Here is a 144,179-nt window from a genome sequence, read left to right as displayed (position 1 = left end):
CTAAGACCTAGAATTCTTAATTACTTCTGAGTGAAAAGGAGGGCACAAGGCAATTCCCTTAACTTTGTAAGCTTGCCAAAAGCTCCTACCAGCTGTGTGCAAGATTGTCTGCTCTGAGAGAAGAATTTGTTTATGTTATTGAGTTCCTAAACAATTCATTTAGCTTACTGAGAAATTGCAACTTTATATAAATAATTTCTAATAATTGGCTTTTTCACCAAGACAAGTTTAAATGTGGGAAAGAAAGGATGTTAAGTAAAATTTCTTATATATGTGAGTCCTAGTAAATCTTTATTGCTTATTACACTTCTATGAAAATAATTAACTGTATCTGGCTTTAAGCCATAATCAGTGAAACTTACTGCTTGAGGTAAAAGACTCTTAGAACTATAATTAACTTTGTTTTGAGCTTGAATTTGGGTATGGTTGTCTCGTTAAATCAGTATTTCCCATTTTCCCTATTATGATCCTTTAAGGAGGAATGTTTCTTACCATGTGCCAAAATTTTGTTCATAACACTGTTACTTGTTGTCAGAAATATTCCCAGACAAATAATTTATTGTATGGATGATAAACTTTGCAGTTGTCCTACTACTACCAAACACTCCTTATTAATGCCCAAGTTTTAACAAGTCTTTCAGTCTCATAGATTTATAATTACCTCTGAAAGGGTACAGAGGGTGTCACCCTTTGCTTACTTTGGGTGTATTGTTCTGCAGTCTGCAGGTATACCACCAAAATGTTACAAATTAATCAAGATTCCTTGATGATTTTTGTAAGTTTCATATGACTTTTTACGGGTATTAATTACTTTTAGCTTGCCTAATAAATCACCACTAATCAATTATTTTAAGATGAAGTTAAACTACTAGGATAACAGATAGCTAAAACTCAATTCATTTCCCCTTAATTTGTGGGCGATATTTTACATTTACTGAGAGCTGTTATTTTCTCCCGCCCACTGTTTGTGCTTTTTCTATCCATAAAACTGACAAAATACAAAATGAAATCTAATGAACTTGTTTGGGTTCCTTAAAATTCACCTGTTTTTATTATTGCAAAGAAGTCAGGAAAATTAACGATGCTTTATGACTTCCTAGCCTTTGATAGTTATTGATTTAAAAGATTGCTTTTTTATTCCATTACAAAAAGCTAAAAATGATACATTACATGGATGACATTTTATGTGTCATCCCAATCCTGAAGTGTTGGAAGAAATCTTGTTAAAAATACAAAATTTGTTGCAAAGTCATGGGCTTCAAATAGCCCCAGAAAAAATTCAAAAACATCCCCATATCAATATTTAGGCACCAGATACTTCAAGAAAAAATAGTTCATCCTCCAAAAATAGACCTACAAAAGTTGAAAACACTTAATGATTTTCAGAAACTTATAGGAGATATACAGTGGCTTCGGTCACAGATAGGCATTCCAAATTATGAATTGATACCTTTATGATTGCCTTAGAGGTGATCCTCAATTAGATTCACCCCGAATACTGACCCCTGAGGCAAACAAACATTGTTGTATATTCAGGAACAAGTAGTTGGAGCACACACAAACAGGATTGATAGGCATGAAAGTGTGGAGCTTCTATATTTAACACTCCAAATTCTCCAACAGCAGTAATACATCAGAAGCAAAGGCTTTTAGAATGGGTGTATTTACCATCTCAGTCAAAAAACACTTTAAGTAATTATATGGTCCTAATAGGGGACTTAATACATAAAATTGATGGCAGATGTTTAACATTATGTGGCACACATCCGGAAGTCATACATTTTCCATTTTCTCAACAAATAATTGAAATGGCAATACAAACAATGCCTAACTGGCAAGTGAATATCAATTTGAAAACTGTGTATGGAAAACCCCTTAAATATCACACAATCTTTGAGAATTGGCCTTGGATACAACCCACACTTACAGCAGGTGAACCCGTACATGGGATTAATGTCTTTACTGATGCCACTAAGATGAATAAGGCCTCTATCTGGTGCCCTAAAAGAAAGGAGTTACATGTGATTGAAACACCCTTTATATCCACACAACAGAATGAATTATATGCTGTCTATTGTGCATTTCAAAAATATGAGGAGCCAATGAATATTATCACAGATAGTAAATATGTTGAAGGAATTCTAAAACATCTAGAGACTGCTGTAATAAAAAATATTGGTAACAATATATATCAGCTGCTTAATGATATACAACTTATGATACAGAATAGGACAGAAAAATTTTATGTTTTGCATGTTCGTTCCCACACTCTTGCCCCAGGACCAATTTTTGAAGGTAATGATATTGTTGATAAGTCTTTAACAATGAATGTGGAAATAGCAAGGAATAGTCATAATAAATTACATTTATCTGCTAGGTCTTTAAGAACTTTATATGGCATAACAAAATCACAAGCACATGAAATTGTTAAATGCTGTGCTACTTGTGTGCCTTTTCAGCCCCCTTTCCATGTTGATGTCCATAACCCCAAGGGACTTACACCTAACACCTTATGGCAAATGGATGTTACTCATTATTCTCCTTTTGGAAGACAAAAATATGTTCATGTTTATTGATACTTATTCAGGCTTTATTTTTGCTACTGCTCAAGCGGTGAGGCTGTTCAATGTTGTTAATCATTTGCTTCATTGTTTTTCCTTCGCTGGCCCACCTCAATGCTTAAAGACTGATAATGGTCCTGCATATATTTCGCAGGGTTTTAAAAAGTTTTGTACTGAGTTCTCTATTAGTCACACTACTGGCCTTCCCTATAATCCTCGTGGTCAGGCCATAGTTGAACGTGCCAATCGTACCTTGAAAATGGTGCTCCAAACAAAAAGGGGGAGCTAAGGGATCCCCTTGGCATCAATTGAACACTGCACTCTACACTATAAATTATTTAAAATTCGATAGTTGTAACCTCTCTCCTGCAATGAAATATCTGGCAGGAAATGACAACAGTACTAGTGACACCACTAAATCAAACAGATTCCTTTCTCCTAAACATAATGAAAGTCATGTAGAGAGTTGATGGTGTCTGGCAGGGCCAGGGCAAGTGCTAACCTGGGGGCAAGGGTTTGTTCTTATTTTCACAGGTGATGGAGAACTTTGGGTCAGAACAAAGGATGTCCATTATCCATTCAGAAGGGACAAGGCAAGCAGAAAGAAAACACAGGCCGGCCAGGAAATTGAAGGAGCCGAAAGAATAAGAAGAAGGCACTACAAGAACTTTTAACCAAGCTGTGCCTCTTGTCGTTATCGTCAGCAGGGATACAGAATACAGCAGCAGCAGAGACAGGAAATACAACACGATGGGCCTTTGTGACAAAACCACCATGGCCCAGACTAGTTACATGGGGAGAGACAATACCTGAGGTCATTCTGCAAGGAAATGCCTCCACAGGTTTTGGCAAGGAATTTCATTTCATATCACCTAAGAACCGGTCTCAACACATGTAAAAATGAACTTTACTGGTGTGGCTTTGGTGCCGCCTATTTGTGTTACAAAAGGCAATGACACCAAAACTCCACGTGTTTACAATTATTTAATGTCACCACCCTTTTGATGGGTATGTGTTTAATAACATGGCACCCCCTCCTTATACTGTTGTCTTTTTTCAATTTTATAAGGTTACTTACACGGGCATCTTGGGGTCACAGTGTGTTAATGACACACCTATCAGACGTCCAAGTAATTCAAAGCCATGCTATCATGTGACACCGATTAGCAAGAGCTTAGGGTATCCTCCTTGGTTATCTTGTCATACTTCAGAACGTCATTGTGTTGTGTTACAAAAGAATTTTACATTACAATCCTGGCACAATTATACTAGGGAGAAAAACAATCATACTTGGGCTTTTGGTGGGTTTCCATTTCCTCAGTGGGTTTCCCTTCATGACAGAGGGGTTGAAAATCAGTTGTGGAAGGCGTGGGCAGCCTTAGGTCCCATAAACATCACGAATTTGCAAGGGACCATCCATGATAATATGACAATGGAGCTTGTTTGACTGGTAATCATGCATTTATGTGGGGAAGAGCACAGAATGTTAATATAATGGCCATGGATTCAGGGGAATATAATGTCACTTGTATTAATTGCAGGGTGTCTTAATGTATAGGAACCAAGATTAGAGACCAAATTATTTTTGTTATTACACAACAAAAGTTTGTCTTGGTGCCTGTGAAAAGCAAAGATTGGTATGAGTCATGGTTCTGATCATATTTTTGGAATAATAGACCAAAGTAATCAATTAACAGTTGCTAGGAAAAAGAGATGTATTTCATGTGTAGTATTAGGAATTGTTTCACTTATAGCTATCATGACTGCTTCTGTATCTTTATCTCAATCTATATATATCGCAAGAAATGAAATGGTTCAAGCTGATTTTATGAATCAATTAACTCGCATTGTATCAAAGGCTTTTCAAACACAAAAGAGGATAGATGACGAATTTTACCACATACTTGAGGGAATGAAGGAAACCATTATCGATATAGGTGATTAATTGGATATTTTAGAATATAGAACACATTTGAAATGTGATTATAGGTATGAATCCATTTGCCTTACCAATGTTAAATACAATAAATCCCAATGGGATTGGCAAAGAATATGTAGACATCTAAATGGGCTGTTTGGGAATTCTACTATTGCAGTGGATACTGATGACTTATACAAAATTGCTAAAGATATTGCAAGGTCGGCTGATAAGGACTTGATTCCAGATAAAACTGCCCAACATATACTTCATTGGATAGATAAAATCCGTAATCCTTTTAATAACCTTGGACATTGGTTTATATCTCTATTGTCTTCTTTATTGCCATTATGCTTGATTTTGCTGGCCATGCGGTGTTTTGGACCGTGTTTGCTCAGGTGCATAGCTAATCACATAAAGGACTTTGGGACTGAGCTTCATATGCTCCGTCTCTGACAAAAACAAAAAGGGGAAATTATTAGGGATCTGTAAGGATGTAGAGGGCCACAGGCTGTTCATGAGGTCTCACTGATGGGCAGAGGCCCCTCTCTGGTGCTGATCTATGAGCAAAGATCCCCTGGTTCGGTGCTCCATTATATGGATCTTTAACAATCTTTAACTTCCCTAGTTACTGTATGGTCATTAGAAGTTTATCTGTGATTGGAGTCATATAAGTGCACAGAATGTGCATGCACTGTCCTTAGCACAGCATGAGCTCTACCTCATCGTGACTTGAGAAGAAGTTCCTATTACTTTACTACTTAAGTGAATGCTTTGTTAAAATTAAATGGAGTTGCTTCCATCTTGTCTCCCACCTCATCAATGCGCATTCGAGATAGAAGGTGAAGCTGGTCTTCTCCCTTCAAGGTTACTATAAGATCCTTGCTCTTGTGGTGAGCTGAGCTAGTCGCGACACTTCTCCAAGAAGTCTTCTCTAATCCTCTGAGTTGGTAGAAACCTTCTCCCTCGGTCCTCAGTGTAACGCAGAACATTATTTTGCCATTTAGGTAGTAGGGCCCTTTAAGCCATGAAAAGCAAAAGTTGGTGCTTAATCTTGCCCCAGACCTCTTTCCTCCTAAATCTAAACAATAGTGAAATGTACTCTTGCATAGCTCAGCATAGCCCGTACCTCCAACGCAAATGGATAAGAAAGATTGCAATATAATTGCTTTAATAATTATGTTTATACCAGAGACCAGGACACCTGGTCTGGTTTGTGTGATCTCTGACCTGTAATGATGGGGTGCTCGGGTGCTTGTGCTTGTACTTGTGCCCCAATTTCTACCTAGTCTCAGAAACGCTATCTCTGACAACCACTCCCCAACCCAAGGACACTGTGCCTAGCAGTTATTCATGCATGGGCCTCAGCATGACCCTTATCTCTCTCCCTGGTACAGCTACACAGAGCTGGGCTGCTCAGGCCCCAGCCCTCAGATCATGTCTCTGGAAGCCTCTCAATTCCTTAGTAAGTTCCTGTGTTGTGAGAAAGCTTTCCCTTGTTGCAGAGCATTCTTTCATCAAGACAGAGGGAGAGAGGTGTCCTTGGCCAGCCCAAGGACTCTTCCTCCTGCCAGACTCCAAAGATCCATCCCCCTCCCTGTCCCGTATACTCCCTGTACTTTCCCATCCATAGCCCCCAGAGACACCTTCACCTTTGGATTACCTCATCAGTGTTCCTGGCATTTCTTTCCCATGCTCTTTTCCATATAAAGCCTAGCTCGATCCTTGATCGGGGCTGCTTGATTTGGATGTGCATACCCCTTGCAGCCTCACGCTAACAAATCCACATTTTAAATTATGTCTGGGTCTCACTTGCTGATTTCTCAGTACAACATTTTGGAGGCCCCAGCGAGATAGCAGCGTACCATGTCGCTGCAGAGACCCACCTGGAGAGGACATTGGCCTCGGGAGGGGGGAATTGTTCTGTTCTGACTTTTAGGGGAGCTGGCCCCTGATGATGTTCCAGGGCCCCAGAACTCAGGACTAGGAGAAGCCTCCCTCCCCGACTCAAACTGTACCTCATTTCAGCCCTTGTGGACCTGGTAACCCTCCGAAGGTAAATGTCTGCAGACCTGTTTTATGGTGGGAAACGAGTGCAGGACATGGCAGAGCGCTTAGCGCCTCAATCCCCTGGGCACCCCAAGATGTCGGAACTATGCCCATATCTGGTTATTGGTTCCTGGTTTCTGTCAGGCCCATAACTGGCTCCTGGTTTCTGTCTCAGTTGTTTTGGTGTGTTAGTTTACATGTGTAGAGATTGTCTTTTTAAGAGATTCTGTTTTGCAGTCATCTGCCTGAAGCCACCTCTGTTTCATACTGAAAGGCAGGTGTCAGACTGGATTGCAGACAGTTTTCTCCGGGGCAGTTCCTCCGACTTCCATTGGAAGGATGTGTTTGTGTTCAGGCTTTTATTGTTTGTCTGTGCCTGTGTTCTGCAATAATGGGGGGTATGGCTAGTACATCATTTCCCTCCCTTTTGGGTTGTTTGCAGCCAGACAGCCAAAGGCTGCAGCAGGACTCTGAAAAGTTGCCCTCTTTCTCCCCCTCTCCCTCCCCAGGTAACATCAGCTTCAAAGGAGTGCGTGGATGGGAGAGGGAAAGAGAGAAGAATACTTTATTATTTAGGTTATATGGTTGGTAGAGGACAAGTTGGGAAGGATTTTTGAAGTGTCAGGTCAGAATTAGAAAGGAATGAGATATGTACGGGTTTTAAGGGGATCTTAAATCATTAGAAAGAAGGGCAAGGAAGTTTAAGCATGTAGGAGAGAGGAGTGTGTGTAGAAAATTTGAAGGGAATATGGTTTAGTTGCATGGTATGACTGGAGGTTTTGGAAGTCAGAAGGTTTTGGGACTTTTGCATGAGTAATAGTTTCTCTCTCTCTGCATTCTAACTCTGGCCAAGTTTGAGCGTGGAGACAAAGAGAAAAGTTCTTGTGTACCGGAACACAGACAAATGGTTTATGTGCTGAGGACTGCGGCTTGCTGGGTTTAGTTGATGTTTCCCCACCAGCCCCAGCTCATCCAAATTGGTAAATATGTGATGTTTTCCATTTCAGAACTTGTTACACTGTTTTGCACTTAGGTACATTGAAGGAAACTCAGACGAGTGGATTGTTTTGAGTGCATAGTAAGGGCAGTTTGAGGAGAGATGGACGGAATTATGTCCACTCACCTTTCAGGCTAGATCCCCGAGTGGGTTCTTTTAAAGATTGGTCATTATAGGAAAGAAAAAGCAATCAATACTGGTCCAGTACATTTCTAAGCTTAACAAGGGTATTGCATTTGGGAATATATTTTTGTCTACCCCTCCAAAACTAAATAAATAAATAGGGGAGAATGAATGGGTTAGAATAAACTTCCAAGTTTTATTCGCTTTTAAAAGGAAGTTTCACCTATAATTCTTATCAAATCTGTGTAAATATTTCCTGTGTTGTGACATTCCTGAGTAAATGAGAATCCTTGAGATACATTAATTTGGAGATTTATGGACTATCACATTCACTGTCTAGGTGAGCTTCCAGAATGTAATCGTTTTTCCTAATTTCCAGTGATATATTTACAGACAAAGAAAAAAAAACTGAGTAAATTTTTAAAGGTTTGATAATATTTGTTATTGTGGTAATGTTCTTTACGCATTATAAAAACTGAATTTTTTTCTCCTTTTTTGACTAAGGAATTTTGTGATGTCTAGGAATTCTGTAACAACTAGGAATTTAGTTTGTTATGGTACTTTGGGAAGTTATTTATGTTACTTGAGGACATTTGACATCAACTTAGTTTTAATGAATTCCATTTTTAAAGGTTTATTTTTACTTTAAGGTAAAAAGGAAAGATATCTATCACTTTAAACATTTCTAACAAATGTTCTTCATAAAAGCTTAGTGATTATTCTTCTTAACATCAGGATAAATTTTAATCTGTTTTTAAAGAGGGGCTTATAGCTAAAACAATTTGACTATCACTTCTGAAAATTATAAGATTGTTAACTAAGTTATTTGAAGTTACTGTTTTAATATTACAACCTAGAATTGTTAATTGATTAGTGTGGGAAAAGGAGGGAATTGGGTAAAAGCCTCATCCAGATTGGTTCTGCCCATTCAAAACAGTCCTCCTTAGGATAGAGAAGTCAACAGGCAGGGGCACCAGGATTGGCCCCTCCCTGGGGTATAAGGCAATTCCCCTTACTTTGTAAACTTGCCCCAGTCCCTGAAAAAAAAAAAAATCTGTGTGAGCAATGTCATCTGCTCTGAGAAAAAAAAAACTTGTTTGGAGTTTCTAACAATGAACTTGGCTTGCTGAGAAGTTACAAGTTTATGTATGGTAGATAGAAATGATTTCTAATGATTGGCTTTTACACCAGGACAAGTTTAAATTTGAAGGAAAGATGTTAAATGCAATCTCTTATGTATGTGAGTCCTGGTAAATCTTTACTGCTTATTGCAACTCCATGGGAATATATTAACTGATCTGGCTTTAAGCTATGGTTAGTGAAACTTGCTGTTTGAGGTAAAAGACTCTTGGGACTATAATTTTGTTTTGAGTTTGAATACGGGTATCTGAGAGAAATGCCACAAGCTACTAATGGGTAGAGATCTGCATCTGGGAAAAAGCTGTGAGGACAATCTTAGCCTCAATCTAGGATGGGATCCTCCTGGCTTAGTTTCCCCATTGTGTTCCTTTGAGAAGGAATGTTTCCCACCTGACTATTCCTGAGTCTGGCTGTGATGTGGAATTGATATTGCATGGTTGGAGAACTGTAACTGTTACCTGAATTCAAACAGAGCTAAGGATTTTCTATCCTGTCATATTTGGATGTCACATGTCCCTGCCTTTTTCCTTTTATAGTAGATTTCTCTGATCAGAGCAGGTGGTCAGTAAGAAATATCAGCACAATATAAGTATGTGAGATCTTGCTGTTTTGATCTTAATTTGTAGTTATCCCATGGCCTAAGTATACAATCAGTGTTTGAATTTATCATATGTAAAAGATTCCATTTCTGAAGGCATAATTAGAGAAGAATAAACAAGCTTGTGAACAAGGACATAAATCCATCAACTTGTGAGGTTGAAGTTAGTAACCTCTTTGTTTTGTTTAAGGAATAGGATTCCAGCATAGTTATGTTAGTGAAGAGTAGTAAGGGCTCTTTTGTGTTAAATTAATGGGAAATCTAATATTATTTTTAATCTGTAATTAGAACATGTACAGAAATTTATACAAACTTCTGGAGACTCACCTCAAGATGTTCCCATTGTTTAAAGGGATTATGAGAGCAGTAGTATTTGTCTGTGGTCAGTCTCTTACTGTTATCAATTTGAGATTAAATTCTTATTATCTAGGGTATGTGATTATGTGGGACAGAAATTTACTATTGCTTTGAGCTTTGATTACCAGGATAATTGTCTGAGTTGTCATGCAGCCAATAGTAGAATGGCATGTGCCGCAGGCTGATAACTGGTAAAGGTGGAAGTCTGTGCCTGGGAAGACTTTTGAGGACCACCTTGGACACAGTCTAGTTCCTGCAGGGACTCCAGAAAGAAAACACAGAGGACTCTCCTAAAATCTGTCCGGGACGCCTACCAGTCTCTACCTCTGAGCCTGTACCCGCTTTCAGCCCAGGAGATCCAGTCTTGGTCAAGAAGTACACTGCCTCTGGCCTGGAACCTAAGTGGAAAGGTCCCTACACCGTGATCCTGACCACTCCAACAGCCATAAAGGTGGACTTTATCCCTGTCTGGCTTTATCATTCATGAGTAAAGGCAGCCACTTCATCTACTGGTCCTGAGAAATGGGAAATGATACCTGGTCCAGATCCCCTCAAGTTGCGTCTCTCCCGAACATCCCCTTCCTAAATTTTTCCCTTGCCCTTTTTCAATCCCTTGCATTGGACGTCCTAATCCCCACGCTCCTTTGCCAAAACCTAAGTGGGTCCTCAAATCCAGGGGGGCTAACCCTGAAAACACCTTCACTCTGCCTGACCACCTGCCCAGCCCCCACAGCCTTGGTGCCCTCTTTAGTGTTCCAAAACCACCATGCTTCCGGCATCCCTTCCAAACCCTTTCTCTGCCCAGGGTTAAAGGTATGTCAGCCTCCTGAGTACTTTGACCTGACAGCATCTTTTACCCTCATGGCCAACTCTACTCATGTGACTCTTGTTATCCCTAATCAACAGTCCTCCCAGTGGCTCATACCCCGGACCTGGGGTTAGTATGCCTGTAAGGGGGGAGAAGAAGGGGTGCTCCTCATTGTGTATAAACAGGTCCCCAAGAGGTCCCCTTTGCCCATCGGTCCCCTAGGAGGACTGGCCCGCCAACCTAAAATTCTTCCCGATCCTCTGACTCCTAGTAGGACCCCTCAGGCTGATCCCCCTCACCCCTCGATTATGAGACTGCTCCGAGCCATCCACAGTGTTATCAACTCCACCCGGCCTGACCTAGGACCTAGCTGCTGGCTGTGTATGGATGCGCAACCCCCATACTATGTGGGAGTGGCAGTTAATGGTTCTGTTTCCCATAGCCCAGACTCGGAGAATTGCCGGTGGGAAAAACCTAAGTTGAGCCTCAGGGATGTCCAAGGCAAAGGTACCTGTCTTACCTCATCCCTGAAAACTTCTCCTTACTCTCTTGTCTGTAATAGTACTGTGGTTGTTCCCCAATCCCCCTCCTCTTTTTATTCAGCACCATCCAGCACTTGGTGGGCCCGTCTGGATGGGATCACACAGTGTGTCTCCACTGCGGTGTTCCTAAAAGAATCTGAGCCTCTATGTATATTAGTCTCCATTATCCCCAGGGTCTCCCTTCTTCATGGCCCGGAGGGTTGGGAGTACTTCACTCATGAGGGCAGTGTGTCCTACCGAAGCAAGCAAAGCTGTTCCCCTCCTCGTGGGGTTGGGGTTAGTGGGATCAACCGCTGTGGGTACCACTGCCCTAGTCTGAGGAGAGGCCAGTTACAAGGAACTTAGTGCTCAGGTCAACGTAGACCTCAGTCATCTGGAGCACCCTATATCCCAACTGGAGAGACAGGTCACTTCCTTGGCAGAGATGGTTCTTCAGAACCAGATGGGTCTGGACTTATTGTTTCTCAGACAAGGCAGCCTTTGTGCTGCCCTAGGGGAGGCCTGCTGTTTCTATGCCAATAATTCAGGTGTAGTTCAGGAGAGTCTTTCCCTAGTACGGAAAAATATTGCAGACAGGCAGAGGGAATGAGAAAGGAATGAAAATTGGTACCAGAGCCTGTTTCGGAGTTCCCCGTGGTTAACCACTCTTATTTCTGCCTTGGCCAGGCCTCTGGCTCCTCCTTATGATAGCCCTAATTCTTGGCCCTTGTCTAGTTAATCGACTCCTTGACTTTGTTAAATCCTGTATTAATTCAGTTAAGTTACTGTTAGTCAGAGATCCCTGCTATCAGCCCCTGGCATCCGCCTCCTTTGCACCCTATAATGATGCAGCCCCCGCCATGTCAAGGGTTTGACATGGTATACAAAAGAAGTGGGGAATGTAATGCAGAACATTATTTTGCCATTTAGGTAGTAGGGCCCTTTAAGCCATGAAAAAGCAAAAGTTGGTGCTTAATCTTGCCCCAGACCTCTTTCCTCCTAAATCTAAACAATAGTGAAATGTACTCTTGCATAGCTCAGCATAGCCCGTACCTCCAACGCAAATGGATAAGAAAGATTGCAATATAATTGCTTTAGATAATTATGTTTATAACAGAGACCAGGACACCTGGTCTAGTTTCTGTGATCTCTGACCTGTAATGATGGGGTGCTCAGGTGCTTGTGCTTGTACTTGTGCCCCAATTTCTACCTAGTCTCAGAAACACTGTCTCTGACAACCACTCCCCAACCCAAGGACACTGTGCCTAGCAGTTATTCATGCATGGGCCTCAGCATGACCCTTATCTCTCTTTCCCTGGTACAGCTACACAGAGCTAGGCTGCTCAGGTCCCAGCCCTCAGATCATGTCTCTGGAAGCCTCCCAATTCCTTAGTAAGTTCCTGTGTTGTGAGAAAGCTTTCCCTTGTTGCAGAGCATTCTTTCATCAAGACAGAGGGAGAGAGGTGTCCTTGGCCAGCCCAAGGACTCTTCCTCCTGCCAGACTCCAAAGATCCATCCCCCTCCCTGTCCCATATACTCCCTGTACTTTCCCATCCATAGCCCCCAGAGACACCTTCACCTTTGGATTACCTCATCAGTGTTCCTGGCATTTCTTTCCCATGCTCTTTTCCATATAAAGCCTAGCTCGACCCTTGATCGGGGCTGCTTGATTTGGATGTGCATACCCCTTGCAGCCGCGCACTAATAAATCCACATTTTAAATTACATCTGGGTCTTGCTCGCTGACTTCTCGGTACAACACTCAGACCATATTTTGTTCTCCACCTCTCTAGTGCACTTAACATATAATTCTATACATTATGCCTATCCCCCTGCAGTTGAATGGATTATAAGCTCCTTGAGGTTCAGGACTGTGTCTAATCTAAATTCTTATCACCCTTAAAATGTAGCAAGGCTTAGTATCAGAGCAGTAACTGGGGCAGAGCAATTGGAGCTCTAGAGGATTCTGACAATTCCTAGGTAACATAGAAACACCTAGTCGGCAAGGAGGTGAGGCAAGGCAATACACATGTGTAAAGGGTTTATTATGTGCACTATCACTGCTCTAAGCCCCAAGGATACAAATACAAGCAAAAAGAAAGAGAGATTCTGTCCTCAAGGAGCTTCCAATCTAATGGGCAAACATACAACATACAAAAGGGAGCTGGGGTTGTGGGACTAAAGTCAGGAAAGTCAGGAGGGGAATAAAGGTTGGCTGGCTTGGGCCCTTCCTCAACATTTAAGTCCTAGGAGATCATCAATGGGAAAGGGGGACTGGTCTAGCAGATAGATGTTCCAGGGTGAGAATGCTGCAGGGATTGACAGATGGTCATAGGTAAGACTACAGGTAAGGCATGATATTGAAGTCTCAAAAGTCAGAAGCACAGTTGGGAGGGGAATAAATAATCAGAATCAGAAGAATCATTTTTTTTCTTTTTTCTTTTGTGAGGAAATTGGGGTTAAGTGACTTGCCCAGGGTCATACAGATAGTAAGTGTCATGTGTCTGAGGCCAGATTTGAACTCAGGTCCTCCTGACTCTAAGGCCAGAGCTTTATCGTCTGTGCCACCTAGCTATCCCCAGAAAAATCATTTTTAAAAAGAAGTTACTTCCATGGGGTCCTATTGCTCTACGTCCTCATTATGGCCAGCAGACCTTGGATTCTCAAAGACTGTGCCAACAGAACACAATTTCTGGGCAGGTTCTACCATGTTGAAAAGGCCACATGGTCTAAGCTAATGGTATCGAGCTCAAATAGAGAGAGGGGCTGCTAAACCATATATGAGGATTCTTGCAGATACATATTGATTTAGTAAACCACATATTAATGTCATCTATGCTTTAGTATAATTTTAAATTTCGTTTAAAAAAGTTTCCCAGTTATAGTTTAATCTGGTTCCCACCATACTGTGGAGTGTTGCAGTCTCCATACAGCCCATGGGCTACCTGATTGACACCCCTGGTTTAGACAGCTAAACACGGTCTGCTTTCTGAGGACCACCTAAGCACAGGGAGCCTCACCACTGACAAGTCTGCTAACTCATGACATAAAGAAAAATGCAAAACATCTCTCAGTCCTGGAAGATCCCCTTAAGTTTCTGCCATGATAATGTCAGAGTGGTGGGAAAGTGAACAGAAGGTGCTAAAAATCACCATCTTTAGATGATCCATATCTGGCTGCTGGTACTTTAAATGTGAGATCCTTGTCCAAGGACCAAGGGGATATACTAATAAAGGAGCTGAATCATGCTAATCTTGGCATTTTCACTCTTAACACCAGAAGGAAAATGAACTTGTAGCTAAATGGAGGCATGGCTAACAAGTACTCCTTGGAAAGGCAACATTATTGTTTCGGGCAGTTTTATTGTATGCCCAAAGACCACAAGAAAAATCAGTTTAGGCAACATTTAGTTATTGCAGTGTTTCTGATAAGTCAGCAAGTCAACAAACATTTGCTTATTATGCGTCAGGCACTGCTAAGCACTAAGGATGCAAAGAAAGGCAAAAACAACCCCTTGCTCTCAAGGAGCTTACACTCTAATGAGGGAGATAACACGCAAACAACTCTGTACAAGAAAAGATAGATACAGGATAAAGTGAAGATACTCTCTGAGACCAAGAAAGGCTACCTGCCTAAGGTGAGATTTTAGCTGAAACTTGAATGAAATCAAGAAATCCAGAAGCAAAGACAAGAGACTGGGATAGCCAGTGAAAAATACACCAAGTAGGGAGATGAAGTGTCTTGCACTAAGGAGCAGCAAGGAGATTAATCTCATTGAGCTGTGGAATATGTGGAGGGAAATAGAAAAAAGCCAGGTCATGAAGGGCTCTAAAAGTCAAACAGAGGATTGTATACATTTAATACTGGAGTAAATAGAGAGCCACTGGATTTTACTGAATAGGGGTGTAACAGGATCAGCATTCCTGAGTTTTAGGAAGACAATTTTTATAGCAGACTGAAGAATGACCTGGAATAGGGAGAGACTTGAGACAGGACAGGAAGACCCACAAAGTCTATTGCCGCTTGCAATAGACTAGGAGTGAGGGGCATCTAGGTGGCGCAGTAGATGGAGTACCGGGCCTGAAGTCAGGAGGACCTGAGTTCAAATCCAGCCTCAGACCAAACACTTAACACTTACCAGCTGTGTGACCCTGGGCAAGTCACTTAATCCCAATTGCCTAAAAAAAAATTTACTGGAAGTGAGATGAAGACATGCACCAAGGTATTGTCCATAGTAGAAGAGAGAAGGTGGCTTATGGAAGAGAGCTTACAAAAGTAAAATCAATAGGCCTTGGCAACAGATTAGGTATGGGGAGGGGGGGTGAGAGAGAATGAGGAGTCCAGGATGACACCTCAGCTGTGAAGCTGGGTGACTGAGAGGATGGTGGTGCCTTCAACAGTAACAGGGAAGTTAGAAAGGTTTGGGGGAAAAGATAATGAGCTCACTTTTGGACATGTTGAGTTTAAGATGTCCATGGGACATCCAGTTTAAGATGTCCAATAGGCAGTTAAAGTTGTGAGATTGGAGGTCAGGGAAGATTAGGGTTAGACAAATATGTCTGAGAATCATCTGCAGAGAGATGATAATTGAATCCATGAATGTTGACGATATCACCAAACGAAGTAGTTGAGAAGGAGAAGAGAAGAGGTCCCAGGACAGAGCCTTGTGGGTCACCCACAGTTAGCAGGCAAGATCTGAATAAAGATCTAGCAAACAAACAATCAGACAAACAGGAAAGCGTAAGAGAACAGTGGTACAAAAGACCTTGGAGAAAAAGAGAGTATCAAGGAGAAAAGGGTGATCAACAGTATCAAAGGTTACAGAAAAATCAAGAAGGATAAAGATGGAGAAAAGACTATTAGATTTGGCCATTAAGAGGTCATTGGCAACTTTGGAAAAAGCAGTTTCAGTTGAATGAAGAGATCAGAAGCCAGCCTGCAAAGACGTAAGAAGCAAGTGAGAGAAAAAGTAGTAGAGGCATCTATTGTAGACGGCTTTGTCCAGGAAGTTAACCCAAAAAGAGGGAGGAGAGATAGAAGATGATACTTAGTGGAGATGGTCTAATCAATCAGGGACTGTTTTAAGGTTGGGGAGACATGGGCAAAGAAGTAGCTGGTAGACAGAGGTTGATGATTAATAAGAGAGTGGAGATGATACAGGGAACAATTTACTGCAGAAGATAGGATGGAATGGGATCACTTGTGCATGTAGGGGGATTTGTCTTGGCAAGAAGGACTGTCTTCACATAAAACAGGGGTGAAGGAGAGATATTCAGAGATTATAGGTTAGGTACCAAAAAAGAATATAAAGCCTCAAAGGACCATGGATCAGGAAGTTTATTACTCACAGACATTCAAGATTAAGGCTCCCAAGCCCTGTAGGCCTATGAGTACATGAAAAATGGTAGCTTGGGTATACAACAGAATGCATACCCTGATGAAGAGCCCAGGTCTCTTTGGTTATATCTAATTATTGTTGCTGAGCAGATTCACAGTGACTGAGTGGGAGGAGGATCTCAGGAGCAGTCAATGAATCAATGGTTTGTACTAGGACCCCACACACACCTTATCAACCACGAGGGCATTGTGCTTAAGGAAGTTTGCTAACCTTGCATACCTGGATTAGATGAAGTTTGCTAAGCTGATTATAATCAGTATAATCAGCTTTTCATTCCTTGCCCAGATGAAGTTTACTAAACTAATACTGAGTACATAGGAACTTTCTAGTATACAGGCAGGTCAAACATGAAGTCACTTCTGTGAGCCAGAGCCTAGCAATAGGGAAGGCATCTGAGTGATGTGAGATGAGGAGCAGGGGAGAATGGGCTCTCTCAAGGAATAGCCTCAATTTTTTTCAGTGAAATATGAGATAAAGTTTTCAGCAGAGAGGGTAGGGGAAGGGGATGCCATAGGAAGCTTAAGGAGGGATGAAAAGATTTGTAATATCCCCTCTGGCGAGGAGATAGTAAACCGATTGGGGAGGCATAAAAGGATTACCTTGCTGCCATGAGGGCCCAATTTGCATAACATAAAATTTGTACTGTACCCAATCAGCATGGTTCAATGATTTTCTCCAGCTTTGTTCAGCAGAACCTGAATAGTAACAAAGGCAATGGATAGTGGGAATAATCCAAGGCTGGGATTTGGCAGAGCAAGATGGGATAATGGAGCAAAGGGCTCAAGAGTAGAAGATAGCGTAGAGTTCAGTTGGGTCACCAAGGAGTCGAGGTGGAGAATGGGTGAAAGTATAGCCAGTACAGGGGATGGTCTTGGAAAGAATTGAGTGGAGTAGAAATTTGCAATCACAGTAAGGATGAAAAACTGGTTAAGCAGAGGGAAAGTGGGAGCAACAAAAGATTATGATCAGAGTTCATGAACATGGAAATGGAACACCTGTGGGTGATAGCCAGATCAAGGGCATGACTATCTCTGTCCGTAGCTGAGGTGGGGTGGAGGAGAAGGTGGGGGAAAATGAGCTGAGAGACTCATTAAAAATGAATTGAGAATCTGGAAAGTCAGGGTAATAAAGGAAATGCTGATATGTCTGTTGAAATCCCCGAGTATAAAGGCATGGGGAGAGAAAGACTGTGACAATCACTGAGCTCATTGAGGAAGAAAGAGAAGTGTCTTAGAGGTTGGTAGATAGCCACCAGAATCCTGATTTGGTGTAGAGTAGAGGTTAATACATAATGGTAATAAAGGGAGAATCTGGATGTGGCAAAGAGAAGCAGCTGCCCTACTGTCACCATCAAGTGGGGTGGTAAGACTGAAAGTACAACCAGTAGTAGGCAGGGCAGCCTGATGTCATGTCATCAGGAGGAAGCCAGGACTTAGTGAGCATAAGAAGATGGAAGGACAGAGCACTGGCCCTGCAGTCAGGAGGACCTGAGTTCAAATGTGGTTTCAGACCAGACACTTGACACTAGCTGTGTGACTCTGGGCAAGTCACTTAACCCCAACTGACTCACCAAAAAAAGAATAAAATAAAATGTAAATAAATAAATAAGAAGATGGAAGGAGTGAGAAAGGAAAAAGTTTAAGATGAAAGCAACTTGTTACCTGTGAATCAAGTATTCCAGAGAGCACCATAAAAATTATTGTAACTTATTACCAATGTTGTTTTCAGAAAAGGGAAACATAGAGAAATTCTATGAAGAAATTGACAAGACTCTCCAAATTAAATCAATATACAATTGCTATTTAGTGACTTCATTGCAATGGTGAAAATGGGTGAAGATGGTGACAATGTATCAGAAAGCACAGAACAGTAATAAAGAATGTAAGAGGCCAAAGACTTATAAATTATACAGAAGTCTCACACCTCTACATCATGAATACCTTCTTTGAGAAAAGAATCATTATGTTTCTGGACATACTGAACGCTAAATAATATCAACCAAAAAATATCCAAATGAGACTATATATACAAAGTACTTTGAAAAACTTAAGTGCTATATAACCATTAGCTGTTATTGTTATTAAATGAAACTGATTACATTTTAACAAACAGGAAAAGGCTTGTTATTGTTATGGGAGCCATCCTTAAATCAGTAGGCTATTCAGTTAGGCCACCAACATTAAAGATCAGAATTTTGTATAAAGCTAAAAGAAAGAATTATAATGAGAAAGAAATGTGGCATGGAATTGAAACAACTCAATCCTGACCTACTTAAACATGTTATTCATAATGAAAATGTAGATAATAGACTATAGAAATTATATTAAACCCCATTACAATAATTTTATAGAGGTTTAACTAATGAAAACTAATTTCTATAACAAGGGGACAAAAAGAGGGAAGGAAGGGAAAGAAAAGAAGGAAAGGAAGAAAGAAATAAGGAAAGGAAGGGAAGGAAGGAAGGAAGAAAGAAGGAAAAAAGAAGAAAGAGAGAGAGAGAGAGAGAGAGAGAGAAGGAAAAAAGTATTAAGCACTTCCTATGTGCTAACTGTGCTAACAAAGAGAGAGAGTCCCTACCCTGAAGAAGCATATATTCTAATAGAGGAAGATATCACACATAAGAGAGCAGTGCCTAGGTTAGGGAGTTTTGCTCTGGGGATGTGGGGAGGGGTCTGTCAAGGTGGTGAGGAACAGGTCAGTGACATAAAAGAGATGGTGAGATGGCCTGATTGGATGTTGGATAGGATGTGCAGCTAAAGTATAGTCTCAGTCTAGAGCCAACAGTAGATATAGTGTGCTAAGTGACTAGTTTGCATACACTCGGTCACCAATCAATTGGGTTGGTGAGTGAGGAAATGGAGAAGGATGAACAGGGATGTCCAGATCTCAAGTCTAGTGTAGACAGTGCTGGTCCAGGGGCAGGAGGGGAGGCACAGGTCATGGCAGCAGACTTGCTGGCGCAAGAAGATAACTGGATGGGGTATGAAGTCAAAGCACCTTCTGCTCTCTAGGTCAAGCAATAGACACAGTGAGCTAAATGGGTGAATTCGTATACACTCAGTTCCCAAACAAGTAGGTTGGGCCCTAGGGCAAGAACTCCAAAGACAATCCAGGGTTGATACCTGGATGGGATGCTAAGTGCTTTAGTCAGCAAATACTTGACTCATTTGCCAAGCACAGAGATGGTGGGCCAGCCAAAGACAATATTGTTTTAGAATATAAAGTCATTTGTCAATTGTCAAAGTCAATTAAGATTTTATCTTAAAAAGAAAGGCAATAGAAGATAATGAATGATGCCACTTCATAAACAGAGAAAGTAGGTAAAACCAGTTGAAAGAAAGCTTGATGTGGTGCCTAACTTAGCAAAGTCACCCCAAGGAAATTTAAGGATGGAAAGAGAAGGGAAGAGGACAATAAATAAAAAGGGGAAAATTCTGCAGATTGCTATAATAAATTTTTCACCATAAAGGGTAGTGAAGCCACTACAGGCCTGAATGTGCTTCTACAGGAAATATAAATGGCTCTAAAGAGAACAAACATTGAACCAAATGTCCATAAAGGAGATCCATGCTAAAAAATTGCACAGCTGTGAGGACATTAAAGTACTAATTTGCAAGGTATCTGAATGCAGAAGGAGAAAATAGGAAAAGCATTTTTTTAAATCTAGAACAACTGATTATGAAAAAAATCAACCAAGAGGATGTCAACAACTATTGATTTATTTGCTTCTTTCTCATCAATGCAAAATTTTTATGAGAATCAGCTACAGATTCATCAAGGAAATTCTTGGTAAGGGTCTTAGTAGTGCACAGCACCATTCTATAACAGACCACATATTTACCAACATACAATTGGCTGAAAGATATAAAGAATACAAGATCTCACTACGCTTATTGCTTGTTGCTTATGAAAAAGCATTTGATTCAGTACAGAAAAACACCTTAAAGGTTGTCATCTCACGAACTGTCCCCCATTCATCTTTGAAAAATATAACAGAGATACCTAATTTAATGACTCTTGATCAAAGCATCAGTCAAGGTATAAAAAAAGGAAGACATATGCTCACCAAAGCCACACACCCATTATGGAAAGATTATGGAAAGTATCCTCCAGATACTGCTGTTTGCAGGTAACATCTTGCTGGTTTCATCAAGTCCTGGAACACTGTAGAGCCTTCTGAAAGATTTATAACCCATCACAAGATTTGGTCTGTTCATCCACACAGGAAAGACCAAGTGGATAATTAATTTCTTTTGCTCAGATGATAAGGCCTGAATGGACAAACTATAGATCATGTCCGTAAGAACATAAATCTGAAGAAGACAGTACAAATAGACAATGAGTTAGGCCCCACATTAAACAGGAGTAGAATAATAAGATGAATTTTATTTTGCCAGTGTTGTTGTATGAATGTGAGACACTGGACACATCCTTTGAACAACTGAAAAAATGATTGTGTGCAAAGGCCAATGGAGAGGTACAAAGTGGGTGGGAGCAAACTGTGCCATGTAATAAATGAGAAATTTGGGAGAACAGAAATAAACAATATAACTAGGGAAACCATGATAAAATAAATAAGAAGATGGACTGGTCCCAGGCGGAGGGTAAGGGGTGATAAGTGGACACGCCAGAGTGCCCCACTAGTATTCTCAGGATGTCAGGAGAAAACAAGGAAGCACTGAAGCATAATGAAGTAAGCAAACCAGGAGAACAATTTATATGACATTATAATGAAAAAAACTTTGAGAGACTTGAGAACTCTGATTGACACAATGACCAAACACAACTCCAGAGGACTGAAGATGAAGTATGTTACCCACCTTCTGAAGCAGAGATGATGGACTGAAAGAGAGGAAGGAAGCATACATTTTCAGGCATAGCCAGTGTGTGGATTTCTTTTGCTTGTCTATGTTTACTGGTAACAAAGGAGGGTGGTTTTTATTACAGGAGGGGGAAGGGAGTGCTCATGATGCAAATAAAATGTTAAGAGAATCAATGAAGTATTTTTTAAGTATGTTAAAAAAAAAAAACAACAGAAGGAACCTCAGAGGAAAACATAAACATGCAGGATAGCTTTGAACAAATAAATTAACTTCTAACACAGCCTTGCTCCTGATTCGCTTCAGTCCCCTCCTTCAGTGGGTGAAGAGCTTCTGCCCAGAGCCTTCATTTGAGGGAGTCCCCATTGGATGCACCAGGCTCTAATTCTAACTGCAGAATTTTGTGCTTGCCCTTGGGAAGATAGCCTCATATCCCCTCCCCCCACACACACACACACACACACACACACACAAACATCCTCCACTTAATTTGTTGTTTTCTTCCATTAGAATAGCAGTTCCTGTCTTTTTTTTTCTGCTTACACTGTATATTTGGATTCTAGTATTTAATGCAGTGTATGGCATAGGGTAAGCATTTAACCTATTATCTTTCTATTTGCTTTACTGAATTATTATACACTTTGAAAAACAAGCTATATATGCTAGAAATTCAGTTTCATCTATAATCCTCTTTGTTCTTTATATACAGAAATGTATTTTATTTGCTGATGTTAAGTTCAGAATAACAAAAAAAGAAATTAAACAGTATATTAAAAGAAAGTGAGGAAGGCTTCCACCATATTGGGTGGACTCCCTGTGGAGAATTTATAGAAGGACATAGATAAGAGTTGCTTAAGAAGGGCAGGCTGGGAGCTGCATCATTAGAAAGAACATCTGAATCAGTGATATTATAGATCCATATGAGGAAGTTATTGGATGGTGGTGAGCTTTGGTGAGTGAGTCTTCAACTAAGGACAGGCTTTGATTTGTTGTAGTTGTCCTGGGTGTGAAAATGCCTTGTTAAAGCTCTGCTCTATACACAACAGATATTTAATTTGTGTTGTGTTATGTTGTGTTATGTAGTAGTGCCCAACTGGGAAGCAGGGTCAGTGAACAGCAATCTTTAACCACTTCTATTTATGCCTCACATGCCTTACTACTGATTTATTGATAAATGGGTTTCCCAGTATGAATGTTCCTTCTCTGCTCTGGAGAATTGTAATTCTCTCTATCTTTTCACTCTAACACCCCAGCCAGAGACAGTGCTCTGGTTAAATCATCTCTTCTTTTCTGAGGAGATGTTTTCGCCTTAATTGTCTCCTCCTAACTATTCCCCCAAAGTATACCCAGACTAGCAAATGCCTGTGTTTAACTATATTTATAAAGACAAAGTACACATTTAAACAAAGAAAGGTAAGCAAACTCTCTTTGTGTCCAGAGGGAACAGTTTCAGTCTTCCATGAGAAAGCCTAAATGGAGAAAAGAGACACAGAATTCTTGCCTGAAAGACAGCATCTTTCCCAACACTCCTTATGCCCAATACCTGCTCCTTTTAGTGGCAGTGTCTGCCTGTCCTTTTGATCTCCTGGCTCAGGCATGACATCTTGGGACTACCTCACCCCATCCCCAATGATCTCCAGCTCTACTAGAATCCTTAAAACCTCCCCTTCTCCAACTCTACACATCTAGTCAGTCAACTAGCATTTATTAGGGACCTACTGTGACATCCAGTCAGAAACCATATTCTCTGAGTTTGGCTTCCTCTTGGACTACATGAACTTACTTTTAAACGTCACTGAGGGGCAGAGATAATGATTGTTCATCATATTGTTGATTTTTATCTAATTCACTCCAAAGACTTGTAGGCATCTCCTAAAGGGATCACCTGGAAGTGGCTGATTCTTTGGCCCTTTTCTATGATTAGGTCCCAAGCCTTCAATGGCCCCCTTAAAAATGTATTGTTTTGTTAGATCTAATTGGGCCACGTCCTTCCTAAAACTTCGCACCCAGAACACAACAAAACACTCAAGATGTGCCCAGAAGGATCATGGTAAAGGCACTGTGCTGGAGTTTGGGGGTGGGGGAGGTAAAGAGGGTTTAGTCAGCCAGTGGGACATCCCCAGGGGGTTAAGGAAGCCCCAGATAACATCATAGCACAATGAAAAGGGTCCTTGACTGGAAATCAGCCTGGATCTGAGTTTGAGCTCTGCTACTAACTTGCTGTGTGACCTTGGGCAAGTTACTTTACTTTTCTGAGCTTCGGTGGTCTCATCTGTGAAAAAGGGCAGTTGGACTAGATGAATTTTAAGGTCTTTTCCAGAGCTACTTCCTATGAGTCTAGGGAGAAAAGAAAGATCGGAAAGTATTGGGCATGTTCAGGAAACAGCAAAGAAGACCAGTTTGGCTATGGTGATAGGTTTGTGCAGGGAGATAAGTTTGGAAAGGTAGGCTGGGACCACATTGCAAAGAGCTTTGAATGGCAAGCTAAGGCATTTGGTTTGGATTCAGTAAAGGGAAGACATTCCCTGGGGGGAGTGATGTTTGGCAGCAATTTAGAGGATTTGGGTTGGGGTGATGGAGCAAACATCCTGACGTCGGGCTTTCCTCCTCATCCCAGCAGCCTCTGTGGAAATGAGAAGAAGGAAAAGAGGACAGAGACGGGGACAGAAGAGGCTATTTTAGTGGCTGCATTCTGGCACCACTGTCACTGTCGCTTTAAATATTTTATAGACCTGAGAATGTTCCTATTCAGAGTAGCCCCTGCATTCTGCTCCAGCACTGGCAATGACTACAGGGGGGTATACCAGCATACATGCACCCACCAGCACCTTCACTCTGAGTACATATGAGCCAGATGGCTCCTCTAAATGTGTGGACCCGCCACCTTCTCCCGAAAGGATGGGCTGCACCCCAGAAAGCACCTAGAAGAGAAACTGTCAGACCATGAGTCCCAAACTACAGAACCAAAGACAGGCTCCTCATGAGCCCCTCCTCCCATCCTCACTACACACACACACACACACACACACACACACACACACACACACACACACACACACACACTCATGCCAATTCGAGCCCGCTCACAGATAAAGGACCCAAACATCCATACCCATGTCCTGATCTGCACAAACAGATTCACTCCCAGAGATGAACCAAATAAAGATGCCACCCTACCCCAGGAACATGCCCCTGAGATGCAGAAGGACCAAAAGGCTAGAAAAGGTGAATGTATCGCTCCCAGAAGCTGCAGAAAATTCCAAGCTCTAGCAGCTTTGAAAAGAACTTCTTGATTCAAGGGGGTGAGATAAGCCCAGGTCACGAGGTAGATGGGACAGGATGATGAAGGAGCTCTCTGGGAGTCCACAAGGTGGCATCCCTATTGGTCAGGACACATCCTTCTGCCAGAACACTTGGGTGGGGAGGAACAGAGCAGAGGACAGACTTGAGTTGCTTCTGATTGCCAGCCAGAGCATAGAAACAAAGCAATGGAAATAGGGGGTGGAGTAGAGCAATGGGTAAGTCTGAGCACACACGAGCACGGTGGTCAGTTAGATACTTGGAGCCCAGTCCATAACCCTCCTGGGTTTTTCTCCTTGAGTAACCCAGAACTCACTCCTTCCCTGGATCAAGAAACCACTTCCCATCTACCAATTCATTATTTACTTCCAGGCTTTCCCTTCAATTCAGTGGGGATGAGGGGGGAAGGAGAAAGCCATTGATTGTCCCCTACTCAGCTGCCAGTCACAGCAGCCAACATTTGGAAGCATATTTCTTTAATTGCTTGCTTCTGTTTCCATGTTATTTCTAGTTAAAAAAAAAATTTAAAAACACAATAGCAAACTGCCGTTCATCATGAGCTTGTCAATCTATAAGCATATTGGTCAGAACTGAGAGAGAAAAAATTCTAATTGAAGAAAGGATTTTTTTTTCCTCTCCACAACAGCTGGGTAAGGGTAGAACCAATGAGAAGAGGTTCGTTTGTTATTTTAAATAATTTTGCAAAGTGCATATGCATACATATTTGATTCGGTCAAATTGATCTATACTTTGAACTCAGTGTTAGAAAAGCTAGTAAAGAGAAGTCTGGTGGGAGAGAAGAGTTGGTGTAGGTTTTACCTGAGGGTGACATTTGGTGCAGAGCACTGAGGCCCTTCTGTTCTTTCTGATTTTCCTTCTGGAGCTGGAAGATTTCTGCACACACATGAAGCCTAAGCAGGGTCCTCCCCACTCCTTACTGATAGGCCCCTAACAACACCCCCATTACAAAAGCAAACATGGAGGAAAATTCAAAAACACAATGGTTCTGAGGCAGCTGAAAGCCCAAGTTTGGACTCAGTTTCACTCACAACACACAAGTACATGGGCTCCATTTCCCACCCTCAACACACATACAATATATACCAACATATACACACACACAGCAGTGACAGCTAAGTATCACAGAAAACAATGAATGTAGAGTCAGGAGATAGAAACTCAAGGCCACTTTCTGCCACCTGTGTGACCCTGGGCAAGTCACTCTCCTGCTTTGTAAAATGATAGGGTTGAACTAATTGATCTCTCAAGATCCCTTCCTAAATCCTGTGATCCCACAGGCACAAAAACTCAGTCTTCTCTTGTGTAACTTACAGTTACACATTTCTTCAATGCCTCCACAGCACATAGTTACACGTGCACACACATGCTCATACACACATCTTCACTCCTCCCCAGTTTCACTTCATATTGTCTCCCTCCCTCCTACGCTCCTTTTCCCTCATCCATATCTGGACACCCCACCTCACAAAGTGCCGTTAGGAGCACCCCCAGCTCAGCTCTCCCTATTTCCACCCCTGCACCTGCTGTTCCCAGAATTCCCACTGCATCCTCCCATGCAATATCAAACCTTGAATATACTGGGGGTGTTATCCTTTCTTTCTGTCATTTGGTCTTCAGGACTTTGTGAAAACCTAGGGCTTTAGAAACAACAGAGAAGATGAGGCCCTACGAAGAACTTCCAGGCTAGTTTAGACATCACAAAGAAAAAGTAGTGAAAGATCAAGAGACACTAGGTTCCCCTTCCTATGACACCCCAGACCAAGGGTTCTTAACTTTTTGTGTGTACAAAAAAGGTAGTGAAGTCTAAAGGACCTACCTCAGAATAATGTTTTTAAATGCATAAAATAAAATACACAGGATTACAAAGGAAACCAAAGGTCAGTGGGGGAGTGGGGGGAGAGAAGAGATGTAATTTTTTTTTCCCATTCAAGGGATAGATCCCCTAAGATAGGTCCATGGACTCTCAACCCCAGGTTAAGAACCCCTATTGAAGAGTCTACCCTCCCAACCCATCACCACCAGTTGCAATTATCCAACCCAGAGATAGGAAATGGGGATCAGAGATGAGGACTTAACAGCTGGGTGACATTGGACAAGCTATGTCACATATCTGAATCACCTTTCCTCATCTACAAAATGAGCAGATTGAACAAGATAATTTTAAGGTGACTTCTGACTCTCACACTCTGTGATTCTGTGACTAAGCAGGTTATAAGTAGGATGTCTCTGAACACACACACACACACACACACACACACACACACACACACAGAGTCCTAAGTAGTGAGTCCTATCTGGGGTGGGAGTGGGAAAAGGAACAGAGCCAGGAGGACATACATCAAGGCAAGTCCCCTGGGAAGTCAGGAGCCAGTCTTTCTCCACCCACCCTAAATGTTCTGCCTACCTAAGGTCTCCCCTGAATCCCTCCTGCTGTAATGGACAGCTGGCATGCTAAAACAGTTCACAGTTATGATGGTGGGAGAAAGAAGGAGGGTAGGGATGGGGGGAGGAGGCAGATGGGGGATGGGTCCAAAGTTCTGGTCATGCCCAGTTAGTGAAGTGCAGCCAGCTGTTCCCCCAGGCTGGGTGAGCTCAGCAGGACCCGCGGAAGGGAAGAGAACTAGGGTGTCTTCAGTGGAAACTTGGGCTGCAGAAAAGTCCTGTGAGCCTGTGCCTTGAGTTCATGAGGTCAAAATGAAGTGCCAATAATATAAAAATGAGAGTCAGTTCCTAGGGACTCAACAGTCCTGCTGGGATTCTCTGCCCTAACCCCAGCGCCCACAATGTCCCAAAGAAAACTGAGCCCCTAGAGGTATGTGTAAAGAGATATGGCCTGGGAAGGTTGGAGGGAGAGCAGAGTTTATTTTGGGAGGTGGGTGTGAAAGAGGATTCAGAGCAAGGGAGGTGGAGACGGCTCAGGAGGGGTGCAGAATAACCCCACACAAAAGAGAATTGCTCCCCAAAGCCTCGAGAGAGTGACTGACTTGTGAGCTTCAATTTGCATATATTCCACATTTCATTTCCATTTTGGCCTATTAAAGTCCAATTAACAGAAATCTCCACTGCCCCCAGGCCTCTGTCCTTGGTGCCAGGGGCCTGTCCCACCTTCCAGATAACAATAAGGAAAAGTACTTATAATAGCTTTGTGAGGCAGGCTCCTCCCTAGATTCCACTCATCTTCCTTCTTCTAGGAACGAGATTCCCCTATATTCCTCACTCTCTTGTACTGCTAGATTACCACCCTTCTCCTCTCTAACTAAAAAGTTCTTCCGGAGAGTCTAAGGGCCATTCCTCATGCTATAGGACTCGCTTTACGTTACCCTTTATTCTGTTCCTAGTGTTACTAAGGACCAATCTCATCATAAGAAGATCCAAGTTGGACCGATATACCCTCCCCCTCTCCCCAGTTCGGCCTTTCACCCACTTTCCAAGGCCCATAATTCAATAAAGGAAAAGAATCCATCCATTTCACAACACCCCATCCACCCCCACACACACACACACACACACACACACACACACACACACACACACACCCTCTTCCTCCTCCGGGCTAAATTGCTGAATCCCATATGGCTGTATCTCCTAGCCTTCCTTCTCCAATCCCAGCACAAAGCATGAGCACTTTATAGGGGTGACTACAGGATTACCAGACCCTTCTGAGGTCATCCCATCCATCTTTCTGCTTTAGAGCAGGATTTGGAAAATCTCAGGAGACTACACACAAAGCCCCCTCCCCTTTATGGAAAGTCCTTACCAATGTCTAACCTCAGTCCTTCCTGCTACAAATCGAATCCCCCTTTTGTCTTGCATCTTCATAGAATAATAACCCTAAAGAATATTTACTAAACCATCCATTGGTTCCTGCCCCTTCTCCCTGCCCCCGCCCCCAGACCCAGCTGTGTCCCCTTAAAAACCTGCCCAACCTGGATAAATACTAGGGTTTGGGCTCCGCCCGACTGGACTCAGAGGATTCCTGGGCCCCCGCCCAAGCTTTTGCCATCTACCTTCTTCCCACTACTTGGTGAAAGGCCACGCCCCCAGCCCGTGGCACCCTGGCGGTGACCCCCGCTGGCGCGGACTCGACAGGGTTAAGGTTTTGGGGCGGGTGGGGGTTCTGGGAGGAAGGGGTACGGAGCCAATCGGCTGCGGCTGAATCCCGGGGAGTGAGGATCCGAGAGCGGAGCCGGAGCAGCGAGCGGGCAAGCGGCTGGGGCAGCGACCAGGGGCAGGAGCAGTGAACGGGAGGCAGCTGGCTAGTCCCTCGTGCGCTCCGGGAGCCGCCCCATTCCCCACCTCCACTGTAGCACCAGGCTTCTTCGGCCAGAAGGACTCAGGCGTCCCCGGCACCCCAACCATGGAGCAAGACAACAGTCCCCGGAAGATCCAGTTCACTGTCCCGCTGCTGGAGCCGCACCTGGACCCGGAGGCGGCGGAGCAGGTGGGGCGCATGGAGGCTTTGTTGGGCCGAGAAACCGGGGGCGGAGTAGCATCCCCGGGGTGGGGGAGGCAGTGGCTAGACTCGGCTGGACAGAGCTAAGAATAGGAAGACTTCTGCTCTTTCGGGAAGTCGGGGAGCAAGAGGATCCATCGTTCTGAGGGGGCGCCCCTCTTGCCCCCGTGATTGCTGTTGTACCCCTATGTTGAAGGGGAATGATGGAAAAGAATTCCTGTTTAACAATTGGATGACCCCCCCCATCTGCCCCATACTCAGAGCCACAAACCCATTTGGACCTTTATGAGACAGACGGACAGACGCTCCCACTCTCCTTCTCACTACTCCCCCCCTCCAGCCACTTCAGAGACACGGCACAGACTAGCTCCCTCCCCAGCCTTATTGGGGGAGGTGGGGGATGGGAGGAAAGATGCTGGTTCTGTCCCTACAACCCCTTTCCCTTCATTTTGCATGCACCTCCTCCCCACCCCGCCTCGGTTTTTAAAGGAATTGGGGGGGGGAGACTAAGGATCTCCCACAGTTTCTCAGAAAGTGTTGGGGGCCAGGAGGGAATTAAGTTGATGAGAGCCCAAAATAACAGGGAGGGAGTGTTGGAGGGAAAGGGGGGAGGGGAAAATGTAACCCCAGCTTTTTGTCCTGGAGGTAAAGAATGAAAGGAAGGAGAGTTGGGGGGTGGGGCGCAAAGACTTGGAGTAGGGAGGGAGCTGAGCAGGTAACAGAATGCTTCTCCCTGCTCTGAGGAGAGGTCTTCTGAAGCTCCCCTCTCCTAGGGTGGGGCAAAGAACACCTGGACCCTCTTCCCAACAGGATGGGCCCTGATGGGCACTGGGTGGGGAGGGGCAGGACCTTGGGGAGGGGGCGCAAGGATCTGAGTTAAACAATATGCAGATGAGAAGGATGCTACATGCAAATGATACCTGGTTCTCTGGGATCTCCCCCCTCCTCTGGACCTGGCCAAAGGAGTAGGTGACATAGACAGGCCTTGGGCTGCCTGACCTGAGCTATTTTTAGCTCAGAGCAGTCTAACAGAGAGAAGGGAGGGGAGGTAGAGTGGACACAGAGGCTAAAGGGTGAAGGCTGGAGCCACTGTGTTGGCAAAGGGTTTCTGGGCAGTACTACAGCTCCACCCCCACCCCCCCCACCCACCCCACCCCCACACACAGGCACCACCAAATCACCAAAGCTTATTTGCATAGTTTTGTAAGTCATTTACCCTCTCCCTAAGACTCTCAGAATTGCCCTCAGTCAACCCCAAATCCATTCAGTCTAAATTCTGGTTTCTGATACATACATTATCCCCCTTCTCTGTGTTAGGACTAGAGTTCTCTCTACCTGGAAAAACTCCCAGCTGTCCTTTCTGGGATCCTGAAGGGAGGATGTTTTTTCTGCTCCAGCTATTTGGCAAAACAGAACCCAGATGTGAAGGGAGAAGTATTTCTCTCTCCCACTCTCCTTCCCTCCCCCCCCACTTCTCTTTAGATCTCCAAAGCAGGGATTCCCCAGGTGCCCACTAGAATAGTGGGGAGGTCAGATGAGAAGGACAGATGCCTCCTCTAGGCCAGATCTTTTCTGCCCTCCTCCCCACCTCCTCTGAGAGGTGAACAGAACCCTGTCTTACAGGGAAGGCCAGATATCCGAGTCTCAGATAGTCTCTCTACCAGCCATAAAATAAGCCATGGCAGCTGCAAAGTGTGTGGTTAGGCCTCAGGAAGATCTCCCTGAGTGTGGGGATGGGGCTGGAGGGGAATGACGGGAGACCTCTATCCCTAATGAGGAAAGAACATCCTCCACCCATTTCCTTGTCTGCTACTTCCCAAAAGATAGGAGGATAGAGAAGATGACCTCTGGCTCCGAACGAGGGGACTGATGATAAGAGGCCACGTGTGTTGGGGGTGGAGATCCAGGCAGAACTAACGTGATCTGCCTCCAGCTGGTCTCTTCATCCCACTGTCATGGGTTTATTCTTTGTTTGTGGTTGGGGGAGGCAGGTGTGTGTGGTTGGAGAGAGGAAGAGAAGGAGAGGAGAAGAAGGGACTTACAGAGGTACAAACAGCAGCCAGGTCAAGAGTCCTTGCCAGTGGAGATGAAAATTAAGGGGAGCCAGCCAAGAGACATAAGTGCTTTCTCTCCAGTCTTCAGCAAACCTGTGTCTTCTTAGTCTAAAATTCTGCCTCTGGTCTAGCCTCATTCTCTCCTGCTGGGTTATAAAGAACCTATGGCTTTGGAAGAATAGCTGGCTAAGCTGGGGGGGAGAGTCTAGGAGGGCAATAATGATGATAATTATAACACATTTAACCTTTTGTGGTTTACAAAACTTTTTCCTCACTACAACCCTACAAAAATAAGTAGTGTGAATGTAATTATCCCTATTTTCTAGATTTTGAGGCCCAGAGAGATCAAATCGTCAATTCAAAGTTTATTACCTTCATTTTACAGGTAACAAAACTGAGTGCAAAAGACTTGTCCAAGGTCATACAACCTACTGCTTCTGACTCCAAATTCAGCCCCCTTTCTTTCCATGACACCAAAGTGACCGGCTCATTGCCACACAGACACTAAGTGTCAGGGCAAGAGATTTAAGCTTGTCTCCTGGCTACAAATCCAGGAGAAAGACTCAGGAATTTGGTGGGCTCTGTCCAATGAGGCAAGAGGTAGGAAGAAGACCAAAGTCATCACATGGTCTGTCAACCATCTGCAAACTAGTCTGGGCATAAATCCAGACTTGGAAGTTTCTGGGAGATTTGAGGAAGCTTTGGAAGTCTGTGGAATAGCTCCGGTTAATGGGAAGCCCTTGCCGAAGTGGCCTGCTATGTGCCAAACACTCAGTTGGGTACTAGGGAGACATAGGTATGACAGTCTCTGTTTGCAAAGAACTTCGGAAATAGGAGGAATGTAATGAAAAATAAACGAGAGATCCAGACAATACATAAGAAGATCTCTAGAAGTTAAGAATGTAATTTTAGGTGGGGAAACTGATAAGTGGAGAGATTGAGAGGCCACAAGGAGGAAGACAGCCCCTAAGTTGGACCTTGAAGGAAGAGAGGGACTGGAAAGAAATGGGAGCTAGGGGTGGGGGGGTAGGGATGGGGCAGAATTGATTCATGGCATGAGCTAAGGAGCAGGATAGAATGGGAGTGGACCTCAGAGCTCCAGTCCAACCTTCTCGCTTTACAAATGAGGAAACTGAGTCATGAGTAGTGAGTGGCAGAACTGGGATTTAAACTCAGTGCTCTTACTCAAAATCTAGAATTCTTTGCAATAGGCTGTTGTAAAATTAGAGGACCTGGGTTCAAACCTTGGCTCTGTCACTTACTCCCTGAGTGACCTTGGACAAGTCATTTGACCTAAGGCCTCTCTTTCTCTATCTGCAAAATTAGAGAGTTTGACAAAATGACCTCTACGATCAAACCCAACTCTAGCTCTGTGAGCCAGTGGAGAGGAAGAGGGAAAGAAAAATAAGATGGAGAAGAAGGAAAGGAAAAAAAGGAAAGTGGGGAGGGAGAAGGAAGGGAAAGAAAAGAAAGAAACAGAAAATGTGAAGAGAAGAGTGCAGAAAGGGAATGGAAGAAGTAGGGAAAAGCAAAAAGAAGGGAGAGAGGAGAAAGGAAAGAACAAAGGGAAGAGGAAATGAGAGAGGGCAGATGTAGAGGAGAAGAAAGAAGGCAGGGAAGAGAAAGAGGAGAAAAGGAGAAGAATCGTGGGCAATCTAAATTGCATTACAGCAAGAGGCTAGAAAGGGTGTGGGATTTTTAGAATACGGAGGATCTTTCTTTTTCCCCAGCCCAGGCTTGGGGGTGAGGGGAGGCCTGTGGAAAGAAGGGATGTTCATCAGATCCTAATATGCCCTTATTCCACAAAAGATTATCCATTTAGAGTTGACAAGGACCTCATAGGTCACCTAATCCAATCAGTAATTTTACAGAGAAGGCCCAAAGAGACTTAATAACTTGCCAAAGCTAGTTTTCCAACCCAAATCCTCTGCCTTCAAGGCCAATATTCTTTCTACTATCCCTCAACGGCCTCCAGGACTTAGTCATACACACAAGTGGAGGACACACGGACGTACCACTGACCACGTGGCTGTTTGTATGGCTACACACATATATCAGATTGGTGTTGTCAGAACCCTTGAAATGTCATCCATCCATCCATTAACAAGCATTTAACTACTTACTACATCCTGGGCACTGAAAAGTTATGAGGATACAAAACCAAGAGTGAAATAGTCCCTGCTCTCAGGGAGCTTACATTCTAAATAGGGAAGATGATGTATGTATGTATGTATGTATAAATAGTCATGTAACATATGCAAGATAAAATCAAAGGAATTGGGGGGGAGGAAAGGGTGATCAGAAGAGGCTTCATGTAGAATGCAGCACCTAAGCTAAGTCTTGAAGGAAACCCAAGGTTCCAAGAAGCAAGGGGAAGACAGAATACAGTGAGTGTGGAACAGTGAATTAGCCAGTATGGCTGGCAGAATCATAGAAACAAAAATCAGGATGGGTCCAGGTTGTGAAGAGTTTTAAATGCTGAATATTCAGAGAATCTGGGATGGGGGAGGGAGGGGGCACAAGGAAAGAGATAATGAGTTCTGTTTTGGACGTGTTGAGTTTGAAATGCCCATGGGACATCCATTTTGAGACATCCAAAAGGCAGTGTGTGATGCAGAATTGAAGAGAGATTAGGCTAGAACTGGGAATCATCAGTATAGAGATGGTAATTGTACCCATGGGAGCTGATGAGATCACCAAGATGGGGGGGGGGGTGGAATAGAAGAGAGCCTGGACAAAGCCTTGGGGTACACTTACAGTTAAGGGATATGACGTGGATGATGAATCAGCAAAGGAGACTGAAAAAGTTTGAGTAGAAAGTTAGGAGAATCAGGAAAAAGCAGTAAACCCAGAAAGAAGAGAATATGTGGGAGAAGAGAATGATTAAAAGTGTCATATGCTGCACAGGGGTCTAGGAGAATGAGGACTGAGAAGAGCTCATTACATATGACAATTAAGATATCACTGTAACTTGGAGCAGCCTCCGTTGAGTGATAAGGTCCCAAGCCAGATTGCATGGGGTTTGGAGCATGAGGGGAGAGGACCGTGGAGGCACCTAGTACAGATGGCTTTTCAAAGGGATTAACCTGAGAAAGAGAGAGTCATAGGATCATCGATCTAGAATCTAGGGACCTCAGAGGGCATCTGGTCTAACCCCCTTGTTTTACAAATGAGAAACTGAGACCTAGATAGATTAAGCAATACACTCAAGGTCGTACAGGAAGTGACTAGGTGGTTCTGGATCTAAATTCTCTGATTCAAAAGCCACAGTTCTTTCCATTGTCCCACACTATCTATAGGAGGATAGTTAGAAAAGACAGTGGGACCTAATGAGGATTGTCTAAGGGTAGGTGAGAGTTGAGTGTGTTTGAAGGCAGCAAGGAAAGAAGACTTAGAGGGAGAGGGAAGATTATTGAGAGAGGGAGAATGATAATAAGGTTACTCTGCTGGAGAAGGCATAGAAAATGTGGATCAAAGGCCCATCTGGGGGGTTGGCCTTGGTGAAGAGAAGAGCCACATCTTCATCATAGACTGTAGTAAAGGAAGAAATAAGAGAGATGAAGTCAAGGGGTTGTAAGATGAGATGGATAAATTGGCAGATGTGGAAGAGAAAAAAGAGTGTTCTCAGCAAAGAATGTAGGATTCAATAAAGTATGAGACAAGAGTCTCAGCTAAGGAGGGTGGAGGTAGTAAGGGAGAGAAGATGGGATTTGGTACAGTCTTTGTGGGAAGTGGAATAGAGAAGCATTTGGCAAAGAGAAAAAGGACTGTCTGGCTTCAGTGAGGGCCCAGTTGAGACATTAAATAACGTAAATTTGTGGTTCAGCTAGTCCAGGCGGTTAGTTTCAAGACTTCCATCAGCTCCATTCAGTAGCAGATGAGTAGAAGAGGAGGCACGTGGAGGGCGTAATCCAGGGTTAGAGTTTACCAGGGCACAGGACAAGGGGGTAAGGGAACTGGGAATAGACAATGGTGTGGAATTGGACGGATTCGCTAAAGGGTCTAGATGTAGAAGGGAGGAAGGTATAGCCAAGTAGAGGTGGGTACCTGGCAAAATACAGAGGGGTATAGAGACTGAAGGTCATGATGAAGATGGAGAAGAGGTTTGAAAGGAGTGAAGCATAGGGAAAGATGATATATAGCAGATTGTGATTAAAGAAGTGCAGTTCTTGATCATGAAAATGGAAGACTTAATGAATGATGGAAAGATTAAGGGTGTGTGGCCATCTTTGTGTGTAGCTGAGGTGGGATGGAGGAATAGGTCAGGAAAGATGAGCAGACTGAGTAACTGGGAGGTCTCCTTGTATATTGAAGTCTCCTTAGTATGAGGACATGAGTTGGTGAGTAGCTGTGTGACCCTGCACAAGTCGCATAAACCTGTTTGCCTTGGTTTACTCATCTGTAAAATGAGGTGGAGCAGGAAATGGCAAACCACTTCAGTTTCTCTGCCAAGAAAACTCCAAATGGGGTCACAAAGAGTCAGGCATGACTGAAAAAAGACTGAACAACAACAGCATGAATTGGTGCAGAGAAGAAGACTGTGAGCCAGGCTCAGTGGAAGAGATGTGCCCCCAGGGAGAGGAAATGTCTTATTCCCACCCCACCTATCATTCCCCATTCATCTCCTGAACTGTCCCATTATTCTTCCTCTTTTGCATTTGAAAAGTCCTGCCTAAAGTCTAATTTTAGTCCCTCCTGCTGCAGCAGAAGGGCATTTTGTGGATAGGAAAAAGAGGATTCCATATGTGCTGATAAGGATCCAAAATTATTAAGAGATTTGAAAATGCAAATCCATTTGTCATTTTGTCCCAGCACCTTGCACAGTACTCCAGGGTAGTCATTTCATCAATACTTGTTGATTGATTGGTTTCTTGACACAATCTTTGCCCTCACATCAACACTACCTCACCTCTCCAGTTGCTCTCAGAACTGGACCATCCCTTTCCAGTTCTGTCCAGCCACTTTTCTCTCGCTGTTCTACACCAATATAGTACCCAGAAAGAAAGAAATCTACATGTCCAAGGATCACTTTCAGAGTAGCCAGCCCTATTGGCAGCTTGGCAAAGGAGCAGTAGTTTGGGTGAGGTCAGAGAAGGGGCTGTTACTGGTGACTTTAGATGAATGAGAGGGTCAAGGGAAGGGCACGAGAATTCCCAGCCACACTCAGTACCCTAACCAAGGTCCTGATATGATGGAAAGAGCGCTAGACTTGGAGTTTGGAAAGACCTGGGTTGGATTCCTCAAATCTGACACTATAGGTGTGATCATGGGAAGGGCACATAACTTCCTTGGGCTTCAGTTTCCCCATCTATAAAATGGGCATAATAATACTCATCCTACCTACTCTAAAGGATTGTTTTTGAGGATCAAGTGAGGATATATGTGCAATCTAAGCACTTTACAAACCTGCAACATTATAGAAATATAAGCATTTAGTATTATTATCGTGATTTTGGATTCTGGGTCCTTTCTGCAAGCCTCATCAGGAGGTGCTGAAGGGTCATTTGAGAAAAAGGTCAGGGACCTTCCTAGAGAGAGAAGAAGGGACATGGAAAGAAAGATGATAGGAGATGCTAGTAAAAGAGTGGCCAGGAGGAGATGAAAATAGACTGAAAGGAAGCTGGGAGATGCCGGGGTTCGGGGTTGTAGTGGGGGACGGGGGGGACAGAGACTGTGATATTGGTGGGGAGGAAGTTCAGTGGCTGGGGGACACTGATGGAAGAGGGGTCTAAAGACATAATTTGGAAGAAAGAGAAAGAGGAGAGAGTTTGGGGGTACTAGGGAAGAGGGAGTGGAAGACATAAAGGATGAGAAGCAGTGACTAGGAGAACACTGGGAAGGAGCAGGATCTGGGAGATTATTCAGGAAAGAGCTACTGGTGGGAGTGGGACTGGAAAAACTGAGGGGAAAGGGAGAGGGACTGGATGAGACAGGAGGGGATGGGGACAGAGCCTAGAAAGGACCTTAATGAGCCTGGGCTGGGAGAATGAGCTGGAAAGTGGCCAGGACCGATTTGTCCTATTCTAACATGTTTGGGGTCCTGTTGGAGCTCCTCCCATATCACCCCTGAGATATGAGCATTATGGAGTGGAGAGACTCTCTAGAGATGCTGGCACACCAAGGTCCATATTTCTGCTTGGTGGGAAAAACATCCTGATCTCCCAGGTTATTTCTGGCTATCGATCCCTGGACAATAGTTAGGAGCTGATGCAGCTGCTGAGAAGGGAGTGCCCAAAAGCCAAGAAGGGAGAACTGAGGCAGTGGGTTATTCAGGAGAAGCTAAACCTGGGGTTGGGATTGGTATAGTCGTTAGCAAAAAAACATTATTGGAGGGTTAGAGAGACAAACTTAGAGGAGACCATAAAGGAAGCAATTTGGTGAGTACCGTGTTATATGAAGATGGCTCATGGGGGCACAGTTAATAATAATGATAGATGGTGTAGAGTGCCTTACCATTCATAAGAACATTTGTCTCCTTTGAGCATCACAACAAACCTGTGAAGTGGGCAGTGTAAGTATTCTTTTCCCCATTTTGTAGACTAAGAAACTGAGGGTCAGGGAGCTTGAATGACTTATCATAGGATCATGGTCTTAGAGCTGGAAGTGATTTTTGAGATCATCCAGTCAAATCCCTTCAATTTATAAAGAAGGAAACTGAAGCCTAAAGAGATGAAATGACTTGTCCAAGGTCACTGAGATAGTAAGTGGCAGAGCTGGGATTCCAACCCAGTCTTTCCATTTTGCCACACTGAGTCTCTTTGTTCTGTGTTGTATGAGGGCGGACATATGTTGTGTCTCTGGATGTGGTTCTATTGGGTGTACATTAAACGGAACCGGGCTGAATCCGTTTGTGTATTGCACTATTGGTCACTAGGACTCTGCTCTGTCTATCTGGCAAGACTTCATCTCCTCCTCTTTTGTACCCTCCCAGATCCGGAGGCGTCGCCCCACCCCTGCTACTCTTGTGCTCACCAGTGACCAGTCATCTCCAGGTAACTCAGAAGCCCCCTAGGCAGTAAGAGGGTACACCATGAAGCCTGGGTCCCACAGTGGAATAGGATATCTAAGTTCCAGGGGAAAAGTGAGAGCTAGAGGTAGGAAAATGGGGTTCTTGGGGCTCCTGAGTGAAGTGAGTTTGAACATGAAGTGCCGGGATCTCAGGAACAGAGTAAAAGCTGGGTGCAGGGGGAATAGGATGCACAGAGCAATGGGCCAAGGTCTGAATGCTTATATTCCATGGGGATGGGGGAAGATACCTAGTTACTAGGAGAGAAATAAGATTGGGGAAGGTAGCCTAGGTGCTGGTGAGTGCATTGAGAGCAGGCTGGGCTAGCAGGAAAAGTTCCTTTGCTTTCTCAGTGATGAGAGCAAGGGCTGGGAGGGGCAGAGGCACCACCTGCCTCCTCAGCCCCACCAGGAATTGGGCTGGTCAAGTGATTGCTGGTTGCCACAGCAACAGCCTACTAGGTTTCTCCAGTAACAGAGATGCTGCTGCTCCTCCCCTTCCCCCGCTTCCCCAGGAGGGAGACAATGACATCTGTGAAGGAGGGAGCCCTCCCCCTCCGTACTCCCTCTCACAGCCCCCAAAGACTTGAGAGTAAAGTGTAAAATAATGGTAAGAGAAAGGCCAGGAAGGCCAGGACTCCAAGTCACCAGGGTCTCCTTCAGGGGCCCCGTTCAGGGGAGAGAACAATGTGGGAGGACAGTGAAAGGGGAAATGTAAGACTGGAGCTTCAGGAAGCCAGGGCTCCAGCCAGGATGAGCTTGCTGTTGTCTGACCCCCCCTCCCCTCCCCACCCAAGCTGGCCTATGAACAGAGCCCCATCCTAGGCACCAGGTGGAGAGGACAGAGCAACAAGGACACGTCACTGGCCAGCGTCCACACAGCACCCAAGCTGACGGGCAAGAGTCCCAAACACAGGGACCACGACAGAAGAAATGGGAATCCCAGACTTCAGGCCTGAAGCTTAAGAGTAGTGCAGTCTGGAAAAGGTAGTCAGGGAGGGCTTCTGGGAGGAGAGTAAGGAGCAGCATTTGAAAGGAGATGAATTCAAATGCTATCAGCAGCAAACGCTGCTACTAGTGGCAAGCCCCTTGGGCGCCTTTTCTCACCCTCCCTTAGAGGCATCAAGACATGGTGGAAAGGGTGGGGTCCTGGTGGCAGGCAGGAACCCTGAGTTCTAGTCCTGGCTCCTTGACTAAGCTACTTCATGACCTTGAATGAGTCACTTCCTTTCTCTGGGCCTCAGTTTCTTTGTTTATAAAACAAGGGAGCTGGACTAAATGATTTCCAACCTCCATTCATGTTCTCAACTTCTATTTCTCTGATTCTTTCCTCCTCCCTCACTCCTTTCCCAGAGATCGATGAAGATAGGCTTCCCAATCCTCTGTTTAAGGTGAGTGGATCCTCTACATAAAACCAAACACCTTCTTCCCTCTCTACCCTGAGGGCAATGGAATGTACAGAGGCCTAGTGCTGCCCCCAAGGCACTAGAACAAGGTGGGGAGAGGGGAACAAGCCTCAGGGCCCAAGGTCCCAGCTTCATTCTGTATCCCTTACAGTCCACATTGTCCATGTCTCCAAGGCAGCGGAAGAAGGTGACCCGGACCACGCCCACGATGAAAGGTTTGGGGGACCTTCCACACCCTCCTGCTCTCTCCTCCTTCCATTTCTTTCTCTACTCCTTCCCTTGAAGTCTTTAAATCTGTTGGGCCCAAGGCAGGTGGAACTCTGTCTGAAAGTGGGGTTTCAGGGTCAGGAATGGGTGAGACCTCCTAGTTCAATGATTCCTGAGATGGGAGAGAGAAACTGCAGTATCCTTGGCCCCATCCTCTGCCTCTCCCTGGCAACACATCTTTGGGCAAGTCCTTTCTCTTCTTGGGGCCTCAATTTCCCCATCTATAAAATGAGGCTGTTGAACAACAATCTCTCTAAGACTGAATCCTATAGGACTTTATAATCCATCTGAGTCAGAAGAGAATCTCTCCTGTTCTCAAGACCTCTTCCCTGAACTTACCATTGTTTCCCTGTAAGAAAGTCTTTTCAAGTGTCTAATCCAGTCTCTCCTACTATAGTTGACATTCCATGACTTTTTTTTTTCATTTCTCTGGAAGGGAAAAAATTTCAATGGGTCCAGTATCCTACAGTTCGAGGACCCCGACAGGATGTCAGGATCACTAAGTTGTTCAGTTTGGGGGGGGGAAGCAGGGATAATGGATCTAGGGGGACCATCTGGGGAAGCATGTCCGACATACTCCTCCTTCCATGTCACTACCCCCCCATCCCTATTCTCCGAAGAGCTCCAGATGATGGTGGAACATCACCTGGAACAGCAGCAGAAGCAGCAGGGGGAAGAAACTGAGGCAGCAACAGCTGAAAGTGAAGAAACACAGGAGACCTGCCTGCCTGAGACTGAGGAAATGGATTCAAGGCTGAGCCTCACTGAAACTGCCCAGAGTATGTGAGGGATGGAGGGATGGGGAGGGATTCACACCAGGGGACATCCTGGTCCCCTAGTCCTGTGGTAGTGGGGAGAACAAAAGAGATTTCCCTTTAAAAGAGAGGGTGAGGGGAAATCTAGTCCCAAGGCTGAAACATCTCAGCAATGCAGGGAGATTTACATACATTTTCATCTCATTTACATATCATTCCTAGCAGCGCATCTCCAACTCCCAGGTTTGTCCTCTTCCTCCATTGCCCTCTCCCCTGGAAAAACTCCAGGTTAGCCCTTTGTGAGTATGCCCCACTTGATCCTGGGCTTCTCTCCAAAGCTGAGGGTAGGAGAGATGGGGAATATGGGGCAGCAGTGGCCCGATCTCCCTTAGGCCCCTCCCCAAGGCAGACCCTTCTCCCTTTCCCAGGGCTTCCAGAAACCATCCCCAAGATCCAGGAGACTGGCAGTGAGGAATCTAGCTCAGAGGCACCAGCAGTTCATATACAACCTTCAGGCTCCAGGGGGGCAGACTAGGTAATAAGGCCTGGAGCTGAGAGGCTCCCCCAACAGAAGGGTCGGTGGGGGCTGAGGAGGGCAAGGAGGGAATGACGGGTTTCAGCCTCTGAATGGGGTGTTCTAGGTGCCCACACCACCTCTGAGGGTCAAACCAAAGTAGGTGGCCTGGAGCTACAGCAGGAGGGCTTGAGGTTAGACATCAAGAAGGAATTCCTGCCTCTGGAATAGGTAAAAGAGAGAGATTTGTGGAAGCGTTGGTGGGATAGTGGAAAGAGCACTAGTGTGGGGGTGGGAAGAGCTGGGTTCAAATCCACAACCACAAACACTGATCTCGGTTCTGCACTCACTAGCTGAGTGACCTTGGGCCCATCATTTCATCTCGCTGGCCCTCAGTTTCCTCATCTTATAAAGTGAAGGGGGGTTAGACTAGGTAATACCAAATTCCTTTCCATCTTTGGGGGAGGCAGGGTTGAACCCAAAGAGAAATTCATGGCCTGGGCTGGGTTAGCAGTGGTCCTGAGGGGGGAAGGGACATGGAGAAGATGATCCACCTTCTGAGTCCCAGTGTACCCTCCACGTCCCAATGCTCTGCTCTTCCCCAAGGGGAAATACGTGAGAGGACTAAGTAGAAACAGGCTCAAGTTGTAGCAGGAAGGAGAGAAGTTAGATATTGGTCCAAAAGCGGGAAACAACCCAGGCCTGGACAAGATGAGCCCCGAAGTGTAATGTGTTGAGAAAGTTGTTCCTCGCCCCCCTGACTCACTGTCTCCCTCTCCCCACCCCACACAGGTCAGAGGGCCATGAAGCTGACCAGGAATCGAGGCTGGGGCTGGGGCCCCCGCGAATGCTGGTTCTTTTCTTCTTGTTTCTTCACATCTGGGGGAAAACTCTTGTTTCTAAAAAGTGATAAATCTGGTGTTGGGCCTTTGGTGCCTTTCTTCTTTCCCAGATAGGAGGGCCTCCAGTGTCCTTGTCTCCCTTCCCCCACCTCTTAGCAAGCCTCTTGGGACTGCAGAGACAGCCCTGGCACTCAAGCCAGAAGACAGACAGCTTTTATTTCACAAGCAGAGGGATGAGGATCACATACACAAGAGCTATCCATTTGCTTAGGGGGAACTGCTGCTGGAACTTGTCTCCCTGGCCATTTTGGAAAACAGGCTGGGCCCTATGCCTCACAGCACAGGGAGGCCAGAATGACCTTGGGAATCCCCCAGCAACGTCTTTGCAATGTCAAGGAAGGAGAAAGCCCTGCCTTGCTATAACCAAGCTGGGGCTCCCTCTGGTGGTCAAAAGTCGGCATGACGGCATTCCACGCAGGCCACCTCTTCTGTCTAAATCCAGAAAGTGTGCTGAGTATCCCAGACAGGGGGCAGGAAGGAGGCCAAGTTCCCAGATCAGTTAGCCACTGTTACCCACTTTGTGGGTTTATCAGCATCTCTTCTCCTTGCCAGCTGTCCTGGTGATTCATGATTCAGATAGAGCATGAACTAGGTTAATCACTAAGACCCTTTCTGACTCCAAGATTCTATAATTCTGTGGGGACCAGGCCAGAACTCTGAAGGTGGGTATGTGTGGCTCGGCCCATGCTCCAAAGTCAGCCATGATTTGGAGACAGGAGCCATTATTCACCGTCAGTCTTCTCCGTCCCCATTGATAACAGAGATGACCAGCATGGAAGCCAAGTCCATTAACAAAGGAAGGGGATGATCACGGGGACAGGCTCTGCAGGCTCTGAACTTAAAAACCCACCCCCACTAACAGCCCCTCCCACTCTCCAAGACATGAAAGGGACAGGACCAAAGAGATGAAAGCAGTGTCCTCACAAAAAGGAGATGAAGCTAGGCCTATGCTCTCTTTCCTAGATGCCTCCATTTGGGTGGGAAGAGAGATCAAATGATTTAGCCTGGGTTTTCCAGCTTACGAAGAAAGAGCCTTCTCTGGCAACAACCCTGTGAAGCAGGCCATGCAAGCATCAGAAATGACAAGCTCAGTGGAATGATGTCCATGATCCCTCAGGGGCAGTGAGGGGGCCAACTTGGGCTCAATGCTTCCAACTCCATTGTTCTTTCCATTACAACATGCCATGGAGACAGCCTGTGCTGTCAGACTCCTGGCCAGGAGGGTGATAGGTAACTATCAGACTTGAAGTTGGTAGGGGGTGGAGGTAATAAGTGTGTCCAGCTACTTCCTTCATCTAACCCACACTTGCCAAAGACAGATCCACAGCCTAAACCGGGATTCCTCAGGACCCTTCTCCTTCCTTCCCCGTAATCTAGGCCATCTCTTCAGTGGTCAGAATAAAGACCCAACCCCCACCCACCCCTCACCCAAATCCCTGCTCCTCTGTATCCTTACCTACCCCCATCCCCCACACCTGCACCCAGCCCCTCAAATTGAAAGATGAAGACAACATTAGACCCTGTCTCCCTCCTTTATTGGTCTCTGGATGTAGCAGTGGTCTGCAAGGAGGGGGTGGGGAGAGTCACATGCGCCTCTGTCCCCAGTCCCCAGGTAGGAGAGGGTGCTGGGGCAGGAGGGGAGGCCAGCATGTTCAAGAAACCATGGTGGATACAAGACACATGGAACACAGCCCACTGTACAGATGTGCTGAGCAGTATTTACACGGAGGGCAGGGTCACCTCAAATTTGGTTTTCCCCATGGGGGTGAGAGGAGGGGAGAAGTAGGGGGACACTTTCCCCAAACCCCACCCAGCCCCCCTGCCTATGACTACCCTGGGTTATTATCCCAAGAGGGGTAACCATTTGGAAGAGGTGAGTGGGCCCAGGGTTATAGCATAGATCTGTGATCAATAGTGGATTTTTGGATTGCACATCCCTCTTCCCATTGTACAAGTGCCAGCTCAGCCAAGCTCTGGGGCACCCTCATTCAGGGCAGCCACGCCTGGCAGGAGCCATGGGTACAGGGAACATGAAAGCATGGGCTGGTTAAAGGTGCTTGTGTCAGGATCTCGAAGCACTTTACAGACATTGGTCGGATGGAAGCTGCCCCCCACCCCAACCAGGGTGTCTGCTGTTGGGGAGAGGGGGTACGTTGGACTTGATGTAGGGGAAGTAATACAAACAGAAGTTGGGTCCCCAGCTTTTCTCATGCTGCTGAAGCCCCTGGTGTACCCAGATACAAAAGAAGCTCTCTCTCTCCCCTGGCTCCAGGATCACATTCAAAATGGGCAGAAGGAGGAGAGATACTAGGGGTGTGAGGTCAGGAGTAAAAGGAGTGGGGGTCGGGTAAAAGAGAAAGACCAGGAACAGAACAACTTGGGGCAAAGGTAGAAAGCCATCTTCTTCAGGAGCCTGATGAATGAGGGAAACTAGGAATGTCATCTCCCTTCCAGCTTTAAGAGACCCACCCACATGTCCTGCTCTGGCCCCTCCCAGGGTGGGGGGGGGAGGAAACTGGGGCCCAGACCTGCCAGCGAAGATCTGGGAGGGGGTCCCAAAGGAACCCCCAAAATGTATTGCTCAGAAACTTGGAGGCAAGAAGAGTATTGCACTGGAGGGGGCTGGCATCACTGATTTTCCCACCCCAACCCTTGGGGTGGGAGACAGTCCAGGAAGCTTCTCCCCCACAACGAGACACCTGGTTTTTTTTTGGGGGGGGGAAGGGGAGAAGTCCAGAGGAAGCAGGGTTGGACAAAGCTCCCTGGATTCTACTGCCTGAGAGGAAAGTGTACCCCATCATGGGGGATGGCAAGGGGCTTCCTAGTAGGGAGTGGCAGGCTCAAGCCCAGGCCCAAATGTCCCCTTCCCCCAACCCCACAATCTCTGACATTTGGCCTTTGGGGTCATCCATCTGCTCTCTTCATCCTCGGGTTCCCCTGCCTCAGGTCGATCTGTCATTCAAGGGAGCCAGTCCCAGTGAGTGGTGCTGATGGCGTCAACGACTTTGGGCTATGGTAAAACCTGGGATGCAAAGAGAGGTGGCTAAGGTCATCCCTTACACGCACTCCTCCAGACCTAGCCACCTCTCTTCTGGTCAGTGTGAACAAGGATCCTGTCTGGCCTGACAACTGCTGCTATCATCCCAAGATCTCACCTAGGTTGGGGGTGAGCCGAAGAGGGAAACGAGAGAGGACAAGGAGATTCTTCCTCCTTTGTTCTATTCTGTGCTCCAACTCTTTCCTCAACTTCCTCCCCAGAAGGAAGTTTTTGCTAAAATCTAAGCCCCATCCTCCATGAAAATGGGAGATTCCTTGTGGTGATGGGGAGAAAACACCAACCAGAGAATCGGGACACCTGGTGATTACAGTCCCGGCTCTGCCAATAACTTGCTCTGTGACCTTGGGCAAGTCACGCAGCTAAGTGGCCCTCTACTGGGCTTGGAATCAGCAGGACCTAGATTCAAATCTTGCCTCAGTGTCAGTTTCTTCATCTGTACAATGGAGAGAAGACCTGCTTCCCAGGGTGGTTGTGAGGACTAAAGGAGATACAGTGTAATGTGCTGTGCAGACCTTGAAGTGCTATCTAAATACTAGCTGTCATTATTATCATTAATACTCTGCTACGCTACAGCGCTCTGGGTATCTGCCAAATGATGAACTTGAATCTCTAAGATCTTTTAACTCTAGCAATCTGTGATAGTGAGAGGCAGGCAGCCTTTCCCGAGGGATTGTGAGATTCCTCAGCCCTAGCCCTGCCACCAGCCCAGCCGCCCCTACCTCTCTTTGCCTTGTGCTCACCTGAGCCTGGGCCCAGGAGGCTAATCCAGGTTCCCATTCTGATTGAGCTCCTCAGCAGGGGACGAAGGAGCCTCCTCTTCACATAGGGACAGCTCATCGATGGAAGTCTGATTGGTGATGCCTGATGGAGGGATGGATAAGACATAGACCTTCTACCTTCCCAAGTCCCAGATCATGACAACTTCATCTACCCCACCTCTAACCTACAACTCACAGGAGAGAATCCTGCCAGCATCCTAAAAACCTGCCCAGTCTTCATTCCAGGGCTAGTCTCCCTGAGGTTCAGTTTTCCTATGTGAGAATAGTGGACAATAATACTGCAAATGCCTGTCTCACAAGGCTGATTGGAAGGACACACTTTGTAAATCTTGAACGGCTATTTACATTAACTATTATTTGTAGTATTAGCATGATTACCTGGCTCTCTCTGTTAGGTCCTTCCTGAAATCTAGCTTGACTATCTCCTATTCCATTTGCAGGGCATTCCCTCTTGTTCTGCCCTCCCTCCTCCTCCTTAGAGGGGGAGAGGGGACCAGGGGACTAGGATCTCTGGAAGACAAGATCCTGCCCTGCCCCACCCCCTCAGTTTAAGGAAGGGTAGAATCAATATTTGCCCCCACTTCATTTTCTCTCCGACGGCCCTTCCCTCAACCAGGACCTAATACCTACCACTAGCAGCTCGTTCTTTCCATTTCTGTTTGTTCTCCTGAATGTATTTGGTCCAGGTGGTACGAAAGCTGACCAGGTCAGGGTTGAGGTCACCAGGTTCCCTAGAACCATCCAGAAAGGGCTGACACCACTGAGAGCCATATATGGAAAAATCTCATCCTAAATAGAAATCTCTTCCCTTTTTTCCCACCCCCAATCAGTCCCATGGATCCTGAATGACTCCCAGAGTGTTGTACCCCATGCCAATCCACTGGGAGACTACTTTCTGGCTCTCCGACACAAACATAGAACGGGCCATGAGGAAAGGGTGGAGGAGGAGAGGGGACAAAAAAAATAATAGAAGCAGGTGGAAATCAGGTATCAGAGTAATAATGAACTTGACTACTGTATCTTCCATATCTACCTGCCTTCTCTGTGGGCCTCCCTAACACCCCAAAGCTAAAGGACCTGGGCATCCCTCGAGAACTGGACATTGAAGGTTCCTCCCAGAAGCCCTCACCTGGGCTTCGTCTTTGCCTTAGAGCCCTCGTCTACCAATGGCTGGACACTCTTCTCAGCCACATCGGTCAGAACAGAGAAAGTGGGTTCCACAATGAAGTCAATGAATCCTGCATGGGCAGGAGGAAGAAAGGGACAAAACAAAGGTTGGATCAGTGGGTGAATGGTGTGGCAATGGTCCTGACTCAATTCAAAGCCAAATAAGATACTGACTCTCAGGGACCTTCAGGCTGCAGGTTCCCCACCCCTGGACTAGAGACTTCCCATACAAGAGGACTTTGTGATCAGTCAGCCCCATATAGCCCTATTTTACCTCGGCTCAGGTGAAGTCAGGGAACATTTAGAAACAGTCTGGCCCTGGCTTCAGGAAGATCCAGCCCTGGCCTTCATTTTCTCCCACTACCACCTCCCACCCTCCAACCTCTCCTCCCTGCAAAGCCTGGTGGTCACTCACCGATTTGGGACTGAGCCACAAGGGTGGAAGTGCGGTCGCAGAGTGGGGAGAAGGGCAGGCCCAGCTCTGCCTCTTTGTCCCCCTAGGAGAAAGAGGGGAGGTAGGGAGAGATAGAACATTCCAGGCCAACCGGAGGCTTTTCCAGGTATGGGCTAGGGGATGCAGGGAGGCAAGGTCAAGGGTTTTGAGGCAGGGTTGGGAAGGGAAGAGGGAACTATGGAAGAGGCAAAGAGGCACCACAAAGTAATTTTTGTGCCTTTCATTTGAAAATCTAAGACATTCAAGGGCTATTCAAAGGAGCCCCAGTTATTATTGTCTTCGTATATGCAGAGCAAAAATGTTTATTCCCCCTGGTGAGTGTCCAGTCCTCACAGAGCAGTTGGAAGGATAATGGATGTTCCTGTGAAGGTCCAGAGGGGTGAGAAGGAACCAGGGGTCAAAATTCAATTGAAAAGCCCAGACCCTGGGGCAGCTAGGTCCTGGAGTCAGGAGGACCTGATTTCAAATCTGGCCTCAGACCAGACACTTGACACTTACTAGCTGTGTGACTCTGGGCAAGTTACTTAATCTCAACTGCCTCGCAAAAAAAAAAAAAAGAAAGAAAGAAAAGCCCAGACCCTCCCCCCTCCCCCCCCATTATTTCCCTGCTTCTTGCCTCCTCATTTCCTACTCAGTACAGCTAAGAGAATGGTCCTGCTGCCAGAGAGAGACAGAAAAACAGAGCGCCATGTTGATCACATACCTGCCGGAAGAATTCTTCCATGAGGGCCTTGGTCCACCGGCTGTGGACTGACCATTGCTTGGTAGGGTGGCTAATGTCAGCAGCATGGAGCAAGAGAGACAGGGCCTTGGATTTGTCGATCCTGAGGTGGGAAAGATTGGCCATTCTTGAGAGGAAACCCCAGGGCACATTCACACACAGCCTCAGGGAGGACCTATCCACACCTAGACACAAACTCAAATAGGGAGCACTTAGACATTCAGGAACTTCCTCATACGAATACAATACAGATGGAGGCCTATCCAAGTACATAACTAGGTATGAGGTGTGCAATATACGTGCACATATGTATTTATGTATGTATATGTAACTGTGTATACACATAAGGTCATGTGTGCACATGAGTCTATATCTAGGTGTATATGTGCATTGAATACATGTATTGTGTGTATACATATATCGTGCATATATGCGTATGTGTGTACGTAACATATACTCAGGACCTGTCCACACACATGCTCAGATCATTTTCTTATGCTGTAACACAAAAAGCATCTATAATTCCATTTGGTAGGAAATTACAGGTGTGACCACTCCTTTCAACAATGCAGACCACCTTAGTAGAGAACTACTTAATGGATAAAGCCCAGGGATTTCCCTGAGGCAAAGCAAGTTAAATGACTTGCTCAAGTTCACAGGGCAAGAAAGTGTCTGAGGTAAGATTTGAACCCAGATTTTTCTGATTCCAAACCTAACGTTTTCCATGATGATGCTATGTTGACTTCATCTGCCCCAGCTCTCACCTTCTTCCATACTTGCACATAATCAATCAATCAACAGACATTTGTTAAGCACTTACTATGTGCTAGGCACTGTGCTAAGTGCTGGAAATAGACCCTGCCCTCATAAGGGACCCAAGGACTACCCAATTCTGCACCCAGAATAACCACATACATATTTAAGCAAAACCAATAGTAATACCGCAACCCTGCATTTCTGGGACATGTTTTATGTGCCCCCAACTGGCCCTTTACAAGAGCCCTGTGGAGTGTGGAGGTCAGGCATAGTTTCAGATATGGAACCTGAGATCTATTCAGGGTCATTCAGCTTCTGAGTAGTGAAGCTGAGACTGAAACACAGCTCTCCTAAGCCCTAAATCAGGGCCTTCCCCATTGGGCCATATTCGCCCCAGCACAGGTAGACCTGTGCGCACATTTGGACACACTCATGTAGACATATCCCATAAATGCATGTAATAGACATTTTCACCTAGGTTGGTCCCTGCACGTACATGGCCAGGCACAACATGAAACTCCCCATTGCTGTATACCCACTGCTCTGACCCAAGCCCAGCCTCCCCCTGCTAGCCCACCTCTCCAGTTGCTGCAGGGAAGTCTTCATGGACTTGACCTGCTGAAAGTGACAGGACATGTCTGTGGCCAGCACCATCTCAATGACCAGGGATCGAAGCTCACTGTGCAGAAAGACAGACAGGTTTCAGATCCACATCTCAGACCCAGCTCCAACTTAGGGAGGCTGGGGGAGAAGGATGGAGTAGAAGGGCTGGGAAATTGACCAAGAGAAGGGATAGATCATCTGACCTTGGGAGAGAGCTCTTTCCCCAATCCCTGAACTCCACAAAGAAAAGTTAGGGTAAGAGTAGGGGTAGAGGATGGAAAATGGAAAGGGGTCTGAACTAAGCATTTCTAAGAGGGAGGAGGAGTAGGCACCCACACAAACTCATCCTTGGTGAGATTGATAAAGATGTTCATCTCATCATCCTGCATCATTCGGAAGACAGAGCTAATGTGGTGATTCTCCAGCACTGAGCGATCGTTGTACAGGATGGCACATTCTGACCTGGGTACCAGAGGTCATCTACATCAGCCCTTTGCCCTAGGAGAGAGAGCTCCCAAAGCCCTTACATCTCCCTGGCTCTCCTTCCCTCACCCACACCCCAGGCCCAGGCCCCTCACTTGGTCTGGATGTGGAAGCTATTGGTGGTGCCTGTGTGCTCATAGTCATGGATGGCAGCAGCAAAGATGATGGCCAGGACCTCAATCTCCGACAGGCAGTGCTGGGGTAGAGGGGGAGGAAATGAGCCAAGTCTTGGGGATACTGGGGAGGTACAACAGGAGCTGAGAGAGTCCCCAGTAACCCTCAGGTTACCTACCACAACATCCCCACTTCTAGCCCCGGGGCAAAATTCTCAACCACCTTCATTTCCTTCTGCAAGACCAAGGAGAACATAACAGCTAATAATCATTTGCATTTACAATAAGGATCCCAAAAGTCTTAATGCAATTTTGTTTTAGCAACTTAAAACAACACTGAAACTTTTGGAACACCCTGGATGAGCTTTAAGATTTGCAAAGTGCTTTACAAATATTATCTCATTCTATTCTTACAGTAGATGCCATTATATCTCCATTTTACACAGGAAGAAATTAAGGTTAATTGAGTTAAGTGCCTTGCTCAGGAGTCAAACAGTAAACATCTTGGGCAGAATTTGAACTCAGATCTTCCTGATCCCCAAGTCCAGTACACTATCCATTATATCACTCCACTGCCTCAGAGGTTTCAACTCCCCTGGGAAGGGTCCAAGATCCCCTGATGCCCTGTATATCCTCCCATCCCACCTACACCCATACTCCTACAGTCTGAGACAGTTCCCCAGGGACCCCACCAAGCTAAGAAGCAAATGAGAAACTTGAAATACACACAAGCAGATCACATTGCTTTCTATGTCTGACTTCCTCTGGGGGCTGGGTATTCCAGGACACCTACCACCATCCCAGTGCGGAGGAGGAAGCAGTGGACTGTTTGAGTGACATCAGCTGCATGAATCTGGTTGTGGTAGGGATTCTTGTACTTCCCATAACCCACCTCCAGGGCATCCAGGAACGTCATTAAGAACACAGTGGGAAGCTACAGCAGGAAGGATGAAAGTTAGATTCAATGAAGAACTGTCCAAGAGACAGGTGGCCGAGGAAAGGAAAGAGGAAGGTAATCTCCTCTCAGGGAGCCTTTAAAAACCAGAGAGACAATTGGGTGTGGAAATCTATGTAACCCTACAGGAAAATAGAGGGGAAGGGGATAAGAGAGGGGGGGATGATAGAAGGGAGGGCAGATTGGGGAGGGGATAATCAGAAGAAAACACTTTTGAGGAGGGACAGGGTCAAAGGAGAGAATAGAATAAATGGGGGTGGGATAAGATGAAGGGAAATATAGTTAGTTTTTCACAACATGACTATTATGGAAATGTTTTGCATGACTACACATGTATAACCTATATCGAGTTGCTTGCCTTCTCAATGAGGGTGGGTGGGGAGGGAGAAAGGGAGAGAATTTGGAACCCAAAGTTTTAAAAAACAAATGTTAAAAATTGTTTTTACATGCAACTGAGAAACAAGATACAGGCAATGTGGTATAGAAATCTATCCTGCCCTACAGGAAAATAGAAGGGGATTAGAGAAGGGGGTATGATAGAAGGGAAGGTAGATTGGGGGACGGGGTATTCAGAATGCTCATCATCTTGGAGTGGTAGGAGGGGAGGGATGGGGAGAAAATTTGGAACTCAAAATCTTGTGGAAGTGAATGTTGAAAACTAAAAATAAATAAACTAATTTTCAAAAAAACAAAGAGCCTCCTTTCTCCTCCCAATACTCCCATAATGGAAGAAGTTCTATCAGGCACAACAAAAGGAAGGGCATCATGACCTTGGCAAAGTCTTTTTTCACCTATGAGACCTAGGAACTAATCCTCCCCTCATTCATGTTTTCCCTATTCCTCTGCAATACCAGGTGCCTTATTCAGCTGCTCCTAAACCTGTCCTTGTTTCCATCCCTGTGTGATTGTCCCATTATACTGAAAGCTTCCAAAGGAGGGTGTAGATTTCAAAGAGTACATAAACTTAGATGGGAAAATATCTTTATTTTCACTAATTTGGGGGTTTTGTAATCCTCTGTATTTTTATATGACCTCTGGCATTTTGTTTTATGCATTTAAAATCATTACACAGAAAAAGTATCCTTAGACTTCACCAGATGATCAAAGGAGTCTGCCATCTGTGACACACACAAAAAAATTTAAGAACCCCTGCTTTAAATGATCTCCATCATCTGAGGAGGGTCTAAGGTAGGGATGAATTGAGGAGGTGTCAATCTGGGTTTAGGAAGATTGATTTGGAGGGTTGTGGCTAGGTGGGGGAGGAATAAAGGGAAGATAAAATCCTCAGATCTACTCCTCCCTCCATTCAGTCTTCCAGACCCCAAAGCCAAACCCCTCCAAGCCCTGGAGGGCTGTGCCCCAAATACAGGGAATTCAAAAGAACTGTATCCATGGCAACTACCCAATGGTTTTTGACGTTGCTATGGTGTTCCTTAGGGTGGGAGGGTGGGGAAGAAGAGAGGGGAGGGCCAGAGACAGTCCAGGTGCTCAGGGAGGAAACAAAGATAGGAAAGAAGGTTCAGACCAAGGTTTCTACAATTTGGGGGGAGCCCAAAAGAACAGTGCTCAGATAGAGAAAAACCAGAGCAGGAGAGCCAGGAAATCTTAACTCCAGAGATGCAGGGGAGCTAGACAGAGCCCCACAAATACTTTGTTTTCATCCTGGAGGCTTCAAGCCAGCATGGTCCCTGAAGAGCTGGACATAAAATTTAGCATGGACTCGTTTTCTGGTTTTGTGAGGACTAGAGGCTGAGAGGGGTTCTACTGAATAATAACTGCCTCACATTTCTATTGTACATTAAAGTTTACAAAGTCCTGTCTTCACAACAACCCTGTGGGCTAAGTGATTCAAGCATTACTATCATCCCCATTCTTAAGATGAGGAAATTGAGGCTCTAAGAGGTTCTATGACTTGCCCAAGGTCACATGACTACTAACAGAGAGAATGAGGACTAAAACCCAACACGTCTTATTCCAAGTGCCATACCCCTCCTGACACTCCTGCTTCCTGGAGGGGGGATTTTGAGGAAAGGAACCGGGGATGCAGCAGGATGGGTGAAGTCAGCCTTCCAGAGGAACTTTTGATCTGCAAGGCTGGTCATTGACCACAGAAAACTATGGACTCTCATTCTCTTGTAAAGAGAAAGGGATTAGGCTTAAGGGGGAGAGCTTTAACCCTGGACACAAGTCTCCCTGGCCCAGCTGCTAGGCAGATGTGGTTAAGGGTCCAAGGAGGGGACACCCACACAAATACATACATTCACACTTTCTCTCTCTTTCTGTCTCTCTCTCTATCTGTATCACATACACATACACACTCACACATGCGCACACACATGTACACACACACAAAAATCTATTCCTTTAAAAGCAGAAAGATAAACTGATTGCTTTAACTAACCCCCTTGGGAGGATTAAGGTTCCTGGGGAGATGTACTCCACCTAATTCCCCTCTCCAATCGACCTCCCACACAGGATGCATGCACACACGCAACCTCCCTAGCTGCTAACATCAGCCCTCTCAGACTCCAAGTTTACCAAACAATCTCCATAGCAATAGCCCCACCCATCTGAAGCTCTGGGACAACCTTCCTCCTGCCTCATCCCCCTCTCCCCCCCACACACACATTTTTCTTGCCCTTCCAAATGACTTTTCCATGAGGATGAAGTTCTTCCTGCCCAGATTCCCAAGAGATGCTCCCTCCACTGGGACCCAAAAGAAGAAGGGTTTTAACCCTTGAACATGTCTCCCTGGCCAAGCTGCTAAGCAGACTTGGCTCCAGTTCTCTCCTCTGCACATTCTCAACTCAGCCTGTGGCCTACTCTTCATGAAAGTTTCTTGGACAGAAACCAGAGCTTGAAAATTACTAGATTCTTTTCCCTTTTTTTCCCAAGAGAGGGGTCTTCTGGAGAACATCTGGAGATGGTCTGATAGCCCCAGATGGCAATATTTGTTATCTACCTTCAACCAAGTCTAGGGGAAACCTGGAAGAGAAGGCTGGGAGGCTCCGGGGGAAGGGGGAGGAGAGAAGTTCTAGAGAACAAGGAAGGCAGCCCAAAAATTCAGCCTAAAGAAAAGAAGGTGAAGGCAAAGCCCTGGACAGGTTCTGAAGGGGGAATCTGAGGAGGAGAGGGGCCCACTTATCTCCATTACCAAGAAAGGCAAAACAGTAGAGGAGGAACTGATAAAGGGGTCTATGACAAGGATGTTGGTAGTCTGGGGGCCTTTTCCTCATGGTCCAGGTTGAATGAGGAGGCTGAGAAAATCACCTACCCTGCGGATCTCTTAAGAATGAGAGAGATAAAATATGTTTAATAGAAATGCAAATGTATAGCCTGTATCAGATTGTGCACCATCTTGGGGAGGTTGGTGGGGAGGAAGGGGGAGAAAAATTTTAAACTCAAAAGCTTATGGAAGTGATTGTTGATAAATTAAAATAAATTAATAAAATTTCTTAAAAATTAAAAAAAAAGAGAGAGACAGAGAAACAGAGAGACAGAGAGGAGAGAGAGACAGAGACAGAGACAGAGAAAGAGAGAGAGAGAGAGAGAGAGAAAGAGCAGGCAAAGGAGAAAGGAATTGTGGACTGACTTCTGACCTTGAAGCGGCTGATGAGGTTATGTCGAGTGAGCAGCTCAAAGACAATGGTCCTCAGGGCATGGTCATCAGCCACCCGGTTCAGGGAAAAGACATCGAAGCACCAATGGTCCAGGGTCTGTGTGAAGACCATGGGTTAGGTGGACTAAGAAATGAGATAATCCCAAATCCATCCCAGGGGAGCCCCTCAGAAATAAGAGGGACGTTGGGAATGGCTTCCCAATGGACAGAGAGGGTAGGGTATGAAAGGGAGGGAAAAAAATAAAGCCAAGCATCTCCTGCCCTGGCCATCTCTTAGAACAGGAGAGACATGGAGGGGCATAGCCTCCTTAAGGAAAGGAATGATGGTGTGAGAGCTAGACAGAGCAGGCAGGAAATTGGGGAATTCCTCTAAGAAACAGATCGGTGGACACAAACTTTGATCCCCTCCCTTCCTTCCCCACACTCCAGCTCCCTACCAGCTTCCTAGAACATTACCTTAAGACAGCTGATAACAGCATTGGAGTAGGTGGGGCCCACGGAGGTGTAGGTTCTCCGGAACATCCTAGGGGAAGGGGAACAAAAAGTGTGACAGGGGATACATGAGGATACGGAGGCTAGGGAGAGGAGGGCATGAGGGTCTGTCACGGGAAGAAAGGGACTAGAAGATTCATCATATGAGAGGTTGATGGCAAAGGGTGAGGGCTGGAGAATGAAAGGTGACATATGAAAAGAAGGGATAGAGGGGACATGGGTATAAGGAGTAAGGTAAATAAAGGGAGGTCTGTGAAGTGTGTGTGAAGGTAGGAAAAGAAGATTGAGGGGGAAGATAGATATACATATACATGTATAAATGCTTTTGTTGTTCAGTCATTCCAGTTGAGTCCGATTCTCCATGACGCCATTTGGGTTTTTATTGGCAAAGATATTGGAGTAGTTTGCTGCTTCCTTCTCCAGCTCATTTTACAGATAAGGAAACTGAGGCAAACAGAGTTGAGTGACTTGTCCAGAGTCACCCAGTATCTGAGGCCAGATTTTAATTCAGGAAGATGAGCCTTCCTGATTCCAGGTCTGGTGATCTATCCACTGCACCACCTAGCTGACTCACACACACACACACACACACACACACACACACATACACACACACACAGAGCCACACAGCCATACAGCTGGGGCTGTAAGGGTGTGAGGAAAGGGTCTAAGGGTGTAGGAAAGCGAAAAGGCAGGTAGGCTGAAAGAATTAGGTTTAGAAAGAGCTAAGAGTCTAGATAGGCCTGAATGGATGGTAAAGAAGCTAGAAAGGGGTATAAGGAATACGTAGGTTGAATAGTCAGTGGGGATAAGAGGAAGAGAAAATGTGGGAAAGGGTCTCACCGCTCCACAAATATCCCAGCCTGCACAGCATGGACAATGCTTCGGAATTTTGGCTTCTCCTCCGCTCGTCTGCCCTTGGCTCTCGTCTGTTGGGTGAAGGTGGATGCCAGCCAGTCCCTAACCTCTGAGGGCACTGCATCTGAGCGGAGTTCCTGTAACTCATCTTCAGTGTCTAGTATTTGTCTAAAACCCAGGATAAGGGGGTAAGAATGGACAGAGAAGGATCACCGCTACTCCCACTCCTACCTTGATCCCTACTACCCCCATGGGAATACTAAGCATGAATTAAGAGTTCTTACTCCAGTTTTTCTCATCTTGTTTCAGTCTCTGTCTTTGTTTCTGTATGTCTCTAGCTATTTCTTCCTGTTTGTCTGTGTGTGTGTGTGTGTGTGTGTGTGTGTGTGTGTGTGTGAGTGTGTGTGTGTGTGAGGGAGAGAGAGAGAGAGAGAGAGAGAGAGAGAGAGAGAGAGAGAGAATGTCTGCATTGCCCCCCCATTTCGATGTATCTCTGTCTGCTTTTCCATCTTTTTCTCTTCCTGGATCCTGTCTCTCCCAAATTTCTGGTCTCTGCCCGCCCATATCTCTGGTCTTTCTCTCTCCATGATCTCCAAATGCCTCTCTGTCTCCACCCCCTCTTCCCTCTGCTCTGCTCTCTGTCCCTGCCTCTCCTCTGTACCTACCTCTGACTCTATTGCTCACCCTCTTTGTCTCTCCCTAGCCTGCCCTCACCGTGTCTCATCGATGTAGACAGCTTCCAGCAGCGAAGCCGTGTACTCCAAGTTTTTCTTCAGCTCCTCAATGTTCACCTCCCCATTCTCCAGTTGCTTGACCATATAGCGCAGCCTGCAGGGAGAAAGAGAGAAGGAAGAAGGGAGCACAAACCTTGGGAACTGTCCCAAAGTCATCACTGGACCAGGCTTTCAGTCAGGGTGCATTTGGTCCAACCATCCAGCAACTCTAGGCTGAGGTTGTGGTTCATCCAGGGCTAAGGTGAAATCCCACATTGGCTCCCTCAGGCCTCCACCTACCCTCATCAACTTTCACTGAAAATATGCCCACAAGTTCACACAAATAAGAACCTTTGCAAAATGGAATTACTCATTAACACCTCACATTTATATGGATTTTTTCTAAATGACAACCCTGTGAGGGAGTTGAAGAAAATATTATTATCATTCCCATTTTACAGATAAGGAAACTGAGGCTCAGAGAGTTTGAGTGGCTAGGCCAAGGTCACACAGCTAGAAAGAGGCACAGCTGATACTAGAACCAAGGTTTTCATACTCACAGTCCAGCACTTTTCTTTACAGTATATTCATTGTCTCTCCAATGTAGCCTGAGCAATAAATAACCTGGTTCTAATCCTGATTTTGACATTTTGTGACCTTGAGCTGGTCACTGCTAAACCTCAGTTTCCTCATTTGTAAAACGAAATGGTTAGATGATCGCCAAGGTGCTTCCAACTCTGCTCCTACATCTCTAAACTGAACTGCATCCCTCCAAAAAAAAAAGTTTCTTCGAGATTATATAATAACCACTCATATCTCTATAATACTTTGTGGCTTACAAAATACTTCCCTCACAACCACTCTGGGAAGCAAAGAGTATGGTACGATAAACCTCATTCTGATCCACTTAGCACAGTGCCTGGCACATGGTACTTAATAAATGTTTATTGACTGACTGATCTTTCAGTGACTTGTCCAGCTAGCAGGTGTCAAAACAAATTCTGGATCCTCAAGTCCTCAGATTGCAAGATCAGTCAGTGCACTTCCCACCATATCACACTGTCCCATTTATTGGTTTGGATATTAAAAAACAGGTTAGTCTAAAGGTATTAGAGAGGCAGCCTGATCTAGTGGGAAGACAGGCTGACCTCAGAGTTAGGAGAGATAAGAGATGAAATCTGCCTCCTAGCTACATAACCGTGGATACTTAGAGCTGTATGTATTAAGGAGAAACCATGTTAACATTGTAAAGCCTCAGTTTCCTCATCTGTGTAAAGCAGAGATAATAATACTTGTAACTCTTACCTAAACAGTGTTATTGTGAGGACTAAATGGGATAATTACATATTTTTTAAACTTACTTAAATAAAAAAATCACCGATTTTGACTGCAAAGAAGCTCCCTAAAATTATTAATATTATTATTATTAATTCTACATTAGTCACTACCACCTATAAATTCTGTAATAAAAATGTCCTGGGGGTTTCTCCTACACTCAGTTACAGTCCTTCCATATGGAGAAATGTTCCCAGTGAGGCACAAGGATTTCCACTGAGGCCCTGCCCCAGGCCCCTAGACATTTAGAGCTCAGGCAGAAACACACACACACACACACACACACACACACACACACACACACACACACACACACACACACACTAAACTGCTCTCTCCTGCCAGAGAGAGCTAACAGGCTGAGATTCCAATATTCATCAGCCAGCCAAAGTGCATCCTAAGCCTTGCCTTGCTGGATCTGTGTCGTGGCAAGTGTCCAACTGGGCTGAGTCACTGCAGCCATCCCCCTGCCTCTGCATCAGTTAATTCTTCCCAAAGCACGAGCGAATGTGTGTACATTGCAGGATGAGGGCAGAGTATCTGTTCTGTTGGAGACTCTCCCTAAAAGTACAATCTCCTCACACCCATATACCATTTCAGAGACTTGGCCCACTGAGGACTCTTCTCTGACATTGCACCTCAATCCTTACCATTGTATAGGGGTTAGGGTGGAGGTGGGGGATGGTGAATGGAAGAGACCCTTTTTGGTCTGGTCTATAAGAGGTGTTAAAAAGGTAAATTTTCTTCAGCCTCTGTTCCCACCCAATACCAGCACAGGCTCTGGGATGAGGTGAGAGATCATCCCCATCAGGCACAAACCCTTTCCCACTGAGGAGGAGGGGAGAGACTGAGGTCCGAGTAACTTCATGAGTCAGGGTAGGGAAGAGAATGAGTCAGGGAAGGAAACAGAAATTCCCATTCTCTGGGAGGTTGGGGGAAGGGAGGTAGAAAGAACTGCTGCATTCCTGATCAGAAACCCCTCTAAAAATCCTGGAATCCCAGTCACTTGAGAAGAAGCCATGTTCCAAATAGGTCCCAAATGCCCCTACTAGGCAGCCCCTCAACCAGCATTTCTGGAGTAAAGAGAGAGAGGGGTGATAAGGGAGAAGAGATAGAGAAGAGACAGTAAGTATCCCCCTCCCTCTGCCTTGGAAGGGAGTGATCCTGACATCGCATCTCCATCCCTACACCTGCACTGTTCCTTGTGGAGAAAGAGAAGAGGGAGGAGGAAGAAAATGTGTACTGGAGGCTTGAAGCTCATTCCTCATCCCCTGCTCAAGCTTCTCACAGATAAACACTTGTGATGAGGAAGAAACAACAGCCCACCTGACCATGTGGGAGAGCCACAGGGAGAAAGACCGAGGCATCTCTCTGGAGCTCACTCTAGAGAGTATGAAGTAGTTAAGGGAATAACCTCTCCTTTCCAGCTAACCAGAACTTAAGGTTATCATCCCTTCCTTCTCTACCTTCCCCCTTCTCAGGCACCCAGCCCATCCTGGGGCACACATCCCAGGTAGGTGGGGGAAAAAAGTCTACATGGCTATCTCCAGTGGTATTCCCACCCCGTTTCCTAATGTAATCACAATCCTCCACTTCCTCAGACCGATCCCTCATCCCTCCCAGTGCCCCACTGAAGGTCAGTGCCCTTGTTCTATGATGCAAAGGCCAATTTCTTTGGTGACTCCCTATCTGCTTTTCTTTTTTTTTTAAGGGCAGCTAGATGGCATAGTGGATAGAGTACTGGGACTGGAGTCAGGAAGATATTTTCATGAGTTCAAATCTGATCTCTGGGGCACCCTGGGTAAGACATTTAACCCTGCTTGCTCAGTTTCCTCATCTGTAAAATGAACTGGAAAAGGAAATGGCAAACTACTCCATGGCAAATGGCAAAAAACTGTCAGGAAAACCCCAAATGGGGCCATGAAGAGTTGAACACAACTGAACAGCAACAGCTTTTTGCATTTAGGCACCCAGGGGTTGATGCCCAAAGAAAATTGTCAATACTAACCATGACCATTTGTGTATATTACCATATTCGTCCTCCCCACTCAAGGCCAACAGCCCCTGTCACTTTCCATTTCAAATCAAGATGACCTTGAGTCCCAGAGCTCAGGGAGATACCTACAGGTGCTATAGAAAGAGTTATTCTGCCTTAAGGCAAGATAGTAGCTATGATCCCAATGAACACAGGGCACTTTCCATAGGACCTTAAAAGCTGGACTTCTTGAGATAATAGTTAATTAGCTTGGAGAGGCTTTGAGGCCTCATGGAAGATGATCTGTGCTATAGTGAAAAGAACACTAGGGTTCAAATCTGTGTTCAGATTCCGACTTTGCTACTTACTCAAATCAACAAGAAACATTTTCTATCTGTGTTGTCTCAGACAAGTCACCTCATCTCAATGGACCTCAGTTTCCTCATCTGTAAAATGACTCCTGCTACACAACCCTGGGATGATTAAGGCTTGAATTGCATCTACAATTATCCCTTCCACATAGTAGGAGTTAGGGGTTCAGCTCCCCTGCGATTCAGAAAGGCCTTGTAAAATTTTTGGCCCCCCCTTCATACTAGGAAAGAAGTCTGAACTATTATGGTATTAAAGATAACGTGTATTGATATTAAACAATAGTATACATATATTTTATGCATTTCTGAGTTTCTAAACTTTTTCTGTATCATCTGCTGACCATCACACATCGTCTATGGCTTCTGCAAAACTCCCCCAAAATTCCCATTTAATAGTTTGTGCCAGAGGTGGGGAACCTGTCACCTTAGGGCCACATGTGGCCTTCTAGGTCCTTAAGTGTAGCTTTTTTACTGAAGCCAAATTTTACTGTAAAATTTTACCCCCAGCTTATGCTGACCCTCAATGTATCAAAACTATGATAAAGTCACAATGTGGAAGGGAAAAGTGTAGTTCTAGTCAGATCTAGGCTGCTGAAAACTGCAACAGGCATCCTGATATGGCATCATTATAATTCCATCTTCATCATCCTGAATAGGTCTATCTGGTTAATTTTTAGAAACCACCCCCCTTTTGTTATCAATCCATGCTTCCTGACTCCAATGCCCCATCAGAAATGTGACAAAGTAGACTCTTTGCGTGAAAATTCTATGTAAACCCGGGCCCCCAGTGGCTCTGGGCCTTCTACTGGAACACACATCCCACTTTGCATCCACAATACCACTTAGCATGTTGTCCCGTAAGACAGTAGAGGCAGGGGAGACCATGTGTGACTCCGTCCCCAGCTGTATCTGTCCATTTCCTCCCATGCTGCTCTTGGCTGTGGGCATTAATAAAACATTCTAAGTCATTCCAGCATTGCTTTGTACCATTTGCCCAGACTCTGCCTTGAATTTGCATGATTTATATGATCGTTAAGGTCTCTGCCAATTTTAAGGAAGTTAACTCCCTTTCAATTTCTAGGGATCTATGGATCCCTTTTTTGCAACTGCCTCTGCCATCCTCAATCCTTCCAGTCAAGAAACAATGAGCAAAAAGGGACCCAAGGGGGAAGATCATTCTACCTTAAGGCAAAATGGTTGACAGGAAGAAGGATGGATGACCTCAGGAGGTCGCCTCAAATACAGCTTCCACCCTTACTCTACAACTGAAACCCAGCAGCTTCCAGGGAAAGACTTTAAAGGAAAATGAGGCTGAGGATTGATCTTTAATTCTCTCCACCTTCTGGTTCCTCCCTTTAATCTCCTTCCTGATCCTGCCCAGAAGCTCTTGCCTGTCTGGCTCTTGCTGAAATCTCAACATAACACAATCCAGATGCACAGAAAGAAGGGTATGGGATGGAGGAGGAGGGGGAAGATAGTCTAGGAAGAACATACAGGCAGTTGGGAGGATTCAGATCCCAAACATGGTCCTTCCAAGGTCATGTCATCCACCCTCCTGCCTGGTACAAGTTTGTAACCTGTTCTCCTCTTCCTGAGGCCTTCTAAGGAAGAAGTGTTCACGTCCCCATCCCCCAGAGTCCTCACTTCACAATGTTCTTGGTCAAGAAAACTTTCCTGAGATCTGCACTTCACCCTCACCTGTTACCATTTCAATCCATTCTCTTTGGTACAGCCTTCCAAGAAGAGTGACCTAGAGAATCTTAAAGAGCCCACTAACTTAGTTCTTCTTCAGATATCTCTTTCCATGCAAAATAAAGTCAACTCTTACCTTCCACTCCTTCCTTCCTATCTGCCTTTCATTCCCATCCCTCCATTTCAGTGTTCTTCCCAGGCCTGACTTCCCTTCCCCCAGGTCCCTCTCACTCTCCTCTCCCTTTCTCCATATCCTTCCCTCCATCTTCCCCTCTCTCTTCTAGTCCCTCCCTTCCATGTTGCCCATCACCTCTGCCCAGTACAATCCACAGCCCTTCCCTCTTGTCATAGCTCTGTCTCCCACAGAGCTAGGGCTCTCTCCACATCACTGAATGGACAGATGAGTTAGAACTAGTTGGACTGAGAGTAAGGAGACCTGGCTTTGAGTCCCAGTTGTGGCACACACTAACACCTAGCTTTGGACAACTTATTTAATCTCAGTATGCCCATCTGTGAAAAGGAAGAATACTTTGTATTTGTACGAGACTGTTATTAGTTCTATTTTACAGATGAAGAAACTGAGGCTCACAGTGGTTAAATGACTTGCTCAAGGTCACACGGCTAATAAGCATCAGAACTGAGATTGAAATTCAGGTCTCTCCAGGCTCCAAATCCTGAGCCCCAACCCAGTCACTAAAGTTCCTTCTAGCTCAAGAATTCTATAAGAAGATAAAGTAATAGGCTGAATCGACAAGCATCTATGAAGGGCTCCCTCCTCCATTTCAGGCACTCTGCTGAGCCTGGCCATTAGACAAAAGTTCAATAGTCCCTGCTCTTGAGGCGCTCATACTGTAATGGGCCAGATGACACGTATAGGTTTAGACCAGACATATACAAGTCACAAGGAAACTTTAAAAAAAGAAGGTACCAGCAGCTGGACGGGACCAGGAGATGCTTTCTGCAGAAAGCAGCGCCTGAGCCGAGTCTTGAAAGAGAACCTTCCCCACAGTGGTTCTAGGAGGTAGATGTGTGATGAGACTTTCCAGGCCTGGGGGATGGGCATTGTAGTAATAATAATAATGATAATGATAATAATAATTAGCTGACATAATAGTTTTGTGGTTCACAAAGCACTTTTATAAATATTATCTCATTTTATTCTTACAATCACCTTGGGAGATAAGTATCCCCATTTTAGAGATGAAGAAATTGAGCCCAACAGAGGTAAAATGACTTGCCCAGAGTAATCTGGTAAGTATCTGAGGTAGGGTAGCTAGGTGGCATAGTGGATAGAGTGCCAGGCCTGGAGTCAGGAAGATCGGAGTTCAAATCCAGCCTCAGACACTTATTAGCTGGGTAACCCTGAGCAAGTCACTTAACCATTTGCCTCAAGTTTCCTCATTTGTAAAATGAGCTAGAGAAGGAAATCGCAAAAAGGTCCAGTATATTTGCCAAGAAAACCCCAGAAGGGGTCAAGAACAGTCAGACATGGCTGAAAATGGCTAAACAAAAATCTGAGGTAGGATTTGAATTCAGGTCTTCCTGACTCCAGGTCCAGAGATCAAATGTGAGGATAATAAGGGATCTTAGAGATTATCTAATCAATCAATTAAACAAGTATTAAGTGCTTACCACTTGCCAGCTACTATGCTTGGCCCTGGGGATACAAGAACAGAGAAGGAAACAAACCCAATACCTATGGATGTAGAAACTGAGGCCTATAGAGGTTAAATGATTTATCCAAGGTAGTAAGTAATGGAACTAGAATCTGAACCCAAGTCTTCTGATTCTAAATCAAACATTTGATCTAAAAGTGTCCAGTTCAGGGACTTGGCTGGAAAAGAGCTCTTTTCTGATGAAGCAGATTCTAAAGAAGAGAGGACAGGACATAAAGTTCTGAAAATCCTATCCCTTAGAGAGTACCACTTTCTCTTTAGAAAGAACTTTCCCCTGCCCCTAAGTCCTCCATTTTTCTGAATCCTCTACTATCTAGACTCTCCCAAATTATCGGAGTAGATGATTAATATTTGTGGCATATTTGAACTAAACAGTTGAACTAAAGTTAAGCCCACATCGGGTCAGGTCACTGTGGGTAGAACACTAGTATAACAAAGGATTGTTTGATGTGGGTCAGGATTGTCTTAGGCTGGGGGAACTTTGGGGTTCCTTTGGAGTTCTACAAGCCAGATGAGGGGGTACAAAGGGCTATGCATTGGGAAGGATCAGTAAGAATAGTGACAGTCGATTGTCATAGTGCCAGTGAGAAACAGAGGGGAAAGGGGAAAGTATGGAAAAGTTGAGGGGCAGGAAGGACAAAGGCAGGCGTAGGTATTATACAACAGCCAGATTTTCTGTGTGTTTTTCCCCCCAGCTGCTAGAAGCTGTTAGACCTTGGATCTCACCCAAACTACATCATTGGTCTGGTTTACAGTGGACCTGCAGCCCCCCCAACTTATTCTCCTTCCCAGCTCCTACCTGAGGATGGGACCCTGAAGATGACTCCTCTGCACTGGTATAGGGGTGGCCATGGGAGTCAAATCCCTTCTCTGGAGGTCAAAACACTGCCCCTGAGGACATTGGGCCCCTAAGGGAAGCGGCTTCTGTTCAGCTCTGAGTCCCCTCCTCAGCAAGGCTTTGCTGAGACAGAGGAGAACTCTGGGGAGGGGAAGAGAAAAAGGCCAGGCTACAACCCAACCCACAGGAACTGGGTGAGAGGCCTGGGATCAGAGGAAAGTTTCACATCTGAATCAGACCAAAAACAAGAAACTGTTCTCAGAAGAATCCCAGAAAGGACAAAAATAGCCCAGCCCAGCCCAACTCCAGAGACAGGGGACCATTCTTCTTTACAGAGTATGAAGAAGAGCAGGGAGGTCGAGGAGGCAGTGATTAGGGAAGAGTCCCAAGAAATCTGGGTGCGAGGTGGGGAAGTGTCACCCAGAATGTCTGCCTGAAACAAGGCCCAGGCATCCCAGCTTCCAGATGTTACTGACCAGCAGTAGTTCACCAATCCTGCCTACTCCTTGATTTGGTTCAAGCCCCAAATCCTGGCCTTTCGTGTCTGGGGACATAGAGATGGGCTTTGTTAATAGCTGGAAGGGAGAAGATGAGACTTGAGGGTGAACTTCCACTCCGCTCCCGCTGACATTGGCAAAAACTGGTAGGGTAGAGGAGGAGGGAAATTAGAAGTAGCCAGGGTGTTTCCTTCCCCCTTAACCTAGGGGAAAGGAAGGGAGGAAAAAGATACATTTGGCTACAGTAGCGTTTATTCAGCCCAGAGGTGGAGGGATGAAGTGAATCTGGAGCCAGGATGCTTTGCACCCTTATCCTGAGGTTTGCTTTGAGGCTGTAGCAAAACGGAGACTAGCCCCCACCAAAAACTGGAGGGGGGGCCGAGGTAGGGGGCGGGGCCGAAGAACGCACAGACACCAAAGACCCTTTGTGAGCCTGTTTAGCCCGGAATTCCAGCCTGCTTTCTGATTGGCTAAGGGATTCAAGCCCCCGCCCATCCCCTGGTTGTCTGTGAGATGACATCATTATTAGGCACCAAGATATTGCCTACCATTGGTTTGCCCACGGCATGGGAGAAGTCAGGATAGAGTGGCTGGAGGGAAAGTAAGTTAGATGCAGAGGTGATTTTTGGTCTAGAAACTGAAAGGAAGGGTGGGGGCAAGTGATCATTTCAGATGACAAGGACGGAGCAAAGAGCAGGGATTTTACCGCAGCGAGTGGAAACAGAGAGATGCATTACCTAGCCCCATGGTAGAACCATATGGTTATACAGTCCTAGACTATAGAAGAGAGGCAACAGGGATTATATTTGGACCTTAGGGAGAACTTATTTTTGGTCAACTGATAACAGGAAGTCGGGTTAGAGAGGTTTTAAAAGAAGAGGGGCAACTAGGTGGTGCAGTGGATAGGGCAGGGGCCCTGGAGTCAGGAGGACCTGAGTTCAAATTTAGCCTCGAACATTCACTACCTGCGTGACCCTGGACAAGTCACTTAACTCCGATTGTCTCAAAAAAAATTAAAAATAAAAGAAAGAAGAGAAGCTCCTTTCTCTCCGCACACTCATTCAGTTTCTCTGTCAATCATATAAAGAAACATCAAATACATTCAGAGTACACTGTGTGGCCTTCTCAAGGCATTAGATTTGAAGTCAGGACCTGAGTTCAAATTCAGACTACTACTTAACTACCTGTTGTCACCTTGGACAAATCTCAAATACTCGGCATCAGTTTTTCTCATCTGTAAAATGAAGCAATTGGAATAAAGATATTCTCTAAGGACCTTCATAATTCTGAATAATAAGATGCTTTTATCGGTTCCTTAGTTTGGCACAGAGGCAGAAACTGGGCCAATGAAGAAACATGAGGTGCGGTCTCCAATGGAACATTATAAAGGACACAATGCCTGGCCAGAGGGAGCTCCTGGGGTGAATAGTTCTCCTGTCTACTGGACCAACTAATTCTCTGGATAGCATGGCCCTGTCAACAAGAGGCCAACCTCAGAGTCAGATAGGCCTGGGTTCACATCATGCCTCTGATTTATACTAGCTATGTGACACTGTCATTCAGTCGTTTTGTACACCCCCCAGTCCCTGTTCCCCAGGCAACTCTCTGACACTGTACGTTATAGAAGCTGGCAGATTGATATCTTTGGAGAGAAATTCCACAGCAGGAGCTCCTCTTCAGTGATGAAAGCACAAGAAAGGCACTCACACACACTGCAGGATGCTGCACTAAGATTTAGGAAGAGCTACAAAGGTAACCAGTTTGCCATAGGTTCAGGACCTTTATAGATAGGATTTACCTTTTGCTATACCAATATGCTTACTTAGGAAGTAAATGAGGGCCTCGGAAAGTAGGAAGCCCTGAGGAAAATAAAGCAACAATCCTTGGCTCTGACCCTAACAGCATCCTAACCACAGAGACCAACCTGGGCAGCTCTCCAGAAAAAGCCCTTCCCAGACTAGCCCCCAACCTGCTGCCTCATTCCTTGACCTCCCAAACCTCCAAGGAAGGCAGCTAACCTCCAGCCCTCCAAGTGTGAGGCAGCAGGTCTGAAAGAGACTTCAATCATCCCAGTCCAACCTTCAGCTAATGTGCCCAAACAATTCCTGTAAGATGAGACAGTATTATGTTTAATAAAATCTTCCAGAGATGCTGATTCTACCTGGTGGGCCTAACCACTAGGTAAGGTAGCAGATAAAGTGCTAGACTTGGAGTCAGGAAGACCTGAGTTCAAATCCTGCCACAGACAATCACTAATTGTGTAAACCTGGCTCAATTTTCTCATTTGTACGACACAGAGGTTGAATTTGATGTCCCCCCAGGTGCCTTACAGCTCTCAGTCTATGATCCTAAAGCCTGTTGCTGCTAGGAAGTTCCTCCTTATGTCCAATCTAAATCCACCCTGCCATAGTTATCAAGCTCTCTTCAGAGTAGTTATCCCCTCCCATGGCTCCCAAAGCAAAGGCTCTACTTAGCCTGAAGTACACAATGACAAGGTAATGCTAATAATACCTAGGCTGCTGATGAGATTGCTGGCCTCCCTTCCCACCTCCCTGGAGCAGGGGTAACATTAGCTTGATTTGATTCAATAAAACCTCAAAAAAGAAGGGTCTTACATGGTGCTTAATAAATATTTGTTGACTTGAATCTAAGATAGGTAAAATAATCCAGTTCTGTTTGTACTCCCTGGCCTACAGTCAAGGAAATAGATATGGTAACCCCAGCTAAGGTCAAATGTACTACTTTTTTTTTTCCAGCTGCTCAAACTGGAGACAAACCTAGGATGCCTTCCTCACTACAGCCAGCCACAAAATCCTCCACCCTTGGGAGACCTAAGAATAGAGGCAGCTAGGTGGCCTAATAGATAAAGCCCTGGAGCTGGAGTTAAGAAGACCTGAGGTAAAATCTGTCTTGGGCAAGTCACTTAACTTCTGTCTATCTCAGTATCCTCATCTGTAAAATGGGGATAATAGTAAAACCTAACTCCCCAGGTTATTAGGAAGATAAAAGGAGCTACTTGTAAAGTGCTATATAAATGCTATTATTATTAATAGCAATGATTATCATAACAAAGGATGATTTTGTAATAGCAATTAAAGGTGAGGAAGGCAGCATGTGAGTTATGATTGTCATTTTAACAGCTGAGAAAGCAGAGACTTTCAGAGAGATTAAACAGCTAAATTCAGATGCAGAGGGGCATTAAGGAGAAGGCAGTCTTGCTTGGTGAGAGGAGGGTTCCACAAACCCCAGATGACAAGGGTACATGAACAAAGCTAAGAAGAGGAAGATGAGGGAAGGTGGGACACTGACCCAAGAGTCGCTTCCCAAGATCCTGATCTGTTTGCATCTTATTTGCACCCTGGTCCTTAATGGCAAAGCTACAACCCCACCCCACTCGTTTCTACTCCTCTGTACTGTCCTTCCCTGTCCTGATGGGATAGGGGAGGCAGGAAATAAGCCAGTGGCAATAGTCCATTAGAAGGTGAGCAGATTGAAGATCTAGAGGGCTGGGAGTTCCCCTGTAGCCACCTGGGTCCAAGATTCACATTCCCACCACCACCACCACTACACAACACGCCCTTACTTTCCATAGCTGTGCCCACATCCCCAGCTCTGGCAGCTGGTTGGGCAGAGTGGCGGGGGTGGCACCAAGAGATAAAAATAACCCCCCTGGTGGCAGAGCTGGGGGAGCCAGCCTGAGAGTCAGCAGGCCCCAATAGTGTTAAAGCAGTAATGGGGGAACCAAAGAGCAGGAGAGCCACTCTTGGTCTAAGACAACACTAGGGGAGAGAGGCTAGGGCAGGGAGAGAGAGGCTGAAAGGAAATGGGGGCAAGAGGAGACGAGAAGAGGGTCTGGGATATTGTGAGAAACAGGCAGTGACTGCTCCTAGACACTGACCAAGAATTAAAAGGAAGGATTCAAGCTATCAGAGCAGCTTAGAACAGCTCTCCTCTCAGCCTTTCCCTGCTGCTACACCCTGCCCTCCAAGCCCTGTTATCTACCTCTTGACAAGAACATGTTTCTGACAAGTGTCCCCTGGCTCGGGCTTCAGCGCTATCTCTCCTCCGTTCAGGTCAGTGGAAGACCGAGGTCTGGACAGCTAAAGAGCCAGGGAGCAGAATGATCACAGCCTCCTGGGCCAGGCCCCAGGGCAATGAGAACCCACCAGCCACAGAGAGTCACTTCTCCCACCAGCTCAAGGCCTTGCCTGGGCTAGAGGGAGAAGGAAGTGAGGAGGAGACCCTTGGAAGAACAGAGACGGGAAAGTGGAGAGGGAGGGGGGAAGATGTGTGGAGGAGAACATATCCTCAGGAGCCAAGAGAGAAGAGGAAATCTGCCTCCAGCTCACACTCTCACCTGTGTTGCCCCTTCTCCTTCCTCCCTAGTGCTAATTAACCGCTTGTTAAGCCACCCTCCCCATAGACTATCTCCCCCCGAGCTGGTGATACCTCATCCCTAGCAGATGTTCCTAACAGATGCCCAGGACCCAGGGGGCTGAACAGACATTGGAGGGCAACCCCTGGATGGGAGCAGAAGGAAGAAATGGGGAAAGAGATTCTGCCTCTGGGCAAGGGACTGCCTGGGTTAAAAGCAGCTCAAGTTGACACGGGGGAATAGGTTGCTTGGGTCCCTTTTCCTAAACTACAGAGTGTTCTACCCATTTGGCTTTCTGCCCACAATTCAGACCTGACCAAAGAAGGCGGAGACTGAATTAATAAAGGAAGCTAAAAGCCACCTCTAACTTTCCCGTCTAGCCTAAAGTTCCTCATACGTTTACAGGTAAGAATTGATTCAATAAACGTTGGGCTTGAATGCCAAGAAGTTCATCTCAGTGTCTAGTGCCGGGGGTGCCAACCCTGAGTCTCAATTCGTTTTTCTAAGAGCATTTTCCCAGCAAATTTCTCTGGCAAATAGAGACAGGTAGAGAGAGCAAACTGTTGAAAGAATGGGGGAGGGGGAAGCTTTCCAGATTAGGCCAAGCATTGGTTGTCCTTTTGCTCTGGAATGACTAAAGCCAGAGATGTGCCAGGGAGAAACATAAAAGCCCCTCTTTTAGCATAATCATCCCTACCTGCCTACCCCATGGGGCTTCTGTGAGGATCCGGTATAAAATGCCTGACATTTATAATAATTATAATAATAATAGCAATAGTAATAATAGCTAGCTTCTAAATAGTACTTTAAAGTTACAGGATGCTTTCCAAGTATTATCTCTTTTTATCTTTTTATCTTTACAATGTGGGTGGTTCTATTACTCTCATTTTGTAGGTTAGGAAACTGAGGCAAACAGAGGTTAAGTGACTTGCCTAGGGTCACACAGCCAGTAAGTATCTAAGGCCACATATGAATACATATTTGGCTTTAAAGTTTAGAAGTCACTTTACTTACATTGTCTCATTTGCCCCATGAGGTAGATATTGTAGCTGATATTATTATATTCCCATTTCTTAGATGAGGAAACTGAAAGTCAGGGAGATTAAATGACTTGCCCATGGACACAGAGCTAATAAGTGTCAAAAACATGATTTGAACTCATATCTTCCTGACTCCAAATCTGGCACTCTATTACATTTTGTAAACTATAGAACACCATGTACATTTCAGTTATTCTTATTATTGTCATCTGCCTTCTTCTCTCCATATGCTGATGACAACCTAGATAGAGGGTAGGGGAAGCCATCATGGATACCCCAGGGCTCAGGGCAGAGAGATAAAAGATCAGGGACCAGTGAGTAGAGGACAGGAAAAGAAACCTCAGGCCCCATTCACCAAGACAAGAACCTACATAGCCAGAATCCCTGTCCCATCCCTTTCCTTGCTAACATCAGTCCCCATTACCCCCTGTCTGCATTTGCACAAAAAAGAATTCTTTTCAAACCTCTTTCATGATTTGCTACAACTGCAAAATCCACTGTCCCAGAGTTTGTGCTCATTAGCATCACTCCAGATGCCTCTTTTCTGACTCCTCTGACATCCCCACTCTCCCAAAGCCCTTCCAAGATTAAAAAGCTCTGACTGACCCTATCCTAGCACACCCCTCCACTCAGCCTTCATTCTTGCGTCCAACATGCCTCCAGCAGTTTGCTATCTGGCCAGGGAAGCTGAAAGAGGACCAAATATGATTTTCTCCAGTGAGAGTTGAGTTCACAGGATGAAATAGGGGGTGGGAAGGCACAAAGTGGGGAGGAGAGAGGAACACTAGAGGAGTGAGGCAGTGACCAGATAATATTAGGTGGACTTTGGTATTGTGAAAGAGATAAGTTCTCTTGCCTTTAGACCTTTCCAAACCCACTCACTCTCTCTATGCCAGCAACTGATATTTGATATCCTTCTCATAGTCTACTTCATAGTTCTACCCAAACACCAAGTCTTTCCTACACTAAAAGATCTCCAAGGGAAAGAGATCACCACCTTCTTTAGGAGTCTATTTTGGTAACTAGCCACCCCTGTAAGTTCCCCCTAATGTCTAACCTCAATCCCACCTACTGCACCCACAGCTATCTCTTCTGGTTTTGGCCTTGGGAGAGATAGAGCACAGTTATTCTCTCTACCTTGAAAAATCACTCAAGATAATTACTTGATTTCCATCCTCACAAACCCAACTCAATCTGAAGGGACAACGGCATAGAAGACCTTACTGAAGAGGTATGTGAAAAAGAGATACTACAAGGAGGAGGCAAGGACCACTTCTAGGAAAGAATCCAGCCAGAAACAAGTTTAACCTGTATCTTCACCCCAGAAACATCCGGGGGCAATTTATAAGGGACCTTCTCTTTCCCAACCAAGGAAAAAGGGGAGGAAAAATGCAAGAAGGAGGCTTTCATGGGAGGAGTCAAAGGAGAGAAGAGTAAGACAGAAGACCATGGAGGAGGTGGGAAGAAAAAAAAAAAGAAAGGAAAGAGAAAATCAGAAGTAAGGAAGAGGGAAGAAGAGTTGGCTGAGAGGAGAGGGGATGTAAGAAAGAGAAGATAAGGGTGGTAATGGGGCCAAGAGGAGGAGGGGTCAGGAAGAAACAATGCTTCCAGTGTTCTCTTTGACCACAAAAAATGGAGAAAATTTCTAGTTTTCTGCTTCCCATTAAACAGAGAGGAAAGGAGAATCCACCATTCCAATTTAAGAAGTTGAAAGAGCCTAGAAATAAGTCAGAGGAGGGGTACATATAAGATCCTGAGGCTAGGTAAAGAAGGGGAGAGAGAATAGCTCTGAATCATTCACAAAGCAAGGAGAGTAGAACTGAAGATACGAAGGAGTTGGGAAGAATAGAATATTTCCAAATAGGTCAACAGAAAAACCTAATCTCACATAGAACTTCAGGACAGAATTGGGAAGCCAGTTCATGGTACCTCTCATGGTCCCAAAGAGAGGCCATCAAATCCCAGCCACTGAGGACAATCCCATCCTTAGCCCATCTTTATCTCATAAGATCATAGGACTAGAACTGAAAGGGACCTCCTCATTTTACAGATAAGGCAACTGAGGTGACTTGTCTAGAAAGCCTTAAAAGGGGAATTTAAACCCAGATTCTCTGACTTCAGTAAAGCACTCTTTCTCTGTACCTCAAATCTCTCCCATGTTGGAGAATCCTCAGAAAGGAAGAGCCTTTACCATCTACCCTCTACCAGTCATACCCATTCAATGCTGAGAAATCCTTTCCTTCTGCAGTACAATAGAAAGATCACTGGTTTCATGTGCAATCCTTTTCTTCTGTTCTTTATATATGGAAATGCTTATGTTTGTGGATGTTTGTTAAGTTCAGAATAACCAAAGAAAAAAGAAAAGAAAGAATTACATATCATATATGTGTACATCTACAGATATATGAACATATGTGTGTATATTATATGCTACCATATATGTGTGTGTGCGCACACGTGTGTGTGTGTGTGTGGTGTGGGTGTGTGGGTGTGGGTGTGTGTATGTGTTTGGGGGTTTTTTAAGAGTATTGTGCCTGGAGTCCAGGGTTGTTGTTTGTTATTCAGTCATTTCAATTACATCTGACTCTTCATGACCCTATTTGGGGTTTTCTTGACAAAGATATTGGAGTGATTTGCCATTTCCTTCTCCAGGAAGGAAGTAACAGAATCAGGGTTTGAATGCAGGCCCTCCAACTCAAGAACTAGTGTGCTTTCCACTATACCATATCTCCCTGTGGTCTAGTGAGGGTCTGAACTGAGGCATAAGGTACCTGAGTCCCTTTTCTTCCATTATTCCTTCCTCCTGCTCCTTCTCTATCTCCAGGGTACCCCATCCACTAAATTTCCTACCTTCTGGACCTTTTCTGGGTATGCTTGGTCATAAAGATCCTGCTTCCAGGGGACCAAGAAGCAGCAAGTTCATCCTGTAGGTGTCACAGCAATGCCTATGGCCCTACTGTCTCCTTACAACTATTGTCCTTGCTAAAGTCATCCCATCTGCCCGCTCCTATGACTCTCCTCCAGATGTCTCATTCTTCCAGTGCCAAAAACTCTGCAGAGAATGAACTTCCATGATCTCCCTCAGTCACTTGTCCTTGGCATTCAACAACCCCCATGGTCAGGAAGTATTCCCCGAGATCTGACTTCAACATCTCCTGCAGCAGTAACTGGTACCCAATCCTCTCCCTTCTGGGTGAAAAGTTTCATCCAGGCATGACGTTGCTGCTTCACAGATCAGGTTTACAAAATGCTTTCCTCTCTAGAAACGATGAAATAAGTAGGGTATTATTAGCTTATTTTACAGATGAAAAAACTGAGGCTAAAAAAAAGGGCAAAGGATCAGAGTCGGGCCCAGGGGCCCACTACTGGTATATGTCAGGATCAGAATTTGAAATCAAGCCTACCAATTGTAAGAGCCACTGCACAAGGCTATTTCGTGAAAGGGGGGAGATAAAGGATTGGAAGAGAACAGAGTCCTTTGAGAGCCAGAAAGGGGGTTGCCCCATAGATGATAATAAAAGGAAAGGAGTCAAGCCAGTAGAAAGGGGCTCTGATGTTTCTTCCCACCATTGCCCAACATAGGGATACTGCTTCCAGAGGACCTGGAAGCAGTGAGTTCATTCTGTCAGTACCGCAGTAATGCCAGAGCAATAGGAAAGGGGGAGGAGGGAGGAGAGAGAATGAAGAAGATAGTCCTGTTTTCTAAAACAACTGGGAACTGCTCCCCTGTTTCCCAGCTACCGGTAGTAGAATGACACTTCAAGCGGAATAGTAGGTGGTCACCCCCAAGTGGCTCTTATACAATGCTACCCATTTCTAGTTTGTTAGGTCCAAGGAATTTGTCATTAATGAGGCACCTATCCCTTTTCCTTCTGGTACCTCTAAATTCTCCTTGTATGTTCAAAAAAGAAGATGCTAACAGTTGGAATTCTGAATTTTCTGTCAACTACCCCCTCTTATAGTCAACACACACACACACACACACACATACACACACACAGAATGATAGTCACACAAAGCCACGTAGAACTACATATACTTCCTCTGACACACTTTCCCAGTATTGTCTCTAACATTCAAAATATATACATATAATCACATACGTTCATACTTTCTCCCACCCTCCTAGACATACATACACAATGCCTAGCACAAATGTACCACTACCTGTGCCCACCATGGTGACACAGATCACACACATGAACACACCCCAAGTTTTTTCATTTTCCCTGGGCACCTTCTGCCCTTTCTGGCTCTCTCTTGAGTGTTAGGAAAACAGGGTCTGTCCCTCAAAGCCCTTCAGATGTCACTTACCCAAAGTTCTCATTACCTAAGCCACCAAAGCAACCCTCTTGCCCTCAGTCTGCCCCAGGGTTTGGAATAGTATTGGACTCCCAGATACCTGGTTCCATGTCCCAACCCCATGGCAATGACCTTGAGTCAGAATCCACGACCTTGAGCCCAGACACCCTCCACTATTCCCCCACCTCTTTAGAAAAAAAAAAAGAGGATCTATCATTACACTACACTTGGATTAGAAGGAAAGAGGAAAGGGAACTGTGTCCATAATTTCCTGAAGGGAGCAAGGGGCTATGTTCATTACTCTCCCCTGAGAGATATGTGAATAGTGTCTACGCCAAACTGCAGGGAAGAGAAGAACCATGCCTATGTTGTCCTTGGAAGAGAGATAAGCTAAGTCTAAACAGTCTTGGGTCAGAGAAGACTACCATGTACTTGTCTCTGAAGAAGGAATTAAGTAGGATCACCTAGTGCTGTTTCCACAGGTATAGGGGCTAGTCTGCCCCAAATCCCCTGGGTCAGAGTGGGCAGAATTGGAAAGCAAAAATAATTGTCTGATGGAATTTCACCACTTGGTAGAGGTAAAGGGAAAGCTGGAGAAATAGAGAAGGCACAGTGACCTGCCCTGTGTCCCTGTCCCTGCCCCTGTCCCAGGCAGCCACCAGCCTGAGCTGGATCAATTTACCACTGCTCGTTTGTATGTCACTCACTACTTAACCAGGAAAAAAACAAAGAAACAAACAAATAAACAAAAACCTCACCATATAAAAAAGTCCCATACCACTATACCTATGTAGGGTGAAATAGGTGGCAACCCAACTCCTTCTACTTCAGGGTCACATCTTAGCCAGTCTTCTGTGTCCAAGCTGGACAGTTCTATTCTGTCTTGCCTACAGTCTCTCAGCCTTCTCAGTCAGGAAAGCCTTTCTGGTGTTTAACTATAATCCCTTCTGTGGAAGAGTAGAGAAACCTCCCTGGGATTTAAAGCCCCATAGACTCCCTACACTGGCTCTGCTGTCTATTCAGACTCCCTCTTATGTGCCCCTTCTGTCCCAGCAGAACCCTCCCTATATTGGGAACCAGGATACCTAGTTCCCCTTCTGTCAAAATCCCCTCTGCAACACTGTACACTAGGAAATGGGATTTTTCCATCAGAGGAGATACCAACCCCAAGCCTCTTAGAAGAAAATACAAATGTCCTGCATTAGAGCCATCACTGTCTCTAACTCACCCCCATCCCCAACCAGGTCAAATACCAGTGGTGGTGGAGAGGATAAGACTCAGAGAGCTGAGCCCTTTGCTCATTACTGTCCAGCCCATTTGTCTTGGTCTTCATTACCCATGCCTAGCACTCAAAGGTCATAGCTTCCCACCTCCTGGCAGGATAGCAGCCCTCCAGAATTCCAGCCTAGCCAATGGGGCAAAGTTCTCCTCGAAAGCAGTGCTATGGTGGAAAGAATATTGGTTAGCAAATGAGGAGACCTGAGTCCCAGTTTGGACTCTGCTACTAATTAGCTGTATGACCTGATGCATAACACATCACTCCTCTGGACCTCAGTTTTCTCATCTGGAAAATGAAGGGATCAACTCAGATAAGTTCTAATATTTCTTCCAACTCTAATATTCTATGATTCCAAAAGAAATGGCTGTATTTGTTACCAATTCAGTGTCTACCCAACCCGGAAAGTTGGTGAGTACCCCATTTTCTTTCTCTCTGTAATTCCATGGCTTTCAGCTTTCTCCCATCTTGGCTCCTCAAAGGCTCCCCAACACTCTTAATGCACAAAACACCAACTAGTGTCAGGGCCCTGAGGCAAATCAAGTCTTGAATCCACTATGACACCCAGCTCCTTCTCTTCTACTAAGAAAAGGGAATTATTTTCCTCCCTAATCCCTCCTCCCTCTAAGAATTTTTGAACTTTCCAAAAAACTGGGATTCAAATCTTGGCTAATAATCAAGGAAGCAGCCCTTTTCTGGATAGCTGCCATGTCATCTGGAGATTCCTCTTACAACAATATGTCACTACAGTATGCCTGGCCTTAGTACAGCCTTCATGTAGGATAACACCTGCAAGAGCCCAGCCTTGGTTATGGGAGAGCATTTCCCCTTTGAAACTGTGCTACAACAGAAAAGACTAGAATAGTTTTCACCATAAAAATAAGTATTATTAGGGATAATAAAATAATAATTTTATGCCATCTAAGCCAACATCTCTCCAAGGACCACTCCTTCCAATCCCACTGCTCTGTCACTCGACAGAGCTAATGGGGACCCCAACTCTTCTTCATGCTACCTCTAAGCAGGCTAGAGGTCAGGATCCCCTTGATGAGACTATAGGAGGAAGTATGAGCTTTAGGCCTCAGGTAAGACTTCCTGGTGGTCAGAGATAGAAACAGGTAAAGATATTTCTTCTCTGGACTGAAGGAAAGATAATTTTGAATCAGGGCAGGAAGAAGGAGCTTATGTCCTTGGAAAGATGGGGTAGAGCAGTCTGAGATACCTGGATTCTTCAACCTACATGCCTTCAGACTACCCCCTTTCCTCTAATCCACCTCTCTCACCCTAGGTTCTCATCAACTGAACTTCATTTTCCATTAAGAATCCTTCAGTGTTCCTTCCCCACCCAAAATCAATTTAAAATTGCTTTGCTGTTTCTCTGTCCCAAACCTCATTCCAGCCAGGGCTGTGCTCCATTGAGTCCAGAAAATTGCTTTGGCCTGAGGCAGTTAGAAAGAGGAGATGGGGAGGAACATTTAAGTCTCAGACTCTCTCATTCACATGTTTCCCATCTGTGCCTCAGTTTTCCCTACAAGATCTCTAACAGCTGATTGATAAAAACTGATCTGCAGGGGGTAATATAGAGTCACAGTCAACAGACTTAGAGCAGGGGACCCAGAAATTCAGTGTGTCTGCCCAGCCCTGAAAGTTGGTAAGTACCCAGTATGTGTGTAACTTAATCCCCCCAGGGGAGCCAGAATTTTATAAGATCATGGAATTTAGAGCTAAAGGAGACCTTAGAGAACATCTAAGTCAATTCCCTCATTTTACAGCTGAAAAAGTCAGATCCAGAAGATGAATTGGCCGTAGCAGTAGCTGGAATTTGAACCTAGATCCGCTCATTTTAAATCCACTAAATCTGGGGTGCCCAGGGCCTCCAGTGATGCCAGTGTGATGCTATTAGATGAAAAGAGAGTGAGGAGTTATGTTTACATGGAGCTGTCTCACCTTTTCCACCAGTCACTTCCCTTAACAGACCATGGGGAGTCATTTCAGGATGCAGTGATTATCTGATGGTGGATGAATATATAGGATGGGTTTGAAAAGAGTGAGTCTTTCTCCAGACTGAGAACTAGAGATCTGAACACCTGGGTTCTGCTTTGTCCCGTTCATATCTTCCCTCCCCTCAATGGCTCTGCCATAATAAAGCTAGAGGCTTGGAAGTGCTTGGGGATCCTGGAAATCCTACATAAAAACAGGACTTTGGGATTATTTACCTCCTTCCCTTGCCAAACACCCTTCATCTCTGAGGAGGGTTATACCTCTCCCCTCCTCCCTGGTGGACTCCTTCATGAATATGAAGGGTGACTCCATTCATTCCCACACACATACTACATACTTCTATTTCTGCCCTTGACACCCCAGGCCAGGAACCCTGAAGAAAGATGAGAGGGACAGTAAGGGGCTCTCCCTACCCAATTCCCCAACTTCTCCCACCCTCTAGTGAGATATATGAAAGTCAAGAGCTGCCAATCCCAAGCCACTACATATTACCCACAGGTTGGCATGCTTTGGGCATGTCACTGTGGGCACACAGTGCAGCTGTACATTTCCCCTGCCCACTAGCATGTATATATACACATACACACATTTTTGTCACATCTAGCCATCCCTGAATATATCTTGTCAACCATGGCTGTTGATCACAGGTTCATGCCAGGACCTCTCTCCTTGCTAAATATGTCACTCATGCCCCCAGAAACAAGCACTCCTGTCTCCCTCATTTTTCACTTTATAACTCTATTACCCCTTTCCACTTGCACACGACTCACATGTGTGAGTAACCAAACATGTCAGGGCCATGTCACCTTGTATCTGCCAACATGTGTGGCCACCAGCCCTCCCCTAAGCTCCCCTCACCCTGGGATGGCTCCAGAGGTGCATCCCGTCCCCCTCCCCCGACCCACTCCCAGCTCCCTGTTGGGGGGGGGGAGCTGCTCTGCACTGGGGACCAGGTGGAGGGGGGAGCTGCACTCACAGGGACCGAAGCTTAATCCACATTTTCTTGCTGGGGGCTGATTTGAGTTCCAGGGGCGACGTACAATCGGACTCCAGCATTTCCTGGGGACTGCCGGGGGACAGCTCCATGCTCCGCTCAGCCGCTGCGGGAAGGAGGGAGGAAGCAAGCAAGAAAGGACAGAAGGAGAGCCGCTCAGACCCCGGCTGGACTCGTCGCCCTGGTAGATCCCTCTCACCCCCAGCCTCCTACTTTCCCCTCCCCCGCCGCTCCTCTTCCCACCTGCGGCTGACTAAGGCCAGCCAGGCCGGTGTGTTTGAGTCGGGGCCCCGGCTAGGCTGCAGCGCCTCCTCTCCGGCTGCCCAGCTGAGCTCCGGGCTGCTTGTCTGTGTTGTCCCCGCTGCTGCTCTGCCTCAGCCGCCTCCTCTGCCTTCCCTCCTCCCTCCTCCTTCCCGTCTCTGGATCCCCTCCTCCTCCCCTCCTCTCCCTTCCTCCTCCCTGCTCTCTCCTCCCTCCCCTTTGCTGTCTCTCATTCCTCTCTGTCTTTCCTCTCCATCTCTCCTTCGCCTCCCAGTGTTACAATTACAGGAGACGGGGGGGAGGGTGGGAGAGGCAGCGGAGGAGGAGAAGGGGGGGTGTCACATACACAGCCAAGCACAGCCCATGGGGGTGCGCTGGAAAGCCGCGGTGCGGGCACACACACTCATTCACACACAGAGGCCAGACCACCTGGTGCGTGTTCCAAGGCTATCAGCCGAGTCTATATTTGCAAGCATGCCCTTTTATTTGTTTTTTGTTTGGTTTTTTTTTTTGATTGTTTGTTTGTTTGGGGAGGGCGGCAGTGGTGGTCAAGATAGCTTGACTGGCCATCAGTGTGTTGGGGAGCCCTCTGTTTACATTCCCATTTGAAGACAGTTATGATTTCCATGTGTGTCTGTGTCTGCCCACATGTGTTCACACATGTGTAGCTGGGTACCTGAGGGGACATATATATGTCTTCATCTTGGAGTGTGTCTGCATTAGTCCATTGCATTAGTCCATAGTCTCCCTGGTGGTAGCTTGAGGCTCTGACATCATGGGGATCTAACTCTCTCTATCCCTGAGGGCCTTCATTCCCTCTTTGAAAGAAAAACGCCAGTGCTTGATCCCAGCTATGAAGGGATCTGGCTTTCAGCTCCCTCAACCTTCTCTTCGTAGGCTAGCCTTTCTCTCCATCTCTCGTTTTGTCTCTTTTTCTCTGTCCCTGTCTTTCTCTGCCTCCCTACCACATTTCATGTCACTGACTCTTAAAAGTCTTTTCTTTGTGTGCCTTTTTTCCCCTTCATCTCTCAAACTCCCCCAGGTTCTCAGGTGCCCTGTGTCTATCTCTGCAACTGTCCTTCTACCTATATTCTCTTAGAGTTGAGAAATCACTCTAGTATATTAAAATCCTTTGGAGCTGATAACTTCACAACCTGGCTTGCCTACTTATCTGGAATCTAACAACCAAAAAAGTTTGTATGATCTAGAGAAAAGAGTATTGAGGTTAGGGTCAGAGACCTCAGATTTTAGTCATATCTCTGCTACTTAGCTTTGTATGACCTTAGCTAAGTCACTTAATTTCTCTGGGTCTCAGTTTCCTCATCTGTAAAATGAGGTTAAACTAGATGATCTCAAAGTTCCCTTCCCATTCTAAATCTATGATCCAGTAATGCAATTAGCTTCTGTCAGGAATTCCCGATTGATATTTTACCCCAACTCCTAACGATGATATTCTACTAATTCATTCCTGTTCCATTCTCAGAGGACCAAGATTTGAACCCAAGACCTGGTGAAAGGGCAATATTGCTCCATCCCCAGGGACCTAGTGATCACTCTCAGTTGCCACTTTAGCCTGACTCTTGACCCTATCCCCACCCTGGGCACTGCAATAACTCACATCCCTGCCCCAGGAATTCATCATATGAATCCATTGCTACTTCAACGTTGTCTAGAATCTGCATCAACAAAAGGGTGAAGATGTGGGAGTCCGACAAGTCCAAAGCACAATGCTTGTCCAGGAGCTCAAGGCTTGATCCTCAATTCAAGAAGTTATAAAGAAAGGGAGGGAAGGGAGGAAGGTCTCCCATTGTCACACTGGGACTGAGGGAGGAGAGGCTGAGCAGGGGAGAGTGGCAGGAGGAAAAGGGAAGAAAAGAAGGCTGCCTACCCAGCTGAAAGTCCCAGAATGAATGATGGACTGAACCAAAAAAAAAAAAAAGAATGATGGACTGGGCCAGGCCTCCAGGGAGGATCTAAGTCAAGGTTTGGCCATGAGAGAAACATCAGCAAAATGATCTCCCAGAAGAGAGAGAGAAAAAGGCAGCATTGGAGCACACTCATAACCTCAGACTCCAGAGTCTTGTGAGGAAAAGCCTGGCAAATGTCATTATCCTCACTTTGCACAAAAGAAAACAGAACCTTGAAGAAGTCAGGTGATTTATCCAGGGTCACACAACTAGTAACAGGACATACAGTTTGAAGCCTCTGATTACATTCTTGCCTGATCCAAACCTGCAAAGTAGAATGGGGAACCAGGGGGGAGGAGACAGCCAAGGGAACCAGCTACTACTTGCCTTTGCAAGAATCCTAGATAGAGATTCAAAACGAAGCTTGGCTATTTACTACCTGACTCTGAGCATGACATTCCACTTTTCTAGTCTCATTTTTCTCATCCATAAAATGGACTAGAGGCCCTGAAATACATTATAACTATGATTCTATGGCTGAAGCAAGCTAAACCTAAATAGGGACTCCCTAGCTTTAAAAGGATACTCAAAACCAGAGCAGGGGGCTGAGAGAGGCCCAGAGATTCATTGTTGGTCATTTGTGCCTGACTCTTTGTGACCCCATTGGGGTTTTCTTGACAAAGATACTGGAGTGGTTTGTCATTTCCTTCTCCAGCTCATTTTACAGATGAGGAAACTGAGACAAACAGGGTTAAGTGACTTGGCCAGGGTCATCCAGCTAGTGAGTGTCTGAAGCTGGATTTGAATTCAGGTCTTCCTGACTCCAGGTCTGTCAGTCTATCCACTGTGCCACCTAGCTATCCAAGGTCACCCAGCTACTAAATGACAAAGCCAGGGCTCTCCTGTTTCCTCTTCTGACTCAGTTCAGTGTGTTTTTTTTACTGTAACTACAGACTCTCTCCCATTAATCACTAGCTCTAGAATCAAACCTTATTCTCTCCTGCTGCAATTGGAGTCCATTTCTGCTTCAATGACCCTCTGTAAGAGAGCTAGGGAACCGAGTGTCCCTGTCCCATTCAGAGGCTCAAAGATTGCTAGTCAGTACTTTCCTGACCCACACACCCTCCATCCCACCTGCCCTACAAAGCAAACACTCTCTCTGTCTTCTCCACACTTATTCTGCTCAAGCCCTTGCTTGTTGCCCCCTGTTACCCAAACCCTTAGTATCTTTCCCCTGCTCCATCCTCTGCTCCCTGGAGACCCTCTGCCTTCCTCCCACCCCCAGCCCTACCCCAAACGTTCCCTCCACGAAGCTTCAGTTCTATAGAGTTTGAAAATGATGTTTTGGCAGCAGGTGACGGATGGATGTGATCTGCCTCCTACAGGAAAGCTATTTAAAGGGGCGGCCTCGGCATCCTCTCCTTCCAGAGTGACAGAAGAGAGGAGCCTGCTCTTCACTCACTCCTCGGCTGCAAATTGAGCTCAGGTTCACTTCTGGCTCTCCAAACTTACAAGCCAGGGCTGCTGCTGCCAGTTGCCTAAGCAGGTGGGAGGGAAAGAGAGAGAGAGAGAGAGTACATGGCAACTCCCAAAGGTGTGGGGGCTAGGAGCTGGGGGGGGGGGATGATCATTTCCTTTGATGACAAGTACTTAAGAAAAGAAGGAGGTTGAGATGGAAGGAGGTAGGGGGACAACCTTCCTCTATCCGAGTGTGTTCGAACAACGAGTTTAAAGTCAAACTTTTGGGGGAAGAAAAGGGAGAGGAGTTAGGACTCATAAGTCCAGAAAAGAGAGTTCCAGGAACAGGGAGGGGTGAGTTTGGAAATGGTGGAACAAACCTGTAGGTCAGACAAACATAGAAATAGAGCAGTGATATGGGCAGGAAGAAAGGATGAAAAGCTGAAAGGAAGCTGAGAGGCCTCCTAGCCCAAACTTCTCATGTTACAGATGTCGGTTCTAAAGCCCAGAGTGACTTTGCTAGTCAGGTATTCAGTGGCAGAGCCAGCCTTCAAACTCAAGGCCTCTGACTCCAGATCCAGCCCTCTTTCCACTGCACCAAAGAGGAATCATCTCTACAACACAGCTGACCCTAAAGAATACCAAATCTGGGCTCTAAGGAGTCCTATCTTTCTCCAGAACCAGAGGTTCTACCAGGATGCCAAATTCTAGTCCAATTCTAGCAGCGAGGTAGGTTAAAATGAGCTCTCTCTCTCTCTCTCTATCTCTCCCCACACACACATCACACTCATGCACACCCAAGAAAGCTAGGCCCAAAAGACCAGATCTCTTAATAATGAGTGTCTTTAGCTTTTTTCTGTGCCCTGGACCCCCTAGGCTGTCAGTCTGGTGAAGCCTATGGACCACTTCCCAGAATCATGTTTTTAAATACCAAAAATAAAATACATAGAATTACAAAGGAAATCCGTTATATTGGCATAGTTACCACATTTTTGTTAAGTTACCAACCCCCAAGTTAAGAACCTCTGGTCCTTAAAGGTTCAAGTCTCTGGTATATTTTCACCACTTCTGGGAGGAAACCCTGAAAAGCAGGCTACCCTTCCCGTGGGGCCACAGGTTCTGATCCTTTTGAGTCACTCCAGACTGGGCCCTGAGCAGGACAAAAGATGAGAGAGGGAAGCAGTGTTTATATGAGCTAATCTAGCACCAGCTCCCTAGCTGGCCCCTCTCCATAGGCTGGGGAAGAAGGAGGGGGAGGAAGGTGATTCCATCTCATTGCTGCAAACAAGTTAATGGAGATTTTAATGAAAACGCCAAGATAATGAAAATGCTGAGGCTTAAACTAGCTGCAGACGCTCTGCCAGCACTGTCTGTGCCACAGAAGACCAAGCTCCTCCTCCTCTGTTTCCCTTTCCAGTCCTTTAGGGAGGTGAGGGTAGAAGGTTTACCAGATGGGTGGTTGATGAAGTCTCCTATGCTTACAAGAAGTCAGAGGCCCTCGAGGTCATGAAAGCCAATTGCTCTGACCACTGGAGAATCCCCTTAAGGGCATTTCATCCTCCAGCCTCTGATTGATACAGTCACTCATTCAGATGGTACATGATCATTTCATCTTCTAGACACTCTCCCCTCCAGGAATCTATTACATCCAATGCCACTCTGATGACCCAGTGTGGGGTCCTTAAATCCTGACAGCTGAGCCTTTCCAAGGATAAAAGCAGCTTGATCTAACGGGAAAATCCTGGGGTTTGGCAGCAAGATCATAAGATCACAGAGCTAGAAGGGACTTGGAAAGACAGTGAGTCCAACCCCCTCATTTCACACATAAGGAAACTAAGGCACAAAGAGGTTAAATGATTGGCCCAAGGTCTCACTCAGTGTCTGAAGAAAGATTTGAACACAGGCCTTGCTAACTCCAAGGCCATTCCCCAATTCACAATGTGAGCTTGGCCAGCTCATTTAAATTACCTGGACCTCAGTTTACTCATTCACCCATGTGGAATATCTGGCCCACCTACTTTAAAGAATTACTGTAAAGATCAAATGTAACAATGGTTGTGAAAATGTTTTGGAGAATTAAAAGTGTTCTAGAATGCTTATTTGTGTATGCACACACAAAAAACAATTGTTTAGAGACTCCCGCACCATATAAGGTAGTATTGACTTCAGATCCAGCCTTAAATGCTCACTGAGCCTAAGTATGTCACTTAACTTGTTTACCTCAGTTTCCTTGACTGTAAAACAGGACTAATAAAAGCACCTGTCTCCCAAGATTGTCATGAGAATAAAATGGGATAACTGCAATCCTTCAAGCATTATATAAATACCAGCTATTATTCCCAACCCTCTCTATGCAGGTCGGCTTGTGGTCTCCTCTGACCCACAAAGGAAGCTCAGTTTACTCTTCAGGGAGCAGATAAAGAACAGGTTCCCATCCTCCAAATAATCCAGCAGAGCCTTGAAGGCAGCTTTTCAGATCCCTTCTGCCTTATCTCCTCCGGACAAAGTCACCTCTTTTCCTCCTAATCCTCAGTTTCAGCTCCAATAGGCCTCACTGCCAGGCCTCCCTCTATACTCCCATCTGTCCTGAAACCTGATTTAGAAGACATATTTGGGCTAACACCCTATGGCTGGAAGAGCTGCTATTACCCCATCCATAAAGCAGGAATCTCTGCAGCTTCTATGTTGAATAAGAAAGTCCCTGTATAATGAACAAAGATGCCAGGCTAAGGAAGAGTTAGCTGAGCCTAGGACCCTTGTGTGAAATGCAAGACCATTCCTGGAAGGCCTCCAATTAAAATATTCTTGTAACCACCACCCCCCCAAAATTTTTCTCATTTGATTTCCTTTTGCCTATTAAATTCAAGGTCTTTTGCCTTGGATTCAAAATCCTCCCAATCTACCTCTTCCAGCCTTCTCATGTGGCTTTTCTCCACGTAAAAAGTCAACAAATTATGAAGTGCTTACTCTGCACTAGCTCCAGCCCAACTGGACATCAGTCTGTTCCCTTAAATTCATTGGTGTTGTCCCACTTCCTCACCTTTGCCTGGAAAGCCTCCCCTTGCCACCTTTTGTCTATAGAACTCCTGGCCATTGTTAAGGCCAAACCCAAATGCTACCTCCTCCACTGCCTTTAGTGATTCTCCTCCATAAAAAAATTCCTCAACTTCCCATGGCTTTGTTTTACCAGTCATCTAATGCACTTATGCAACATTCTGTATTCTCACGATGCTTGTGTTTTATCTCTCCTCACTGCCATCTGTACTCAGGCCAGCATCCTCATCTTTCACCTAAAACCCCAGATTCTGCCCTTGGGTAATTGAGCTCTGCTAGGTGAGCTTTCCATTCACCTCACCTCATCCCCAGCCATACCTCTGCCTTGCCACCACAAGCATAGCATTGCCCCACTCCCCTTTCTGTGCCATGCTCCTTTATTTGAATGTATGGTTCTTGAAGGCAGGGACCAGCACTTGCCCACTGCCTGGCCCATTAAGCACTTAATAAATGCTTTATTTATGTACTTATTTACTTGATGGTGTTGTTGTTTAACAATTTTTCAGTCACCTTCAACTCTTCATGACCCCATTTGCATTTTTCTTAGCAAACATACTGGAGTGGTTTGCCATTTCCTTCTCCAGCTCATTTTATAGATAAGGAACTGAGTCAAACAGGGTTAAGTGACTTGCCCAGGGTCACACAGCTAGTAAGTGTCTGAGGCCACATTTGAACTCAGGTCTTCCTCACTCCCAGCCCAGCCCTCCATCTACTGTGTCACCCAGCTGCCCTTTTATTTATGGTAAGTAAGGCCTCAATAAACGTTCATTGAATGAATAAAGAAGTGATTTAATGAAGGTGCAGATATCTAAAGAAGGCCAAAACAGTTTCACTAAAAATCAGTGATTCTCCTATTCACCATAGAAATATATTTAGAACCCCAATTAATCCACTTGTTAGTTGTTCTCTTCCGGGCCACTCTACATGAGAACATCTAGGATCAGTGGCCTGGACTCCTCCTTAACTAGAGCAGCAAGGAAATGACAGATGGAGGCAGTTATTTGCTAACAAAGTCCAGCGCTATCTGGAATGCCCCAGGCTCCCTGACAATTGAAACTCCAATTAGTGCAGAAAAGGCTAAAGTTGAAACAATTTGGCTCCCCGAAGGATGCCTGGGCTCAGACTAAAGAGAATGGAAACACAGAAACGGAAATCCCTGCCCAAGGCCCTCCCCACCCCAGAGAGGAGGGTGAATTGTCTGGCAACCATAGAGGAGAGAACTTTGCCCTGGGGCAGTACAAAGACCTGGGGGTCACAGTCCTTCTGTACCTTTGAGGCATGAGGTGGCTAGAGGCAATCCAGCCCCTCTCTGATCTGCTATGACTTTAACGAAGTAAAGAGAAGATTAAGGGCACAAAAATAGCAGACCTTTCCCAACCGAGTTGGCAGAGGAGAGGCCCTCTTTGCCCTTGGCCCTGCCACTGTGACCTTCCCAAGGTTATTTTTTTCTCTATGGCTCTCCAGTTCCTCATCTGTAAAATGAGACTGGACTAGTTGGCCCTTAACATCCCTTCCACCAGCTCTAAATCTAAGATCCTGGGGTTCAATAGAAAACTAAAGGACCAGACCCCCTATGGCTACAGGGAAGTTGTTAGCGGAACTCAATGACCCCTGCAGGGGTCCCATGGGCCAAAGATCCAATGGGTCCCCTGATAATGGAGGCATCAGAGCTGGGGGAGTGACAGCCACCTCTTCAGGGTCCCCAGTGGGAGGCCACTGGTCTCCAGTTACCAGGTTTGTGGGAGCAGGCTGTTTGCTGAACAGATTTCTGAGAGGAAGGGAGGAGATAATTGCCCTAATGAATGTGAGACAATGGAAGCTCCAGAGGGAGGATTATAAAATCATTATGGTTTATATGATGATTGATCACCTCTGTCGAGCTAGCATCATACTGGAATAGCAATAAACAGTAGGGATGAAGGGTGGATGGACCAGACACCAGTTAAGGCCTGAGCTCTCTCCAGAAGAAAGAAGCTCATTTGCCTGTGGATTTGCATCTCATCAGTATATCACACATGTAAATTTCACAACAGGGGAACCCCCAGACCCTAAGTTTTCCTGTTACCCTTCCCTTCTAAGATCCCCCGTGTTTCCAGCAATTCTTACCCATCCCCCTACACTGACCCTCCCTCTTCCTCATTCCTTTCTCTCCCACCAATCCCTTCTGTGTCTCTGCAGGCAGACCCAGTGTGGAAATAACAGTTGTGTGGCCATTATGCCACGTCTCCATTATGTCTCCATTGTGCTATGGGTGGGAGGTAGGTCCAACAGTCTCATCAGTGGGCATTGGCAGACACTCGGCTCAGATAGAAGGCTCGGGAAACCTCTCGGTAGGCATTTCGGAGTAGAACGTAGGGGAAGCAGGACTCCAGCATGTCCAGGGTAAGGAAAGAGGACTCCTCCACCACCTGAATGAAAGGCACCAGGGAAGAAAAAGAAGCCTGAGGATCAGAAGGCACAGCTCTGGGATCCTCTGGCCCACACAGGTCTTCTTCATATGCATAACACGTAGCTATCTCAACTGATTTTCATATGGCATGAAATTAGTCCCCTCACCATTGCAGTCAAGCTCCATTTTATTAAGGTTCATAAAATGTGGTTCACAGACCTTATCACAAAACCCATCAATGCGGTCTGACTAGGGCAGAGCAGCACCAGTGGTACTATCATCTCCTTCCTCCCAGACAGGTCTGACCGTGTGACTCCCCCAGTCCAGAAACTTCTGTAGCTTCCTACTGCCTCTAGAATAAAATTCTAATTCCTTTGTCTCATTTTAAGCCCCTCACAACCTGTCTTCAACCTATCTTTCCAGGCTGATCACACATCACCCCATGATTCATTGTTTTCTAGATCATCAAGCCTTCTTCCTGTTCTTTATTTACCATGGTCCATCTCCTAACTCCTAGATTTTGTGCAGGATTCTAGCTGGCCTCAAAGCCAGGAAGATCTGGGTTCAAGTCCTGCCTCAGACAGACCTAAGTCACTTAAGACCACAGAGAAACTGCCACCCTGTATTGGCAAAGTAAGGTACCGCACCTGGCCATTCTCTACAAATGAAACCACAGGCCCAAACCCTATCCTCCTATTACGTATTAAACATCTCTGTGGACCCTTCCTTCCCCACCTCCACCCAAATGAGTATAAGCTTCATGAGGGAAGGAACTATTTGGACACTTTTCCTAGTCCCCAACAGAGTGCCTGGCACATTAGCAGAAGTTTAAATATTTGTTTGATGTACAAAAATATTCATAGCAGCTCTTTTTGTGGTGGCAAAGAATTGGAAATTGAGAGGATGCCCATCAATTGGAGAATGGCTAAACAAGTTGTGGTATATGAATATAATGAAATACTATCCCGCCATAAGAAATGATGAACAGGCTAACTTCCGAAAAACCTTGAAAGACTTGTATGGTCTGATTCTGAGTGAAGTGAGCAGAACCGGGAGACCATTTTACACAAAAACAGTCACATTGTGTGGTGACTAATATTGATAAACTTAACCTTTCCCAGCAATAAAAGGATGTAAGACATCTCCAGAGGCCTCATGATGGAAAATGCTATCCACATCCAAAGAAAGAACTATGGAAGTTGAATTGCTATTTTTTTTCTCTTCTGTTGAGTTTTGTTTCCTCTTTCTGATGGTTCCTCCTACTGGTTTTAATTTTTGCTTACAATATTACTAATGTGAAAATATGTTTAATAGGAATGTAAATATATAGCCTATATCAGATTGTGTGCTGTCTTGGGAAGGGTGGTAGGGAGGAAGGGGGAGAAAAATTTTAAACTCAAAAGCATATAGAAGTGATTATTGATAAATCAAAACAAATAAATAAATAAATGAATGAATGTTTGTTTGATAGAATTGAATTGAAGACAGAGACAGGAACTATGTCCCTAGTTCTAGGTTCAGAGCTAACTAGGTAATGTGGTCTTTCTCTATTCTAAGAAATCCCCTAACCATTCTCCACCTGGGTGAGATGTAGAAACCAGAAGAGGGAGAAGGGACTGAGCAACCTAAATAATATTGCAGGTTCTCAGTCTATGAGCCCCTAAAATCTCTAACCCCCAATAGGAGCTGGACCACTGGGAGGGTGGATGAGGGTCTCACAAGAAATGTAATGCTTTGCAAAAGTGAGAGAGCAGTACCTGGGGGGGGGGGAATTAGACAGAAACAAAGAGCAGAGAGAGGAGGGCATAAGAAGTGGGGAGAGACAGACAGAGAAAGGAGAGAGAGAGAGAGAGAGAGAGAGAGAGAGAGAGAGAGAGAGAGAGAAGAGAGAGAGAACAAAGGTAGGGAGAAGGAGAGAGAAGAGGGGAAGGAAGGAGGGGGAGAAAGAGAGAGATACGAGGGGAGAATGAGCGAGAGAGACAAAAAGAGAGACAGGAGGAAGGGAGGAATGAGATAAAGACACACAGAGAGAGAAAGGAGACACAGAGAAGCAGAGGGAAAAAAAGGGGAGAGAAAGAGACAAGAACCAATCCTCAAAACACCGCAGGCCCTTCCTACTGGGCCCTATCTTCTCCCTCTTTCAATGTGGAGTTTGGTGAGCCATCAGGATACTGCAGGGAAAAAAAGGGGCATGATTAATTAGTCTAATTAAAATTTGGCATGCTGAGATAGGCCTCATAGCTAAGCTGAGTGGCACCATAGATCAAGAAGCCCAAGGAGGCTTGGGTGGGGGTGGGTGAAGCTAGCCTGGGAGGAAGGCATGGAATTGAAAGCACTGATTCAGACACATCTCTCTCAAGAAATCAGAGGTCTCCTAACCTTTGTGTGTGTAATAGACCCCTTTGGCAGTCTGGCAAAACCTAAATATCCCTTCTCCAAATAATATTTTTGTAAATTCATAAATAAAGGAAACACTAAATTTCAATGAGAGGTCAGTGAAATTAAAAATTTTAAAATTTAAAAAAAATTTTTAAAAAATCAAAAAATTTTCCCAACTAAATCACAGATGCCCTGAAATCTATCCATGGATCCCTTGTCCATCTGTGGACCCCAGGTTTAGAACCTGTGCTCTAGAGGGGCTCCCTTGATTCAGTCCCTGGGTGGTAGGAGAGGATCACATCCCTATCAGCCTCCCCCTTACCAAGAAGGAAGGGAGAAAGGGAATAAGCATTTATATAGTACCTACTATACTATGACCAGGCACTGTGCTGGGTACTATTATTATCCCCATTTTACAATTAAGGAAAATGAGGCAAAAGGAGGTTAAGTAACTTGTCTAGGGTCATATAATTAATAAGTATCTGAGGCTGGATTTGAACTCAGGTCTTCCTGATTGCAGGACCAGGGCTCTACCGATTGTCCCACCTAGGCCACTGTGAAGCTAGGAGGGGTTTTGAGAGAAGAGATCCCTCTCTTTCCATTAGTCAGGGACTGTTTACCCTCTTGTAGCAGCAGCACCACATGGTCCTACAGCTCTACTGGACCTGCATGTGTTGGGAAAGGGAGGTTGAGGGGCTGATGGTGGGATGAGGGGGTCATCTCTCCTTTTTAAGAAACATCAAGCAGGAGAGAAATTCCATGATGCCTATTCTAGCACGTGTGTGGTGTTTCTCTAAAGTTCTTTCCAATGCTAAAAATTCCCTGATTCTTGTGCACAAATATCCTCTTATCCCTCACATGAAGGGGCAGGTAGGAAAAAAAGGGCTGTAAAACTGAACAAACAAGGGGTTTAGGTTTTTTGTTGTTGTTGTTGTTGTGTTTGTTTTTTGGGTTTTTTTTAGGCAACTGGGGTTAAGTGACTTGCCCAGGGTCACACAGCTAGTAAGTGTCAAGTGTTTGTTCTGAGGCCGGATTTGAACTCAGGTCCTCCTGACTTCAGGCCCGGTGCTCCATCTACTGCGCCACCTAGATGCCCCGGTTTTAGGTTTTGATTGCAGGCAGAATTTCTCGATTGGAAGAGTTATTAAAAACAAGGATGGAAGCTGGGCCAGCATCTTCCTAGGAAACCTCCAATCTGCCTGGGATAGAAGGAGTGGACCGACCTTCCTGGAGGCAACAAGAATCTCCAAAGGGTCCTGCCAGCTTCACACTTCATATATTTTGACTTCCCTTATTATTTCTATTAATTACAATAACAACTCATTTCCACAGGGGCTCACTGTATTTTGTTTGTTTAATTTGGGGAGGGGGTGAGGGTGGAGAGAGGCAATCACGGTTAAGCGACTTGTCCAGGGTCACATAGCTAGTAAGTGTCGAGTATCTGAGGCCAGATTTGAACTCAGGTCCTCATGACTCCAGGGCCAGTGTGCTCTAGCCTACTATTAATCAGTCAACAAACACTTACCTCTTTGGGGCCCTTGGTTAAACCCTGCTGGGGGAATTAGTGGCCTGAGCTATGAGTTCAGTGAGCACTGATAGTAAGACTCTGCTGCTGGCCTTCCCAGACTCTGAGTTCCTAGGGAACCTAGGTTGCAGAGAGATCGCCCAGGAATCAGACTAGTGGAGGCTGCCAAGAAACCAAAGCTTCCCCTATCCACCTGCCACCTTGTTAGGGTCTGGAAAAGCTCAAAAGTGAAGGAGAGATGGGAAGAGTATCTTGGTAACTACCTAGCCCCTGGCCAGATCAACCTAACAACCTTGTAACTATGTTTCACATGCATCCTTCTCACTATAACTGGAAGTATACAATGGTTAGAAGGCAATGGTTCTAATCTTTAAAAACTTTTGACAAGCAAGGAGACTAAGGCAGAGAACATGAAAATGTTTCCTCTACCAGTAGTTTTCTTGTTGTTAAGTCGCTTTCAATCGTGTCTCACTCTTCATGACCCTATTTGGGGTTTTCTTGGCAAAGATAATTTGCCATTTCCTTCTCCAGTTCATTTTACAGCTGAGGAAACTGAGGCAAAAAACAGGGTTTAGTGACTTGCCGGGGGTTACACAACTAGTAAGTGTCTGAGGTGGGATTTTGACCTCAGGTCTTCCTTACTCCAGGCCCTGAGCTCTATCCACTTCACCACCTAGCTGTCCCATTTTACTAGTAGAGCCAGAAGTAAAAAAAACAGGCAGAAGAATCCTTGATCAGGACAGGGTAAGACACCCAGTCAAACAAGAGGACACAGCCAGCATGGAAACCAGGAGGACCTTCCATCCCTTCCTGCAGGAAAATTTCATCCAATGTCTCTAGCGGATCATTGCCTAAATGTTGGACTTTAAATTCCTAAGTGAGTCTATGGAGTTCCCTTTGTACTATGAATAGCCTAGCCAAAAAACAAAACAAAACAAAACAAACAAATCATGTCTACTTAGGTCTTTAGTAAATCTGGAGGGGAGGAGAGTGATTATAACGAGGACTCAAAGTCCTTCAGCTGAGAACCACATTATTTACTATCTCTGTGATTTGGACTGGTCATCTAACCCCTCTCTCCAAGTTTCCTATTTGTAAAACAAAAGGGAAGTTGTACCAGACCATCTCTAAGGTCATTACAACTTGAAACTTATGGGTGCTATGCCTGTACCAGACCATCTCTAAGGTCATTACAACTTGAAACTTATGGGTGCTATGCCCATCCCTGCCAACCCACCAACGTAAGTCAACCAGCTACTCACCAAGCGCATAAGCAAGGAAATAGATTCACGGTTCTTGGACTTTAGTTTATCCATCTCCTGTCCCAGCTGGAGAAGACTGACAGAGGCCACCTGTGGTGGGGGAGGGGAGAGGAAGACTATTCAGAGGCAGTGGAAAGAACACGGAAACTCGGAGTCAGAAGGCAGGAGTTCAAATTCTGGTGTGACCTTGAGTAAACAACTCTGTTATAGAGAGTGAAGATACACCTTGTATTACCTACCTCTTGCGAGAATTTACTGAGATCACAAACGTAAATTGCTTTATAAGATATGTAAATTAAATGTATTATTGAGGGTAAGAGAGGACAGGCCCAAGCATCCCAGATGGAATTAAGGGAAGAGCCAGAGGAAAACCAGAGAGAACTTCTTGAAAACTCATAATGGAGGGGCAGGTTAGACATCCCCTAGACTAGAGACAAACATTCCGTTAAAAGAGTCTGGGTCTTCCTGGCTAATTTAGCTTCAGCTACCAATATAAGTGCCTCCTAAAGGGAGCTACAGGCTGGGAAAGGAACCAACGAGAATGAGAATGCATGGGCCAGTGGCAGGGGCGGTGGCTAACAGGCCCATGATACCCCACCTTCTATTGCTCAGTCTTCTAGACAAGTTGCTGCCAAGACAACCCTGAGGAGAGGCATGTACCTAGTCCACTTTCTTGTTATTCCCCTCCCATCATCTCCTTAATAATTGTTATTCTTGCCAACATCCAGGCTCCAGAAGATGGAGACACATGACACACTGAATCCCAAGCTAAGGGTTACAGTGACCTGGATTTGCCCAGTTAAGGGGGTGAAGTAAGACAAATAGAAGAGAGGACCCCGGGAAGATATTAATGTAAATAATGATAGTAGCTCACATTTCGTAGCATCCTAAAGGTTTACCAATTCCTTTTCTCACAACAGCCCTATAAGGCAGACAGTAAAAAATATTATCTCCATTTTATGTAAGAGGAAATTATGAGATTAAAGGACTTGCCTATGACTTAATGAATGATTATTGAATTAAATTGAATGATCATGGCTAGCATCAGATTTGAGGTGAAGACTCTCCCGCCCTATCCTGTGGACCTATCTCAAATCCCTAGGAGTCCAGAGCAATACTCCACCCCAGCTCTACCCTCTGGTGACATGGAAAGATATTTCTGGATATCACTTAACCTCTGTTTGCCTTAGTTCCCTTATCTTCCAAAAGGGAAAAAATACTACTTTCAGTGCCTCTGTTACAGGATTGTTGCAAGAAAATGTGCTTTGTACCCTTTAAAGCACTTTATAATAATAATTAAAAACAACATATAAACACTTTAAGGTTTGCATAACTTTTTACACATATTATCTCATTTGATCCTCCCTGGGGGAGAGGTGCTATTGTTATGCCCATTTTATAGATGAGGAAACTGAGGCTGACAGCAATTAAATGACTTACTCAGGGTCATATAGCCACTAAGTGTATGAGGCAGGCCTAGAGTTCAGGTCTTCCTGACTCCAAGTCCTAGACTTTCTACCCATGAACATGCATTGCCCACGTGAATTACTTCTGCTTCCCATTTCCTAGACAGAATGTATGCTCCTCAAAGGTAATGACTCTGTCATTTTACATCTTTTTGTCTCCATCTCCTAGCAAAGTGCTTGTACACAGTAGGCAATTAATAAGTGTTTTTTGAATGACTATTGTGGTCTAGTCCCCTAACCTCTGACATACTTTCACAAGAAATATTCCCAAGCCCTAGAAGACTAGCATGATCCCTAAGGACTTTCCCTTACAATGTAAAAGTGCCTCCGACCCTCCAGGCTCTCCAGGTTGCCTCTCAAAGTATTGAGAGTCACATCACTGGAAGTATCCTAAGGCCTGTCTTAGGAAAGGATCCCTGCCTAGGAAAGAATGTAGAACTAAATAACCTCAGAGATCATTTCCAAGGCACAGATTTTGTGAATCTATGAAGACTGTAAACAGAGCTGTTCTGTGTTATATCAAAGGCAAAACTAAGCCTGAAAGGTGGGAGTTACAAAGGCTCCATTTAAGGAAGAACATTCTAGTAATTAAAGTTTTTTTTTAATCAAATGGGCTACTTTGTGAGGTAATGAGCTGCCTGTCATTGGAGCTATTTGAGCAGAGGCTGGATAAGATCTGTCCAAAATGTTGCAGGAGAGATTTCCTACAAGGAAAATTGGACTCTAAGATTCCTTCCGAATCTTAACAGTTCACAATTCTAAACCAAATCCGTTCCAGGGACATCATGAAGTAGTGAAGAAAACATTAGGTTTAGAGTCTGACATTTACTAGCTGTAGGATCCAATTTCTCTCTTTAAGCCTCAGTTTCCTCATCTGATAAATGGAATTAATAAAAATACTGAAACTGCTTCCTTCTGTTGTAGCTATCATCTATTATTGCACACCCAGATGTTATTCTGTCCTCTCCCGTCCCCCCAGAGGAGTTGAACAAAAAGAGTGTGCTGGCGCTGGAAGCCTGGGGGGCCAAGCCTTTGCCCCCTCCCCACTCCTCAGACCTACTCACCACCAGAAACTCCTTGAGGTGAGTCTCAATGTTCTTGTTGTGGACAGTAAACAGGGCGGCAGACACCTGGATGATGGCTTTGGTCAGGCAGTGGATGTTGTTGTTATAGCCTGCGTTGTTGGGGAGGGAGGAATGAAAGGGCCAGAGGCCAGTCAGACGCCCACACACTGGCCCACCCAATGACTCTTCTCTTTTTCTTGGCTGTACCCTCCCCTTCCTTCCCTGCCCCCACCTCAACAAATGCTCATACCAGCCCACAGCCGGTGGGGATGGGAGAAGGGTTAAGTTTTCTGAGTTTTTAACATGACCTGAATTTCACAAGCTTCTCTTCTTTAGTTCAGTTAGAACAGAGCCTCTTCCCCAAGTCATCTCCTTGACCAGCCTTTCCAATTCGCCCCACCCTGACCCTCTCCTCTCTTACCATCCTTCTCTATGCTGTAGAAAGAAGAGGGGTCTGTGGCAAGGAGAGGGATTGAAACCGCAAGGAAGATCAAGAGTAAGCAGGCTACTTTGTACTCCTCCTCAGGAGATGAGGTGTCTAAGAGAAACATTAGGGGAGGGAGGAGAAGACATTTGTTCTGGAATCAAAAGATAAAGGTTCAGATCTCAACTCTGCTACTCACTCACTGCCTGTGTAACCTCGGCTAAGTCACTTAACTTCAGAAGGTTCCCTCATCGGTAAAATGAGAGACTCAGGCTAGTTTAGACTTAGTTTCCTCATCTGTAAAATGGTGATAATACTCGTACTACCTTCTTCATAACGTTATAGGGTTATGGGGTAGAAAGGAAGGAGAACTGGGTGTGGGCAGTGGGAGAGAAAGAGAAGAGCTGGCTAGGACTGGGGAATGTGGGTGGGTCTGGAAACACAACTGAGATTATCGGGTTCAGGTCCATTCTGTGTGTGTGTTTTCACAGATTGTGCTAAATATAGAAAATGCATGAAGAAATGTAGGGAATAAAGTAGAGTAATGGCAATACAGCTCAGGCTGTGGGTGGGTGGGTGGGAGAGTGGTTGCTTGAGTGAATGCGGCTGAGTAAGCAAGCACTGGGAGGCCCAGGTTTACCACGGAAAAAAAATGCACAAGAATGCTAGGAGTCTGTGCAAAACAATTTAGCACTTCATTATATACAAAGTTGTGTTATTCTCTAGTTGTGTTTTATGTACTAATCTTGCCTCCTCAACCAGACTGTAACCTCCTGGAGGGCAGGTTCCAAGTTGTATGCCATACAGCTGAACATAATGGAATGATTGGCCTAGGACCTAGAGAAATTATTTGTATCCCCCTTGGCTGGGGTGGAGTCTGCCCTTATCCAGGCAAAGAAGCTTCAGCATCATCTACCCCCCACCAAGGTACAGAGCACATTTTTACCTGCTTTCAGGTTAGCAATGGCAGCCACCAAGGTTGGGTCAATGTCACAGCACACACCTGCAGCAGAGGCCAGCTCAAAGACACTCATGGTCACCTAGCAGAAAGGAAATGAGATAAATGTCCTGGGAGGAGTGCCCGGGGAGAGGATGGGATGTTCTTAGCAAAAGCTCCTAGGATTCGTTTTCTATAACCTCTGATTTCTCATGCCCCATCACCTGAGCTTTCTCTAGAAGACCATCTTCTCAACACGATTCCCCAGCACCACAGGAATTGAGGCAAATTCCTTAACTTGGCATTTAACACCTTCTACATTTCTTACTATGACCTCTCCTCCCTGGTCAAAACAGTTATTGTTTTACTGTCCAGCCCCCACCACAACCTGGACGTTGCTGCCCCTGCCCCTTTGTTCAGAATCCCTACCCAGAATGCCTTCCACCAGTGTTGACTGCAATTCTTCCGATCCTTGAAAGCCCAGCACAGATCCTCCCTCTTAGGTAAAACTTTCCCTAACTGCCCCTTCCCAGCCATCTCTCCCGCCTCTGAATTCCTATAATGTTTAATTCTCTCTCCTATTCATATGAAACTTATTAGATACTTTATCTCATTTTGTCAGGCAGTAGTCTTGCTTTTGTCTCTGCCCCTGAGGAAGCTTGGTAGATAGTGCACAGAGCACTGAGACTGGAGTCAGAAAGACCTGAGTTCAAATCCAGCCTCAGATACTTACTAGCTGTGTGACCCTAGGCAAGTCGCTTAACCTCAGTCTGCTTCAGTGTCCTCAACTAGAAAATGAGGATAATGATAGCACCTTCTTCCCAAGATTGTTTTGAAGATCAAATGAGACATGTAAAGAGTAGGGTGCTGGCTTTTAGTGGGCACTTAATAAGTATTCATTCCTTTCTCTTTCCTCCCTTCCCCACTAGACCACATACTTTGTTCTGCCTACAATTCCTGGAACAGCGGTGAGCTGAAGTTATCCCCAAACTCTGTAGAATTTCAGATCTTGAGTAAGGGCTAGAGATGCTACAGGCTTATAGTATGTGCTTAATACTTATAGAATCATTGGGTTTTAGAAATGTAAGCAACCTTAAAGTTTGTAGAGGTAGAATGGTATCGTGCAGTGCTATGTTTGGAGCCAAAGGACCTAAGTTTGAATCCAAACTCTGTCACTTCTACCTGTGTGATCTTCAGTAAGTCACTTAACTTCTCTGTGCCTCAGTCTCCTCATTCAAAGAATTTCAACTCTATGATTTTACACCATCTAATCTCCCATTCAACATGTCAATCCTTTCTATTTCGCTGATAGTCATGCAGCCTTTACATGAATACTTCCATAGATGGGGAGCTCACTACTTTTCAATGCAGCCCAGTCTTCGGTTGGACAGGTTTAATTGCTAGAAAGTTCTTCCAAATATTTAACCCAAATCTTCTTCTTTCTCCAGAGAGCAGAAGACGAACCATGGAGAGGAACAGTGAATAAGTTGACTCCTGAGGTCCTCTATCTCTATCTCTATCTAGGATTGGAGAGACATTTTAAAATACTTCCAGTATGAAAGAGGGAAGGGACACAACTTGATTTCCTACTAGTTTTTCTAGAGAAATAATGTTTCTACATCTCCAAATGAATAGGCCCCTAAGTCATCCCAGCCTCCCAAAGGTAGTAGCCAGAGCCTCTAATAGAGGCATCCATCTCTTCTCCAAGCCCCATCTGCTCATTTCTATGGGAAACCTTGCCCAGAGCTCAGAGCTGCCTGGGAGATATCAGCTTGTCAAATTCCTGACAGGCCGATGCAGCCCAACCTGGCCGTCAGCGGCTGACAAAAAACCAAAGGCTCCCCTAACATGAAACTGCCCTTCACTACAAAATCAGACAGCAACTGGGATGAGAGGGCCTTAGGGAGGTCTTCTCATCCAATCCCCTACTTCCAAATATCCTATATCTTCCTAGGCAGAAAATAAGTTTCTTTTTCTCAAATACCATTAAGAGGACATTCCATACCCCAAATTAGATTTTTAGAGAGGGAAGTTCATCTAGTCAAAGGGCGAGCAATCTTGGAGGAGAGGGGGAAAGGAAGACCACCTGAGTGCACATTCTTAGAATTTTTCTCCTCTTTGAAATTTTTTTTCAATTGATATCAGAGAGATTTTGTGCCAATTTCATCTATATTGGATATATATATATATATATATACACGCATGTATATATACATATATGTATATGTATACATACATGTGTATGTGTATATATACATATATAACTATATACATTATATACCTATGTGTATATATAACCACATATATATATGTGTGTGTATTGTTGTTATTATTGTTCAGTCATGTCCCACTCTTTGGGATTTTATGGAACATATTGTCCATAGGGTTTTCTTGGCAAAGATACTGGAGTGGTTTGCCATTTCCTTTTCTAGTAGATTAAGGCAAACAGAGGCTAAGTGACTTGTCCAGGGTCACACAGCTAGTAAGTGTTCAAGGCCTGATCTGAACTCAGGTGCTCCTGATTATAGGTCCAGCACTCTATCCACTGAGCCAGGTAGCTGCTCCGTGTGTGTGTGTGTGTGTGTGTGTGTGTGTGTATACACACATATATATGTATATAATTTTATTTTAAACTACAAGGTAATACAACACTACAACACACTAAAAGAAACAGATGATAATTACTGATTGTCTCCAGAAGACCCTTGCTACAGGGCACATCTGTGGGCCAGGAATTGATGGGGATATTGAAGAGCTCCTATAACCTTCTCATATTAGTACATTGGCAAAATGAATGTATCACATTAGCTAATTGCCACTTTATAAGATACTAAATTCTTGTTCTTGAGGGGATAAAGTTTAGAACAGGAATAGAGTGAATAGAAGGAGAGAAGAAACATGGCAGCAGAGATGCTTAACAGAGCCAATAATGAAGGAGGGGAGATTCAAGTAAAGTACCCCAGCAAAAATAAGATCTCTAGGCCTGAAACAAACTAATCACAGGTACAGAATCTCAGATGTGTGCCATCCTTTGGTTGTTCACCTCTGGTCTAGTCCAATGCCCTCGTTTTTCAGAAAGGAGAAAACTGAAACTCAAGGAAATGAAATGCCCATTCTTGCTTCAACACTCCCAGTCAGAAAATTCTCCCAATATCTAGTTTCAATTCTTCCTGCTGCCATATAATCCCATTGTTTCTTGCCTTCTTGCGAGAAACCCAAAAAAGCTTATTGTCTCTCTTCCCTTTACCATCAGACTATAGTCTTCAAATTATTTTAGGGTTATCATGACCTAAGGGTCAAAAAATCTCAAACTACTCCCTTTTGGGTCAACTGCCCCTCATGGAGGATGGGATGTTCTGCTGCCCCAGTATGTATAGTCCTTGCTTCCAGAAGACCCACTCCCGATGCTCCCTACCCCCTACACACACTTACCTACCCCAAGTACCTCAAGGTACTTAGTAGAAGACCGCTGTTGAGGCCCGACAACCAACAGGACACATAAGTTATGGAAGGAACTAAGTAAGCATACAGTTTGTGGGTAGGGTTTAGAGCATAAATAGCTGCCTAAACTATTTCCTATCTATAGCAGTGAAAGAGAGATTCCTAGCATCAGGATTTATTGGGGGAAGTTAACTGGAGGGAAGATGGGGTGGGGGACAGGAAGAAGGTTCCACCATGGTTCACAAGTTTGCTATTTCATTGCAAATTGTTCTTTAGACAGGTTGGCTGCATGATGTTTTCTCCCCACTGGTGCTGCATGGGAGAGAGTCAGAAGCTGATAATGGAAGTTTTTTTAAAGTCTTAGAAAAAGATTGGGGAGGAGTCAGGGAACTAGGAAACCTCTAAGGGCTGGAGGGATGCACAGAAATAGAAAGAGCAATTCTGTCTCATTGAAAAAGTGCCTAAGCCTTTGATTCAAAAGTCAAAGGGACTCATTTGTACTGTGTTCAACATCTCATTTGCATTCTTCTTATTTCACATGGAAAGGCAAAAGATAGCTCTATCTTCTGCTCCCCACAATGTCCTGACAGCCTTTACTCTGTCCTTAAAGTATCATTCAAAGCAATCTTCTCCTCTGAACCCAGAAATTTCCTGGTTATCAGCCTGAAAAATTTCATACACAGCTCCAAAGTCACCCCCATACCTTTATATCTGTATCTGGAGTGACGAAATCCTTCAGGCACTCAATAGGGCCCATAAGGAATGGGCAGTGGGAAGAGAAAACCTGGAGTAAGAGAAAGAAAAGATCACTGAGGTCCTAATGGGCTGTCTAGTGACTACAGAAGGGAAAGGGAGGCCTTGAATCAAGAAAAATGACCCACTATGTAGGGCTGCTAGAAAAACTTGCTCAATGGGTGTATTTATTAACCCCATGGATGGTCCTCTTATACGTACAGATTTTTAAAAAGGATACCAGATTCCCTTAATGTTGCTATACAAGAATAAATTATTATAACAATCATGACAATATTATTCATACAACAATCATGACAATATTATTCATTTAGTGAAGAGTCCTCCACTTCTGCCTTTCTCTGATGCAGATTATGGGTTCAGCAACTGTCTTCTAAGGATCAGATCAGCTAAATTCAGAGGTTCATCCACCCAAAGGCTGGCCACCAGAGGGCAAATTTTTGGCTATATCAACTCATGAAACAGCTTCTGACCCCTCAAAGAGGGTCAGAGCTACCCTCTGGGATGAAATAATAGATTCCTGAAACACTGGAGTAATATCACAATATAAGAAAATGTCTCCCATTCTACTGATTTCTCCTCTTCCTAGAGGTTTCCCCTCAAGGCCCTGAGTTCCTTTCCTCTGACTTCTCTGTGATTTACTAGTTGATCTCCCTCATCCTTTACCTCTCACCTCTGGCCCCTTCCCCACCAAGCTCACCTCTCGGAGGCCCTCTTGGGCCATGGCCCTAAAGCTGAGGATGACCCCAATTATGGTCATTCTTTTCAGCACATTCTCAGCTCCTAGGAAGGAAAGGCAAGGAGAATTAAAAGAAGGAACTCTGCCTGTCAGGGGCGTAGGAATCGTTCTGTGCTTTCTAGCCACAACCCCAACTCCCTCAGGGAACCCACTCTGACATTGCTAAAAAAAAAAAAGTGTGCAACTACCCCATTGCCTTGTAGCATAGCCCCACTTAAGTTTTCCTAACTGACCTCCTGGCCCTGGAGGTGAGCAAGGAGAAAAGCAGGATTGCTAGGTCACTTAAGGAAAGGAGGGGAAACTTACCAGTCAGCTGGGGCAGCAGAGAGGCCATGAGCTCCGGCTTGCTGAAATTGGATCTAATCTGTACAAGCACGTCCATGTTTTCCACCACCAGCTTCTACAACCCCAGAAGCAAGACACCCATGAGTTCAGAACTTGAAGAGGCTTTAAGGAGAAGCCTACCTTCCATGTTCTCTTACCCAGCCAGGCACCCTCCAATTATTTCTCCTCCCAGACATCTGGGCTGCCTCTTTCTTGGGGACACCCCACCCACCCACCAACAATACCTTCAGCTCCACAATCTGGGAAGTCACGTGCCACATCAGGTTCTCACTTAGAAACTTCATGCCATAGGGTCCCAGGAGCTCAGCCAAAGCCCGCATCTCTGAGCAGAGGGAAGTCAGAGTTAGAACATCTCCAGGTGGGGCAGGCAGTCAGGTTCTGGTCCAAAAGCCTACAGGGGAAATCCACCCTGGACCAAAGGACTTCGTCACCCCAGAGAAGGATAGCAAGGTATAGGGATGACTCTGGAGTTTAGAGTGAAGCAGAATTCACCCATAAGTTTTTCCAGTCCCAACGAAGAAATAATTGGGTTTTAAAGACAGGATAAATAGAGCAGTTCTGCTAGAGGAACGGCCTCTTAAGGATCTTTGGATGGCTTCCAAACAGTGGTGTCAAACTCAAACAGAAACAATTCACTAAACTGTACATAATGATCCCAGCTGGCAACATATCGACTTAGAAAACCACATATTAAAATTATCTATGTTCCATTGTACTTTCAATTTTATTTTGTTAAAGACATCCCAAGTACATTATAATCTGGTGCAGGCAGCACTTGGGAGTATTAGTTGGACCCTAATCTGGTAACTTTGCTTTAAGATCTATAAATCAATCTAAAATCACTTATGAAGCATCTACTATGTATCTGCCACTGTGCTAAGCACTGGGGAAAAGGTGACTTTACAGCCAATAATATTTTGTATATACTTATATTTGAAAGGCAACGTAGAGTAATAAAAAATGATAATAGCTAACTTTATATATCACATTAAGGTTTGTGGAGCACTTCACACATGTTAATATATACAGATATTAATAGATACTAGATAGTTGGTAGGAAGCTAAAGGAAGACCTAGTACAAGTTCCCCTTGATGCATATTAACAATGTGACCCTGGGCAAGTTATTTAAACTCCCAGTGTGCCCAAGCAACTTTCTTAAGTCTCTTTTTTAACAAGCTGTTACAATAATTAGTTTATTTTAAGCCTAGGGGCAATATAATGGTGTCTAAAGTCTGCATGGATCCTCCTCTTCAGCTTTAGAGAGTTTATTTTAGATGAAAAGTTATAAGTACATTCACAATTGCTCCAAGCCCCCAGTCAGGAAAATTCCTAACATTTAGGCAGAAGTTTGATTTCCTACCTAACTTCCCCGCCATTTATATCTATCTCTAGTTAACCTTCTGGTCTCTTTATAGCTGAGGCAAGATTCAGGAAGTTGGAATGTTTGGGTAACAAAGTGGCAGATTCTGTTACAGGATTTGTGGGCAGAAAGGTATGGAATAGATCTTTTACTGAAACTTAGACCTTGAGTAAGTGGACAAAACTGGTGGCATCAGCCCAATGTGCCTGCTGCAAGAGACCTCTAAGGCCATTGGACCTCCTTGACATTTCCCTTTTCAATCAGCTCACTCCTCTATTACCTCTCTCCTTTTGCTGATTGCCCTGCACAGCTTCTTTTTGGGTCGGTTGCATATAAGCTTACTCCCTTCTACTTCCATATGGTCAAAATCCCTTCTTGGTCCTGAGAAAATTCATTCTTTTCATACAAGCCCTTTAAGACAGGAATTGATTCAAGGAGATGTCCAGGTCCTGGATATCTTCAGTTCTGACTATCAAGTTTCTTCTATCTCAGTTCCATCAAGAAGAGTTTTTTGTTTTGTTTTTGCCAAATAAAGGCAATTACTTTTAAGTGGGATAATATTATAAGTTATAGAGGAGGTGCTGATGTGAATTAGTAGAGAAAGTCCCTCACTAGATGGGGGCTCCCAACAACAAGGGAATCATTTTTTTTTCCCCCTTAAGACTGGACCTGTAATTTCATTGATGGAAAATCTCCCTGTGTCAGCATCTGCTCTTCAACCTATAAAATTGGTTTTATTTGGTAAAAACACAGAAGGGGAAACAGAAACACAGAGAGTTTAAGTGATTTGTCCAGGGTCACACAGCCAGTATATACCAGAGGCGGCACTTGAACCCAGGTCTTCCTTATTCCAAGGCCAGCCATAAATCCACTAACGTAGGCTGCCTTTGGACTGAGTAATCATTAGCACACTTGTTAATGCTCTTGTTTTCCTTTCACAGATGAAGACGTGGTGGCCTAAGAGGTGAAGTGACACGCTTCAGATCTCTTGACAAGTCTCCAGGATCCCAGGAGGGTGATAAAATAGAAAGAATCCAGGGGATTTGGAATCAAAAGACCTGGGTTCAGGGAAAAGAAACTCCACAAACTCTGGGCCTTTGGTCAAGTCACTTAACCTCTATGTACCTCAGTTTCTTCCTCTGTAAAACAGAGACAATAATAGCACCTAACTCCCAGGGCCATTGTGAGGATTAAATGAAATAACAATTATAAAAGCACTTAGCACATAATATATATATATATATATATGCAAATTACAATGTTAATATATTAACATTATATTAATATGTTAATATGATATATTAATTATATATCATATGATATATCATAAATGCTATAAGATAGCTATTAGTATTAGTATCTACTTCAAAGGGATGTTATAAAGAATTTATTTTGGTTAATTGTAAAGTGCTATGTAAATCGTAAGCTATTGTAATCATGCCAAAATGTTTTTTGTGCCAAATACCCCCAACTCTTTCCTTATTTCGGTTCTAGCCTTTTGGAGAGGTCACTTTGCATGTTTCTCCCTCAACTCCTCTACAGCCCTCCCATAACTCACAAACAGGGCTTCCTTCCCTTTTAGAAACATTCCACTGCCCACTCTTGTTTTTTCCCCATACACAAGCAAAACATTCATTCCCAACCCCCCAGGTCCTCCATCAGTCCTGGATCTCCCTTGTTATACCTGTTCCAATCAATCCCTGTCTTCTAACCACTCACCACCCATCCCACACTGCTACCACCAAAAAAAAAATGTAATCAGAACCTGCCTGGGAAATACTAAGTTACAAACAGCAATAAAGAACACTTTCCAGAAGGGAAGAGGAAGGTCTGTAGCTACCATGGCTATGGGGTATAGAGCAATGTCTGAGACCTTTTATAAGGACCTGTATGAAAGAAAGGCTTGGGTCCCTTAAGTAAACCCATATTTGAATGAAAATCATCATGAGAAGGTAGAAAAGAATTCTGACTCTGGAACCAGAAGGCTTGAGTTTAAATCCTAGTTCTGCCACTTACACTACTTGTGTGACCCAGGGCAAGTCAATTAATTTCTTTTGGCCTCAGTTTCTTCATCTGCAAAAGGAGAGGGCTGAACTCAATAACACCTAAGTCCCTTCCAGCTATAAATAAATGATCATATAATCTGGCTCTTTATCCCCAAAAAGCAGCAGAAAGAAAGAAGAAAGGGGAAAGGGAGGGAAGGAGGGCAGGAGGGAAGGAGGGCAGGAGGGAGGGAAGGAAGGAAGGAAGGAAGGAAGGAAGGAAGGAAGGAAGGAAGGAAGGAAGGAAGGAAGAAGGAAGGGAGAGAGGGAAGGAGGGAAGAACAGGGACAGGAAGGGAGGGAGGAAGGAAGGAAGGAAGATCCATCCCTCCTTTCCCCTGACAATTCTTGAATATTTCTACTTCCCTTACCCACAACTCATTCATTCAACTTCTTGTAGGCAATTTCAGTCTTCATTTTTGTCGTCTCTGTTGCATCTGATGCTGATGAACACTCCTTCCTTCTTAACGTTCTTTCCACCCATAGTTTCTGTGACACTCTCTTGTTCTCCTACCCCTGACCACATTCCTCCCTCCTCCAGTTCTTTGCTTCTCTTCCTTCTCCTTCCTTCCTCATAGGTGTTCCATAGGTTCTGTTCTGATCCTCTTTCCCTCTATCACCTCTTCCTTTGCTGATCTCATCTATTTCCATGGCTTCAATGATCTGCCCTCTGAAAATGATTCCCAAGTCTCTATCTGGCATCTGAACCTGGATGACCCACTAGAGCTACCATCTTTCCCAAAAAAAATTTGCTGAGCCTCCCTGCTACCCCATTTCTATTAATGTTCCTCTATTTGCCAAGTCACCCAGGGTCAACACCCAAGAGACATCTTTGATCCTTCCTTCTCTCTCATTCCTCACAACTCCACCAAGTCCTCCCATATTCTACCTCAGTAATATCACTTACATCAAGCTCTTCTTAGTCATAACTATCGCTACCTTTGGAATTTGAAGCCTTATTACATTTTGCCTGGACTCCTATAAAAACCTCTGCTCTTCTCCCAATCTAATGCAGCTTGCCAGTATAACCTTCCTGAAGCACAGCTCTAATTATATCATGCCACTATTTGAAACTTTTAAATGCCTCCTCCTTGTCTACTGCATAAAGTCAAGACTCCTCATCCAAGGCCTTCTTCATTCTCATTGCAAGCTATCTTTCCAGACTTATTTAACATTATTCCCTTTAATGTATTCTATGCTCCTACCAATGAGACTACTCATCATCCCCTGAGTACAGCTACACTCTCGCCTCAGTGCCCCTTTCCCCCCTCTTCATTCCCATCCTGAACAGGGATATCTCTTGAAATCCTCCTCCACCTTCAACAATCAGTTCAATTGCTATTCCTGCATGAATCTTTCCTTGATCCTCCCAGTGGACAGTCCCTCTTCTGAAGTCCCACCACACTTTCTGTTTCACATTATACTGATTTGTATATGTCTTGTGTCCTCCACAAGGAGATAGTAATTGCCTGGACATCAGGGTTTCTGTCTTATTTACCCTTAGTGCCTAGTACAATGCCTTGCTCTTAGGAGGTACCTAACATGTCTACAAAATGAATGTTGAATGTCCAGGCTGGGTTATTCTAGAGGCAGAGTAACTCTGGTACAGCTTCCTCTCTCTTCAGGAAGCATCACTCCCCCACTATGGCAACCTTGGGGAGACTAGGATAGAAGTAAGGAAGGGCAGTGAGTAGGGGTGATTGCACTGCCTCCCCATTGTCTCCAGTGAAGCCTGAAGTTGATACTGGATGCTTGTGGAGAACAGCAAGCCCCTGCCAGGTAGGAGGGTGATGGAGAAATCACACTGATAAGGCAGAGACAGTAAGGAGTCACTGGTAGCAGAAGTACACAAGACCCCTCCCCCCTCCAGGAAGGGGAAAAAGAGAACACACATGGAGGTAGGGAAAGGAGAAGGTCACACTATCATTCCACACCTGCCTCTGCCTCCAAGCAGGGTTACTTAGGGTTAAAGCTTGAAAGAAAGCAAGTAAGATGGTTTGCATGTCATTTCAGGCAGAGAAACAAGGGAGTTGGACGGCTTATCAACTGGCACCTGTTCTTTTAGCTATTTATTGTGATGGCTTCAGAACTTCCAAAAGGAAGAATGGCATCTGAATTCATTCTTCCCTCCCTCCCCCTTCTTTCTTTCTCCCTGTCTTCTTCCACCCCCCTTCTCTCTTTCTCCTTTTCTCCCCCTCTCCTCCCTTTCCCCTCCTCCTCTCTGCCTCCTTCTCCCCCTCCCTTTTCTTCTTTCACCCTCTCCAAATACACAAACATGAGCCCACCTGGTTAAGGCCCTAAAATCTCCCTATGGAAGAAGACACCACAAGCTCCCACCCACTCACCCCAATCAGTCCCCAGTCCCATGGTTTAACAAGGCTTACTAGAATAAGCACTGGATTTGGAATCAGAAGATGACTCAAGTCCACATCCCAACTCTGTCACAAGCTGTGTGACCATGGGGCCAGTCACAAACTCCCAGTTTCATTTCCCTCATCTTCAAGATGAAGGTTATAATACTTAAAAAGACCTATATCCCAGGCTCATTGTGCAGAAAGTACCTTGTATATATGAAAGCGTAATATAATTACAAGTTATTATTAATTTTCTTAAAACTGACCTGTGACTTCACCACTGTAGGAAGCTTGGAGTAAGGAATTCCCTCTATCAGGGCAGGTCATCACATTCTCTACAACTTATCATCTTAGAGAGCTACCTTGGACTGTGAGAGGCCAGAGACAGAACTTGAACCATGGGCTTTTCTGCCTCTGGGGCAAGCTCTTATTCATCAGTTATAGCCATTAATTGATTCTCAATCACTAATAATAGAAGAAAGGCTTTCCTGAGCTTCCAAATTCAATACCTTTTGCTTGACTTTCAGCCCATTCCCTCATGTTCTGGTCTCCATTTAAATAAAGTAATTTGTCTTGTAGAATAAAGCTATCGGCGTAGCAAGGTGGTGAAGTGGATAGAACTCTGGCCTTGGAGCCAGGAGGACCTGAGTTCAAATTTGACCTCAGACACTTGACACTAGCTGTGTGACCCTGGGCAAGTCACTTGACTCTAACTGCCTCAAAAAAAAAATAGGGAAAAAAATAGAATAAAGCTATTCAGAAATTTGAATGCTACTCTCCCTTTTCCTTCTTTCATCTTATCTTCCCACTTATCCCTTAAGCCAGCCATCTCTGGGCTGCTCTCTTTCTAGGCTCCTCTCTACTACCTCCCTCCTCCTTCTGAGACTGGAAAACGATGGGGTGGATAGGGGGAGGTAGAGTTGTTCTAAAATGGATCCCAGGAAATAGAAAACATGTGGAATGAGGACCAGAGAGCATCTAGAATGGGAAGAAGGAGGTGTCCAGAACGAGGCCCAAGGAGGAAAGAAGAACATCCTGATACAGGGGCAGGAGCACCAGCACTGGAATTAGAGGATCTGGGTTAGACTCCCAGCTCTTATTTACTAGCTATGAGCAAGTCTCTTCCTTTTTCCGGACCATAGATCATCTTTAAAATGAGGGGGTTGGATTAATTGACTTCTAAGTAACCTTCAAACCCTAAATCTATGTATGATCCACAGTCTGGGATGAGAATCTTGCAGGCCAGGCCCTGGCCTCCACCAGGCAGGCGTTCAAGCTCACCAGAAACATCAGAGAATTCTTCAGCACTGAAGCTCTGCTCCCCCTCCCTGGGGATACTGACAAATGCCTGCATGGCTGGGGAAAGAACGATGGTCCCACTGCTGGCTTGTCTCAGGAGGCTCTCCAGGTACCTGTGGGTACAGCCAAGAAAGTGAGGAGTGGAGTATGGGGAGGCCCTGCCTGCACCCTCTGCTATTGGGAGAAAAACACTCAGCTGGAAGCTGAGCAGGGAGAGGAGGAAGGGGTCAGGGTTCCACTAAACCAGAGTAGACAGTACAACATTCTAATTAACAACTCAAGCTGCCAACTCAAAAAATAATTGTCTCTAATTTGCAAGCCACTTTGCCTATCACTTGAATGACAATCATTTCATGTCAAAAGGCAAGGGACTTTCCTAGCTTTGCTTCCCTTGCCATCCACGTAACGCCCCTCTCCCTCCCAAAACCCAGGACTTGCTCAGTCAGGCTTTGTGGATTCATCTGAGATGAGAGAACTGAGTGGGAGTGACTCCTTTCTTGGGCTGAACTGCATCAATTAGAATATTAACATCAGGACTGAGGAAATAAGGGAACAAGCATTTATTAAGGTACCTGCTATTATGTTATCTATAATATAATTATATTATAACCACTATAATATCTCATTTGATCCTCTCAACAACCCTGGGAGGTAGATGCTACTATTGTGCTTGTTTTAGAGTTGAAGAAACTGAGGCTGATGGAGAGAGCAAGTGATTTGCCCAGGTTCACACAGATAAGTTGTCTGAGGCTGGATTTGAACTCCGGTCTTCCTTACTGCAGGACCAGCCTCCTACCCACTGAACCACCTAGCTGCCAAGGAGTATAGGAAGTCAATCTAATACAAACTTAGTATCTGGAGCCAAAGAAAAGTCCTAGGAATTCTAACATCCTGTTTCCAAATCTCCCTTTCCCTATAGGAGACAACCTGGTATAATGGAAAGAACTCTGGATGTGGAATCATTAAGACCTGGGTTCAAATCCTGACTCTGCCACTTAATGTTTCTATGACCTCAGGAAATTCTTCACCTTTCTTGGCCTCAATTCCATCATCTGTAAAGTAAAGGATCTGGCTGCAGGCTCTCTCATGTCCTTTACATTTCTAGACCCTATGCCATTTCTCCCCTTTTCTTCTGATTAAATGGAGAGGGATCTAGTTATGGCCAGGTCAAATAGAGGGAGCCTTGCTCGGCCATTCACCCTGCTGGCCCTACCTCATGTCTGAGACATGAATCCCCCACTCACCCATACACCCAAAACCAGCCCACTATGGGGGGCTTTTGAAAGTTGCCTGTCTCAGCTGATGCTGGATCAAGAGCGCCACCCAGTGGCCTCATCTATGCAATTCCTTCCAAAGCTCTGGGGGATAGGATCAGAAGTTAAGACCCCAGAGGAAAGAGCTCTTCTTAAGAGAATTCTACCCATGTAGTGGGAATAACCTACAAGGGGCTCATAGTTAGGCCTGAGAAATAGAGCACGCTTAGTTGGAGGAAAGGTGATGGTAACCACAAAGGAAGAGGATGGAATTAGAATGGGCATATAATGAAAAAAGAATTAGATTTGAAGTCAGAAGACATGGATTCAAATCCTTGTTCTTTCACTTAGCTGCGTGACCTCAAGCAAATCACTCAACCTCTCTAGGTTTCTTAACTCCTGTTTCATCATCTGCAAAAGAAGGGGGTGGACCTCAGCTCTAAATCTAGGGCCCTAAGTTAGAAAAGGGTTTCCAGAATGGAGAGAGAGTGAAAAGAACATTGAGTTGAAGAGAAAGAAGAAGAATGGAGGGTCAGAAGAGGGCAGAAGGAGATCTTACCAGTTGGTATAGAGGGTGGTAATGGTCTGCTCCCCAGAGGAGTCCAATGGCTGTGTCTGCTGCAGAAGAGCATTCCGGATAACCCGAGAAGCATCTGCACCCAGGAACTGGGTCAGCGACTGGATGAAGCCAATGTATGCCTTGACCCCAGCCAGTACTTCAGAGGGCCTCGAAATCTCCTGGGTTGTGGCATTGTAGCCAGCTAGCCACACCATAGCTCTGCAGGAAAACAGGCCAAGTAGCAAGGGTCCTGGGCTCCTAGTTTCAGTCCCGATCCCTAAGGCCCACCCCACCACCTTCCCTTCTTGGTGTACTAGTATTTTCTTCAATCTCAAAAGAGAAAGTAGTTGCACCTGCTATGAAAGATGTTGGAGTTTCATGCTTTGAGGTCCTGAAGGGGGAGGAAAATAATGGAACCCCCCACATACAAAGAGAAGTCATGAGGCATCTAGATATGGGACTGAAAAGTCATAGTAGCCCCTAACTGGCACCCTCATACACCTCTTAGACAGACAGACAGGGCTAGCCATACACACATCCTGTAAAGATGTCCTCCATTAAACTCTTATTAGTCATTTATACCTCAGTAGGAATGAGTTTGTCACACTCCTTCCTGAAAATAGGTTTTGATAGGGACACAGAGAAGAGAACATCAGGGCTTACTCCCTTGAGAGTCTGGATGGGAGGTGATTATCATCCAGGAAATTAAAAGAAAAAAGCAGAGAAAAGGAAGGCAGGGGGACCTTAAAGACAAATTTCATATATTTTAGTTTCCCTTAAGGGATTGTAGACACAATCCTATCTACCCCAGAGTCCACAGGAACTAGGTTTGGGGCAGGGAGGAGAATAGAGATCCTTCAGGAAAAGTATCATTCACATAGATACTGAGACTAGGAAAAGCAATTAGCTTTTGATTATATATATGAATTACCCAGAATAAATTTTTATTACTAAACTGTCTTCTTCCTGACCATGAGCAACCTTCTTTCTCAGGCTAGCCCAGGGAAAATATACTATTAATTATAGCTTCTTTACAACCTAATTAGGAAGGTAAAGCTGTGACATCCACTATCATGACCACAAAATAAATATGTATGGAACTTATTCTCCAAACCAGATAGAGATGATTTTGGGATTATTATTTTAGATTACCCAGGTGAATTATACTAGACTACTTCTTTCCCTCAGCATGAAGACCTAAAGACTGTATTCTAAAAGTAGGGGTCCTCCGGGTTTTCTGGGAATGAGGAGAGCACGATACCTGTTGAGCCGTTCTTCCAGATGGCTGCTGAGATACTCAGAAGGGAAGATGGTGTGCTCAAACACGGAGAAACTGTGCACATGGTTCATGGTCAGAGCCAGCTCCGTCAAGGTCAAGTGTAACTTGTCCATGCTTAGAGAAATTGATTAAGAGTAAGGATCAAGTTGGACCAGATCGAGAACCTGAAGCTTCAGATCCCACTTCCCATTCTACCTAACCCACTCATTACTTACTCAGCTCCCTCCCAGCTCAGGGAGAGGATTTAAGGGACTCGAATCCCAACACATCCTCTAGAGATTTTCAACCTATGCATATACCTCCACCCTCCCTGCAGGCTACACTACGAAATTCCATGGCTATGCATATGCTGATACATGGCATGACTAGAAGGCTTCTAAAACACCCTATGGCCTCCAGATCCATGCAATGCTAGTGAAAATGGGTAAAAGGCAAACGACAGGTTCAGGTGCTTTCAATCAATCAACCTTGGTGCCATCGTTAACTTTTCACTCTTATTCCCTCCCACATAGCCAGTCAATTACTAAATCTTGCCATTTCTTTCTCCACAACATTTCTTTGATATGTTCCCTACTCTCCAGTTACATAACCACCACCCTAGCCTATCACCTGGTCTCACTTGGACTACTGCAATAGCTTCTTAATGGTCTCTCTGCCCCAAGTTTCTTCCCATTCCAATCCATTCTCTATGCAGCTGCCAAAGTGTCACAGGTCTGACCATGTCATCCCCCTACCTGATGAGCTCCAGTGGCTCCCTATTCCCTTTAGGATAAGGCGCTTATAAGCTCTTCACAAGTCTTGTGTGAACTGAGGCAAAGTGAAGTGAGCAGAACCAGGTAAACATTGTACACAGTAACAGCAATATCGTAACAATGATTAACTGTGAATGAGTTAGCTACTCTGATCAAGACAATGATCCAAGACAATGCTGGGGGAGCCATAATGAAAAATGCTCTCCATCTCCAGAAAGAGAACTGATGAACTCTGAGTGCAGATTGAAGATTTTTTCTCTTTATTTTTCTTGGGGGACAGGAAAGGTGTTTTGCAATACAGCTAATATGGAAATGTTTTGCCTCACTTCACATGCATAATCAATATCATATCGCTCACTTTAAGGAGAAGAAGAGAGATGGGAGAGAGAGACTTTGTAACTCAAAATTTTTAAAAAATGAATGATAAAAATTGTTTAATTAATTGGGAAATATTTAATGAAATAAAAACATTTTTAAAAATTTTTTAATTTTTTAAAGGGGCAGCCTGGCCCCTTTCTATCTTTCTAGTTTTCTTATATATAACTCCCTTCCACACATTCTACAATCCAGTCTTATTGGCCTCCTTGCCATCCCTCATACACAATACTCCCATCTCTATGTCTGCCCCTCATGCCTGGAATGTTTTCACCTCCACTTTTTAGAATCACTGGCTTCCTTCAAGACTCAGTTCAAGGACTACCTTCTGCAGAAGGCCTTTCCTGGTTCCTGGAGCTGCCAATGCCTTACCCTCAAAGGTATCTTATCTTCTTTCTGAATGTATCTTTGCTTGTACCTATTTATGTACACACATACACCCATTGGAACATAAGCTCCCTGAGGGCAGGGACTATTTTTCTTTGTATCCCTTGCACTTAACACCAAGCCTGGCACACAGTAAGTGCTCGTAAATGCTAGTTGATTGATTGATGCTTTCCCAACACCTGTCTCTGTACCCTCCCCACTACCCTTCCTTCTTGATAACGTCAACCTCCCTCTTCCCATCCCTTGCCCAGTTTCCAGCTGGCCCCCACCCCTAGACATTTCTCACTTCGTAACAACACTGCGGTTCTTTCGATGACTTTCAGCCCCTGGCTTGTCCCTCTCAGGTTCCCCTTTTTTAGGGGTCTGCTTATGTTTCATGGTCTTCTTGTTCTTGGCTTTGCTGATGGTGGTGGCACAGTGCTTAGGCAGCAGCTTTCAACACAAACAGTTAAATGGGAGTGGGCTAGGTTTCTCAGGTTGCTTTTTTGTCCATATGCTTAACACCATAATTCTTCCTCTAGCCACCTTCTATCTTTCCTCTCTCCAGCTCTTTCTTTTCTCTCTCTTTCTCCCTAATGGGGACATATTTGGATAGGTTGTATTCTATTTTTCATTCTGGAAGGGCTTCCAGGAAGACAGAGGAATAAAATCACAAAGGGTACCTAGCTCCTTAATATCCCCCCCTTAAAAAGAGCAGAAACAGAAATAACACAAAAAAACCAAAACTACCAGAAACCCGAGAAATAAATTTGTTTTAGGAAAAAACAAATTCAAAGAAATGAAAGCACAAAGACAGAGTTCTAACACAAGGAAAATACTGGGGATGAAGAGAGGCAGAAGAAGTAAAAAGAAGATGCTCAAACACTTACAGAAGGACCAGTAACAAAACTCAGATTTCCTTGGGCCACAGTAAGGTACATAATGAAAAACTGAAGGAATTAAATAAGCAAAAAAAAGTCATGAGATGAAATAAAGAAGGATTTTACCACAACTAAGAAATCTTGGGACATGATGATAAGGAAACTCAGCAGTTTGGAAATAGACACACATAGTGTCAACAAGACAATGGACCCAACGGAAGGGGAGGGAAGGAACAGAATTATTTTATTCATATGCCAGATTAGAAAAAACAACAACAACAACAGAAAAAGCATGAAAAAAGCTAACTATGCAACTAGAAAAAGATTTGTAGTTCATTGGATAAAGCACTGGTCAGGAAGATCTGCATTCAAATCCAGCCTCAGATACTAGCTTTGTGACTGTGTGCAAGTCATTTAACCTCTATCTGTCTCAATTTCCTCATTTTTAAAATGAGGATAACAATAGCATCTCCCTCCCAGGGCTGTTATGAGGAGCAAATGAACTATTAATTGTAAGGCAATCTTGCAAACCTTAAAGTGCTGCTATATAAATATTAGTTATTTTGATTATAATCAAGAGTAACTAATCTAAATACAGCAAAAAGAGAAATTTTGAGAATGGCTTCCCAAAAATATGGGGGGGGGGGGAAGAATGTGACTACTATATTTCAGAAAATCCAACAGGAAAATTTCCCACAGAAACTGAAAAAGAGGGCTAGACAAAATTCATAGGACATCAGCAAGACAGAACCCAAAATTCAACTTGCCTAGATTCACCATCGTCAAGCCTTAAGAATAGTACAGCAAAAGGTGGCAAAGAAGAAGAGAATCATATTTTTCTATCTCGTTTATCCCTCTATTCACAGAATCAGAACTCTCAGGCTAGCATTGCTTTTTAAGAATCAATTTGTCAATAGCCCCATTTCCAGGTAGTACAAGGCCTCCTGGGGGAGGTTATACAAGGCTCTATAATGATTAAAAAGACTGAGATTTCACAGGATCTGTTTCAAGAGTAGGCTCAATAGTGATAAGATCAACTGCCTAATTGTGGAGTCTGTGGAACCAGGTACAGGGTTCCACAATAAGACAATAAGTAAGTGATATCTACTCAGCCAGACCACCAGAAGACTGATAACATATTCATCAAGAAAGTGACTGTTCAAACACACAGAAGCTTTGTAATTGGCCCATTCCAGGGTCTCCTAACCCCAATAGGTAGAAAGTTCTTACCAGTGTCTAGCCACCAACTCACTTTATTTTATCATTCTCTCTCTCTCTCCATATATATATACATATATATATATATACACACACACATATATATATACACACACACATACATATACATCTCTCTCTATATATATATACATACATATGTGTGTATGTGTATATGTGTGTATGTATGCATGTACATATAAAATTTTATACTTTCATATTGTAGCATGAAAGTGATATATAACTTATAATTACTTCATATTTTACATAAAGACATAAAATCCTTCATGTAGAAATTACCATCCATCATCTGACTACCTTCTCTTCTAAATCCATTGTTTTGTCCCTTAAACACCAACCCTACATCTGCCTCAGTTCTTCACTAGAAGACTCCGTAGTCAGATACTATTAGGCATACAGAGAAGGGAATGAAGTTAATGCCCCTCCCCAAATGTGACAATATAATTTAATGGTTCAAAATCTGTTTTGTCCTTCAAAGGAGTTGGCTCAGGAACTGCACATTCAAAGCAACTTTTGTCTGTTTCAGAAAATCAAATTTATCCAAGTATAGCAATTTGCCACTAATAAGGACATTCAAGGAATGTACCACAGGCTCTATAGATGAGGGTTGTATGTGTTCTGAGCCAAGGCACTATGATTGGAGTAAAGTGTGCAGGATACCAAAGGGACAACTTTGAAGGTAAAAATGCACATCTATGTGGATAAGTTATGGTATGTTTATTAAGTCAGTCACATTACATTAGGACCTTAGTTCTCACACCATCAGGCGCACATGCAGTCAAAAAATATCTGTTGAATGATGAATGAACATGAATAGCTCCTACTAAAATATACATGTGTGTATGTGTGTATAGAAACTTTGTCATCTCTTCCTTAAACGAATTACTTGGATTTTCTGTAATGTGCATTATCTCCCCCTCCCCCATTAGCAGTTCCCATTCTCTTTCTTGTATGATGGGCAAGGGCACTGGAATGAGTCTGAGTTCCAGCTCTAGCGCTTACTAGCTGTGTGACCCCAGTTGAATCACTGTATCTCTCTGAACTTCATCTCTTTCATCTATAAAATCGGGGTTATAATATTCTTACTGCCTTCCCCTATAGGGTTTTTTTAAGGAAAGAAACCTTAATGTATTATATAAGTATGATACTCCTATACCCAGGGGGCTTGGGACAGTTACCTAAAGGACAGCTCTGTGACACTCCCTTTGTGGAGGGAACTGTGACTCTTGATTGCCTTAAAGAAGCCTATGACACTGAGCCTATGACAGTGCGGGGGAGGGGGAAGAGAGGAGAGGAAGAGGGGGGAGAGGGAGAGAAAGGCAGAGGGGGGGAGAGAGAGAGAAAGAGAGAGAGAGAGAGAGAGAGAGAGAGAGAGAGAGAGAGAGAGAGAGAGAGAGAGAGAGAGAGAGAAGGAGAGAGAGAGAGAGAGAAGGAGAGAGGAGAAAGAGAAGGAAAGATAGAGAAGAGAGAAAGAATAAGAGAAGAGAAGACAGAGAGAGAGAAGAGTTTTAAAGAGGTAGAGCAGGAGAAAACATTTGAATGGCTATTGGGAGTACCTGGAGCCATAGGCATGTGGGGAAAGCTAACCCCACAAATGTCCCTTAATTCCAAGCACCTGCACCCTTAGCGACTGTTAAGAGTGGACTTCTCTGGTAAGAGTATTCTTTCCTTGGGTGATCTGAGATTTTATCTCACTCTTTAGTTGAAAAGTCAATTTACCTTTGTATATTCTACCATTTACCCTCATCTGTAGATCTCCCCCAGTTTCTGATTTATGGAGTTCTGGGTTTTGGTTTTTTGTTTTGTTTTTTATAAACTTGTTTGCTTGATATCTGTTATCTTCTGTATAACAAGTGTTTGGTAGGAGGGAGCTAAGCTGTCCAAGAATGAGCTAGCTATTACCCACCCAGTGGAGGAGTGGGAATAATTCCCACCTGAGAAAAAGTATCTTTTATCATGAACCTCTAAAAGGGCACTGTACCCCTAGACTGCAATTATCTGATATGAGAGATATATTCTAGCCCAATAACCCTGTTAGAGACAGGAAAGTGGAGGAGTAAGTGCCCAGCCACAGCCCTCCTCCTACTCTACCCAAGGTGAAAACTGCAGTCTCCCTTGGAGACATGGAGTGGGTCATTCCAGATCTTATTTATCTAAATATATCCCCGCAACGTGGGCTGTCCTGGGTCCCTGTAGCCTGGTACCATCTGTCACAGTTGCACCCATCAGCACTCCGTTACCTGGTCTTCCACTGAAACATGGCCCTCACACGTTGCCTGGTCCATATGTGTTACATAGATGCACATCATTAACATGCATCCCATTACATAAGTTGTTATTATTATTACTCCTTCCTCCACATCTCTTTCTAATGCCCAGCAAAGGGCTCAGTTCCTAGTAAGCATTCAAACACCATGAATCTGTCTGTACATATGCACACACAAACACACACATGATTCTTCAAAGATTGTGTCCACATTATTAAAGCAACCACAAAGCTAAGAGAGAAACACACATCGCCCAAGAAGCATGTAGAAAACCACAGGTCAGCAGCAAAGCAGGTTCCTTATTTCTAAAAACCTCTGCAATTCCTGTTCAGCCACCCATAACCAGTGCAGCATGAATCCGTCAAGAGTGGAAGGGAGGGAGGAAGAGAAAAAGGAGGAAGAAATCAACAAAGAGGAAAGGGCAGACCTGAGCACAAAGATAAGGAGACAAAAATATTGCAAAAGGGAGGACCCTGAGAATGAAGAGATAGGGCAGCATCAGTGTGCAAATGGCCCAAGAGACAAGGAGAAATGAATGAAAGATAACAGGAGAAAGGCACAGATACAGAAGGAGCCCTAGCTAGGGGTTTGGAATCCTGGCATCCATTAGTAACTTGCTTTTGATGTTGAGCAAGCCAAGTAACTCGGAGTCCTCAGTTTCCTCATCTGCAAAATAAAGGGGCTTACCTAGATGACTTTTATGCTGTTCTAAATCTATTATTCTAAGAACCTAGGCTACAAGGTCCAATTTAGGGACAAAGACTTACTACAAACTTACTACAAAATGCTGCAATATGGAATACCCAAGCCCTGGCTTTATCCAAAGAAGAAAATTGAAAAGACATGCAGCATTTAAGGGAGAGGTAGATGCTTAATTGATGGTGGAAGGTTGGCAGGGGCAAGGGAAAGGGCCTAGCTCACACACCTGCTCACTCAGATTTCGCTGCTCAGCACAGATATCCAGGACACAGTTGCTTGTTTGCTTAGCCAGATCTTCCAGGAAGGAATTGCAGTAGTGAAGGGCATGGTTTTTCAAGTGAGGATACTGAAGAAAGGGATAGAGACAGGAGAGGTTATCACCAAGAAAGCCTGTCTCACCCCACAATGCTACATGGACCCAGACTCCCAAAGTACCAAAACATCCACCTTTGAGCTTAATTTGAGCCACTTTCTTCTTTACACAGAAAGGAAAACATAGGCACAGGGAAAAAAGATGCCTCCAAATACATACATACATACATACATACATACATACATACATACATACATACATACATACACATGTATCATATTATTAAAATAAGTCAGTTCAGGACCTAAGTGTCCAGCTTGGCTTCAGGAAATTAGCTTTCTCAGTCAGGGATTTGAGGCAAGGAGTTATAGAATCACCAGATCACTGATGAGGTAATCAAGGCCTAAAGGAGCTAAGTGACTTGCCCAAAGTCACATAGGTTGTAAGTGGTAGAAACGGAACTTGAATCCATATCCTCTGACTCCAAATCCAGGGCTTTTCCTACCACACCAAGAGCTAGCGTAGTAAGGGGCCCAAAGACCCACCTCCTCTGGACACATCTCATGGGTACAATTGGCAAAATGGGCACAGATCAAGGGGAAGACAATGGCATAGCGCAGCATGGTGGGCTCCTCCAGGGACAAAGCAAACATCTTCTCAAAGGTACGGAGATGAAAGCTGTAAAGGAAAGATAAGGAGCTTATACTTGGCATTACCCAGTGCCCTCAACTTGAGAGAGAGCACCCAGGAATACTGACCCTCCATATTTGTGGTATACCATAAATAACACTGGATTTAGGGTCAAGAACCTTGGGTTTGTTTGGGTTTTTTTTGGGGGGGGTTGGCTAGGCAATGGGGTTAAGTGACTTGCCCGGGGTCACACAGCTAGTAAGCATTATGTGTCTGAGGCCTCATTTGAACTCAGGTCCTCCTTAATCCAGGGCCGGTGCTCTATCCACTGAGCCACCTAGCTGCCCCAAGAACTCAGGGTTTGAAACCCTGCTCTACTGGTCAAGTCCCTTTACTTGTCAGATTGCCTCAGTTTCCTCATCTACATAATGGAGATAATAATGCCTAGATTACCTGCCCTCACAAGACTATTGCATAGAGCAAATGAGCTAAAGAATGTTAAATCACTTCTCATACTATATAGCACTATATATATATATATGTATATATATATATATACATACAATACAACATAATGCACTCTTTGCTGTACTTCTGTTTTTATTATTGTATACAATACAAAGTTAACTATTAAGCTGTGTTGCTGTCTTCCCTCTTACTAAACTATAAGTTCCTAGAGGGCAGTGATTATGTCTTACTGAAATTTTTTATTTCTCTGCACTTCTTAGCACAGTGTTCTAGAGACAGCTGCCCCAATCACTAGCGATTTGTTGTTTTTAGAGTGTTAACTTGCTCCCCTTGCACAACTTTCTCCTTTCTGTGTCTGAACTCTTTGGAAATCCTTCTCTCAACTTGAAAAGCCCTTACATTTGTGAACTCATATCCCTCTCACCTTTCCAAAAGGACATTCCTACCCTTTAGAGAACCTTCCCTGATGAATTCCAGGAAATTTTGATCTCAGGTAGACTCAGAAGTCTGCTTCTTCACTTGCTATCCCATCCACACTGATATATTTATTATACCTTTGATCCTTCAAACATCTGCAGTTACCTGCAGATCACTGGGGAATGCTCCTCAGTCTTTTCTACTCCCACCATAATGTAAATTTCTCCCAGGCAGACATCTTTTCAAGCCTCAAGCTTCATTGTTGTGCAGTAAGTACTCTTTACTTAGCAGTGTGAGAGATGAACTCTCAGAAGGTCGATAATTCTTGATTATTACTTTCAAAATCCTCCCCCGCTCAGACCCTGTTTTTAAGCATGTAACAGAAAGAATAAGCCCTGCCCCATCAACCTGAGCCGTTTGCCCTTGGCCTCTTTTCTCGTCTCTGGGATAGGGGAGAAAGGGGGAGTTGGGGAGGATTTCAGTTTCCTAGGAATTGCCTAGCTCTTGGGAATTCGGCCCTAAACCCCTCGCCCCCTCTTGATGCATCAGCATCAGGTTTACTGAATGGGAGTATGTGTGCTTGGATTGGCTGTACCCTGTTTCCTTGTCTTTGAAGTTCGAGCTTAGAATGTAAGCCCACCCCCCAGTTAAGGGGATAGGAAGAAATTACTTCTCACTTAGAATGTAAGCCCACCTCCCAGTTAAGGGGATAGGAAGAAATTACTTCTCACTTAGAATGTAAGCCCACCCCCCAGTTAAGGGGAATAGGGGATAGTGGTGGGTGGGGACTTGTTTGCATTAGGGTTTATTAGGCGTCTCTTGTTGCCTATCAGCCTCTCTGTCCTACAAGCAAGGAAGGAGCAGACAGCCATCTTGCGAGATTGTAATAAAGGTAACCTTTGCTTTCCACCTTGAGAAGTCTCTGAGTTTAATTTGGGTTACGATCGCTGTCCCACAGAGCAGTGAGGGCTTAATACAGTGCCTGACACATAGTAGGCACTTTTAAAATGCTAATTAACTGAATGCCGCCTGTATCCCAGAGAAAGTTAGCCCATCTCCCCATCTGCCAGACATTCTACTCTCCAACCTTCTCAATCATTCCCATCGATTTCTTTTGAATCACCAAAAGGCATCCATGTCATTTTTTTTAAATGAGACCACCAAAGTGGAAAGAACCTGGAAGGGGTTCAGAAGATGGTGAGGAAGAGGATTTTAAAAGGAGAAGAGAATAGAAAGATAAATTATCCCAGAGAAACTTTACCTGATCTCCCTCAATGACCTCATACTCAGGAAGAAACTTCCCCCTAAAATCGCATGGAATCTTTTGTTGTATGTTGTCCGATGTTCTTATATTGCATTATTGTGTAAAATAGTTATCTGTGTCTTACTCCCCACCAATCTGCAAGCTCCCTTTGGATAGACTGTGCCTTATGTAAATTCTGTGTTTCTTCCAGCCCCTAGCACTGTAATCTGCATACAGTGGGTGCTTAAAAAATGTTTGATGAGCAAATGAATGAATGGATTCAGGTGCCCAGAGAACTGTTCTATAACAGTGGTGACCAACAACCCCATATTTCCACTGAGAAAAGAATAAGTAGCAGAAATGTAAATGAAAGGTGTCAGGACTAACAGAGACACTGATGGATTCTGAAATGGGGGAGCAAGAAAGGTTAATGCATCTCGGTCCCAAGAGATCCTATAAAGAAAAGGGTTGTCTTTTGTGAACCTAGGAGGCAGAGCATGTGTTAGATTGAATAACTTATTTTTTTTGGTGAGGAGAACAATGAATTTCCTTGTATTTCCCTTGTTTGGAGAGGAAATTAGATAATCAATGGTTATATAAAGATGTGGGTAGAACAATCAAAACCACTGTGCAATGAGGGGGCTTCCTGATCCAACAAAGGGAGCAAGAATAATGGTTCTACGAGGCCTAATGATGATAATAATAGCTATTATCATACCTGGATTTAAATCCCACCTCAACTAGTCACTGGTTGTGTGACCCCAGTGGGCGGTCACATAATTATAATAATTACCAACTCACCTTAACATAGGATTTGATGTTTGCAAAGCACTTTGCATGCATTTCCTCACTGAGCCTCACAAAAACCCTACAAACTATCTCTTACTCTTACCTCCATTTTACAGGTGAAGAAGGTCATGGCTCAGGAAAGTTAATGTGACTTACCTATGGTCACAGAGCAAATAAATATTTGGGGTGGAATTTAAAACCAGATCTCTCTCGACTTCAAGTTTAAGGTTCCTTTTGATTTAAGGTTCCTACACTATACTGAGTACCCCCCCCAAAAAAAAAAAGAAAAAATATTTGTATCTTGCTGGGACCAGTAAAATCCTACCAGCAGAACAGAGGGAATGATACAAGGGCTGGATTTAACATTCTGACTCTGAACATACCAAAAGATGGAGAGATCAGAGGTCTCCACCAGTATCTCCTCCACCGAGTCCAGCATTCGAGAGTGGAAAACTATGAGGTTCATCACTTTGGCCAAGTCAGGGTTCTCATACAGGTGCAGAGGGGCCTTGTTCACACTGGTGTATGCCTGTCATAGACAGAGGGAAAAGAGAAAATAGTAGGCATGGCCCTCAGGATGATCAAGGCTAGGGACAGCCAGTCTAGACAGTAGTTCTAGCCTAGGCCCTCTTCTCTTCTTCCGATACCTTCTCTTGGTGACCTCATTGGCTCCCATAGGTTTAACATTGCATGACATACATGTATAACTTAAGCTAATAAAGTTTAAAACTGTACTGAGATTTTGGGGACTATATATATATATATATATATATATATATATATATATATACATGTATATACATGTGTGTGCATAAATATATATACATATATTGTATAATACATATATATATACATGTATCTACAGATATATACCCACATATACACACATACATATATACCTACATACATATGGGTATACATGTACATACACATATACAATATACACAAATACACATATACACACATATATAATATACATACACATATATACACATACATATACACGTACACACACATAAAACGTATCCACCGCCAGTCTCTACCAAGTACCAGTGGCACATCACCAGTTGCCTGGTAGACCTGTCAAACTGAATGTATGAGAGACACCTCCAATTTTCTCTATTGAAGGTACCACCAGCCTTCCAGTTTCCCAGGCTCATCCTCAGCATTATCCTGGACTGTTTACTCTCTTCCACCCCACATATCCAATCACTTGACAAATTTTCTTGCTCCTATCTTCACCATATCTCTCATCTCTAACCCCTTCTCTCCACTCACATGGCTACCACCTTAGTTTAGGCTGTCATTGCCTCTTGCCTAGATAATTGTGACAGTATACTAATTGATCTCCCTGCCTCAAGTCTCTCGTCACTCTAATCCATCCTACACACAGCTGCCAAAACAATTTTCTTTAAGCACAGATCTGACCATGTGACTCCCCCACTCAATCAACTCCAGTGACTTCCTTACTGCCTCTAGAATAAAAATGTAAACTCCTTTGTTTAGCTTTTAGAGCCCTACAAAAACTGGCCCCAATTTATCTTTCCAATCTCATTGCCCTCCCACATTCTGCAAAAGTCCAAATTGGCCTTCTCTCTGTTCCTTACATGCACCACTCCAACATCCATCTCCTTTCCTTTGCATTGACCATCCCACTTGCCTGGAATGTGCTACCTCCTCACCTCTGACTCACACAAAGAGTCCCTCCTCTCTTCAGTTAAGATCCAGCTCAAGTACCACCTTCTACTTGAAGCCTTTCCTGATTCCCCCTAACTCCTAAAATACCTTGTACTTAAATATGTGCTTATATATATATGTACACACACACACACACACACATATAAAGCATACACATATAATGTATATGTATATATACATATATTTTTCATTTTATATTTATGCCCTGTATATATTTATATACATAATTGTCTCCTCCATTAGAATGCGAGTGTCTTTGAAGTGGGGATTGTGCCTGGAACATCACAGGTTGTCAATTAATACCTACTGATTCATTCATCAAGGTTGGGATGCAGGGTCAGGAGAATGGGGAGAAACTGTGGTGAGAGGTTGGGTAGGGGAGGAGGGGAAGAGATACTAGGGGAAGCACATTCATTCCCATTACCTGTAGTCGGAACCAGTCCAACCTCAGTCCAGAAAAATCAAACTTTTCTCCAGTATCAACTGTGAAGAAAGAAAGAAAGAGAAGAAGTTTGAATGGCATCCCAGTAACCAAGATTCCCTAGAATGCTAAGTGTTCTGTCCCTATCTCCCCTATCTCAATAGACTAAGATCTCCAGAGACCGAGACTCCACTCCTTCCTCCCCCACACCTCAGTCTGCTGCCCTCACCTCCCTCCAGTCACCTTGTTTGAGGTTAAGAGAGGAGAGAGTGCTGACAAAGGAGGACATGATGATGGATTCCTCTTCCGGGCAGACTGACAAGTTCTGGAAGAAGAGTAAGTAGAGAGGAGGGTGCGATGGGCACAGAGACCCCACTAGAGAAGTGAAGGTTCCCAAGGCTCAGCTGATACTGTTACAACAGGAAGAATTTATCACGAGGGAGAGGGTTTGAGGAATAGGGCTAAAGGAAGAACTACTCTATAAGACTCAAAGACAACCTTCTTGGATTCCCCCTACCCTCCTAATGCCCTAGCAGCCTCCTTCTAGACATCTGCTTCCTGTTGTGGTGCAGTCTCGGTCTTATTTGTAGTATCCAAGGAGGAAAAAAAAAGTCAGTGACTCTAATCTCCTTTTTGCTGATGCTGAGTCATTTTTTTTTTCAATTGTGGCTGACTCCTCGTGACCCTCTTTGGGGTTTTCTTGGAAAAGATACTGACTTTTCCTACTCCAGCTCATTTTACAGATGAGGAAACTGAGGCAAACAGAGTTAAATGACTTACCCAGGGTCATACAGCTAGTAAGTGTCTGAGGCTGGATTTTAACTCAGAAAGATGAGTCTTCCTGACTCCAGGCCTAGCACGCTATCCATTGTGCTATCCAGCTGCCCATCTCCTTTTTACACGTGAGGAAAATGGATGAAGTCCTTTGTCCCTCTAAGCTGCCTCACGTGGAATGATTCAGAACAGGGATACCCCCACGGTCAACAGGACATACCTGGATGATGTCACTGAGCACAAGAGCATCGAACCTGGCAAGGTACTGCAGGTGATAGCGCTGGATGACTTTGATGTGCCTCTGGATCAGACCTCTCACTTCCTCCAGCAAGAAAAGCAGCTCTGCAATATGCCTAGAGATAGATAGAGGATTGGGAAGCAAGGTGAGGAGAGGAGAGGAGAGGGAGGGAGAGACAGAGACAGAAAGACAGGGAGAAAATTCAGACTTTCTGAGGACATCTGAGTCTCACCTGTAAAATGAAGGCCTTGGATTATCGAAAGGGCATTGAATCTAGAGTCAGGGGACCTGGTTCAAGAAATCTCCCATCACTGTATCATCTGGAGCAAGTCACTTACCTTCTCTCTGGGCTTTTGTTCTGTAAGGTGCAGGGTTTGAAAGATCTCTAAGATCCCTTCCAGCCCTAAATCTACACTCCTGTGATCCTCCCAGCTCCAACTCTATGCTCATATGCTCTGTCCTCCCTGCCCCCTGCCCAGTCCTGACAGCCAAGAGCTTCAGCCATACTAAGCACTTCGAAGGGAAAGAGTAGGCCCAAGCTCTCCTTTTCCCCTGTCAGGAAGCCCTTGCTCAGGAACTCACGGGTCAGCATAGTCTTCCGGGGTCTTCGTCTTAGTGACATTTTCTGCGTGGCGAATCAACCAGTTGACCTCATCCCGGATAAAGGACAGAGCCAAGAAGGCCAAGAGGGCCTGGCAAGAGGGCAGAAGCAGTATAAGTTTTTGAACTGCAAAGTGAGTCCTGAAGCATACACACGATTCTCACCATAGCACATATGAAGACAACTTCACGCAACAATAAGAGTGTTTGAAACACTTTAGTGCAGTTTTAAGCTTTAATAACTTAAAGATAACACTCCAATTTATAGTAAGCATGTTTATAGCAAGTGTCAATTACTAAATTGGGCCTCATCACCAGGTTCTTAGAATCATAGGTTTAGAGGACCATAAAAGGCATCCAGTCCAACCCCTCTACCTTTATCCCTGACCCTCCCTGATATTTCTACAGCTTGCCTTGGGACCCAGGAGTCCTGGTTCATCCATTAACACAGTCTCCAGCTCCTTTACCGCAATCCTCAAAAACTGTCGGCGCTGGCAATGAAATTGGCCACTGGGAAGAAGAAAAGGAGTAAGAAGAGAGACTCTTGCCTCTACCCAGGCAAAATTTGGGAGGGATGAAGGGCAAAAGGGTGGGGGGAGGGGGGAAGGAGTAAACTAGAGATGAAGATTATAATAATCCTTTGTGTTATAGCAGGCCTGAACAATCTGCGGCCCACAGGCCACTTGCAGCATGCCAAAGGATTTCAGGCAGCCCATGAAAAATATAGAAGAAATGTAGAGGAAAATGTAGCGGAAATCCTTTGGCAGGTCAAAGCTTGTACCTGCCTGTGTTACAGGTTACAAAGGTTCTTTTCTTTATCTCATTTGAAATTAACAATTAAGTGACATAATAGAGAAAAACACCTTGCAAAATCCTAAAGCACCTTATAATGTTAGGTATTATTAATAATAATAATAATAGCCTTATAAGATAGACAGAGGAGATACTATTTTCCCTGTTTTATAAATGAAGAAAATAAAGTTACAAAATTCGCTTACACTAAATGACATTGAAAACTTGAACCTAGACCTTCTGACTTTAAGTTGAGTGTGTTTTCCAGGGCACTATACTGGCTGTCAGAGAAAAGGGGAGACTTGTGGGTAGTAAGTGCAAGCAGCACACTGGTCAGGTTGAAGAGTGTGAGAGAAAAGCAATGGGGGTAAAGCAACAAGGAAGGGGAGCACAGGAGAGCATGGGGACACTTCATACCCACCTGGGATACCTCCTACCTGTTATTCACCACATACTCTTTGCTTTCCTTTATATCTGTCACTCGTTTGCCATACCTGGGTATTGACATAAGCACAGCAGATTTGGGGAGTCACTGGGGCCTGTCTTTCTGTGTAGACCCAATGTGATCTCACCACCTGCCTAACCCACTGTAGCAGCCCATTCCAGCTTGGGAAAGGGCATGTGCCACCCTCCTAGCTCAACCCTTCCCTTCCAAGCCCCCAGCTTCAGAAGATGCTTTCTTTCCTATGTCTGGCTCTCTCTTATGTCTGGTTCTCAGCCTGGGCTCCCTTACCAATACTTATGTTCCTATTGCCTGCTTCCTATCTAGTCTAGATTACTTTTCCCCTTATACAAGGAACCTGAGAAAGAGGGAGTCTAAGTTAGTCATGTAAAAAATGTTAAAATTAGAAACTAGATAACTAAAGTGAAAATTAACTGAATTTTTCTTTGTTTCCTGGGTCCAGAAACAGGGCCTGTTACTAAGATACAGCAAACTCTTTTGCCATGGAACCATTCCAGAATGCTGAAAACAGGATCCTTCAAAGTCATCCTGCTCTTCCACTCACTCTAACAGCCTCTTGTCAAACACTTCTTTTAATGGACTCCTGCTTGGCTTCCTCCTCCAAGAAGACCTCCCAAATTAACACTGTCCATCCTCCAACCCAGTAACACCATCCCTTCTCCAAGACTTCCCATATTAACACTATCCATCCTCCAACCCAGTAACACCATCACTGACCCAGTCTTCCCCCTGAATATTCTTTCATTAATTGTCTAGGTTTCCGATCTCCCTAAAAAAAAACCTTTGTTTATATACACACACACACACACACACACACACACACACACACACAACACACAGAAACACAAATACATATTTGTATCTTAGCATTAAATGATCCTAGAGCAGGAAAAGAATTGGGATAAACTGTAAATATCTGTAATGTAAAAACAAAACATATAATGAGACTTTAAAAAAAATTTACCTAGTTCAACTCCCATCATTTTACAGATGGAGAGAAAAACCAAAGCCATTGACTTTGCCGAGATCATACAGCTAACTTCTAGCAGAGCCAGAACCAATACTTAGCTTTCCTGTCTTCTCAAATCCTTTGCTCTTTCAACCACATTATGTACCCTTGCTTTTAGACCAGAAATTCCCCAAAAGCAAGGATTTGGTTTGCCCTTTTTACGTCTGTTCTTTAAGACACATTCCAAGCCCCTGTAACATTGCTTTTTGCTCCTTGGCACTGACACAAACTCGCTGACTGATTCAGAATGAGAAAAGAAGGGACAGACCCCAGAGGATGCTAGACCAGCTCTTGGAAACCTCACCCTTTCAAACTGCCAAACAGGTCTTCGGTGATCTTGTGCACCTGAAGTACTTCCTCTCGGATGAGGGTGATGTACAAGGAGCCCTGAAGGCCCAGCTTCCACAGTTTCTGGCATTGGGGGTTGGCATTAAGGCACCCATGGCACAAGAGGAACCCTACTGCAAGTGGGGAGGAAAGCAAGGAGAAGGAAATTCAGAGGTTAGAGCTCTCCGGGCTTCACTGTTTTGTCATCAAACCTCCTTCAGCCCCATTCCCAGAACACTTACTAAGGATCCAACGTTCCATCACCTCCAAAGAGAGATATTCACAGGCCATCTGAGGGAAAGAGAGGGACAGAGGTCAATCAGTCATTCAACTTCTCTGTCCCCTGGAGGAGAAGGGCAGCCCAGGAGGAAAAGGAGGCAGGTGAAGGACAAACAAGGACTCTCACTACTGGTAAAAGTCACAGATGAGGCCACATGAATTAAGATAAGACTCAATTTACCATTTAACTGGGTGAACTGGGTGCCACAATGGGCGGACCTAACTGGGTGAAAGCAACCATAACAGGGGTTGGGGAGATTGGAGGAAGCGGCACAAATAGAAAAGGGAAGAGAAACAGAGGCACAATAGATAAAAGATTTGCCTTCTACAAGTTACATCAATATCTCAGGCATTATCAGAAACAAGAGTAGAACACTGGGAGGTAGGACTGAAGCTTTCGCTGATCAACCCAGATCACACTGATTCCTCCATCCTCCTTTCCTGTTCCATGTCCACATTACTCATCTGGTACCTATTTTATGCTGCCTTGTAATATGAATTATTTTTGTACATCATGTTTCCCTAACTAGACTGCCATTCTCTGAGGATAGAGATTAACTTTTTCATCTTTGTTTCTCTTCTCCCTCCCCACTCAGCCTCCTGACTCAAAATAAATGCTCTCTATTCATAGAACAAATTAAGTGCTTAGGAGTTTAGACTTTATCCTTTATCACCTACAGGTGATAGGGAGGTATTGAAGATGTCTGAGTAGGGGAGTAGCATGATCAGAACTGGGCCTTAGGAATCTTTACTCTTACAGAACATATAGAATGAATTGGAACAGGGAGATAAAGAAGCCATTCAAGTTAGGTTTTAGTGACAGCCGTAGCTATAGGTTTGGAAGTTATCCGTAAAGTGGATAACTGGCATTGTGGGAGTGGATGAATGGAGAAGGGAGAAATTATCAAGAGTGAGGAAAAGTGCTTTGGGGAATGACTAAGATAAAAAGGAAGCTTCAAAAACAGCCCCGCTGCCAAGTAGATGCTCAAAAAATACTAGTTGATTAATTGGAGGCCTTGATTTAAATACCCTGATGGTGCCTCAGTTTTCCCTGTACTTATTTATTCAAAAAATGTTAATGAATGCCTACAATATATGAAACAAACACAAATTCCTACACCTACCCAAATCTCCAAACCAATCCACAAATATCCACCAGGCAAGAAATTCTGATTTATCCCTTTCAGGTAATTCAGAGACAATGCTCAATTCTCCTGGTGCTCCAGGACATCCTGGGAATGAAAAAAACCACCCTTTCCCAGAACTGGCCTTAGCTATCAACGCAGCCTGCCAGGGGAGGGAACTGACCGTGTCTGAGCTGGCAGGGTTGATCATGGTTGGGGGGGCACTAATGAGGCTCAGAAGCTGGGCACTCCTCCACTGCTCAGCACCCTGGTTCCTTCGAGTAAAGAGGAAGTGCAGGGAGAGGAGGGCCCCACTCACAGCCTGTGGAGAGAGAGACAAAGAGAACCCTAGAATGAAGGTACAGTAAGGGAGTGAGTAAACTGAATTCTGATGATTTTTCCCCTGCCCCAGAGGCTTGCCTTTGTGTGGGGGCCAAACTCCTCTGTCAGTTTCTTCAGGGGATGATCATATTCCAAAACCATCTGGCCCAGACGAGCAAAGCTGGGGTCACTGGGAAAAGAGTTTGAGAATATTATAGGCCTTCCTTTTACCCACCTGCTTATCCATGAGGGGCCCCTGGGGAGACAGGGTTCTGGAAGGCATGTCTTAGTTTCTGAGATTTTTTTTTCAATTTGGCTCGATTTATTCCATCTGTTTGTAAACAAGGTGTTTTAATAATTATGGCATTTTTTGAAATGCATGTTAAATCAAATGACTTAGACTGTATCCCAGATGTGACAAAATACAGGAAAAGGAATGGACAAGAATTTGGAGATAGAGAGGATCGTAGGATCATACATCTAGGGCCAGAAGGGCCCTAGAGCCACTGTCATTGAGATCAATTCCATTCTTTTACAGATGAGAAAACTGAGGCCCAGAGAGGTGGAGTCATTTGTCCAAGGAAGTAAGCAACAGAGGCAGTATTTTAATCCAAGGTCTCTGATGCCCAATCCAGAGTTCTCTCCACTCACTTCCTGAACTGCTTTATTTAGAATCATAGTTCAAGAGCTAGAAGAGACCTCAAAGGATTCTAGTCAAAGTCCCTCATTATACAGATGAGGAAACTGAGGACAATAGGGGTTAAATGACTTGTCCAAGGTCACACAGGGAGGGATTTGAACCCAGATTATCTGACATCAAATCCTGAAATTTTTCCACTCCTGCAACCCTCATATGTACACACAGAATCAAATAGGCAAGAGTCCCACTTTACCCCCTCTCCGAGAGATGTATTAAGCCCACAGACTACATATCCACACAAATATCCCAGGTCACGGATACTATGCTCTGTATAAAGAGAACAAAAAACTCCATGTGTGGAAGCCCATAAACTCTCCTCCCTTGATTGTGCGCTAAAGCAAGAAGCCCAGTGCTGATAACATGATAGGCCCTGAACCAGTACATGGACTCATAGAATGCCCAAGTTGGAAGGGACCTTAAGGCGAACCCTGCTTGAAGCATGAATCCCCTCTAGATCATTCACCACAAGTGGTCCCCTAGCTTCTTCTGGAATACCACTAGAGATTAGGGACTTAGCTGATGGACTCAAAAGTCAAGCAATGGACATGGCCCCCAAATGGATGCACACCAGTGTCCTAAGGGGAATATGTATCCGCACACTAGGCCAGTCTACAAACAGGCATGTATATGGCCACCTGTTACCACACACATGCATGAGGGCTTTGATTATTTCCCCCATCCTACATGGTGCAGTGGAAAGAGAGTAGCATTTGGTGCCAAAGTACCAGGCTCTGCATCCTCACTATACCACCAACTAACCAATGTGACTTTGAGCAAGCGACTTCATCTTCCTAGCATTAGTTTCCTAGTCTACAAAACCTGGAAGTTAGTTTAGAGAAGAGGTTTTGAACATTTGGCCTGCTGGCCTCACGAGTGCTACGATCCTCGAAGTGCAGCCTATTAAAATACTGTTGTTCAGTCATGTCTGACTCTTCGTGACCCCCATTTAGGATTTTCTTGGCGTGGTTTGCCATTTCCTTCTCCAGCTCATTTTACTGATGGGGAAATTGAGGCAAATAGGGTTCAGTGACTGGCCCAGGGTCACACAGCTAGTAAGTGTCTGAGGACAGATTTGAACTCAGGAAGATGAGTCTTCCTGACAGCAGGCCCAGCATGGACATCCACTGCTCCACCTAGTTGCCCCTAGATTCAAATGTAATTGGGGAATATTTAACAAAATAAATAAAAAATGCAATAAAATATAGATAATATTAACATATGGTTTTCTAAATCAATATGCAGCCCTCAGGGATCATTACGTACAGTTTAGTGGTTCCCAGTTCTATTTGAATTTGACATCACTGGACTAAGATGACCTTTAAAGTCCCCTCCAGTTCTACATCTACGATCCTAAAATCCCATGGTACCTCAGTCTTCAAGTACTCGGATTGTCAGGTCTAAATATACGTACTAATGGAGCTGGAAAGGCCATACCTAATACACAAATCATTTAGATTTTGCTTGGAATGAATTATGGTAAATGTCATTTCTCATAGAGTTATTTTCTTGATTTTCTTTCTACTTATATTAAGCAAAGTAAGATTGCATTCCCTTTGCAATTCCCTACAGTGGGGCCCAGATGAGCACAAGGAGGCGGGGTGGGGGCAGACTCCAGACCAATATTAAAAACGTACCATGTACAATGCAAAGGGAAAAGTTGATATTCATGAGTTGGCTCTATGTTTATCTGCACCTGGCTCATAGGAAACTCAAGTTGTTTTCATTTCTAGGAGCAATGTCTCACCATCTGGACCATAAACTCCCGGAAGTCAAGGAGCACCTCTTCTATCCTCTCTGTACCCAACCCCTATCTCAAAGCCCTGAGCATAGGGCTCTTGGAACAGCGGTTTCCCTTGACCCACCTGTGCCCCTGTGTCATCTCAAAGGCACAGTTATACATGCCAATGAGTACTCTCCGGTCTTCAATCCGTGACAGCAGCAAGATCACTGAGGTGTAGGTCACAATCAGGTCCAGGTAGCTCCTGGTGAAGTCAAAGTTGAGGTTCTACAAAGGAAGAAGTGGAGGAGGGCTACAGACCAGACAGTCCATTAATCTGGACCTTCCCACTCCCCACCTTCTACCAGATATTACTTGAGTTGATGGATTTAATTGGTGAGCCTCCCCAGGTGGGATCAACCCATATGAAACAGGAGAAGGTAGATGGAAAGCAGAGACTATGGGGAATAGGGAAGGAAAAGAGGTGGAGGTGGAGAGAGGGACCATAAAACCAGGAGCAAGGACTAAAAGAAGGCATAGGATAGGAAAAAAAAAAACACGAAAGGAATAAGAAAACATTCAAAGAGCAAGGGAGGTTTCAGTACTTGTTTACATTAAATAAATTCCATCAAAGGCATGCTTAACTTATAAATATATGTTAAATAGTTATCATCTTGGGTCCTTTCGGTAATAGAATTGTAGTCTCAGGAAAATACAAACTAAGATAGACATTCCTCTAATCCCATTAGAGTCCCCAATGCCCTGCTCAAAGTAGACACTAAATATTCATAGGATCACAGGATTGGAGATGGAAGGAACCTCCAAAGACATTTAGTCCAACTCTCTCCTTTTACAAATGAGGCAACTGAGAGTCAGGGAGATTCAAAGTCTTGCCCAAAGTCACACAGGTACTATGAAAGAAGACACAATTCGAACCCAAGTCCTCTTTCTCCAAAGTGAATGCTTTTCACCCTGTCCCATGCTACTTCCCCCAATGCCCAATGAGTGGTTTCATTTAATTCCCAGTACCCTTCCCCAAACCATCTTGCCTCCCCCAACCCTCCTGCTGGATGACCTTTCTCATGGCCATCCCATGGATAGAGGGGCAGAGGAGAAGGAGCAGGGGGCCTTACAATGTCGAAATGGCACTGGCAAGCATCAATGGTGTTGAGGAGCTCGTATACATGATCCTGAGGAGAGAAGTCAAGACAAAAGCAGATGTAAGACGGGGATGTGCAGAAGAGAAAATGCTCTAACTTGAATTTGTGGGAAAGAGCCCTTTGGCTCCAAGAAGGAGATGACAAAGTGGAGGCGAGAAGGCAGGGGCTAAGCATGACTTAAAAATTTCCTATCATGCCTCAAACTCCAGAAGAAGTGGGGTACATAAAGCAAAGGACACTCCCCAAAAGGAAAAAACAGTGGACTGAACACAAGCAGCCTCCCCTACAGGGCTCTTAACCCAAGGTCCATGAAATTGTTTTTTTGTTTCAATATTTTGATAACAATATTTCAGTACCATTAATTTCCCTTGTGATCCTATGTATTTTAATTTTTTGCATTTAAAAGCATTCTTCTGAGAAGGGTTCCATAAGCTTCACCAGACCGGCAGAGAGGCTCATGAAACAAAAATTGTTAAGGACCCCTACCCTAAAATGATATCTCCTTGAAAGAAAACAAGTACTGAAAAATAATGCCACCATAGGCATTATTATAAATACTCTGTATTCAACTGGGGGGGGGAGTGTGGCCTATAAATGACTGGAGTGCTTCATATTCTAACATTAGCTTTTCCAAAATGTGACCAGAACATACCTTGATGCTAGATATTGTCCCCTTATTGTAAGTAAAATTGAAGTGAATTCTTAAAATCATATTTTTGGATACAGTTGATCTAACTCTCTAATGAGTTTATCATGTACTATTATATTTGTATAGCAATTTATACCAGTAGACTAGAAACTCCATGAGGGCAAGGACCAGGTCTTACCTAAGCTTTTTATCTCCCCTGTGCCCTGCTGTAGTCTACACATAATAAATACGTGTTTGATAAATAACAGTTGCATTGTATTATATTAGGAAAGATTACCCAAAGCATTCAACTCAGTTTCTTTGTTGGCAGGCCACACTCACCTATCACTCTCTGCCCCTCACCCCAAAAGTTATGCCTATTGGCCCACATGCCATTAAGCGAATGCCAGATTGCCTTTGGAGAAAGTCCAATCCTTGAACCAAGCCAACTTTGCTAAAATAAATCCCTTTCTAGACACTACCTAAAGGCCTCAGTCTCAGAATCAAAGAAGTTTAGCTTTAGAAGGGATAATATCAATCCTCTCACCTTTCCTCAACCCCTCTTTATTCCAGTGCCTTCCCTCTGCTAATCATTTCTTGATTGTTCTGTATATAGCTTGCTTTGTATATATTTATTTGTATGTTGTCTCCCCATTAGATTGTAAGCTCCTTGAGGGCAGTAACTATCTGTTACCTCATTCATAACTATCATGTTACATCCCCATACTTAGCACAGTGTCTGTCACATAGTGAACATTTAATAAATGTTTATTGATTGGCTGATTGATCCAACCCCATTATTTTTAAAATATGAACTATGGGAATATATGGGAAACTGAGCTGCATAGTGGTCAAGGTACTTGTCCAAGATGAAGTTGTACAGATGAAATTAAAGTGAGCTGGAAAAATCACATATTTGATATGATGGATAGAATGCTTCAACATAGCTATTGTGTAATACTATGCCTTAGAGTTATCTGCATTGTGACCAATTGCTGAGGCTCATGGATCCCCTCTACTCTGTAAATACTGTCAATTCAAGTCTCCAATACAGTAGCACCTGTCCCTTTTCCAGTGTTATCTATCTACTTAGCTAAACTTCCTGTCCCCCTCACTTCCCTTGTCATCTTGTTCTCTAAAAGTTCCCGGCTTAAATTCCTAGGGAAGATAGCTGAAGTCAAGGTCCCTGACCTTGACTTTTAGATAAACCTCCTAATTCCACTACCAATGGTTTTGACTGTTAAGATAAGGATGGATTTAATCTCAAACGCTTTAGATTAACAATCTTCTGGGAAAGGGAAAGGACTCCATAGGGTCCCTACCTGGTATCACAAGGCTAGGACAGAATTAAAGGCTGCTCACCCGAAATTCCATGACATCCACAAATGATTGGTAATAGCTGGTGAGGTATCTGACAATCTCTGCTTTATCCCGGTGAACAGGTCCTAAGTGTTGCTGGGAAGAACACAAAACAGAACAAAAAAAAAGAAGAAGAAGAATTGGGCTCAACTAACAGTTAGAAGGATTTGGGCTAGACATGAAGAACTTCCTAACAGATGTTAAAATATGACTAAGAGAAATATGTTCCTCTTCAGAGAACCCTGCACAGAGGAGATAGGCTGAGATAGTCTCAATGTGGTCCTGCCTAGACTCAGAAGGCTACATGAAATGACTGTTCTTTCAAAGCCCCTTTCCACTGAAGAAGTCAATGATTCTATGGCCACACCAGGAAGTTTAGATGTTAATAGAGTTAGATGTTAAAAGATTTAGAAGACATAAAATAGAATAATGAAATAGATGGGTATTATAATAGATAGATGTTTCTAAGAAAAAGTGAGCAAGGACTCCCTGGGTGGGAAAAGAGGAAAGATGGGAACTTGGAAAAGCATTGGTTTTGGGTGAAGAAAGGATAATAACAACTCACATATACATAGAATTTTTCTTAAACAAAGTACTTTCTGTATAACAGTTTACAAAGTGTATAGAGCTCTGGGCCCGGGGTCAGGAAAACCTTAGTTCAAATCCATCCTCAGATATTTGCTTGCTACATGACCCTGGGCAAATCACTTAATCTCTGTTTGCCTCAGTTACCTCAACTGTAAAGAAGTGGGGACCTACCTCCCAAGGTTGTTGTGAGGATCAAATGAGATATTTGTTAAGTACTTAGCACAGTGCCTAGCACCTAATATGCACTATATAAATGTTAGCTACTATTATCATCATTATCATCAACCCTGTGAGATAAGTAATATAAGTATTCATATATCCATTTTACAGATGAGGAAATTGAGACTCAGAGAGATTAAAGCCACTTGCAAAGGGCAGAGCCAAGATGGTGGAGAAAAGGCAGGAACTTGCTTGAGCTCTCCCCCAAACCCCACCAAACAACTTAAATAATGCCTCAAAACAAATTCTGGAGCAGCAGAACCCACAAAAAGACAGGGTGAAACAATTTTCCAAGCCAAGACAACTTAGAAAGTCAGCAGGAAAGGGCTGTTGTACCTGAGTGAAAGTAGAGGCCCCACACTAGCAAACAAAGCAGTAGGCCTTGGGGATGACTGAATCAGTGGTGGAAGAGGGCAGCTGCCAGACCTCTCAGCCCACAGACGGTAAGGGGGTCAGACAACTGGTCAAAAGCAGATTACAGGAGCCTCTGCAGCCACCTAGAGCAAGACTCTATTGCATTGCTCATATTTGAATCTGGGTCGCAGTCCCTGGTCTCAGTATCAGGGCAAGGGAGTACATTAGCACACCAGGGGCTGGCAGCCACAAAGGAGGTAGCACTGTGGTCACAGTTCCAGTGCATGTGGTCACTCACAGACCAGAGCACAGGCCAGGAGAGTAGTAAACACATCTCTCTCCCTAAATTATACCACCTTGGAAAAACTGAAAACTTACAGGTCCCCAGAATTATCTCTGAAAATAGCTGCACAAAAAATCTGAAGGTTGGGATGGTTCCCCCTCCACTCTAGAAGCAGAACTCTACTTTAGCATAGAGTTAAAAGTCAAGAAATAGGCCAGGAAAATGAGCAAACAGCAGAAAAAGATCCTAACAAGAGAAAGTTACTATGGTAACAGGGAAGATCAAAACACAAACTCAGAAGAAAACAAAATCAAAAGCATCAAGGGGAAATATTAATTGGTCTCAGGCCACGGAAGAACTGAAAAAGGATTTTTAAAATCAAATAAGAGAGGTAGAGGGGAAAAATGGGAAGAGAAATGAGAGTGATGCAAGAAAATCATGAAAAAGAGTCAGCAGCTTGGTAAAGGAGGCACAAAAGGTACTGAAGAAAAATAACACCTTAAAAAAAACAAAATAGCCCAAATAGTAAAAGAGGCACAAAAATCCAGTAAAGAGAAGAATGACTTGAAAGCAGAATTGACTAAATAGAAAAAGCTATACAAAAATTGACTGAAGAAAAGAACTCCTTAAAAAGTAGAATTGGCCAAATGGAAAAAGGAGGTACAAAAGCTCACTGAAGAAAATAATTCCTTAAAAATTAGAAGTAAGTGGAGCTAATGACTTCATGAGACATCAAGAAACAATAAAACAAAATCAAAAGAATGAAGAAATAAAAGAAAATATGAAATATCTCATTAGAAAAAAAAACAATTGACCTGGAAAATAGAGTATCTTACTCTCATTGGAATTGGCTCAAAAAGGGAATAACATACATACTCAGTTGAGTATAGAAATCTATCTTACCCTACAGGAAAGTAGGAAGGGAAAGTGATAAGAGAAGAGGTTGGGACTGGGGGTTTTAGAAGGGAGGGTGGACTAGGGGAGGTAAAAGTCAGAAGCAAAACACTTTTGAGAATGGATGGGGTAAAAGGAGAGAGAATGGGATAAACAAGGGGGAAGTAGGATGGAAGAAAATACATAGTAATCATAACTGTGAAAAAAATTTACAGCAAGTTTCTCTGATACGAAGACCTCATTTCTCAAACATATAGAGAACTAAGTCAAATTTATAGAAACAAGAGCCATTCCTCAGTTGCTAAATGATCAAAGGGTATGAACAGGTAGTTTTCAAATGAAGTAATCAAAGCTCTCTATAGTCACATGAAAAAATGCTCTAAATCACTATTGATTAGAGAAATGCAAATTAAAACAACTCAGAGCTACCATTCCATACCTATCAGAATGGCTAATATCACAGAAAAGGAAAATAACAAATGTTAGAGGTGATGTGGGAAAATTGAGACATTAATTGGTGAAGTAATATATTGATTCAACCATTCTAGACATCAATTTGGAACTATGCCCAGTGGGATATAAAATCATGCATACCCTTTGACCAAGCAATACCACTACTAGGTCTGTATCCCAAAGAGATAAAAAACAGAAAGGAAAAGGACCTATTTGTGCCAAAATATTTATAGCAGAATTGAATATAAATATATATTTATAAATATAAAATATTTATAGTGGTGGCAAAGAATTGGAAATTGAGGGGATGCCCATCAAGTGGGGAATGGCTGAACAAGTCACTGTATATAATTGTGATGAATACTATTGTGCTATAAGAAATGACAAACAGGATGCTCTCAGAAAAACCTGGACTTACATGAAGTGATGCAAAGTGAAATGAGCAGAATGTGGGAAACATTGTATATAGTAATAGCAATATTGTATGATGGTCAACTGTGAATGACAGTTATTCTCAGCAATACAATGATTTAAGACAATTCTGAAGGATTTAGGATTAAAAAAAAACCATAATGCTTTCTACCTTTCCATGAAGAACTAATAGAGTTTGAATGCAAATTGAAGCATAAGTGTTCTTTACTTTATTTTCCTTGGATTTTTTTTGTCTGTGTTTTCTTCCACATGACTAACATGAAAATAAGGTTTTCATGACTGCACATGTATAATCTATACCAAATTGTTTGCCTTCTCAATGAGAGGGGAAAGGGAAGGAGGGAAGGAGAGAATTTGGAACTCAAAAAATTTTTAAAACAAATGTAAAAACATGTTTTTACATGTAATTGGGGGAAAATAAAATATAAAAATTTTTAAAAAGAGAAAAAGCCTCTTGCCCATAGTCAAACGTCAATGTCTGAGTAGGTATTCCACCCAGGGTACATTCTTTCCATTATACCAAACTGTGCCGGAAAAAAAGAGGGATTAATGAGAAAGGGGTCCAACAAAGTTAGAAGCAAGCCTGAGGTGAGAAGGAGAACCTGAGAACTTCCAGCTAAGAACAGCAATCAAATAACAATCTGTTACGCTGGTCTAGTTTTCTTCCTCTAGAACAAATATTCTTACCCTAGGTCTATGAACATTGAAAAAAAATACTTTTTAAAGTAACCATATTTCAACATATTTGGCTTCCTTTATAATACTATGTATTTTATGTTATGCATTTAAAAACAAATTTGGAGGCTGGGTCCATAGGTATCACCAGATTGACTGACCAAGGGGTCTAGGCACATAAAAATGGTCAGGAACTCCTGCTCTAGGAAAGTAAGTATTTTCACCAACCCTGCATTGGAGGAAGGCAGAGGGACACTGCTTGGACAGTTGAGGTTCCCAGTCTTACATTCTCAGAATGAATATTCAGAACTTACAAAGTTATAAGATTAAGACAAATCGAATCAAAGAAAATGATTAGGCAGTTCAGTGGGGTGGTAGCTAATAATAATCACCTAGCCCACAGGGTTGTAGTGAGGGAAAAAATGAGATCATGTGTAAAAAGTGCTTATATAAATGCTAGCTATTGCTATAATTTTTAGTCTCCCACCCCCTATCAAGTTTAGGGAAGGGGCAGCTGGAGAATGAGGGCCTAGTTCTTCCTGGGGTGGGGCTGGGGTGTGGAAGTTTGCTTTGCTTGTACTTTGCATGTTTGTTATAAGGATTTTATTTTCTTTTTCTTTCTTTTTTCCAGGGTGAAAGGTGGAAGGGAGAGAAGATAAATAAATGTCTGTTAGCTGGGGAAAAATTCAATCAAAAAAAGAAAAGAAAAGAAAGGAGAGGAGAGAGGCAGGCTGAAAAAAAAATTAATTAAAAAAGAAAAGAAAGGAGAGGAGAGGCAGGCTTCTCACCGTGCTACTTCGGACATCTATGTTGGGGAATTTCTTGCTGATGTACTTGACAGATGATTCCATGGACTTTTCCAGGAGAAAAGCTGGCTTGGATTTAGGGTCTGAACAAGTCTGGATAGAAGAAAACAGAGAGGGTCTCTAGCAGTCCTCTGACCAGCTAGAAGCATCATTCTGCCTGCCTTATTTATCCTTCCAATCCCTCTTTAGGAAGGAGGGATCTGAGAATTATTCCCTTAGGACTGGCATCAGAGGGCTGGCTAAGCTGGCTGGCCACAGAAACATCACAGCATGGGAGGTGCCCAAAGTTAAGGACTGCTCTCTGCTTGGCCCAGCACAAAGAGGAAGCTAAGCTAACACCCCTAACCAAGGCCGGAAGGAGCAAGTAAGGCAGTCAGTCAGCTTGGTAGGCCTACAACTAAAGTAGATTTGGGGAGAAGTTCAGTAACAGAATTTGATTTCTACAACACAATCTCCTCTACAAAAGGTACTGTGGGAGCCACGGGTCAGAAACTCACTTACGGACAATAAGATTAATAGCAAAATGCACAAAACTCTTCCTTGCTCTTCTCCCTGGCCCCCCACTCTGTCCTCTTTTCTCTTCTCCCCCACCCCTGCCCTTCTCACTTCACTGCCATCCTCACCCCCCTTTGGTTCCACTTAATATCCATCTAACTCACGGCTCCTATGCCCCCACATATTAGTGTGGGTTATCCCAGCCAGGAGGGGAAAAAATGGATATATCTGTCTCAAAAGACATTACCCTTCTCTACTCAGGCAATAGGTTCTCCCCTCTGCCTAGCTCTTCCATGATAAGGTCTCAGCTGAGGAGTCTATGTCAAATATCAGTATGAGAGTGAACCTAGGATTCTGGTTCTCAAATCCTTTCTCCAAGAGGCTCAGAATATAATTTTTGCTTCTGCCCTAGCAAAAAAAAAATACATTCTCACCATGATATCAATAATAAAATCATAAATCTAAAACGCTGGAAGGATCCCCAGGGACCATATAGCCCAACCCTCTCATTCTTCTGATGAGGAAATACATACATACACACACACACACACACACACTTGAAAATTAAGTGATTTTTCCCAAGGTCATCTGGGTAGTAATTGAGGCTGGATATTAACATGGACCATCCAGAGTTAATAGGGGATTGTACCATGGTACTTCTCCCAATGATCAGTGACGAGATTCAGAGTAAGGAAAGAGGAAACTTGAGAAGGAACCCACCCATCTGGCCTGCCCCTCACGCTAGAGGACTCGATCTCCTCCAGTCCTTTAGCTGTGGCTAGAGACCATTACAAATAGGCAAAAAGCAAGGGTTAGTGTAGGAGAGTAAGCACTATCCACTGAACTTGAGGGCCTCAGGACAACAGACACCCCGACCACCCTTGGCTGGCCCTAGAACCCTGGAGGCCAAATCCACCCGGTCCCACTTACCTTCTTGATGTTATAAATTCGAATGAGAACCCCTCGCCCACGGTCATTTAGAATGGTGAGCTTCTCAGTCAACTTATACTGGTAGCAGGAGGTCATTGACATGATGACCACTGAGCTAGGAGGGATTTCTCACTGTAAACCCTGATCACTAGAGTCACCCAAAGGCTCACGGCGGGGAGAGCTGGTCCGTTTGGTGAATCTGTCTTCCTGCTGCTTTTGTGATTGGCTCTAGGGGTAAAAAGCTGTCATAGTTCACAAGCTCTGAGAGCTTTCTCCTTCCTTTTTGTAAATTCACCCCCAAGAGACTTCCCCTTTCTGGCCTTTCAGCATTTGTTTGGGGTGGGGGGGGCAGGGAAGAGGGAGAACACCCGATTTCCCATAAAACAAAACATAAAAATCTTGCTCGGCATTCAAAGCCCACGATCTGGTACCAATCTAGTTCCCCAACTTTAGCTCCCACTACTGCCCTACAGATATCCTCTATTCCTCACCTATTTACTTTTCCTACCATACTCTAGTTTTTAGCATGATCCCTTCAACTAAAATGCCCTTGCCCCTCCCCCACAAACACACAGAGATCACTTTACCCATCTCAAACCTACCAATTTTCTAAGGCCTTCCTCAAATCTAACTAATGCAGCTTCCTCTAAACTCCTCTGACACATTTTGTTTAGCATTTAGTACTTTCTCCTGCTTTTCCTCCTACTTATCAGACCATATCTACTGAGACTCCTTTGATCTTCATCCCGGTTATACCCACTAAATGAGGATGCCCTCCCAAGGCTCTATCCTGAGCCTTTTTCCTTCTATATTATTTCACTTAATAATCTCATCAGCTTCCATTGGTTCAATTATCTCTATATAGATGATTCCCAGATCTCCACATCCAATCTTAAACTCTCTCCTGAGCTCCAGGTACCTACTGAATATCTCCAATTGGATGTCTTTCAGATATCTTCTCAAACTCAACATGTCCAAAATAGAACTCATCATCTCTCTCCCCTCTTCTTCCCAGTCACTCAGGTCCCCAATCTTAGCATCGTTCTCACTCTTCTATAAGACAACATATCTAATTAGTTGCTACATCTTGTCCTTTTTTTTTGCTTTTGGAGGCAATCAGGGTTAAATGACTTGCCCAGGGTCACTCAGGTCCTCCTGATTCCAGGGCTGGTGCTCTATCTACTTTGCCACCTAGTTACCTCATCCTTTCTTCCTATCTGTCCCTTACTCTTGCCACTCTTAGGGCTACCACCCTAGTTTTATCGCCTCTCAACTGAATTACTGGTATAGCTTTCTAAATGGCCTTCTGGCCTCAAGTCTCTTCCCATTCCAATCCATCTTCCA

The 144,179-nt window shown here is 44.3% G+C and overlaps 3 protein-coding genes across 5 annotated transcripts; 1 reads left to right on the top strand and 2 right to left on the bottom strand.

The window, feature by feature from the left end:
• The first annotated feature begins 28,745 nt into the window (after positions 1–28,745).
• Positions 28,746–41,984, top strand: PPP1R1A (protein phosphatase 1 regulatory inhibitor subunit 1A). 2 transcript variants are annotated; one of them, XR_002320630.2, is made up of 8 exons: positions 28,746–29,052; positions 38,050–38,110; positions 39,477–39,514; positions 39,681–39,744; positions 40,417–40,575; positions 40,980–41,086; positions 41,193–41,296; positions 41,858–41,984. XR_002320630.2 is itself a non-coding variant. In XM_020966258.2 (7 exons), the coding sequence occupies exons 1-6, from the start codon at positions 28,969–28,971 to the stop codon at positions 41,084–41,086; spliced, it is 513 nt and encodes a 170-aa protein (XP_020821917.1). In that variant the 5' UTR covers positions 28,748–28,968; the 3' UTR covers positions 41,858–41,984. The 2 variants fall into 2 exon arrangements, 1 of the variants encoding a protein (XP_020821917.1); XM_020966258.2 differs by lacking the exon at positions 41,193–41,296 and having other exon boundaries at positions 28,748–29,052.
• Positions 41,985–43,485: 1,501 nt separating this feature from the next.
• Positions 43,486–79,519, bottom strand: PDE1B (phosphodiesterase 1B). Of its 2 annotated transcripts, XM_020966256.2 has the most exons (16): positions 79,354–79,519; positions 79,093–79,216; positions 56,740–56,853; positions 56,011–56,193; positions 55,132–55,198; positions 54,656–54,772; positions 50,895–51,035; positions 50,084–50,184; positions 49,842–49,967; positions 49,480–49,581; positions 48,129–48,249; positions 47,387–47,468; positions 46,934–47,042; positions 46,435–46,535; positions 45,766–45,886; positions 43,486–44,989 (listed from the first exon to the last, which is right to left on the bottom strand). In XM_020966256.2, exons 2-15 carry the CDS (start codon positions 79,200–79,202, stop codon positions 45,786–45,788), a joined length of 1,575 nt encoding a protein of 524 aa, XP_020821915.1. In that variant the 5' UTR covers positions 79,203–79,216; positions 79,354–79,519; the 3' UTR covers positions 43,486–44,989; positions 45,766–45,785. The 2 variants fall into 2 exon arrangements, with proteins under 2 accessions (XP_020821915.1, XP_020821916.1); XM_020966257.2 differs by lacking the exons at positions 79,093–79,216; positions 79,354–79,519 and adding an exon at positions 64,587–64,773.
• A 7,039-nt stretch (positions 79,520–86,558) lies between these two features.
• On the bottom strand, positions 86,559–143,067 carry NCKAP1L (NCK associated protein 1 like). Its single transcript, XM_020966159.2, has 31 exons — positions 142,836–143,067; positions 141,393–141,503; positions 136,710–136,802; positions 134,693–134,749; positions 133,705–133,847; positions 131,242–131,332; positions 131,006–131,143; positions 129,661–129,709; positions 129,396–129,552; positions 128,057–128,113; positions 127,241–127,337; positions 126,810–126,919; positions 126,210–126,342; positions 125,459–125,540; positions 125,219–125,277; positions 123,480–123,625; positions 120,095–120,227; positions 119,463–119,582; positions 114,461–114,606; positions 112,643–112,774; positions 111,382–111,600; positions 109,552–109,682; positions 102,739–102,836; positions 102,476–102,569; positions 102,131–102,213; positions 101,381–101,461; positions 97,246–97,339; positions 96,297–96,413; positions 95,876–95,985; positions 93,346–93,435; positions 86,559–88,198 (listed from the first exon to the last, which is right to left on the bottom strand). Exons 1-31 carry the CDS (start codon positions 142,935–142,937, stop codon positions 88,067–88,069), a joined length of 3,405 nt encoding a protein of 1,134 aa, XP_020821818.1. The 5' UTR covers positions 142,938–143,067; the 3' UTR covers positions 86,559–88,066.
• Positions 143,068–144,179: the final 1,112 nt, after the last annotated feature.

Source organism: Phascolarctos cinereus, unplaced genomic scaffold, assembly GCF_003287225.1.
Source record: "Phascolarctos cinereus isolate Bilbo 61053 unplaced genomic scaffold, phaCin_HiC Scaffold_1;HRSCAF=81, whole genome shotgun sequence".
Lineage (NCBI taxonomy): Eukaryota > Metazoa > Chordata > Mammalia > Diprotodontia > Phascolarctidae > Phascolarctos > Phascolarctos cinereus.
This window is presented reverse-complemented; position numbering and strand designations above follow the sequence as displayed.

Coding starts and splice junctions, on each gene's coding strand:
- PPP1R1A (XM_020966258.2), top strand. CDS start 28,969: ATGGAGCAAGACAACAGTCCCCGGAAGATCCAGTTCACTGTCCCGCTG. Junction 29,053..38,049: donor ACCCGGAGGCGGCGGAGCAG/GTGGGGCGCATG, acceptor GTACCCTCCCAG/ATCCGGAGGCGTCGCCCCAC. Junction 40,576..40,979: donor CCTCACTGAAACTGCCCAGA/GTATGTGAGGGA, acceptor TCCCTTTCCCAG/GGCTTCCAGAAACCATCCCC.
- PDE1B (XM_020966256.2), bottom strand. CDS start 79,202: ATGGAGCTGTCCCCCGGCAGTCCCCAGGAAATGCTGGAGTCCGATTGT. Junction 56,194..56,739: donor GTCTACATCGATGAGACACG/GTGAGGGCAGGC, acceptor CCTGGGTTTTAG/ACAAATACTAGACACTGAAG. Junction 47,043..47,386: donor TGTGGCTCAGTCCCAAATCG/GTGAGTGACCAC, acceptor CTGCCCATGCAG/GATTCATTGACTTCATTGTG.
- NCKAP1L (XM_020966159.2), bottom strand. CDS start 142,937: ATGTCAATGACCTCCTGCTACCAGTATAAGTTGACTGAGAAGCTCACC. Junction 123,626..125,218: donor TGGACTGGTTCCGACTACAG/GTAATGGGAATG, acceptor TGTCTATGACAG/GCATACACCAGTGTGAACAA. Junction 114,607..119,462: donor AGCGAAATCTGAGTGAGCAG/GTGTGTGAGCTA, acceptor TTGTGTTGAAAG/CTGCTGCCTAAGCACTGTGC.